Source organism: Schistocerca cancellata, chromosome 5 (assembly GCF_023864275.1).
Source record: "Schistocerca cancellata isolate TAMUIC-IGC-003103 chromosome 5, iqSchCanc2.1, whole genome shotgun sequence".
In the NCBI taxonomy this organism is placed as follows: Eukaryota; Metazoa; Arthropoda; class Insecta; order Orthoptera; family Acrididae; genus Schistocerca; species Schistocerca cancellata.
Window position 1 is genome coordinate 615857698 of NC_064630.1, and position 144179 is coordinate 616001876.

Sequence of the window (144179 nt, forward strand, 5' to 3'; positions counted from 1 at the left end):
TTGGAACCGTCGTCATTCGGAATGTGACTCCAGTTGTGCTATCTACTGCGTCACATCGCTCGGTTCTTCGGGCTGTAAGCCACAACAACAACGACGTCCCCATTGCCAGCTGATAGTTAACTTACCTCTGTATTTGAATTTTTATGCAGTTAAATTCAGTGTCTCATTATCATAAATAAAACTGGTACTAATAACTCAATGTAAACAAGTACTTTAACACATGCTTTAAAATCTGTTTTGCTTACTTAAGGTACCCAGGCTACATGTATCTTCATGTTCATTACTTTCGCTGCTCATCCAGTTGCAATGTTAAACACTTGCAAAAAGTAAAAAACTGCGTTCTTAATTTTTTCCCTTATTGGATATACTGAAAAGCAAACTCGTAGATTCTGCCGTCACTTTCAGTGGATGATGGAATATTATCGCCTTGTGACACTGGAACCGAAGTGTAGTTCATTGAGTTCCCATAGAACTAAAAAGGAACTGCTGACATTTTCACAAAAACTGTAGTATCAGAAAAATCTTAAGTATACCGGTTTTACTTTCTGCAACTTGCAGGTGTGAAATGAAACTTTCGTTCGAGTATGAATGAAAACATAGACAGGGAACTATGTAAATTTGGATATTGTGGTGGTATAATGTGCATTGTTTGACACCAGTCAGAAAATAGAAATTGTTGTTGGAAATAAGAAGTAACTACCGGTCACTGTAAATTATGAAAGGAGTTCGAGACCGAAAAAGAAAGTTTCTACCTCCGCTGAACATTCTCTCAATGAATCACGTTGTTATGACATTATATGTGATGTTCTCTACAGACCAAATTAAGGTGGAAAGCTGCAGTTATTTCAAATACTAGTTGATAATTAACACTGATCACGGAATCCTGACTTACGGGGACCACACTGTTTTCAGGTCGAAACAAATCAATTTTCGATTTTCATCATATTTCGATAGACTAAGGTTTTATTTAAGTACTCTGAAAAGGATTTACATGAAAAAAAATTTCGAGCATTTAAAGAGCATTTTTCTACCACTTGTGTTTATATGCCATACCCACTTTTCTGTCACCCACTTTTCTGCATATATTTTAGATCTTTATATACCCTACATTGCACGTTAGGGATTTTCGTTACTCCCGAGTGTGTTGGCTATCCTTGGAATCCAACGGTCGGTATTCTTTTGTTTCTGCTGTTTGTATAAAACACGCTTTCAAACACGCGGTTAGTTTTGTTCAAGTGTGATTGCAAGTAGCTGTTATAGAAAACTTGGAGTTATACTATGGGCTGGCAGTTAGGAGGATTAAAGAAAATCTGGAGGCAATGAAGAGAGATGGTTGGGCCATATTCGTCCGTAAGTCCTCTACTAATGATAAGCCATGTCATGAATTGTGTCCACCAGGAGAAAATTCGTGGTGCAAATATAACAGGGCTCAGGCAACTATAGAATCTTATTCTCACACACATTCTCTTCCTGCTGCTGTTATTACAGCAATTAAACCTATTTTCAGAGACTTGGTTCATCCTGACCTTCTAAGGAAATGTCTGCATGGGCAGACACAGAACCCAAATGAATGTTTCAGCAGCATAATATGGTACCGCCTTCCTAAAACTGTATTTCTAGGCAAGCATACATTGAAACTAGGAGTTCATGATGCTGTTACTACATTCAGTTGTGGTAATATTGGAAAGTGTTGCGTAATGAAAAAGCTGGGAATTAATCCTGGTGAAAATATGATCACTGGGTTACAACATTGCGATAAAATGAGGATAGCCGCTGCAGACAGGTCTGCATCTAATATGGCCAAGAAAGCAAGACAAATATACAGGAAGGTGAAAAAGAAGCTGGAAGGCCCGCTAGGGGCCAAAGCAGGGCTATCATATGGAGCAGGACAGATTTAATTAACTGTAAGTAACAAATTTCAAAAGTTTTTTCTTTTAAGTCAGTTTCCTGGAAACTAAAATTTTCAGTACATATGCCCCATTATATCAGAAACTATCATAGATAAATAAATGAAATTTTCAGAGACACCGCAGAACATAAAAAGCCACCTCAGGTACTACATTCATTAGTATTCCCCCATCAGGAAGTTCACAAAAAATATTTTCTGCAGAAAATATTTAATATATTTTGTTGACAAATTTAAAAAAGTATTTCTTAAAAACTATAAAATGGATAAAGTAGATTTTAGTATAGTTGACTCTACTAGCATCTTGCAACATACAGTAAAAGTATTAAGGTCGTGCATCAAATAGTTTTTTTCAGGAATGGGTCAAATACTTGCCTAAATTAACATGGGTTAGATAGGCAGGGTGTGATCCCCTTAACCCTTAATGAATAAATACCGTTCCATTGCTCACCCTTTCTATATTTGCAGCATGCAGTAATATTTATCTCATCATAAAACAATATACTTGTTGAAAATAGCATAACTGTTTCACACCACCTTCCTCCCCTCTCACACCTCTCCTTTTTTCTTCCTTTCTACAGTCAACCATTTTATTTCTTTACAACGTGTTAGTCTGTGGCAGTACTCACTAGTGTACATTCTTGGCCTTGACATTCACGTACTTTTTGTCTTTGATTATAATGTAATATGAAGTCCATAACTTCTCTGCGTACTTCATTACGCTTGTTTCTCTCACTTAGCTATGCCGTATAGTTGTAAAAAGTTACATAACGTTGGAAACTATTATCTTTGTGCCGCTATAAACTATTTCTGAAGTTGTGTGGACTATCTGTTTAGTACTGTGTGAGGACGATATAACAACCCAAAAGCAAGTTCACGACGAGCCATAAAATAAACAATACTGTAGAAAATTAACGTTATTTTTTCAGTTTTTAATATTATTTATTGATTTAATTGAAGAAAATGAGTTTTTGTTTGAGTGTTACCTAAACATTATTTATCTTCGTCTATTTTCCACTTATAACTACTACTTTTTGTTCAGTTTAAAGCTAGTAAGGCGCTATACTTTGTGGAAGGTACTAGCTGACATGTGAATTCATTCACGTCTTATGGTATCAGGAATTTTGGTAACCGTTGACGTAGAGGTAACTGCAATTTGCTAAACAGTGTAGGGCAACCGAAAAAAACTTCCGCTGTTGAATCCTGTCATCTCTCGCGTGCGTCACACAAGGATTATTGTTTCGTTTTAAAATACGCCCACTTACGTGACAGCAGTATACGAGTCGTGGCAGGTGACACACAGATGAAAAATGGTCGAAACGATAAGCGGATGTGAGAGCACTACGATGTCGCGCAGTAACACGATGCAAGAACTGACCCGGGAAAACCGCAGTAAACAGCGTTTCATGTTTACCGAGAGGTTTCTTCTGGCTCACGGTAATTGCCAACCGCAGCACGACGATGAAATTAGACTTTGATCGGTATGCTTTTTACACTTCTATCTACGTCTTAACAGAGTAGCCTATGTTTGTGTCAAAATTCAATTCTTATTTGACAGCTCACCCATAATGATGAAGAAATAACAGCCATGGTGGCTTAAAGTCTAATTATGAAGTTATGATGTTTGTGTAGAGCAAAAGCGGACTGGAAACATTAGAGCAAGTACCGACAGCTGTGTGCTCTAGACTTATTAGCCTCGTCTGTAACACCAGGTTTCCAGGAGTGCGGTCTTAGTGACGAAAGATGCAACAATATTTCTTTTCTAATTGCTATACCATAACATTCATATTATGGTTAATTAAACTGAGAAATACATGTTGAAATCGATAATGATTATAATAACAGTTATTAATTATAGATATACTCTCACAATTAATGAATAATGTCTAAATTACTATCGTTACTTTCATCTCATGTGCGGCGTAATTCAGTATGATAACATTTAGGAAGTTTTCAGTTACTTAAAATTCACATACTTATGAGTCGAATATTACGTACGTGGTCAGAGGCTGTGTGCCGTGCTACGAATGGAAGAACGATGTGAACCTTGTTGTATATCACACCTCTCCTTGTTGCGACATCACACTTCGCTTTTAGTTTCGCGGTTTTATCTAGCGTGTCCTCTTCATTCTTCTGTGAAGGTGTCTTCTATTATCAACATGTGCTCACCTTAGCAATTTTATCTTCGCTGGCGTATTTTTTACAACTGACTTCTGTTGTTGTTGTTGTCTTCAGTCCTGAGACTGGTTTGATGCAGCTCTCCATGCTACTCCATCCTGTGAAAGCTTCTTCATCTCCCAGTACCTACTGCAGCCTACATCCTTCTGAATCTGCTTATTGTATTCATCTCTTGGTCTCCCTCTACGATTTTTACCCTCGACGCTGCCCTCCAATACTAAATTGGTGACCCCTTGATGCCTCAGAACATGTCCTACCAACCGATCCCTTCTTCTAGTCAAGTTGTGCCACAAACTCCTCTTCTCCCCAATTCTATTCAATTCCTCCTCATTAGTTATGTGATCTACCCATCTAATCTTCAGCATTCTTCTGTAGCACCACATTTCGAAAGCTGCTATTCTCTTCTTGTCTAAACTATTTATCGTCCATGTTGCACTTCCATACATGGCTACACTCCATACAAATACTTTCAGAAACGACTTCCTGACACTTAAATCAATACTCGATGTTAACAAATTTCTCCTCTTCAGAAACGCTTTCCTTGCCATTGGCAGTCTACATTTTATATCCTCTCTACTTCGACCATCATCAGTTATTTTGTACCCCAAATAGCAAAACTCCTTTCCTACTTTAAGTATTTCCTAATCTAATTTCCTCAGCATCACCCAACTTAATTCGACTACATTCCATTATCCTCGTTTTGCTTTTGTTGATGTTCATCTTATACCCTCCTTTTAAGACACTGTCCATTCCATTCAACTGCTCTTCCAAGTCGTTTGCTGTCTCTGACAGAATTACAATGTCATCGGCGAACCTCAAAGTTTTTATTTCTTCTGCATGGAGTTTAAAACCTATTTCAAATTTTTCTTTTGTTTCCTTCACTGCTTGCTCAATAACATTGGGGATAGGCTACAACCCTGTCTCACTCCCTTCCCAACCTCTGCCTCCCTTTCATATCCCTCGACTCTAATAACTGCCATCTGGTTTCTGTACAAATCTTAAATAACCTTTCGCTCCCTGTATTTTACCCCTGCCACCTTCAGAATTTGAAAGAGAGTATTCCAGTCAACATTGTCAAAAGCTTTCTCTAAGTCTACAAATGCTAGAAATGTAGGTTTGCCTTTCCTCAATTTTTCCTCCAAGATAAGTCGTAGGGTCAGTATTGCCTCACGTGCTCCAATATTTCTACGGAATCTAAACTAATCTTCCTCGAGGTCAGTTTCTACTAGTTTTTCCAATCATCTATAAAGAATTCGCGTTAGTATTTTGCAGCTGTGACTTATTAAACTGATAGTCAGGTAATTTTCGCATCTGTCAACACCTGCTTTCTTTGGCATTGGAATTATTATATTCTTCTTCAAGTCTGAGGGAATTTTGCCTGTCTCATACATCTTGCTCACGAGATGGTAGAGTTTAGTCAGGACTGGCTCTCCCAAGGCTGTCAGTAGTTCTAATGGAATGTTGTCTACTCCGGGGGCCTTGTTTCGACTCATATTCATCTACCTCCTCTTCCATTTCCATAATATTGATCTCAATAACATCGCCCCTATATAGAACCTCTATATACTCCTTCCATCTTTCTGCTTTCCCTTCTTTGCTTAGAACTGGGTTTCCATCTGAGCTCTTGATATTCATGCAAGTGGTTCTCTTTTCTCCAAAGGTCTCTTTAATTTTCCTGTAGGCAGTATCTATCTTACCCCTCGTGAGATAAGCCTCTACATCCTTACATTTGTCCTCTAGCCATCCCTGCTTAGCCATTTTGAACTTCCTGTCGATCTCATTTTTGAGACGTTTGTATTCCTTTTTGCCTGCTTCACTTACTGCATTTTTGTATTTTCTCCTTTCATCAATTAAATTCAATATTTCTTCTGTTACCCAAGGATTTCTACTATCCCTCGTCTTTTTACCTACTTGATCCTCTGCTGCCTTTCCCCCATTCCTGTCGATTGTTCCCTTATGCTGTCCCTGAAACTCTGTACAACCTCTGGTTCTTTCAGTGTATCCAGGTCGCATCTCCTTAAATTCCCACCTTTTTGCAGTCTCTTCAGTTTTAATCTACAGATCATAACCAATAGAATGTGGTCAGAGTCCACATCTGCCCCTGGAAATGTCTTACAGTTTAAAATCTGGTTCCTAAATCTCTGTCTTACTATTATATAATCAATCTGAAACCTTTTAGTATCTCCAGGGTTCTTCCATGTATACAGCCTTCTTTCATGATTCTTGAACCAAGTGTTAGCTATGAAGCTATAATTAAGTTATGCTCTGTGCAAAATTCTACCAGGCGGCTTCCTCTTTCATTTCTTAGCCCCAATCCATATTCACCTACTACGTTTCCTTCTCTTCTTTTTCCTACTGTCGAATTCCAGTCACCCATGACTATTAAATTTTCGCCCCCCTCACTACCTGAATAATTTCTTTTATCTCATCATACATTTCATCAATTTCTTCATCATCTGCACAGCTAGTTGGCATATAAACTTGTACTACTGTAGTAGGCGTGGGCTTCGTGTCTATCTTGGCCACAATAATACGTTCACTATGCTGTTTGTAGTAGCTTACCCGCACTCCTATTTTTTTATTCATTATAAGGCCCACTCCTGCATTTCCTCTATTTGATTTTGTATTTATAACCCTGTATTCACCTGACCAGACGTCTTATTCCTGCTGCCACCGAACTTCACGAATTCCCACTATATCTAACTTTAACCTATCCATTTCCCGTTTTAAATTTTCTAACCTACCTGCCCGATTAAGGGATCTGACATTCCACGCTCCGATCCGTAGAACGCCAGTTTTCTTTCTCCTGACGACGACGTCCTCTTGAGTTGTCCCCGCCCGGAGATCCGAATGGGGGACTATTTTACCTCCGGAATATTTTGCCTAAGAGGACGCCATCATCATTTAATCATACAGTAAAGCTGCATGCCCTCGGGATAAATTACGGCCGTAGTTTCCCCTTGGTTTCAGCCGTTCGCAGCACCACAACAGCAAAGCCGTTTTGGTTAGTGTTACAGATGAGTCAATCATCCTGACTGTTGCCCCTGCAACTACTGAAAAGGCTGCTGCCCCTCTTCAGGAACCACACGTTTGTCTGGCCTCTCAACAGATACCCCTCCGTTGTGGTTGCACCTACGGTACGGCTATCTGTATCGTTGAGGCACGCAAGCCTCCCCACTAACGGCAAGGTCCATGGTTCATGGCGGGGGAGGGGGGGGGGGGGGGGGAATTGCCTTCTAGTAAGTGAAAAAAGGTTTGGCAGATGCTATTTGTCTTCTCCTGGGATTTGTGAAACGGAGCAACTACTAAGAGTACTAATTGTGAGTCTCAAAATATGTCGGCTAGGACTACATTATTCTTTCAGCCATCTAACCATTTTATATTTATGTTCTAGAAGGACAATGAAACAGATCACATCCGCCAGTGTCAGCCACAGTAGAAAAACTTACATGAAAGCCTTCAGCCAACTTAAAGGAGAAAGCGAAAGAAATTCCTTTACGAAAGTGAGCATAGTTTGGACTTTGCACTTTGTTCAGGGATGCTGTACTAGATGGCTCGTCCAACTCGCCCCATTAGACTGCCGCCCATTACGAAACTCAAAAGTAGAAATAAATCTGTAAATTTTTTGAGTCTCGGAACTGTAACTTTGGATTTTCCAGGCAGTTCTCTTAGTAACTGAGCTACCTAAACACGGCATACGTTCCGCCATAACAGACTTACTTCAAGGTTCTGTGTTCTAGTTCCCGCCCGACACACTCTTTTAATATGAGAGTAAGTTTCAAAACAACATATGCTCCGGTGGAGAGTGTGAAACGTCCCCTTAGAACAAATTATACACGACTGTGCTTAAACTGACACACAATATTTTTAGCGCAACGCAATCTGACTATCAAAGATCCCTGCAAAAGAATGGCCCTGACTAACATTAAACTATACCTTTCACAAATAACTTACCTCACAAAAATCTTCATTACTCGAACTACTGCAATACAGCGAGCGCCACTATTGCCAGCTAAATAAAAGATTCAAACTACGGAAGGCACTAACTACTGGTAGGTATAATTAGCAAATGAAAGATTTTAATGGAGAACAAACAATGTATTTACCTTAATATCATCACAAGTCATAATATATGTAATTTCAAAACTCCGCCATCTCTCTCCTCACATCCACCACTGCTGGCGGCTCACCTCTAACTGTGCAACACTACGCACTGTTCACATCCAGCTGCCGCTGCCTAACACTACAATGGCAGACAACAATGCAAACTAGCCACAGGCTGCACACAGCACAGCCAGTGATTTTCATACAGAGCGCTACGTGGCATTACCAATATAAAAATCTAAACAGTCTACTTACATAGCCCCCATGCTCCCCACAAAAAATTTTACAAATTTTTTTGGCCAGTGGCCATTAATGATTTGCAAAAATTTTTCATAATTACAATAACAAAGATATCAAATGCACACACTTATTTATACAATGTCGGTCAAAAGCTAAAATTTTCTCACAGTCCATAAAGACAGTCCTGATCATTCATCATAGTAAAACTGCCGTTTCTTTTATCAAAGTCTGAGCAGTAAAAGACAATGCACACGGAAGTAGTGGATGGCCATGCAGTCTTGAAGAAGTAGTGTTTTCCTTCCAACAGAAAGACAGTGCTGACTCTTGACATGCTGACAGGTAATGGGCCACAACAGAGCAAACCCACAGCAGAGTCAGTCGACGGTTTGAAGAAGATTGGTAGGTAGGTCATCACAGAGGAGACCCACTGTAGTCCTGGTAGAGAGTATTGGTGGGCCACCAGAGGTGCAGACCCACTGTAGTCCTTGTATAGATGGCCAGCAGCCATCTGCTGCGACTGTGCAGGTGCACAATCACCATCGAAGAGTCTTGCAGAGAAGATAGCAAGTCCATAAACCACCACTTGTGCACGCACAAAGTTTTAGGAATTGTCTTTAGAACCAGCAATGCTGTTATCCAGTCCCTTGCTGAATTATTAACACACGTGCAAACACTCTCAGTCCCTACTTCTCACATATTGTCCATATACTATGACCAACAGAAACGTGTGCAGTGAAATGTAACTTACAAGTTACTTAATTTGATTAACTGGTGTCAATTACAATATTATAACATGAGAATACAATTACAAAGGTACAAAATACATCATTAAAAACATAACAATACAGATAACATTTGTAGTAATATAGGCTTTACAAAAGAATCGAAATAACATATACATCAGTGTTACAGGAATTATGACATGAGTACATACATAAAAGATCAGAATAACTTTTGAAACATCAACTGTACACATGAGCATTAAAACAAAACAGAATAAATAATGTCTAAGCATATTTACAAGGTAAATAACATATTATTAATGCCAATTCTATTTGAGGAGAACAGTATTCCTCATCATAGTTCATGTAGCTGAGTATTAGAAAAATTCTATGAAACTACACAGAGACAGGAAGAAAACAAATACACAAGGGTACACAAACACGTAGTGGGATAACACAAAAGGAAAGGACAGGGTTTGTTTCACTGCAGTATTTTGCATGGAGATCTCCCTTCGTTCATCATGATTCCCAAAAGTCCTATCTAAGCCTGCTTTCTGTATCCTGTTCACATCCACTGTCAAAAATAGTTTTTCTCCCCTGTACAGTATCCTTTTTTTTTTTTTGCCCAAACCATTTTCATATAGCTTCTCAATACATTTCTTCCAAGTCATCATAGTTAGTTTCTTATATACACTCCTGGAAATTGAAATAAGAACACCGTGAATTCATTGTCCCAGGAAGGGGAAACTTTATTGACACATTCCTGGGGTCAGATACATCACATGATCACACTGACAGAACCACAGGCACATAGACACAGGCAACAGAGCATGCACAATGTCGGCACTAGTACAGTGTATATCCACCGTTCGCAGCAATGCAGGCTGCTATTCTCCCATGGAGACGATCGTAGAGATGCTGGATGTAGTCCTGTGGAACGGCTTGCCATGCCATTTCCACCTGGCGCCTCAGTTGGACCAGCGTTCGTGCTGGACGTGCAGACTGCGTGAGACGACGCTTCATCCAGTCCCAAACATGCTCAATGGGGGACAGATCCGGAGATCTTGCTGGCCAGGGTAGTTGACTTACACCTTCTAGAGCACGTTGGGTGGCACAGGATACATGCGGACGTGCATTGTCCTGTTGGAACAGCACGTTCCCTTGCCGGTCTAGGAATGGTAGAACGATGGGTTCGATGACGGTTTGGATGTACCGTGCACTATTCAGTGTCCCCTCGACGATCACCAGTGGTGTACGGCCAGTGTAGGAGATCGCTCCCCACACCATGATGCCAGGTGTTGGCCCTGTGTGCCTCGGTCGTATGCAGTCCTGATTGTGGCGCTCACCTGCACGGCGCCAAACACGCATACGACCATCATTGGCACCAAGGCAGAAGCGACTCTCATCGCTGAAGACGACACGTCTCCATTCGTCCCTCCATTCACGCCTGTCGCGACACCACTGGAGGCGGGCTGCACGATGTTGGGGCGTGAGCGGAAGACGGCCTAACGGTGTGCGGGACCGTAGCCCAGCTTCATGGAGACGGTTGCGAATGGTCCTCGCCGATACCCCAGGAGCAACAGTGTCCCTAATTTGGTGGGAAGTGGCGGTGCGGTCCCCTACGGCACTGCGTAGGATCCTACGGTCTTGGCGTGCATCCGTGCGTCGCTGCGGTCCGGTCCCAGGTCGACGGGCACGTGCACCTTCCGCCGACCACTGGCGACAACATCGATGTACTGTGGAGACCTCACGCCCCACGTGTTGAGCAATTCGGCGGTATGTCCACCCGGCCTCCCGCATGCCCACTATACGCCCTCGCTCAAAGTCCGTCAACTGCACATACGGTTCACATCCACACTGTCGCGGCATGCTACCAGTGTTAAAGACTGCGATGGAGCTCCGTATGCCACGGCAAACTGGCTGACACTGACGGCGGCGGTGCACAAATGCTGCGCAGCTAGCGCCATTCGACGGCCAACACCGCGGTTCCTGGTGTGTCCGCTGTGCCGTGCGTGTGATCATTGCTTGTACAGCCCTCTCGCAGTGTCCGGAGCAAGTATGGTGGGTCTGACACACCGGTGTCAATGTGTTCTTTTTTCCATTTCCAGGAGTGTAGTTTACCCCTCTTAAGCTAACTTAAATCTACTGAGCTCAGATATATATACCAAGGGACGAGGCAATGCAGCATCACATAACAAATTATCACAAACAGCAATGACAAAAAATGCAAATTTTCAAAGCTAGCAGAATAAATTAGCAAAGCAAGTGCAATATTACAACTAATATAAGGCAATGCGCAGCAAACAATAAAAATAAGCTTAGAAGAGTAACACAAAGTGAAATTCAGTAACACTATGCCTGGCAAACAGCAGTAACTTATACCTAAACATGACATAGCTCAAGCAGAAAAAATATTACAGTAAAAACAACAATGCAGAAAAGGAAAATGTATATTCACATCTTAATGTCTATGTAATTAAAGTGGTGCACCACAACAACTTATTGTGAAAATAAATATTACCATGTACTTGAAAAGAATATTATGTGTCCAGTTACTGTTACTAGTCCCTTCTAATTGTTCTTTCCTTTACAAGTGCTCCTGTTTTAAAGAATGTGGATTACAAAATTATTATTTAATGGATCTGTTGACAGAAAGTGTTCACATTAGCAAATACATTTTATTTTATAAAAGCAATGCTGCAACACAGCTGGAAACCAAATATCAAATGAAATAAGCAATTACACAAACCAAAGCATAAAAATATCATTCAATAGTCATGTGACATTTCATAAGTTAGTGGAAATTCTCTCAACTCTCGTAGAAAGACGCTTGTCGTAATCAGATGTGCAGATGTAAAAATATTTCTCGTCATTTCATTAGGCATTGCAGTAAATATCATAAATTACGAGCTCCACAGTATGCTTTCAACAAGGAAATGTCAGTAGCGCTGACAATGGCCTCCCCTTTCTTTTTTTTTACCTGTGCTTCTGACGAGGCACTCACACTAATGGCTTGTTCTCCAGGTGTCTGACACAGCTGTGTGCTGACGACGCATGTGCAGGTGGTCACTTAACTTTCTTATGGAAATATTTACGACAGCAGTTTCCGCTACAGTGACAGTCTCATATAAAAATTTCACAGGTCGAGAATTTACGTTGCTAATGTGTAGAAACAAAATCCTATGAATATAACAGTGTCCAAAAAATTTTCGCCGGCATTGTGATACATTCACGCATTTACACACATTCCATAACTCTTAAAGTACGATTCTTGGTTTCCAACATCCTTTTTCACAAGTCAAGAGTACCTACCTTCTATTCATTATTCATATACATATAAACACGTAATCACATTCCTCATATATGGTAGCATCATCTTATTGAGATAAACATACCTCAACAGCATAATACACATCATCGTCGTAAAAATAACATCATAACACCTCAGTCAAATCTGAAAAAAGTCGTAGCTTTTTGCAATAATTTCAAACCATAAAAAATATTCTCTGCTCATTTTAATAGTGTCATCTGCCTCAAACGTACTTTAAAAATCATGATCTCATACCAAATACATCATTCAAAGCTCTCATAGTATCACAATGGTTCCGAAAAAATATGAACAGTTCACAAAGTACAGACAAAATACAATTTCGTAAGTGTGAAGTTATCCAGCGGTGTAATCACGTAAACATCTGTCACTGACATAATAAAAAAATTTGTCTCACTCAGTTAAATGATCAGATAGCTGTGTAATTTGTGTTAGAGAAATATGGTACCGATGTGTAAAGTTGTATAAGCAAATACCATATTAGCTAGGGCTCCTTGTGCTTGCCATACACATGATACACAAAGTCAGCGTGTACCCCCCTGAGGATTATTGTAATTATACCCTCAGGTGTTACAGATTACAGCAATGGAATGAAATGTATCACGGAAAACTTTCTTTGTAATTCAAAAATCTTTAAAAATAAATGTTTTAAGTACAAAATTAATCACTCAAATACGTGTCCTGTAGTGCTAAATGTGCGTCTTGCTGTAAGATAATCTCTGTGGAAGTGTCGTAGTTATCGTCCTCCAAAACCTAAGTTCTGCAGAAGTCAATGTACTTACCTCATGATAAACAAAAGTGAAATGCTTTGCGTATAGATATCTTACTTATTACGCTTATTGCCGTGATGAAGAAAGTACTGTGCTGTAATGTACTGTTGTGCTACAGAAAAGGCTGTCTCATTGTAGCTGTACCACAAAAGTTACTACTAAAACATGTTTTACTTTCCCGAAAAATACAGAAAAACTGTGCAGATATAAAACAGATACACCGCAAAAGCAACATTGTAAATTGTCACTCATTAGTAGCGTCGTGATAAAATCGTGTAGCTGTCACATAAACTAACCATTGTCTCATCTGGTATCTCACAGAAAGTACCTTAAATCCAGAATGTCTTTTCAAGTAAACCAAAATGTTGCATTAAAATCTCATTAGCAGTACCAGATATAATGTTATTTTTCTCGGAGCCAGCCGGCGCACGTGTATGCCTGCGGTGCGAGTCATTGTCTGTCTCTTTGTTGCCGCGCGTCGTTACTGGGATTAGGAGGCCTAACTTCCACACATTCGCCTTGCCGAGAGGGCCCAGCTCTGTTAGAAACCCGCCAGTTCTGATGAAATTCACGTCTGTCGTTTTGTCGGTAGTTTACATAGTTTCTTGTTTGTCGGTCAGGTGGTGGAGAATTTCTCCCTGAATCGTAACTGCGCGCTTGACCGTTGCGTCTGAAGTTATTCTGTCTCCTGTGATAATAATAGTTCTGGTTGCCAAATTCTCTGTTTCTATGATTGTCTCTGTCATATTCATTACTACGGAAATGCGATCTTTCTCTGTAACTATTACTCTGCCAGTGGTTGTCATACGGGTGGTGTCTGTTTTGGTCACGATTTACGTTGTAAGAATAGCCTTGTCGTGTATTATTTCTGTCATCGCGGAATTGTGACAGATGTGACCTGTAGTGATTGTTTTCCTGTTTTCGCATCCCGCGACTGTCTGTGTCAATTTCTAATTCTTGTAACAGTCCCTGAAAAGCTTCAATGTCGTCTTTGCAACGTCCTGCTAAAATAATATGTCGTAAATGTTCAGGCAGTTTGATTAAGCAAATACAGATGAGTTCTGAGGGGCTGTATGGGTTTGACAGGTATTGATTCTTGTGCAACATGTCTTCAAAATATTTCACAAGACTGGAAAATTCGGATTGTTCGAAGTGTTTCATCATTATGATGCTATGTGTTACTCGGTCTTGTGTAGCTTGAGACCAATACGCTGAGAGGAAGGCATGATAAAATTCTCCTTCACTGTGACAATCGTGAATGACCGATCACATTCTTACAGCTGGTTCATTCTCCAAGTAGCCACACATAAATTCTAATCTGTACTCCAATGACCAGTTAGGAGGAAAACAATGAGAGAATTGATGGAGCCACGCTTGTGGATGAATGTCGTTGGCAGAATTCTTAAACGTTTTGAATTTACGTGTAGTAATGAACAGCTTATAGTCAAAATCATCGTGTCGGCGAGTAGCATATCGGTCATTGTTACGTCGTGTCGGCGGTTCCATCTCAAAATTCGGTGCACATTGCCAATTTCTTTCATAACTTCCGAAATGCCCTGTGTTATTATTTTGTGGCTGTTTCGTATTTGTATGTCCCTCTTCCCGTATTGGAGCGCGAGTGGCCTCTGAAATACGTAATTCTTGTATTACCTGTGTCAGCTGATCTTGTACTTCCCGGATTTCTCTTTGGTGTTGCGTATTAATTTGATTCTGATTTTGTTTGAATTTCCTAATTTGTTCGCACTCTTCTGTGTCAGTGATGGCTACAGGTCTTGTGTCATTCAGATCATCATCTACCTTTGTAGATAAGTTAGTGACCTGATCCGAAAGTTCGGCTACTTTCTCCGATAGTGAACACATTTCCTCAGTGTGTCTTTCTACTGTGTCCTTTAAGTTTTCCTGAGATTTTGCAAGTTGCGAAACCGAATCGGTAGATGCAACTGAGTCCATTTTAGCTTGCAAGGTCTCATGATTTTCATGAACAATGATTTGCAGTTCTTTTATGGCTGCTTCGTGATTCTGTAATGCATTTTCATGCCGCGAAAAAATAGGCTGAAAATGCTCACAAATTTGTGTTTTTACGTCATTACAGACTTTTTGACATTTCGATTCAATGTTATGTAACTCAGTAGTTAAATCTTCACGTGTTTGTTCAAGTGTGGTGTCTAACTTTTGCAGCTTTTGCTGTGTTTGTCTCTGATTTTGTTCCATTGTGTCTAACTTTTGAAGATTCTGTTCCATTGTGTCTAACTTTTGAAGATTTTGTCCCATTGTGTCTAACTGTTGCTGTGTTTGTCTCTGATTTTGTTCCATTTGTTGCATTAGTTGTAATAACAATGCATTAGTGTCTGGAAACTGTTCCTCTACTCTTTTCGGCATTGCATTTGCACTGGCAACATTCACATTTTGACAAGCTGAAAATGTGTCTTGCCTTATTTGAGAAAACGGTGAGGACGCAAAACCTGAATCTACAGTATTTGTAAAATTGTGTCCTGTCATTTCGGATTCCTGAGGCGAGCTGTTGCCGACCGATCGATCGATAATGCTTCCCTGTTCACAACCTGTTTCACTGTCTACACCATTATTTGCCGCCCGCTCCATTTCCCTATGCACAATTACCAAATTACTACTTGGAACATCTGTTAATTCACTACACAGTGGTGCTGATAAGCTACGCTCGTCGTCACTATTATTTCTCAGTTTACTTTGGAGCCTAGTGTTACGTTTTTCACACGCCATTATTGTGACAATATTTCACACAATAACACAGAAAAACACATTTTGAAGAGCAAAAATAAGAGAACACATTAATATAGCACTGAAAATAATATCTAGTTAATTGCAGCTGCGAAATACTTGGTGCAAATCTACATGCTTGCCACAACTGTTTTACAGTACAACAATGAAAGACTGCAACTACCAAGGAAATTCTCTCTATAATTACGCGCTAGCGATAAACAAAAGCTACACTAAATACACAAACTACAAAAAAAATCAGAAGATTCCAGTGAGATATCCTAGACTAAGGGTCGACATATGAAACGTCCCTTAGAACAAATTATACACGACTGTGCTTAAACTGACACACAATATTTTTAGCGCAACGCAATCTGACTATCAAAGATCCCTGCAAAAGAATGGCCCTGACTAACATTAAACTATACCTTTCACAAATAACTTACCTCACAAAAATCTTCATTACTCGAACTACTGCAATACAGCGAGCGCCACTATTACCAGCTAAATAAAAGATTCAAACTACGGAAGGCACTAACTACTGGTAGGGATAATTAGCAAATGAACGATTTTAATGGAGAACAAACAATGTATTTACCTTAATATCATCACAAGTCATAATATATGTAATTTCAAAACTCCGCTATCTCTCTCCTCACATCCACCACTGCTGGCGGCTCACCTCTAACTGTGCAACGCTACGCGCTGTCCACATCCAGCTGCCACTGCCTAACACTACAATGGCAGACAACAATGCAAACTAGCCACAGGTTGCACACAGCACAGCCAGTGATTTTCATACAGAGCGCTACGTGGCATTACCAATATAAAAATCTAAACAGCCTACTTACATAGTGACACACAATATTTTTAGCGCAACGCAATCTGACTATCAAAGATCCCTGCAAAAGAATGGCCCTGACTAACATTAAACTATACCTTTCACAAATAACTTACCTCACAAAAATCTTCATTACTCGAACTACTGCAATACAGCGAGCGCCACTATTGCCAGCTAAATAAAAGATTCAAACTACGGAAGGCACTAACTACTGGTAGGGATAATTAGCAAATGAAAGATTGTAATGGAGAACAAACAATGTATTTACCTTAATATCATCACAAGTCATAATATATGTAATTTCAAAACTCCGCCATCTCTCTCCTCACATCCACCACTGCTGGCGGCTCACCTCTAACTGTGCAACGCTACGCGCTGTTCACATCAAGCTGCCGCTGCCTAACACTACAATGGCAGACAACAATGCAAACTAGCCACAGGCTGCACACAGCACAGCCAGTGATTTTCATACAGAGCGCTACGTGTCATTACCAATATAAAAATCTAAACAGCCTACTTACAAGTGAAACATGCATTCAACCCCCCATTACGTTCCTCAGTAATGTCCCGTTAGAATGTGATAAGACTGTAAGATAGGGCGTCATAAATGTAGTAAACAAGGGAAACTGAACGATTGGTCGTATAAATTTGAGAACTTTTTTTATTACTGCATATCGGTTTTTGTCACAAAGTGATCATCTTTTGCGCTAAAATAAAAACACACAAAGTCAAACCTAAACGATCAATGCACAAACATATGTGTCATTTTACAATAGACACAACTGAGATTTACATCATAATGCAGTGGGGGAGGGACTATATCACCATGGAGAAAATCAATAAACCGATGGCACCTCCGGAGTTCAACATGGAACCAGCGATAGATGTTAAGCTCAGTGGCAATAATACACACTTTCGAGTGAGGGCTTATATAGTGCCAGGGTAGTTGCTCACAATATGAGAACGCTTTCCATGCAATTTATCTGTACGCTCTTCTTTTGCTAACGTGGTTCTCACTATACTTCCAAGGATTCATAACATGAACTATGTTACTGTATTTTTCATAATGGACATATGTTTGTATAATAAGGTTAACAAATATATGTATTTTAAATGTGTGGTACAGTTTTCTTGGTGATATCATGGTTTAAATAACACATTTTTCTAGAAAACGCTATTCTATTGGCCCATAAGCAATTCGATATTGCTTGTAATTCCATTCAACGTCCTCCTTAGCGCTAGTAAATGAATATTTTCTTGCACTATGTTTTTATGGCAATATATTGAAACATCCCCTTTAGAATTGTCATAATATATATAGCAGTTCATCACAAATTTCAAAACTCCGCCATCTCTCTCCCCACATCCGCCACTGCTGGCGGCTCACCTCGAACTGCGCAACGCTACGCGCTGTTCACATCCAGCTGCCGCTGCCCAACACTACAATGGCAGACAACAATGCAAACTAGCCACAGGCTGCACACAGCACAGCCAGTGATTTCATACAGAGCGCTACGTAACGTTGCCAATAAGAAAACATAAACAGCCTACTTACATAAAGAAAACATAAACAGCCTACTTACATAAAGAAAGCATAAACAGCCTACTTACAATATTTTAACTCTACAATTCTGTAGTCTGTTTCATATAAAGCTCTGTACAACCTATTGTTTTCTTACGTACAGAGAGGGCGTGTCCACCAGCTACGTAAGTTTTTGTAGGCAGTTGGCTCAGTTTGAATCTTACCTGCTAGTTCGCATGTTCTTCACGATAAACACCTGCTTAAAGTTACATTTTGTGTATGATTATATGAGTCCACAGGAGTTAGTCTTGGTAGGTATGTTACCTTGTAAAACTCAATGCCTTATATTGTAAAATGTGTGTGCATTAATAGATTAGGTTTGACTCTGTGTTTTTATTTTATCTTAGCACTGAATATGGTCACTTTCTGTTGGGAATCGATAAGCAATAAAAAAAATAAAACAAAACAATTTAAATTTTATATGACCAATACTACACTTTTCCTTGTTTACAATATTCGCTGTGTGGTCGTGGTGCACAAACTTTCTAATGGAATCCCATTCCATAGATGTAGAATCGGAATACTGTGAAGCGTTGATAGCTGGGACGGTAGGAGAGTCATCACGGAGCGACGGTAGAAGAACACCTTGAAACGTCCCCTTTGAAAAATTTATACACGACTGTGCTTAACCTGACACACAATATTTTTTGCGCAACGCAATCTGACTTTCAATAATCCCTACAAAACAATGGCCCTGACTAACTTTGAATTATACCTTTCTGAAATCACTTACCTCACAAAAATCTTCATTACTCGAACTACTGCAATACAGCGAGCGCCACTACTGCCAGCTAAATAAAAGATTCAAACTACTGAAGGCACTACCTACTGATAGGGATAGTTAGCAAATGAAAGATTTTAATAGAGAACAAACAATGTATTTACCTTAATATTCATAATTGACATCCAGTATTACAAATTATCAAAACTCCGCCATCTCTCTCCCCACATCCACCACTGCTGGCGGCTCACCTCCAACTGCGCAACGCTACGCGCTGTTCACATCCAGCTGCCGCTCTACAATGGCAGACAACAATGCAAACTAGCCACAGACTGCACACAGCACAGCCAGTGATTTCATTTTCATACAGAGAGCGCTACGCGGCGGCGGCGTTACCAATATAAGAACCTAAACAGCCTACTTACAGAAAGAAAACATAAACAGCCTACTTACATAGCCCCCATGCCCCCCACAAAAAATTTTTACAAATGGTGTTGGGCACTGGCCAATACAGATTTGACAAAAATTTTTCACAATTATAGTAACAAAGATATAAAATGCACACACTTATTGATACAATGTTGGTCAAAAGCTAAAATTTTCTCACAGTCCATAAAGACAGTGCTGATCATCATAATAGTAATTACAGTTTTTTTTCACAAAGTCTCATTAGTAAAAAAATTGCACCCAGAAGTAGTGGATTTCCATGCAGTCTTGAAGAAGTAGTGGTGTCCTTCCAACGGAAAGACAGTGCTGACTCTTGACATGCTGACAGGTAATGGGCCACAATGGAGCAAACCCACAGCAGAGTCATTCGAAGTTCTGACGAATATTGGTAGGTAGGTCATCACAGAGTAGACCCACTGTAGTCCTGGTAGAGATTGTGGTATTGGTGGGCCACCAGAGGTGCAGACCCACTGCAGTCCTTGTAGAAATAATGGTATTGGTGTGTCAGCAAAGGTGTAGACCCACTGTAGTCCTTGTAGAGATGGCCAGCAGCCATCTGTTGTGACTGTGCGGGTGCACAATCACCATTGAAGAGTCTTGCAGTTAATATAGCAAGTCCGTAATCACCACTTGTGCACTCACAAAGTTTTTGGAATTTTCTTCGAACCAGCAAAGCTGTTATTCAGTCCCTTGCTGAATTATTAACACACATGCAAACACAACAGTCCCAACTTCTCACATATTGTGCATTTTCACCGGCAACATTCACATTTTGACAAGCAGGAAATGTGTCTTGACTCATTTGAGAAAACGGTGAGGACGCAAAACCTGAATCTACAGTATTTACAAAATTGTGTCCTATCATTTCGGATTCCTGAGGCGAGCTGTTGCCGACCGATCGATCGATAATGCTTCCCTGTTCACTACCTGTTTGACTGTCTACACCATTATTTGCCACCCGCTCCATCTCCCTATGCACAGTTACCAAATTACTACTTCGAATGTCTGTTAATTCACTACACAGTGGTGCTGATAAGCTATGCTCGTCCTCACTATTATTTCTCAGTTTATTTTGGAACCGAGTGTTACGTTTTTCACACGCCATTATTGTCACAATATTTCACATGATAACACAGAAAAGCACAATTTGAAAAGCAAAAATAAGAGAACACATTAACATAGTACTGAAAATAATATCTAGTTAATTGCAAGCGCAGCTGCGAAATACTTGGTGCAAATCTACATGCATGCCACAACTGTTTTACTGTGCAACAATGAAAAACCACAACTACCAAGGAAATTCTCTCTATAATTATGCGCTAGCGATAAACAAAAGCTACACTAAATACACAAACTACAAGAAAAAAATCAGAAGATTCCAGTGAGGTATCCTGGCAGGGTCGCCATATGAAACGTCCCCATTGAAAAATTTATACACGACTGTGCTTAACCTGACACACAATATTTTTTGCGCAACGCAATCTGACTTTCAATAATCCCTACAAAACAATGGCCCTGACTAACTTTAAACTATACCTTTCAGAAATCACTTACCTCACAAAAATCTTCATTACTCGAACTACTGCAATACAGCGAGCGCCACTACTGCCAGCTAAATAAAAGATTCAAACTACTGAAGGCACTAACTACTGATAGGGATAGTTAACAAATGAAAGATTTTAATAGAGAACAAACAATGTATTTACCTTAATATTCATAATTGACATCCAGTATTACAAATTATCAAAACTCCGCCATCTCTCTCCCCACATCCACCACTGCTGGCGGCTCACCTCCAACTGCGCAACGCTACGCGCTGTTCACATCCAGCTGCCGCTCTACAATGGCAGACAACAATGCAAACTAGCCACAGACTGCACACAGCACAGCCAGTGATTTCATTTTCATACAGAGACCGCTATGTGGCGGCGGCGTTACCAATATAAGAACCTAAACAGCCTACTTACAGAAAGAAAACATAAACAGCCTACTTACAACCTCTGGTGACCTCTTACGTGAGCAACAGAGAGAACCTTTTTTCATGACCGCTCTTCACGTGATCTGGCACTGTCCAGGCATGTATATGAGGCTAGGACACCACTAGATTTAATTCAGAAACACGAAACACGAGCATGTGTCAGGCTCAAATATTCTATGACTGATCTCTGTATTGTACTCGGTGACGGAATGACAGATCACAGTTCAAGAGGCTTTAGATCTGGGCTCCTGGTGGTTCGCTATGGCGTAATTATCAGTGTCATAATGTGGTGTCCTTAATATTATTATGAAAGATGACATACAATCTATGTAACTGCTTCTTTCAACTCTGTCAATAATTAGTACACATGAAAAATGCACAGCTGCACCATCATTCTAATTCCATGTTAAAGCTTAGGTACTGCTATAAATGATTCTGTATTCGCTGTTAGGTTGAACACAAGAGCATACCATTTGGAGTAGAACCTTGCATTAAAATGATGGTAGCTATTGACCATCGTGAAAAATACATGGGAGGTCTTTCCACTGCCTTGATAGTATTGAGGTGGCAACAACGGATTCTGTCATCGCGTGTCTTCTCTACGAAGAGGGAAAGTAGACAAACGCCTTCTCAAGTTTAAACCTTGCTTGAGCATGGAGCAGTAAACTAGCATAACGGGCGACATAATAATTTCACTATAAAGTGATTTACAAAAACAATGCTTGTCTGGAAGTTGCATAATGGAATTTGCAGCTGCAATCGCCCTAGAAATTCTGATTCAAAATTGAAAGGGGTATGCACTATAATTCAGAAGACACTACATTAACTCTGAAAAGAAAGTCAATGGGAAAACCAAAGTCACAAGCAAGCTGCTTCTTATGAGAGCATAGTACTCATGTTGTCCACTCCATTTCTTTCTTTTCTGTAGAGCATTCGATGTCCAGTAGAAAATGTACAGAGATCTTTTATTCAAATATTCACCGAGCCAGTCGTGTTTGTGGAGATTGTGTTTTGGCTTTTAATCAACGGTATGGTGTAACACCAAACTCAAAATCATGAAAATACCCACATGAAATTACGAAAATATCCAGTTGTGGTTGATATCGGACGAAGCAAAGTAGTCTGCTTACGAGAAACGACGTCACCTCTTGTGTTATCCAAAGTACTTGTCGAAGGATATAGGATATATTGCAGATGTTCACAGCTTCTGTTTCCATGGGAATGGATAGATCACGACATCATGACACTGAAATTTTCTAATGAGAGTGTGGTCGTTGACCACAAATAATCTCTTATCGCCATCTAAGGTGGCTGTGAAACGCTGCCGGAAACAATTCAACAATTGTGTAACATGGAAACATAAGAAGCAGGACTCCATGAAGGCGTTACACAAGGGCAGTGAGGTATCCATTAGCCTGCAAGAATAAGAGCTTAGGAGACCAACCATGGAAAGTAAATTCTAATATCATGAATGGTTACGTGTCCCTCAAGAGTGGTGTTTAGCCCCCTGTTTACAAGTTGTATGAGCACCACTTCGGCGACTTGCGCACACGATAGCTACCCCAGGGAGGCAAAGAGCACACAATTTTCATGGAATCGAAACCACACGTCGTTCCTAGACTATCTTCACGTCACTGAGAGGTGAAGAATATCGTAAGAGCAGACTGAAAATTTTCAGTGTGTAATAGGGACTGGAACCCACGACGTTACAATCTACAAGCTTGCACTTTACCACCGCACCAACAAACCCGACCCCACGGTGGAGCATGGTTTTCGGAAGATGAAAACGATTGCTCCGAGTTCACGAAATCGCTTTTGAAACTCAGTCAAAGAAATTATAACTTCGATTTTCTTTCATAATGCTTACAAGGGAAAGATGAAACAATCGGAGATGGTTTGGATAATTTCTATTCGAATTTCTCATTTTCTGCAAAATTTTAGTACGTGCTTACATGTAACAAACGCCGCTGAGGTGTATTCAATAAATCTATGGTCGAAGAATTTAAGATGTTGCTCAACTCCATAAAAGAGCGCCAGCTGTCAACCATCGGCTGAGACGGTATAGGCTGTGGCCAGGTATTCGTAGTCTACCCGTACTGCATTCGAATCTCTTCATTTTCTGCATCCTTTATTCCAATATTCAGCCAAACTCCTGTACCTCTTCAATGAATTCGATTTCCTCGGAATAAAACAACCATAATAATTATAATATTAGTAGTATATTCGTGGCTCGGTATAGTCGAGATACAGTTGACTGGATATTGATTTAGCGATGCGTTCGTTTATGCATTGCAGTGTTGATCACTGCGATACGCCATCAATTTATCGATTACTTACTATACCTCACCACGAATATACTACTATGATTGTCATATCATTAATGGCACTTTCCAAAGAAAAAATATTCTTTGAAATGATAGAAGTGTTTGATGGAAAAGCTTGGAAAGAAAGCTGCCGCTCTCGTACGTTATTCAACAGTCTTGTTCGGTTTCACGTTGGACCTACGTTTCCCACATTAAATGAACTGACGTAGTGGTTGGTGAGGAACTTAAATAGTGGACCGAATGAGCTCATTGCCGGTTGAAGTGGCATGGTTCAGTGCATAATGAGGAACACAGATTTGTGTGCGAAAAAGGAAAGGACATCTGCCCAAGCATTAGGCATATTTTAGGACGTTATGCAGGATAGCACCAAACAGTATCACAATAGCAGACATTCTGCATCCGGATGACATTCCGTATTCCAGTATGAAAATAAATGCAGTGAATTACCGTAATAGACATAGGATGCTTTACATCCTGACAGAAGATATCAGATGCAAGGAAGATTTTTGGAATAAATGTCCTTTACTTCACTTGTATGGTTACACATTTTTTGTCATCATACTACCGTTTTCAGTCTATAATGACCATCCTCTGATCTGTTTTATAATGATGATGATGATGATGTTTGGTTTGTGGGGCGCTCAACTGCGTGGTTATCAGCGCCCGTACAATTACCCAATCTTTGCTCAGTCCAATTTCTCCACTTTCCTGGATGATGATAAAATGATGAGGACAACACAAACACCCAGTCATCTCGAGGCAGGTGAAAATCCCTGACCCCGCCGGGAATCGAACCCGGGACCCCGTGCTCGGGAAGCGAGGACGCTACCGCGAGACCACGAGCGGCGGACCCGTTTTATAAAAACATGTCGTTGTATACTAGAGTCATATTGGCAAGCCGCTATGGCTCCAGTATATGAGGACATGACTTCATAGAACAGATCTGAAGATGGTCACTATAGACCGAAACCGGTAATCTGAAGACAAAAAAATTGTGACCATAGACGTGAAGTAAAGGAAATTTATTCTATATTCGGGTCACTGTTCAATTCGCGACCATGTCGCAGTTTCGGAAGATTTTAAGCTACATACTACCACACAGCATCGCAATGTAAACATGACCAATAAAGATATACAGCTTTTTGCAATTTTTTTATAATATATTGTTGAGTACAGCACTAGCGACAAAGCATGAAGTGACATTGTGGGGAATTTAGTGGACAGCGTATTTTATTGAGTTTTTCGTTAGTTTTGGATTCGTTATAATGTCTGGAAAAAAGGAAGAGAAGTCAATTATGACAAAGTAGAAGTAATTCAGTTGAGTATTACATCATACAACGCAAAATACAAAAAGGACAATGTAGACATAACATGTTGACCGATTTACTTTAAAACATCAGTTCATTTTACAATTTTTCAACCAAAAGGGTGGCATTTATTGGCTTTAAGGAAAGACTTGTAATTTTTTATTTATTTCTTTCTTATAGTTCTTTATCGCTTTCTAATTTACCGATTACAAGAACTTAGATATAAACTAGAAATCCTAAACGATGACGCATAGTGACCTTTGTATGGCAAGGAACATGGAATAAGGTACTTCGCTTTCCAGGGATATTGAATTCAACGCGGTAGTACGTTAATCTGGAGAGGGGAAGAAGGATTGAAGACGAAGAATGAGACCGTTAAAAAAAGCGACATAGTAGTAGAAAATCGGGCTCGCATCCAGTACAGCGTGGTTTAAATCTTGTTGGGAACCTGTATTAACGTTTACAAAGTGAGAAATTTGAAGCGAACACTCAGGAGAGTTTCCTAACCGACGCCGAAGACTTCATCACTATCGTTGTTAAATTCTAGGATTCGTTCCCAAGTATTTATGCGGTTACGAGACTCAGCGTTCTGTAATTATTGGTGCTGAAATCCTGATAATTTATGTTCCTACTTTTTCATCAGCGAATGAAACGTTTTGTATACTCTTCTACTCTTTCTACTAATGTGCTTCTTGTTTTATGCCATCTCACTCCTGTTCCATCCGTGTATTGTGCGAGGGAAAAGTGATAGTTCATATGTGCCCCAATTTTTATTGCTCCTATGAGCCCTAAGCGCCTTCGATCCTAAGATTCACATTTAAAATCTTATCCCATGAGGGCGCAGACTGAAATTTTCTTACCAAAACGCCGATGAGATCACGGCTCGAAACAGCTTTAACGGGGGCAGCGGCTGTACTGATGGTTGCGCATGGAAAGGGTAATTCGATGATGAACCATTACATTGCCTCTGTGGTAATCAACATCGCTTCCGATAGGCCTCCACTACAGACATCGTAACGTCTAGGCATAAGTCATGTCCCCATGATAGAATTCGGCCAATTTGATGTATGGGAGTACCACACAACCTATTAATACGACAGTTAACCGATGGCAATGAGGAGCGCATAGAAGGCTTGAGTTAACAAACAAAACTGACAAGTTGTAAGAAACCTGAGAAACAAACACTCTAGAATGTCACCGTGAAAAACTGCGTTATCGTTCTTTGATCTACTTTCATGGTCCATATAACAGGGAGAAGAAACATCACAAGGCCGGATGAGTAGTATGAAATCTCAAACGAACACGATGTAAGGACTGAGAACGAATATGTATATCCAATGAGGAAACTACTGAACTGATCCAGAAAGTTTGTGACATAATAAACGTAAAAACTGTGGACACCATGCTAGAGGATGTAAAGGTCTTCAACCATACCTGAAGCACAATTACACTTGACGGATAAAGCAAGGAGTATTTGAGAAACAGACTGGAAGAGGTGAAATCAATATTGTTAATCACTACACAGGCCATAATTTGAAAAAGTGGGTTCTGAGAATGTGTGTCTGGACCTAAGAACTGTGTGTAACTGCAAATCCCAAATAGAAGAAAATTTAAGCCTTTGATGTGCATTATAGAAGGAGAGCAGTGATAAAATAAATGAAGTCTCTTAAAAGAACAAGAGACAAAAAGAATACGTGAAAGACACTTACCTGCAGAGGAGGGGCGTTGGTAGGTCATATTCTAAGCCACCAGGCAATATTTTACAAGGTAGTACAGGGAGGAAAGAGAGCAGCAGTGTTATAAGAAAAGACATAGATTCAGATTATGCAGTCAATAACTGCGGAAGTTGAAAGATAATGTTAATGTGATATGACGAGGTCCGTCAGGTACTGGGTAGAGCTGGTGCAAATCATATTCCAGAAAAGTCTGTTGTCAATGTGAACTCGGAGCAGCGAGTGCGCTTGTCCTTGATGCTAGACTGTTGAGTGGTCCGCGATCCCTTAATACAAACAGAATGTCGAACAGCTGCTGTCTGTGCGTGCCGGGTCAAGATACTTGTACTTCATTTCTCAACTAACTAAAGCGTTACAGTCAATAAGAGTGGTTAGGACCGAACAGAAAGTGATTAACAATATTCAGTCACGTGAGGAACTAAACTGTTTCAAAGCCAGTGCAAGAAACAGTGACATTTCTACTGTTCTTTTCAGACCTTTACTGTGATCTGGACACTGTAAGGCAACATCACCTACGGTGTCTCCCAGAGGATACGGGATGCAGCCTACATGGGCGTGCGCCCAGTTGCCGACGAGTCAGACACTGCGTAGCTAGACTCCACGGAGGACACACAAGACACTAATTACGTTACATATCCGTTTTACTTCATACAAATGGACCTCATGTGGAAATCCATAAAAGTAAATATACACTGAGAGGCCAAAATATTATAACCACCGCCTACCACATCGGTGGATGCCACCTAGTGGAGTTGCGGGCAAGTGATGCACTAACAAATGTATGTAATTGGAACAGACAGCGATGAGGGATCACTCTAGCGAAGATATGGGCTGCAAATGGGGAAAATAATTGACATAAGCGACTTTTATAATGAACAGATTATTTTTTACGCAGAGCTTGCAAACGCGTATCTCTAAAATGGTGAAAGTGGTCGAATGTTCAAGTGTTACTGTCGTGAGCATATGCTAAAAGAGGTACGACAATGAAACTACCACTAGGCGCTAAATGGTTGGACGTCTACGACTCTTCGAGAACAGGAGGTTTGGAGGATTATCTGCTCTGTAAAGCAGATAGATGGTGATCTGTGGTCTCTGCCGAAAGAGTACAATGCTGGTCACGCACAAGTGTTTCGGAACACAGTGTTCATCGTGCATTGTTGAACCTGGAGATCCGCAGCAGAGCACTCGCACATGTTGACGTGTTGACCCGACGACATCATCAGTCACGATTGTAGTGCGAACGGGGCCATCTGGATTTGACCGTTGGCAAGTTGGAACATGTCGGCCCTTCGGGTGAATCACATATTTTGCTACACTAGGTTTGTGATCGCCTCCACAAACGCCGTCATCGAGGTGAACAGCGGCTAGAAACGTGTAGCGCTCCACGGACGCAGGCCGGTGGGAGCACTATTATGCTGTGGGGCGACTTTCTCCCTCTCTGACGTGGGACCTGTAGTAATATTCGAAGATACTCTGACAGCTGCGAACCACCTACATGCTTTATTGTTCGACGACGACGATGTCATTTTCTAGAAATATAATTGTTCGTGTCTCAGAGGCAGAACCGTGCTACAACAGTTTGAGCAGCATCATAGTGAACTAACACTGATGTGTCGCTGACCAAATTCGCCTTGTGTAAATCACACGGAACCCATCTGTGTCCGTAATTGGTGTCAGCGCTGCGTACGCAAACCAGCGGCCCGCTATTTAGAGGAATTACAAGACCTGTTCCTAGAAATCTAATGCCACATACCTTCACAAACCTACCAACAAACTTTGGGATCACTATTACACATTGGGCGCTAATGACCATAGAAGTTTTGCGCCCTAAAACCACAAAAAAAAAACAAACTATTACACATAAGTGACGTATTTCATTTCAAAGTCGGAAAGACAAGCTACACTACTGGTCTACAACAAGAAGAAATGCAGATGATAAACGGGCATTCATTGGACAAATGTATTATTCTAGAACTGACGTGTGATTACATTTTCACGCAATTTGGGAGCATAGATCCAGAGACATCAGTATCCAGAACAACAACCTCTGACCGTGATAACGGCCTTGATACGCCTGGGCATTGAGTCAAACAGAGCTTGGATGGCGTGTACAGGTACAGATGCCCTTGCGGCTTCAACACTATACCACAATTCATCAAGAGTAGTGAGTGGCGTATTGTGACGAGCCAGTTGCTCGGCCACCATTGACCAGATGTTTTCAGTTGGTGAGAGATCTGGAGAATGTGCTGGCCAGGGCAGCAGTCGAACATTTTCTGTATCCAGAAAGGCCCTAACAGGACCTGCAACATGCGGTCGTGCATTATCCTACTGAAATGTAGGGTTTCGCAGGGATCGAATGAAGTGTAGAGCCATGGGTCGTAACACATCTGAAATGTAACGTCCACTGTTCAAAGTCCCTTTAATGCGAACAAGAGGTGACCGAGACGTGTAACCAATGCCACTCTATACCATCACGCCGGATGATACGCCAGTATGACGATGACGAATACACGCTTCCAATGTGTGTTCACCGCGATGTCGCCAGACACGGGTGCGACCATCATGATGCTGTAAACAGAACCTAGATTCATCCGAAAAAATGACGTTTTGCCATTCGTGCACCCAGGTTCGTCGTTGAGTACACCATCGCAGGCGCTCCTGTCTGTGATGCGGCGTCAAGGGTAACCGCAGCCATGGTCTTCGAGCTGATACTCCATGCTGCTGCAAACGTCGTCGAACTGTTCGTGCAGATGGTTGTTGTCTTGCAAACGTCCCCATCTGTTGACTCAGGGATCGAGACGTGGCTGCACGATCCATTACAGCCATGCGGATAGCATGCCTGTCATCTCGACTGCTAGTGATACGAGGCCGTTGGGATCCAGCACGGCGTTGGATATTACCAACCTGAATCCACCGATTCCATATTCTGCTAACAGTCATTGGATCTCGACCAACGCGAGCAGCAATGTCGCGATACGATAAACCGCAATCGCGATAGGCTACACTCCGACCTTTATCAAAGTCGGAAACGTGATGGTGCGCATTTCCTCCTTACACGAGGCATCACAACAGCGTTTCACCAGGCAACGCCGGTCAGCTGCTGTTTGTGTATGAGAAATCGGTTGGAAACTTTCCTCGGGTCAGCACGTTGTAGGTGTCGCCACCGGCGCCAACCTTGTGTTAATGCTCTGAAAAGCTAATAATTTGCATATCAAAGCATCTTCTTCCTGTCGGTTAAATTTCACGTCTGTAGCACGTCATCTTCGTGGTGTAGCATTTTTAATGGCCAGTAGTATATTAATTAGGTGATCATAATGTTTTGGCTCATTAGTGTAATCAGATGGAAGGTTCCACCTAACTGTTTGTGCATCTAGACCATCGTGAAAAAGTGTCAGGATAGTGTATCAGCGAGCATCTCAGCACTCAGCTACAGTTGCCACCAAAGACGGAAACAAGAGGGCTAATAACAGTGATGTCAGTTATCGTGCACTGTACCAATGGTTAAAGAGAAACCAATCAAACCAATACAGTGTACATCACAGTCCTAAGAGTGCAGTTAAGTATTACAAAACTTCTATCAATAATTCTCAGTAAACTGTTTGCAGATCTTGTGTGCCATTTGTTTTTGTCCTAGGAATTGTCCAATCGTATTTTGTTTTTAACGATCATCATAGCAACTGTTGCTGCGTGCAAGGAACCACCTCATAACAGTAATTATAGTAGCAGTGGTAGGAAGTTATCTTCCTGCCATATTTACACGTTTTACGCCAAGTGCGTTTCGTGAGTACACCATTCTCCAAACCTTTTGCTATGAAATTCGAGTGCCATAAACAATGCGGATTCATCTTGAATAAAGTTGACGTTGCTTGCTCGAGATGCCGAAACTGATGACGAAAATTACGTTTGAACCAATGAATTACGAAATGAAAATAAACTTATACTAAAATGTGCAACGCCGCCTACTTCTCAAGCGACAGTGATATACATTTTTGATAGCTGTAGCTAAAATGAAGCACTACCTACATGAAATAACGAAATAATGTTGTCACTCAATGTCATAGATACACCTATTGCAACAGCGAAAACTTAATTCCCTAAACAGGACGTCAGCTGTCGAGTTTTTACGCAGGCAATTTTGACACAGGCTATTTTTACGCAGATAATCTGTTTACTAAAGGTGCTATGTTTTGACAGCAGAGATACATGTTCAAGGTGACAGCAATTGCGTTTGGAGTATAACTTTGCAACTGCTTGTTAATATCCTGTAGGACATGCACAATAAAGACACAGATAAAAAGAAATACTTCTGCAGTACTAAGTTCTCTCATTTGCTGTATGAACACAGGAAGATCGGTAGTTAAAACGTTAGCTTATGTGAAGAAAGTAATTATTCTGGTTGTGTGGACGTATCCTAATTAAATATTGCATGATTGTGTCGCTCCATTACTCACCTTCTTTAGACACAGTACGGTTCTCTAAAGTGTCTTGGTGGGTATGAGGATGAATTATTGCTACTTCCCTGGCCACCACAGCCTCCGGATCTTAACATTATTATGGCGTTTGTGGATGTCTGTGAGGAGAAGTGTTAGTGGTCGCCCTCTACCTCCATCATGGTTTCCAAAATTGTCACTACTTTCGAGGAAGAATGATAAAGGATCGTCATGAAAACCGTAGAGCAACTGCTTTTATCCGTTCCGAGAAGACTGTAAGCTATTTTGAAGGCCAATGGGTTTCCTACACGTACTATGCGTGGCAATGTGTCGTGTTTTCGGTCTTTTGAAATTTCTGTCCATTTCCTGCAGTAGCTCATATAGGAAACTGTGATACTAGCAAAGAGAGGAGCACAAAATGTATGACAATCTGAGAGTAAAAGTGAGAAAACTGTTGCTTCGTATCTGGTAAATCAGACACTATTATGCACTGTTGTAATGTATCTCATAAGCTGAAAAAATACTGATAGAAGCGTACGTATACACAAGTTTGAACACACAGTCCTTGTGGTAATATTGAATCCCACCATTACGCCAAAACGTAATATGAAGGCCTACAGAAACAAAAACCACATCTTTCAAACCGTTGGCAACTCTAGAAAGGCAGTTGTGCTGATTATACCTAGAAGAGTTTGTCGTAGTCTTGATGAAGATGTTTACTTAATGATAAACCATTATCATTATTCACACAATATGTAAAGAAAGACAAAATAAGTAAATAAGAAAAAGGAACTAGAATTACGAGATTTAGTAGACAATAGTTTATTTCAGTTTATTGGCTACAGGTGATCCTGTAGAATATGTATACGTGTATAAGAATGTCGTGTCTCTGTCTTCAAAAGAAGAGTTGTGTTTCAATCCACGGACAATTTTTTAAATGAGCCTGCGATGCCGTAGATGTCGCCATCGTGGTCCATGGCGGGGCGTTTGCTCTCGTCTGACATGTACTTGTCCTTCTCCAGCAGCCACTCACGGCTGATCATCTCCCTAAGTTTGTCTCAAACACAGGGAAAGGTTTAGCTTTCAAACTTATACAACCATTCCGGGTTTCAGTAGCATTCCTGTATGTACGTAAAAGGTAATTTGAGACATTGTTCTTACCAAAGTTGCTACGTAACACTGTTCTTCTATGTGACATCATAAAAACTAACAAAATACAGATTTACGTGAAAGAGGCTCTCTAACAAAAGGTTACAGTAATTTTTCTTGAATAGTCACATTCATTTTGCATTTTGCGGTGTTCGAGTAGATGGTTCTTTCAAGAACAACGTACATGGGTTTCATCGCATTGAAAGTAGTTCCAGTGCTCTAACACTATTCTAACGGTCTAGCTACTTGCATTTTTACTGACCACTAAAATATTAATTCGAAATTTAATAAATACAACTTTCAAAATAAAAATAGGATAATGAATATCAAAGTGTTGTGAGTGATGGGATTATAGGGAGAAGTGGAAAACATACATTTTATTAAAAATTTTGAGAAAAAAATTTGTTTCGTGTCTCAACCGCCAGTGATATGACGGCAGTGGAGAATCACTTCATGCACGACCGCCGTTGCGAAAGAAAAAGGAAGGAAAAATGAACAGCCCAACGATCAGTCCTTGAATTGTGTTCATTCTGGATTGACTGATAACTAATTGTGACAGGGTGGTTGCAGTTACCATTAATAAGTCTTAAACACAGTTAGGCAATTATTCCTTACAGTTGTAGTGCCTATAATATTATTTAATTTTTTTTGCTTTTAATTCAGTGATGAATGGTTGAATTTATAGAATAAATTCGTATGACAGTGTCAGTATTTAATTTCGGTAGCTCTGTGTAGTGCGCGGTTATTAATTCACTGTGTGAATCAGACTTTTCCTATTTGATTTTCGTGTTCGGTTATTTTATGAAAGATGACAGTAGTGGCGAGTTATTTTCTAAAATTCACTGCTATCATTTTTACGCCCATTTGATGGGGATGAATTTAAAAAGAAAGTCGCGTTGTTCAAAGGACAAATTCTGAGTAACACAGTCCAGTTCCCTAAGCTTACTAACGTGAGGTCTGAAGAATTTGTTACGGCCATGCAAGAATTATTAAATGTTTTTAGGACGCTGCCAACCTCACATCTGTTTCAGAGACTGTTTGCCATTTGAGTCGAAAGCGATCCTATGCATGTGAAGATTTAGCTCATTGATCTTCACAGTGATTCCCGATTCAAAGACAAATCCCTTCACGTTAAAATTGCCTTGGGGGGGCTACATTGTTTTCCTCAGGTAGAGTTTTCAAGTTTCCATAATAGGGTGGCAAAAATGCTATGCTGTTTCTATCAGCATATGTATGTGAAAGATGTTTTTTTCGATTACGACGCTATGTAGGTCATTATTACGTGGAAACCTGAGTGCGAATATCTGTAAAATTTTCCGCATCTGTTGGCATGCCGGCAGATTGTATAAGATAAATATTGTATTACGTCTTTAGTGTGCCGAAAATAATAAAATAATACTGGATATCTGTTTCGTTTGTGATCTGTATTGTTGACAAATATCTCATATTGACCAAGCCGCATGCAATGCGACTTCATTGCTATCTAAATGCGGAGCGTTCGTTGTTTACCCCTCCTCCCCATCCTAACACTCAGACGTTGAGGTGTGGATGTGTGGGAAGTGTGGATCCACGCAGATACTCTATAGCTTGCGAACAAGTGCGTGGATTGCGAGATGAATTCTAGGCTGCCCCTGAAATAGACGTTCCATGAGACGAACAAACGTAAGAAGATGTTTTCTACGATGTGAGAAAACAAAAATTATGCCTTCTGTGCATTAAAATACAACGCATTGAGCATTGCAAAGAGATACTTTTTGTTTAGTATATGAAAGCAGTGTTGGCAAAGATACTGTTGAATAAGAAATCAGACACCTGTACGTAATCTGAAACTTCCTGGCAGATTAAAACTGTGTGCCGGACCGAGACTCGAACTCGGGACCTTTGCCTTTCGCGGGCAAGGGCTCTACCAACTGAGATACCCAAGCACGACTCACGCCCCGTCCTCACAGCTTCACTTCTGCCAGTACCTCGTCTTGTCGTGTTTGGGTAGCTCAGTTGGTAGAGCACTTGCCCGCGAAAGGCAAAGGTCGCGAGTTCGAGTCTCGGTCCGGCACACAGTTTTAATCTGCCAGGAAGTTTCATATCAGCGCACACTCCGCTGCAGAGTGAAAATCTCATTCTGTACGTAATCTGTTTCGCACCCTGAAACAACTATTGGTTATTTGAAATAATTAAGGTAATCAGTGAGATGGTCACTGATGAATTTGCTCGGTGAACTTTTAGAGGAGCTGCTTACAGGAAAAGTTATCAACAGGTCCAGCAGTGCCTCCCAGCTCATCTGGCACGCAGTCACGCTCCACGTAGTCGAACAGAGTCGTCGATCCAGGAAGGTGCGCGAACACCTGCAGCAGACGGGCGGGATGACACGAAACAGTCCGAACACTGGTATGTTTTTTTTTATGTAATGTGCTATTGCGTCATTGCCACACTGTCATTTCAATAAACAAACTTTTTGTTAAATAGAAATTAATGGACACTACAGTATGAAATTGAGAAACAAAATAGCTCTGAGCACTATGGGACTTAACATCTGTGGTCATCAGTCCCCTAGAACTTAGAACTACTTAAACCTAACTAACCTAAGAACATCACACACATCCATGCCCGAGGCAGGATTCGAACCTGCGACCGTAGCAGAATTGAGAAACAAATAAGGTTTTAAGGCTTACTGCTAAAATACAAATATCGATTTTTTAAGCAAATGATCACAATCATTGCTGAATGCCTTACACACCAGGAACGGAAATTATATAAAAAAATTAGAAACCTACTGTAAAACATCAAATACCAGTAAAGGTTAAATAAAAGAAACAAGCAACTGACAACTAAACAGGTGAAATAAGAAGATGGTAACCTTGTAACACAACCCTAACACTGCTAGATTTATTCCAAAAGGCGACCGGAACTGTTAACTAGACATACATAAACTTTTAGGTAGGTATTACAAGGTATTATAAATAAATAACGCAATAATAAAACACAAGGACCAGTCACAGACGGTGCTCCAGGAATCGACCTCTGATAAGGTCCGGGTAGAAACACTTTCGCAAGTGATAAGATGGGCACCCAAGACTTGCATTCACTTCACAGGACGGTAACTCAGACTAGTGACAGTCTCACGAATGACTAATGATAATCTTTCTGAGGGTACCTAGCGTCCAATAAAGCAAATGCAAGAATGGAACAACAGGCGAAAGCCGGAACCGACGGAGTGCACTACGCCCCCCCCCCCCCCCAGAATACTGTGCTTAGTGCGACCAGAATGAGAAAGGAATCATTACCACCAGAGTAGAAGAATCACCTACCAAACTACAATCAAGAATGCTGTCTAAACTACACGTCTCACCGGACAGCAGCGGCAACGCGAGGAAACGTACAATACCGTTACATACACTAACTCCCAGGGGCGTTAGCGGCCACCAGGCAGGAAAAATACCGCTGGTTGAACATAACAAATTGTAACAAGCTGAACGTAATAATTAGTAATAAGAAGTCAAGCAAAGCCAATCAGATCCGCTTTCACCAAGCACTACACTCGCTGCTTTTCGCCTAGGTTACACTACGAGCAGAAACACGAACCCAAGTCACTGGAGAATCGCGAGATGTCACAATGGTGGAGGTTTCTCTACTTGAATTGAAATGCACTGATCTTAAAGCCTTCAGGATCTGGTTTACAACGAGGTCGTGCACCCTCGTGACCACAGCCCTTCCATCTGGCAGTCAATGGCAGCTGCCAGCGGTCCTGTCATGTTCTCGCACAGCGCGGACATGGCTCCCCCTGAGTGCCCAACCGAACCGCCTCACTCACACGACATGCAAAAACAACGACGTTGCCAGAAAGATAGGGCAACAGTTACTACATTTCGATAACCGCCCCTGCTGCCACTAGCCGACAGGCAACGCTTGCGAAATGAGAGGCACCAGTCAAGACGAGAAGAAGACAAAACCGCAACCATGCCAACTAGAGGATACGGTCTGGCCTCCAAGAGAGGGTGGAAATCTACAAACAGCACCAACGCGAGCCGCAGCACGGCTCTATTTCCTGTAGTGTTTGAAACCAAATTTAACTGTATGAATGCGAATGAATCCAAAGCTGTGAATCATTATATGTAAACTGAACCTCACTGCAGCTGATAGCAGTAATCCCCTTCAACTTACAAATATAACTGATAAGGCGTAACACTTGTCTCTGGTGCTTATCGGCTAGAATTTCTTTAAAGCTACTGCTCTTCCGACGTTTTACGCGGGTGGGAGTGAAATACCCTTACTTGTGGACACACTGGACTGCCTGGGCTCCTAGGCCAAAAAAATCGGGGAAATTTATTCCTAGTGTGGTCACACGGACGTCCGAGCACCACAGCTCATTTCCGTCAGTCCGTCACGCTGCCGATTTCATACAACCACTGGCACAAATAACACTCCCTGCCATACCGTAAGACAGAGCTGGAGGTCTCGACGCTAGCATTGTACCAGTTAGACGACATTTACAATGCTACAAAGCAGTCAGAGTACTAAGGGAGAGACTAATATTTGGCCCAATGCTCTTACTTTTCCTCAAGTCTGCTGCATGCTGTTGCACTACTGCACCTACCCCAATCATAGAATGGCACAGCATTCTCCAACTAATCTCACAAAAAATAACTTTATAGTTCGGGCAGTCACAGCAACCACAAATAATATTTTTTTTAAAAATATAGCCGCTTCAGCTGTAAAATCCTTTTATTCTTACCCACTACCGTTCCCACATCACTTACGGCTGCACCGTTGGTGCAAATTGGAGCCAAGTCATGATATAAATAACATATTACGGGAAGGCCCACTCTTGATAGTCACTACAAGGAATTGACGATCCGCAAAAAAACCGTATGTCCTGAAAGTAAAAGAAAAGACGGAGAATAGTCCACTAAAACTAAAAGCAACCATGTAGAGGTGAACGGTCACTATCACGTGCTATCGAGGTGACAGCCCACCGGGAAAATGTTTTTAGGTGACCGTCTGTCACCTAGATAACTTGTGATAGTCACCGTTCACCTCTACATGGTGATTTTCGATTTTACAGGACCGTTCTCTCTCATATATAAATACTTTTAGGGCACACCATTTTTGCCGATAATGTATTTGATGGTACCGATTGTGATCACTGGCTATTTCCATAATCATGAGATGACACAACTATGCACATGAAGATACAGGTGCAAGTAATGTGAAACCGGTAGTGACTAAACATAAAAGGGTTTAACATCTGAATCGTTTCTATTTGTTAGCATCGCTCCTCTTTATCAACCGAAACGGTTCAGTTTCTTTCCTTCCGTTTTTACACTCCTTCACAGTTCTTTCTCCCGGCACCACGTTCACAAAGCGTCACTGCCACTTTCAACTCCCTAGTAGCGAAAGGTTACTGTCGTTCGGCCACGTAAACTAAATGTTTTGTATCCCGCCAGGGAGGCGGCGCGTGTGTCTGATCCTGTGATCTGCAAAACAAGCCGAATGAAGGAAGCGAGTAGGAGCAGGTGAGATAAAGCACTTGGGTACTGCATGCAAAGTAAAAGCACATTTAATAGAGAATATTAGTCAGACATACACCTAAATTAGGCTTGATGAGCACGTAGGTACGAAGCTGTTCATATATCAAAGCTGACAGTTACTAGTAGTTGGACAAACCATCATCGAAATACCAAAGGCAAAGTCTGTAATGGCCAGCCCCCTGCGAAGTAGAAGCTAAGTTGCTTGGTCGTCTGCTCTTGATTAACTGCGCAGAAAGCACAACGGCGCTCGTTGAGCCCCACAGCGTCGGCTAGAGGGCGCTGTGGTCGGCGTAGTTCCTCCGCTCTCGTAGTGCCAACCTACGAGCGTGCATCTACGCTGTGGAATCGAAACTATTGATACCACAAAATGCTCATTCCTAAAAATACTCGTTACAATTACAAAACGTTAAGTAAATATAAAAAAAAAAAACAATTGGCACAGTAAATAAAACGGGTCGCCTTTACTGGCCAGGAAGTTTCTACGTATGTGCTGGTAGCTACTGTACTGTGTTGTACAGTATTACCTTAACTCATACAGAGCGAGGTGGCGTAGCGGCCAGGAAGACGACCGTTCAAACACAGTCTGGGCATTCAGATTTATGTTTTCCATTATTTCCCTGAAACGCTCCAGGCAAATGACGGGATGGTTCCTTTGAAGGGTCACAGCCAATTTAATTTCCAATCCTTAACACACTCAGAGCTTGTAATCCTCCTCTAATGACCTGGATGTCGACGGGACGTTAAGCATTAATCTCCTCGTCATCCTCCGTAACACAAGTTCGTAAAACGTTTCAAATATTTTCAGCATGATTCGGGTGTATAAAATGCTAAATCGAAACCAACACAGACAACAGAAATTACGTTGATAACATCACATCATTCACAAGGAATCGTTAAATGGTACTTGAAATAAGGAGTGGGATGTTTTACCCTTTTGCTACGATAAAATAATTTGAGTAAGTACGAATTTTTTTTCCTTTATTGTATTTCGATTCCCCCCGAAGGGAGTGGGGTGGCAGCAGCTTATTACGCTGCTCGGCAGCCTACAGACTTTTTAAAACGTAAGAAGAAGTTAAGAAACAATAAACGCAGGCGATAAAAGGGGGACTTAAATTGTAAAACGGCGGAAAATTGTGGAACGTTGAAACATAAAGCAAAGGGTTGGCAAAGCGAATGAAATACATGGGATGCAGAGAGGTAACATACTAGACACACAATTAAAAAAACATAGCGACAGTCTGGTTTCTGTTCGCAAGAGATATAAAATCGCACCCAGCGACAGTATGATGGCCGTTCGCAACACAAAACACTGAACACTCACTGTAAACACTGCACTAAAATGTTGGCACAAAGAGGACACACCATAGCCTAGGGCAGATGGGGGGGGGGGGTGGACCTGGACAGATGAGGGGGACAACAAGGAGGGAGGAGAGGAGAAAGGAAAGGAGGGAACCAATTGAGGGAGACGGAGGGGGGAGGAGCAGGGCAGACGCGAGAGGGAATGGGAAAAGGCAGAGGAGGGAAATGCAAGAGGACTCGGGGGAGAGAAGAGGGGCAGAGAGAGGGGTGGTGGTGAAAAAAAAAGAGGATGGAAGGGGGGGAGAGGAAGAAAAGGATGGAGGAAAGGAGAGGGGTGAGGATCAGAGTTGATATGAGGGATAAATGGAGGGAGAGAGGGCATAGTCCGGGAGGGGGAGTTGATGGACGCCACCTTGGGAAATGAGATGAAGGGTGTAGAGATGGAGTGGTGGGGGGACACAACAGTGAAGACGTGGCAGGGGACGGCGATGGGAGAGGAGTAGGAGCAACCAAGGGGTAAGGGGGATCAAGGCGGCGGGAGGTGTAGAGTATGCGGATATGTTTGAGGAATAGGAGCAGATGGGGGAAAGTAATGAGGTCATAAAGGATCCACGCGGGGGACGGGAGGTGTATACGGAAGGTGAGGCTGAGTGCATGACGCTCAAGGATCTGGAGGGACTTATAGAATTGGGAGGGGGGGGTCAGATATCCAGGCGGGACTGGCATAACAGAGGCTGGGTCGGATAAAGGATTTATAGGTGTGGAGGATGGTAGAGGCGTGCAACCCCCATATCCAGACAGAGAGGAGTTTGAGGAGTTGGAGGCGGTTGTGGGCTTTGATTTGGATGGAGTGGAGATGAGGGATCCAGGTGAGGTGACGGTCAATGGTGAGGCCAAGGTAGGTGAGGGTGGGGGTGAGGCAAACAGGATGGGCGCAGACGGTAAGGGAGAAATCCACGAGCCAGAAGGAGCGAGTGGTACGACCTACGATGATTGCCTGGGTCTTGGAAGGATTGATTTTCAGGAGCCACTGGTTACAGCATGCGGCAAAAAGTTCAAGGTGATTCTGGAGAAGGCATTGGGACCGTTGGACGGTAGGAGGGAGGGCGGCATATTGCAAGAGTTGTACTGGAGGGGGGCGGGGGTTGGGGCATATCTGCTGTGTACAGGAGGTACAGGAGAGGGGAGAGGACAGAGCCCTGGGGCACACCTGCAGAGGGGTAGAAGGTGTGGGAATTGGCATTACCGATGGTAACATAGGAGGGGTGGTGAGAGGGGAAGGAGGCCATCAGACAGATGTAGTTGACAGGAAGGTCATAGATTTGGAGTTTAAACAGGAGACCGGGATGCCAGATACGGTAGTAGCCCTTTTCGAGGTCGAGGGTGACAAAAATGGCAGAGTGACGGGAGTTAAGCTGGAGGGTGAGGAGATGAGTGAGGCAAAGGAGTTGGTCATCGGCAGAGAAGGAAGGTCGAATGCCACATTGGGTGTTGGGGAGGAGGTGGTTTTGGTGGAGGTGGTGATGGATGCGCCGGGAAAGGATGGATTCCAAGAGCTTGATGAACACCGATGTGAGACAGACAGGACGATAAGAAGAAGAATCAGATGGAGGCTTGTTGGGTTTGGAAAACATCAGGATATGGGAGGTTTTCCACAGGTCGGGATAGAAGCCAGTGGCAAGGACAGAAAGGAAGGAGGGAGGGCAATGTTTGAGGTGGCGGTAGGTAATGCAGTCGTGGCCAGGAGCAGTGTTGCGTTTAGTGCGGAGTGTGAGGCTTATGTCCTGTGTAGTGATGGGAGTGTTAAGTTCAGATGGTGGTGCGTGGCCCAAGTACTGGAAGCTAGGAGCAAGGGGAGGAACAGAGGTATTCGTACGGTCCATGACGTCAGGGAAAAGGGAATAATCAAAGTGGGGATCATCTGGGATAGAAACAACATCGGAGAGATGAGAGGCAGAGTGGTTGGCCTTACCGAGGTTGTCAGGAAAGGGACAGTCATCAAGGAGGAAAGGGTACTGGGGGGTAGGGTGGTTCCCAGTAAGGTGGTGGAAAGCAGACCAATACTTGGAAGAGTTTATGGGGAGCGTGTTGTATAGTAGTGTACATGTCTGGCGCCGGGCACGGCGTTTCTTCAGTAAGTACGAAATAACATTGACATTTATAAATAAATGACTGCCGGTTCATACAGTGCAACATGTTCTTAAATACAGGTGTTAAAATTCTTAAAATATATAACTGAATGAAAAGTCCAGTATTCCCCTGTAGCTGTACGTATACAGGGTGGTTCATTTATAGTGACCGGCCTAAGTATCTCACGAAATCAGCATCAAACGAAAAAACTACAAAGAACGAAACTCGTCTAGCTTGAAGGGGGAAACCAGATGGCACTATGGATGCCCCCCTAGAAGGCGCTGTCATAGGCCAAACGGTTTTCAACAGATTTTTAAAAAATAGGAACCCCCATTTTTATTACTTGTTCGTCTAGTACGTAAAGAAACACGAATGTTTTAGTTGGACCCCTTTTTTCGGTTTGTGATAGATGGTGATGTTACAGTCACAAACGTATAAGTACGTGGTATCAACTAACATTCCGCCAGTTCGGACGGTATTTGCTTCGTGATACATTACCTGTGTAAAAATGGACCGTTTACCAATTGCGGAAAAGGTCGATATCGTGCTGATGTATGGCTATTGTGATCAAAATGCCCAACGGGCGTGTGCTATGTATGCTCCTCGGTATCCTGGTCGACATCATCGAAGTTTCAGGACCGTTCGCCGGATAGTTACGATATTTAAGGAAACAGCAAGTGTTCAGCCACATGTGAAACGTCAACCACGACGTGCAACAAATGATGATACCCAAGTAGGTGTTTTAACTACTGTCGCGGCTAATCCACCCATGAGCAGCAGACAAATTGCGCGAGAATCAGGACTGTTAAAAGCGTCGGTGTCCAGATTGCTACATCAACAACGATTGCACCCGTACCATATTTCTATGCACCAGGAATTGCATGGCGACAGCTTTGAACGTCTTGTACAGTTCTGCCACTGCGCGCAACAGAAATTACGGGACGATGGCAGATTTTTTGCATGCGTTCTGTTTAGCGACGAAACGTCATTCACCAACAGCGGTAACGAAAACCGGCATAAAATGCACTACTGGGCAACGAAAAATCCACGATGGCAGCGAAAAAAGGAGCATCAGCGACCTTGGCGGGTTAATGTATGGTGCGGCATTATGGGAGAATGGCGATGTACTTCCAGCATGATGGATGTCCGGCAAATAGCTCGTGTGCGTTTGAAGCGGTATTGAATAGCATCTTTCATGACAGGTGGATTGGTCGTCGAAGCACCATACCGTGGCCCGCACGTTCACCGGATCTGACGTCCCAGGATTTTTTTCTGTGGGGAAAGTTGAAGGATATTTGCAATCGTGATCCACCGACAACGCCTGACAACATGCGTCAGAGCATTGTCAATGTGCGAACATTACAGAAGGCCATCTACTCGCTATTGATAGGAATGTCGTTACACGTATTGCGAAATGCATTGAGGTTGACGGACATCATTTTGAGCATTTATTGCATTAATGTGGTATTTACAGGTAATCACGCTGTAACAGAGAGTCGAGTTCGCGATGCCGACGAGCGAGGACGATGCGCGCGCGGCCGGGGAAGCCGCCTCGGATGCGCCGGAGTCGGCCGCTGGTCGGTCGGTTGGGCCTGGCCCGCTGGACGCTCCAGCGGCCGCTCCACACAGGACGGATCCCAGGTTGACGACCCAGGCTACGGCAGCGGTTCATGACAGGATAGAACGACGATCGACAGGCGCTATTCGACCGCAGAAGACTACACACCACACGACGAAACCGTAGTCGGACGTCGGCCATACGTCACATCACGACGGACACAGCAATGAAGACGACCGCCAGGACTATGCCAGAAGACTCGATATATGTCGGGAGGAGGACAAAGAAACGCTGAAGGACATACAACGCCTTATCAGCTATTCACGGGAAACGCAAGAGCAGGATAACGACACCTGTCTGGCATCTCCATCTGTGGACTCAGATGTCGAATCACAGCACTCCCACCAAACGGTCGACGACGCGGAGATGGCAGCGGCCTTTCCAGCAGAAAACGACAACGACTCCTTACACGCAGAGGGGGACTTTACGCTCGTACACAACAAACGGCGCAGAAGCAACGCATTAGCCAGGGACTTAGCCAACCCGGCTAAGAGACGAACGGAGACCATCCCCACGACGAACCGATTCGCCCCACTGACACCTCAAGCTGCGCCTCCATCAACCACCAACAAGCAGCAGGCACAAACTTCTAATGCCGCAGAAGCCGTGGACAGAGACAAGAATGTGCTTCGCAAAGTGCCCCCAGTCACAATTTATTTCACAAAGGATTACGTTCACCTCAATGAAACGCTCAACGGACTTCTAGAGGGCAACCTTAAAGCTATATACCAAAAGGACCGCATCAAATACCACTTTGAGTCCTTCTAAGACCAAAGGCGTGCAATAAAATTCTTCACGAACCACAGCTTCTCCCACTTTACGCATCAAGCACCAGACGACATGGAACTGAAAGTAGTTGTCAAACGCCTTCCGGCGGAAGTTACTGATGAACAACTTTACTATGCCCTCAAGGAAAAAGGCTTCAAAGTGCTACAAGTCTACCAATTTAAGGAACGCGACGAGAAGACGAAACAATTGATACCGCAACCTGTGTACCGAGTCACCCTCCCATCAGGAAAAGACAGTGACAATATATATGATGTTAAATACCTGATCTACACACGAGTGATAATAGAAACCTATAATAGTAAAGAAGGACCATTCCAGTGCCGACATTGCCAACGTTTCGAGCATACAGCGAACTACTGCAGCATGCCAGCACGCTGCGTCCGCTGCGGTGGATCCCATAAATCATCGAATTGTAGCCATCCTCGAACGGCGCCCCCGAAGTGCGCCAATAGTGAACAAGAACATCCAGCGACCTTCCGTGGCTACCCCAAATTTCAAGAACTCCTACGGAAATATACTAGAAGGACACCAAAGAAGTCGACCCCACAACGGCCTATAATTGTTAAGAACTCGGCCATGGCAGCGATTCCGGCCACCCAACAACAAGCGGCACCTCTCCCTGTGGAAACAATCGCCTCTCGACCACAACCGGCACCCAGAGTGACTCTACGACAGACAAGACAACAGCGCTCGTACTCCGAAGCAATACATGCCCATCCACCGACGCCAACACCAGCGGAGACATTATCTGCCTGGTCGACCACCTTTACACCAGCGTTAACAGATATTCTTCAACTACTCACCGCCCTCCAGCAGAAGCTGACGTCTATCCTTTCGCTTGTAGAAAGCGTACTGACAGCTTTTCAAACACCCTAAATGGATAGACGGCATCACACGAGGAATCTTAACTTCTGCATTTGGAATGCCAACGGCCTGAAACTGAAGAAAATAGAATTCACGGACTTCTTACATCGCCACAAGATAGACGGAGCATTTGTCTCCGAAACACATCTCCGCGAGTCAATCGACCTCCGCTTAAGGAACATGCACATCTACCGGACGGACAGACGGGACCAACGGGGTGGAGGGACCGCAGTTCTGATCAAAAAATGTATTCGTCACCAACAAGAATGTTTACCCCAACTCCCGACTTTAGAGGCCACGGCAGTAACAATCCACACGACGATCGGAAACATTACCTGTATTGCGGCTTACCTTAGTCCAAAGAAGCCTCTCCACCCAGAAGATCTCTCCGTTACAGAGGGTTACGACAAGATCCTCCTTGGAGGGGATCTTAATAGTAAACATGTTGCCTGGAATTCCCGTAAGACTAACCCAAAAGGACATACGTTGTTTGCACTGGCTGAGAATTTACATGTTTCCGTCCATGGACCACGGGAACCGACGAGGATACCTTACGTCCAGACACAAGACCCTGATGTTCTAGACATCGCCATAATCAAGAACATCAACCCGAATCTCCATCTGCGGACGCTGGATGATGTTTCGTTGGACCACAGACCGGTGTTAGGACTCATAGAGAGGGCTACTTTGCAACTCCCACTGCCGACGACAAGAACTTACGACTGGCAGCAGTTCCAAGCGTACGTCAACAACAATGTGCGGCCAACCCAGGTTGTTACCACCAGAGAAGCGATTGATGTGGCAGTCGCAGTACTCACGAAGAAGATTAACAATGCGAAACAACGAGCACTCACGGAGCACCTGCAACCAGAAGGCACTTATGACGAGTTTCCACCACCACTGCAGGAACTTAAGACAAGGCGCAATCGATTTCGGAAACTATGGGTCCGTTACCGCCATCCGGACGATAGACGGGAGACTCACAGACTAACCCGAGAACTCCGTCGGAAGGTTCAGGACTGGAAGCAACACACGTGGGAACTCAAAATGGACAACTTTCTATTACGCACCAAAGATGAATGGCGAATAGTTAAAAGTCTCAGACAGCCACAGCCCCCCAAAAGGGCAATTCGAGGACCCCATGGCCTCTCGTACGACTCACTGGCGCAGGCGGAGCTGTATGCAGATACATACCAACAACGGATGACTACGCCCCCCACGGAGGATGGAGACGATACAATCCACCGTGCTGAGGAGGACACAGCGGCGGAATGGGAAGCTATTCGGGACGCCCCGACTAGCACTATGCCCCGGCTGACAACGCCGGAGGAAATTCGGAGGATTATCAAGTATAGCAAACACACCTCACCTGGAGCAGATAGAATCAGCAATACGGAATTGAAACACCTCCCGAGAAAGCCTGTTCTGCTTCTCACCCGAATAGTGAACAGCAGCCTCAGGACTGGATACTTCCCAGAGGCATGGAAGATTGCCAGAATAGTGCCAATACCAAAACCGGGCAAGGATCTCTCACACCCTGACAGCTACAGACCCATAAGTTTACTGCCGATGCTGGGAAAGGTACTGGAACGTGTCCTACTGAAACGCATGCTGGACATCCTTGTGGCACATAACATCATCCGACGGGAGCAGTTGAGCTTCCAGGCGAAGCTATCGGCTGAGTTACAACTAATGCGCATCACGGAATCTATCCAAGACAATTTCAACAAGAAACGACATACTATTGGAGTCTTTCTCGATATAGAGAAGGCTTACGATAAAGTATGGCGACGCAACTTCATCGTCAAGCTCCGACGTACCCCTCTCCTACCAGATTGCTATTTAAAACTTCTCGACAATTTTCTTCAGGATCGCAGATTATATGTTCGCATTGAAGACAAGAATTCAACAACACGGCCTGTCTTTGAAGGACTTCCAAAAGGATCGGTCATATCTCCACTGCTGTTTAATTTATATATTAACGACCTCCCGACGGTGCCACATGTTACTGCCAGTTTCTATGCCAACGACACAGGGCTCCTGACTGCAGGCACCAGAATGGACCACCTCGTCACACGGATGCAGCGCCAACTAGATTTAGTGGACCACTAGCCCCACATGAACAAAATAACGATCAATGCAGAGAAAACCAAAGTTATTGTCTTCACACGTCGGAGACCCATCGTGAATGAACGCCTACGTATATCAGACCCGCCAATCCCCTGGGCAACAACTGTAAAATACCTGGGAGTGCATCTGGACGCAAAACTGTTGTATAGTCATCACATTATGGAGAAGAAGACGTCTGGCCTCAAAATGCTGGGAGCTCTCCTCCCATTTCTGAAGAGCTCATACCTCAGCCAACGCACGAAACTCCAGTTGTACCATGCCACAGTCGAACCATCTATTTTGTATGGATCGACCTCTTGGGGTACTACGTGTGCCACTAACTACAAGAAGTTACAGGTTGTACAAAGCAGATGCCTACGATGGATCACAGGAGTCCAATGGAGGATCCGAAATCATGACATTCATCGAGCCTTAAGCGAATCTTACCTCTCAGACAAGGTCAAGGAGAAGGCACGAACCTTATTTCGGAAGTTGGACATGATACGTGACAGTACACCACAACTCACCACAGTAGGTGCGGTAGAACTCTTACGCAACCACAAATATAAAGAACCGAAGGCGATAGTATTTGAGCCTCCGTAAATGATATCTCTACGTAATTCTCCATAATTTAAGGACATATCGTCCTTTAGCACTTCTACACACATGTTTTCAAACACACACCAAAAGCAGCGAGTTAAAGGAACCTTCTGTGTGCCCAGACTAAAGCTGAAAGAAGAATAAATAAATAAAGAGAAAATTTTTACCCCTTCCATTCCCTACAGAAGTAAAAATCAACGAAGTTGATCAGACTTCAACACCACCACAAAAAAAACCGCTGTAACAGCATGCTTTCTCAGAAATGATAAGTTCCCAAAGTACATGTATCACATTGGAACAACCGAAATAAAATGTTCAAACTTTTTTTTTTTCTTTATTGTATTTCAATTCCCCATCGGGGCGGGCTGGCAGCAGCATATGTGCTACTCTTCAGCCGAAAGACATAGAACAAACAATAGAAGACATTTAAAAAGAACAAAGGAGAGAATATGGTGAACATAGATATAAAAAAGGGGATCATCATGGAAGGCAATAGACAAAAACGGGGTGACCGTAAAATGGAGATAAAAAACTGTCAAAACTGTTTAAAAGTAGCACACACAAAAAGCCACACACTGGGACAGTTAAAAGAACTCAAGGCACAGTATGACTGGAGCATTAAAGGTATCGACAGATGGTGTAGCACATAACAAACACTGATGGCGAACCTCAAGGCAGTACACAATTAAAATCACACCTCTTGACGCACTAAACACAACACTGATGTCGCACACTGACGATGATCAAGACAGAGGATCTGCCAGGCGCAAGGAGATGAGGGAAACTGGAAGAAGGGAGGGAGGGGAAGAGATGGGGGAGATGAGCGAGGGGCGCGCTGAAGAGGGCCAGGTAGGGAGGGACGTGGGAAGGAAAGAGGCAAGTATGGGGTGCAGGGTCTCAGGGGGAGGGGGGGGGGGGAAGGAGGAAAATCCGCTCTGGGAGAAGGAGGGAAGAGGAAAAAAGGGAGCCCTGGGGGGGGGGGGGGGGGAACAAGGCCAGGTTATAGTTGGAAGGAAGGGTAGATGTCACGGCTAAGTTCGTCATTCGGGAGGGGGAGGCGTTGGAAATTGCCCTGATGAAGGAGATGCAGGGTGTGGAGGTGGAGAGAGGGAGGGATACAGCGATAGAGGCATGGCAACGGGCGTGGGGTGGAGAGGAAGGAGGAAACCAGAGGGTGGGGGGGGTTCAAGCCTGCAGACAATGTAAAGGATGCGGAGATGTTGGAGGAACAGGAGGAGGTGGGGGAAGGGGATCAGTTCATACAGGAGCCGTGTGGGGGAAGGAAGGTGGATACGGAAGGCAAGGCGGAGTGCATGGCATTCAAGGATTTTGAGGGCCTTGTAAAACCGGGTGGGGGCGGAGGTCCAGGCAATGCTGGCATAACAGAGGATAGGACGAATGAGGGATTTGTAGGTGTGGAGGATGGTAGAAGGATGCAATCCCCATGTCTGGCCAGACAGGAGTTTCAGAAGGCGGAGGCGGGAATGAGCTTTCTGCTGGATGGTCTGGAGATGAGGGGTCCAGGTGAGGTGTCGGTCGAGGGTGAGGCCAAGGTATTTCAGGGTGGGGGTGAGCTCGATAGGACGACCATAAAGGGTGAGGTATAAATCATGGAGGCGAAAGGAGCGAGTGGTGCGGCCTATGATGATTGCCTGGGTTTTGGAGGGGTAGAGACAGAGGAACCACTGGTTACACCAAGTGGTGAACTGGTTAAGGTGGGTTTGGAGGATACGTTGAGACTGTTGAAGGGTAGGATAGAGAGCCAGGAAGGCAGTGTCATCTGCATACTGGAGAAGGTGGACTGGTGGGGGTGGATTGGGCATATCAGCTGTGTGCAAGAGATAAAGGAGAGGGGAGAGGACCGAACCCTGGGGGACGCCAGCCGTGGGATAAATGATACGGGAGTTGGTGTTGTGGAGGGTGACATAGGAAGGACGGTGCGAGAGGAAGGAAGCGACCAGACGGACAAAATTGATAGGCAAGGCGTAGGTTTGGAGTTTAAAGAGGAGACCAGGATGCCATACATGGTCATAGGCATTTTAGAGGTCAAGGGAAACAAAAATGGCGGAACGACGGGAGTTGAGCTGGAGGGACAGAAGGAGAACAAGGTTGAGGAGTTGGTCTTCAGCAGAGGAGGGTCGGAAACCACACTGGGTAAGGGGGAGGAGGTGGTGTTGAGCAAGGTGCTGATGGATACGGCGGGAGAGGATGGATTCAAGGACCTTACTGAAGATGGAGGTGAGGCAGATGGGACGATAGGAAGAGGTGGCAGAAGGGGGTTTGTTGGGTTTATTGTTCAAACGTACCTACGTTCTGTATTTTAATTTATAAAACCCACCTGTTACCAACTGTTCATCTAAAATTGTGAGCCATATGTTTGTGACTATTATAGCGCTATCTATCACAAACCAAGAAAATTTCATATTCATATTTCTTTACATACTACACGAATATATAAGAAAAATGGGGGTTGATATTTTTAAAAACGCAGTTGATATCCGTTTGACCTATGGCAGCGCCATGTAGCGGGCCAACCAGCGCCATCTGGTTTCCCCCTTCAAGCTAGACAAGTTTCGTTCTTTGTAGTTTTTCGTTGGAGGCTTATTTCGTGAGATATTTGCCCCGGTTACGATCAATGGACCACCCTGTATAAGACGATTAGAGATCCACATAACAAGTTCTCAACCTTTAATTTGCGTTTTCTGCTGTGTATTAACTCTATGCCATTCGGTGTAGGGATCTGTTACAGAATGCAGCGTAGTAAGGCAAAGTAGGCTAGGCAAAGCTCTTATCCCTCGTCAACTGATAAAGACCATCGTCAATTATGAATGTCCAGCCTGTGTTAAAATCACGAACTGCCTTCACTTTTTTGACTAGAGTATGTTCCTGTAGTCCTATGTCAAGCACCAAATGTTTGATGTAGGTCCACCTATACCATATGACACAGCATACACATACACTAGAAGATGCATCTTAAAAGTTGTGTGGGCCTCTAACAGACCTAAATAAATACAAGTACAGCGGACTATTGGAATTTTCATCAGTTTTATATTTTAATAATCTGAACACCTTTATTTAAACATCTGTTGTACTGCATGACTTATTTTAGCTGTGGATGTCCCAGTTTTAAAAGTATCTGTATCTTTAAATTGTTTTATTACAGGCAATTTAATGGAACAGAGAACGCGAAGTTAATGTGTTACTAGGCTAGCATGAAAAGTACAATAGCCATATCTTGACAATATCGGACAAAAAAGTATTATGCCTACTGTTAACATTGTTTGTCTTACACAAATTAATCTACTGCAACAGTTCTTCGTTCTTGCTGAGTTCAATTGCATTTTTAGCACTAAAACGCTTTGCTCCCCTTTCAAACACCAGCGTACTTCTCATGAACCCACTGTTTACATGTTAGATACTGAATTATGACTTCCTTGACGTCATCACAATATGTAGTATAGAACCGGCTATGCTCATGGCAACTGATAGGTCTATTTACTGAAGGCAATGAATGTTTAGCTTTTGATGTCTTTTTCGGTCTAGGACCTTGGAGTGATGTTGTCATAGCTGTTCTTCTTCTCCGTTTTGTTTTTGTCGCAGTATCTTCTAGGATCTGATTGCGCTGACCACTTCTTATTAGATTTGTTTTCTTAACTTCGTATTCGCCTTTTCCAACTGAGATTGTGGGCGGTGTCGGGGAGGTTTCAATCAAGGAAGTATGAATTTTTGACATTAACGTTGAGATATCAGCCTCAGGCCATCCTGATTTGATTCCTCTGGTGGTTATAACATGTTTTCACGCTGAAACCTGCGTGTCGTGTGACAGTTCACTAGTAGTAGCAGTTAGGTTTGCGTCTCAAACCTCTGAAACAAGACATGACTAGTTTAAAACTGAAGTGCTGCTGCAAAATTACAGTTTTGAAACACATCTCTGTTCAGTGGCCAAACTCCTGTTTTAAGAAAGCCATATATTGCTGTACCCACTATTGATGCGTGTCCGTATGCTTTCCCAAACAACGTTGCTGTATGGAACTGGGTAACAGCTTCAGGTCTCCGTCTTTGTCGTAGAAACTTCTCCATTTCATTGATCTAATAACTATTCAGTGGCTTGAAGAACGAAACCTCAGTGGCTGCAATCTATGTGTTGTGTGAACTAGCAGCGAGAGCATAGTTACACAATTTTCTCGAGCAACCTCTAATGCTTTGAGAATTCTGGTGTGTACAATGTTCATCTAGCAGGAGTAAAACTTATGTTTCCTTCGAAAGGTGGACTACTTCGATGAAATGTTTTAGCCACCGCACAAGTACGTCTTTATTTGCGAATCCATTTCCGGGACTGTACGCAGAAATTGTTCCAGGTGGAGCGCCGTCTTGTAATCCGTCTGCAGAATGCACACTTCTGTAAATTAGAAGTGTCTGGACATATAGTTCAGTGGAAGATGCACCGTAATCTGCTATTGTACTAGAGGCCCTTTCTTCACTGGCAAAAATGTCTTACAGCCTTTATAAACTTCAAAGCAAGAACTTTCGAGGGTCTTTTTGGACTGTTGACAAGCCTGCCTAGCCCACGATGAAAACTCGAGTAGCAACCAGTTTATCCAGTTTATTCTCGTCAACGACCCATTCTAATGCGTCAAAAAATGGTTAAAGTTGTCTTTTTTGAAACCTTTGGCCTGTGAAAAGGATGTCAGCTGCGGCTAAGGAAAGTTGATCTCGGGACATCTCATAAATAACACCACTTCTAATCAGCAATTTTTGACTCTTGACTCAAGCGGTGTCGAAAGCTAGGATGCGCAACTCGCGAGGTGTTATCCCAAACAGATATTCCTCTAGGTTAAGTTGATGTGGCACTAACTCTTTTTCCACTTCTTGGGCAGCTCACCAGAGCTACCTGTAATTTTTTTCTGTTCTACCGCAAAACAGTTTATTCCGTTTTAAGTCTCTGAAACGTAGCCCGAGGAACATCGTATGTCCTGGCAGCCTCATTCACCCCCCATGTCACCATTTCGCACTGATTCAAGTCCACGACACGTATTATCTTCTTCCCCTTTGTGATATTTCCTTCCTAGCGGCATCTAGAACAAAACGTGAACAGTATAGGCTGCACTAACACTGTTTTCCAGTCTATTTATTGACCAGATATATTTTTAAAACTACAGGTAGGTGTTAATTACAAATGAAATAATAGGGAGATACTTTTTGTAAAATAATCATTTTACTCACAAAATAGATTAAAATTAGATTTAAAGATTTATTTCTATAGTATAAGATGTCAGATATTTGTCAAATTATTCCAGTAGTCACATCCAAGGTGACGTGTGGTTGGGTGGTTTGGGGGGGATGAAAGGGACCAGACTGCTACAGTCATCGGTCCAAGGTGACGTGTGGCTGCGGAAAAGTGTTTATAGGGGAAACGGGAAGAACTGTTAAACAACGTATGAATGAACACAAACGCGCCTAAAACAAAGTGAAATACGTGGTGGCGGAATGAGAACTGTGGGCTTGGAATCAATTTCAGTAACGTATGTGTGCTGGTTAGGGAAACCATCATTTATAGAAGACAATTTCGGGAGGCGACTGAAATTTCTAACAACATATGTAACGTCAATAGAGAGGACGGCTGTAGGCCTCCGTGATCGTGTGTCTCTGCCATCAAGAAAGTGAATACGCAGCCGCGGCATGCGAGCAATACGAACAACGTACGACCTTGCAGCCACCTCTGTGGACAGTAATAGTTTGGATAAACATTCTCCCTCTCTTGATCTGCCCGTTTCACTTCTAGCCAATGATCATGGCCAGCCAGACAATTAATTTCCTCCCACGTGCGTGTAACAAAAAGACCACAACGAGGGAACTCCAGAAATTTAAGCTGGCGCAGGTAAGGTGGGATAAGACAGTGATATCAGGATTATTCTCCGCCACACACCATCAGTTATGTAGATGCAGATGTAGAAGGTTCAAAATCATCAATTCAGCGTATTCTACGAACACCAAAGAAAGTAGGTTAATAATCCTCTTTGAGCTAATAACTAGGTTAATATGGTCATATTTCTGACAGTCACTGAAATCGGACGATGTTAAGTTTGTAATTCATTCAATTGAATGTGGGTGGAAAAGACGTCTCGGTTTTTTATAAAGCAGGAATTATCTGACAGTGATCACACGACAGACTTTGCCGGAGATTTTGGACGTTTTCGGGCACTACAGTGCAGTATAATTTGAACATTTAAGATCTCTGCACCCAGTGACACAACGTGGACATCACGTCTGAGCGTGGTGGTTGATTGAGAAGACACAACAGATGACAGTTTTCTCCTCCAATTGCGAAAACATTTGTTGGCACCCACTTATCACGATAAAACAAGATAAATCAGGGCTCTCACGGATAAATTTAAGTGCTCGTTCGAGAGTGGAACGGTAGGGAGACAGCTTGAAGGTGGTTCATTCAACCCTCTGCCAGGCACTTTATTGTGAATAGGAGAGTGGTCACGTAGATTTAGACGAACGGGAAGAGCGTCATAATGAGGGCAGATGCAGTCAGGACTCTACCCGACATAATAGCGATGTTTGGAACAGTTTCCATGTACACACGGGAAGGATGTCTGTTACGATCACAACACATGCAAATAAGACAGCGTCCTTGCTGGTCAGGTATGAAATGTCGTGTGGCTAGAGCCTCCCGTCGGGTAGACCGTTCGCCTGGTGCAGGTCTTTCGATTTGACGCCACTTCGGCAACCAGCGCGTCGATGGTGATAGAATGATGATGATTAGGACAACACAACACCCAGTCCCCGAGCGGAGAAAATCTCCGACCCAACCGGGAATCGAACCCGGGCCCTTAGGATTAACAGTCTGTCACGCTGACACTCAGCTACCGGGGGCGGACGAAAACTTCCAGAGGGCCGAACGGCTCCAACACGATGCTAAAGTTGTACCATGGCGACCTTTTGATTCGGGCGTGACAGGGCACTTGGATCACAGGCACTGCATATTAGAAAAATTCAGTTCTTTAACCCGCTCCAATTTTCCTGGATGATGTGACATGCTTTATGTCAGAAATGTTGCCGGATAAGAAAAACATTTTGGAGTCATAAACAGTGTGCCACAGCGGCACTTTTATCTGACACTATTTGGAAAATATATGTAAACACAAGTACTTCGCGACAGGCGATAATACGAAGCAGCTGTTACGTAGTCGTACTGCTGTTTACGTGTCGTCTGTATCGTGCAGTGCAGCACACAAGTGATGAGGCTAAACATAGCGAGAGGCTGCACATTGTCCGATATGTAAAGCGTACCAGTGCGTGTGGATTTATATCGAAGTGAATTTCATTCTAAGGATAAGAAGGAGAGAAAACCACTGAAAGATACGCATGACTTACCCTCTTTTGCAACTTTTCAGATAGCGCCACATTCACTATTTTCATGACTGAATGTATGATCTTCGATGCATTCACCAAGTGAAGTCCTTTCAACCTCCGGCGGTAAGCAGTCTATAAATAGCAAATTAAATAATTAGATGAGTGCTAAGTTTTTTTGAAGGCTGAAAATTTCAATGTAAAATGATATGAATGAATTTTCTTCAATTGTAAATAACTAAACTTGATTTAAACATTAACATAAGTGGAACAAAAATTTAAATTTCTCATTCGTTTGATGTTTTAATAACTAAACTGCTAACGAAAATTCGATTACTATGAGGGAGACTTCTTCAGCATTCATTACAGGATTGAGCAAAAAACTATGCGCACTATACCGCATGAAACGAAGGTAGCACCAAATCGATGAGGAAATATATACGAAGAGAAGTGGCATCAAACTCAAATAAGGTAATACTAGAGCCAGGCAACTTATGTATATATATATAATTTTTAAACTAGTTTTGAGGAATATTATTACAGATGTTGAAATGCAAAAATAATTTCTGGGATTGCTACTAAATGAAGGCAATGAATGGTCTACGCAGATGATAACACTAACAGCTGAATACAAAGCCGATGTAAAGGAAATGGTGAGGGAGTTGAGGCGGAGAGCAATATTGAGTTATTTGAATGTTAGTATTAAATACTAGAATTCAATTTTGAAGAAAGGCAGATAATAAGCGAAGAATTGAAAATGGTTTGGTGAAAAACACAGGACACACAAATTCGTTTATTTAAGAAATTGTTTAATAAGTATAAAAAGTTGTTATTACGTAAAGGGATACATCGAGGATGGATCGCGATGCTACTACAACTTCAAGGTATATTTAAGTCAGGAAAGAGCTTTACTGCGATAAAGTTAAGAGCTTACAACACTATAACACAACTACGAGAGAGATAGACAACTGAGAATATGAAGGTAGATGAGATGCCTAGTGGCACACAGCTAGAATGAGATAGAAGAGAGGACAGCAGCACTAATGGGAACCAATCGCTAAGCTCAAAAGTACGGGATTCACCAAAACAAGACAATCGATAAAGTAATGAAAGATAGGAGAAAAGTGGGAGAGGGTAACTTAACATCGATAGATGTTGAATAGGATTGGGGAGAAGAGAAGTTTGTGGCACAACTTGACTAGAAGAAGGGATCGGTTGGTAGGACATGTTCTGAGGCATCAAGGGATCACCAATTTAGTATTAGAGGGCAGCGTAGAGGGTAAAAATGGTAGAGGGAGACCAAGAGATGAATACACCAAGCAGTTTCAGAAGGATGTAGGTTGCAGTAGGTACTGGGAGATGAAGAAGCTTGCACAGCATAGAGCAGCATGGAGAGCTGCATCAAACTAGTCTGAGGACTGAAGACCACAACAACAACATTCCAATCTTGCCAAAGGTGTTTAATTTCTTTCCATACGTTGCCCCTGCTCTGATCATGTGCTATGTATCGTAAAGATGACGAAATGATACTTTCAAATGTAGCTTGTTGAATATACATGAGGCTAAAATTTGCTTGGCAGAAGTCGGTTGCGACGTCTTGCTGATTGTTGCTTAGAGAACGGGATACTGCGTCTTCTACAATATTTTGTGTACCGGCAATGTGAACAATTGCAAAATTAAATTCCCGTAAATAAAGCTTCCATCTGCTTAACCTGTCACGGGTAAATTTAGCGGAAAGTAAAAACTGCATAGCTCTATGATCTGTATAAACGGTAGTATGTCCTCCATAAAGTATATGCCTAAGTCTGGTAAATGCCCATACAACACATACTGTTTCAAGTTCGGTAACAGAATAATTTTCTGTCTCTGACAGAATTACAATGTCATCGGCGAACCTCAAACTTTTTATTTCTTCTCCATGGATTTTAATACCTACTCCGAATTTTTCTTTTGTTTCCTTCACTGCTTGCTCAATATACAGGTTGAATAACATCGGGGAGAGGCTACAACCCTGTCTCACTCCCTTCCCAACCACTGTTTCCCTTTCATGCCCCTCAACTCTTATAACTGCCATTTGGTTTCTATACAAATTGTAAATAGCCTTTCGCTCCCTGTATTTACCCCTGACACATTCAGAATTTGAAAGAGAGTGTTCCAGTCAACATTGTCGAAAGCTTTCTCCGAGTTTACAAGTGCTAGAAACGTAGGTTTGCCTTTTCTTAATCTAGCTTCTAAGATACGTCGTAGGGCCAGTATTGCCTCACGTGTTCCAATACTTCTACGGAATCCAAACTGATCTTCCCCTAGGTCGGCTTCTACTAGTTTTTTTCATTCGTCTGAAAAGAATTCTCGTTAGTATTTTGTAGCCGTGACTTATTAAATTGATAGTTCGGTAATTTTCACATCTGTCAACACCTGCTTTCTTTGCGATTGGAATTATTATATTCTTCTTGAAGTCTCAGGGAATTTCGCCTGTCTCATACATCTTGCTCACGAGATGGTAGAGTTTTGTCAGGACTGGCTCTCCCAAGGCCGTCAGTAGCTCTAACGAAATGTTGTCTACTCCCGGGGCCTTGTTTCGAATTAGGTCTTTCAGTGCTCTGTCAAACTCTTCACGCAGTATCATATCTCCCATTTCATCTTCATCTACATCCTCTTCCATTTCCGTAATATTGTCCTCAAGTACATCGCCCTTGTATAGACCCTCTATATACTCCTTCCACCTTTCTGCTTTCCCTTCTTTGCTTAGGTCTGGGTTTCCATCTGAGCTCTTAATATTCATACAAGTGGTTCTCTGTTCTCCAAAGGTCTCTTTAATTTTGCTGTAGGCAGTATCTATCTTGCCCCTTGTGAGATAGAATCTACATCCTTACATTTATCCTCTAGCCATCCCTGCTTAGCAATTTTGCACTTCCTGTCGATCTCATTTTTGAGACGTTTGTATTCCTTTTTGCCTGTTTCATTTACTGCATTTTTATATTTTCTCCTTTCATCAATTAAATTCAATATTTCTTCTGTTACCCAACGATTTCTACTAGCACTCGTCTTTTTACCTACTTGATCCTCTGCTGCCTTCACTACTTCATCCCTCAAAGCTACGCATTCTTCTTCTACTGTATTTCCTTCCCCCATTCCTGCTATTGGTTCCCTTACCCTCTCCCTGAAACTCTGTACGACCTCTGGTTTAGTCAGTTCATCCAGGTCCCATCTCCTTAAATACTCACCTTTTTGCAGTTTCTTCAGTTTTAATCTACCGTTCATAACCAATAGATTGTGGTCAGAGTCCACATCTGCCCCTGGAAATGTCTTATAATTTAAAACCTGGTTCCTAAATCTCTGTCTTACCATTATATAATCTGTGTGAAATCTGTCAGTATCTCCAGGCTTCTTCCATGTATACAACCTTCTTTTATGATTCTTGAACCAAGTGTAAGCTAAGATTAAGATGTGCTCTGCGCAAAATTCTTCCAGGCGGCTTTCTCTTTCATTTCTTAGCCCCAATCCATATTCACCTACTACGTTTCCTTGTCTCCCTTTTCCTACTACTGAATTCCAGTCACCCATGACTATTAAGTTTTCGGCTCCCTTCACTATCTGAATAATTTCTTTTATTTCCTCATGCATTTCTTCCATTTCTTCGTCGTCTGCAGAGCTAGTTGGCATATTAACTTCTACTACTGTAGTAGGCGTGGCCTTCGTGTCTATCTTGGCCACAATAATGCGTTCACTATGCTGTTGGTAGCAGCTTACCCGCATTCCTATTTTTTATTCATTATTAAACCTACCACTGCATTACGCCTATCTGACTTTGTATTTATAACCCTGTATTCGCCTGACCAAAAGTCTTGTTCCTCCTCCCACCGAACTTCACTAATTTCCACTATATCTAACTTTAACCTATCCATTTCCCTTTTTAAATTTTCTAACCTACCTGCCTGATTAAGGGATCTGACATTCCACACTCCGATCCGTAGGACGCCAGTTTTCTTTCTCCTGATAACGACGTCCTCTTGAGTAGTCCCCGCCCGGAGTTCCGAATGGGGGACTATTTTACCTCCGGAATATTATATCCAAGAGGACGCCATCAGCATTAACCATACAGTTAAGCTTCATGCCCTCGGGAAAAATAACGGCTGTAGTTTCCCCTTGCTTTCAACCGTTCGCAGTACCAGCACAGCGAGGCTGTTTTGGTTATTTTTACAAGGCCAGATCAGTCAATCATCCAGACTGTTGCCCCTGCAACTACTGAAAAGGCTGGTGCCCCTCTTCAGGAACCACACGTTTGTCTGGCCCCTCAACTGATACCTCTCCCTTGTGGTTGCACCTACGTTACGGCTATCTGTATCGGTGAGGTACGCAAGCCTCCCCACCAACGGCAAGATTCATGGTTCATGGGGGGAGAAGATTGGAATAACGCTAACCTTAGGAACAATTTTACTGTACCCAACAACAGTCTGTTCCGCCGTTCTCACCCTGACAGCAACAACTGGTTATTATGCATTCCTGACGAGCTTGTTAACAAATTAATTTGAATGTTGTTGTTGTTCTGGTCTTCAGTCCTGAGACTGGTTTGATGCAGCTCTCCATGCTACTCTATCCTGTGCAAGCCTCTTCATCTCCCAGTACCTACCGCAACCTACATCCTTCTGAATCTGCTTAGTGTATTCATCTCTTGGTCTCCCTCTACGATTTTTACGCTCCATGCTGCCCTCCAGTACTAAATTGGTGATCCCTTGATGCCTCAGAACATGTCCTACCAACCGATCCCTTCTTCTAGTCAAGTTGTGCCACAAACTTCTTTTCTCCCCAATCCTATTCAATACTTCCTCATTAGTTATGTGATCTACCCATTTAATCTTCGGCAATCTTCTGTAGCACCACATTTCAAAAGTTCTATTCTCTTCTTGTCCAAATTATGTTTCACTTCCATACATGGCTACACTCCACACAAATACTTTCAGAAATGACTTCCTGACACTTAAATCAATACTCGATGTTAACAAATTTCTCTTCTTCAGAAACACTTTCCTTCCCATTGCCAGTCTACGTTTTATATCCTCTCTACTTCGACCATCTTCAGTTATTTTGCTCTCCAAATAGCAAAACTCCTTTACTACTTTAAGTGTCTCATTTCCTAATCTAATTCCCTCAGCATCACCCGACTTAATTCGACTACATTCCCTTATCCTCGTTTTGCTTTTGTTGATGTTCATCTTGTATCCTCCTTTCAGGACACTTTCCATTCCGTTCAACTGCTATTCCAAGTCCTTTGCTGTCTCTGACAGAATTACAATGTCATCGGCCAACCTCAAAGTTTTTATTTCTTCTCCATGGATTTTAATACCTACTCCGAATTTTTCTTTTGTTTCCCTCACTGCTTGCTCAACATACAGATTGACTAATATCGGGGATAGGCTACAGCCCTGTCTCACTCCCTTCCCAACCACTGCTTCCCTTTCATGCCCCTCGATTCTTGTAACTGCCATCTGGTTTCTGTGCAAATGGTAAATAGCCTTTCGCTCCCTGTATTTTACCCCTGCCACCTTCAGAATTTGAAAGAGAGTATTCCAGTCAACATTGTCATAAGCTTTCTCTAAGTTTACAAATGCTAGAAACGTAGGTTTTCCCTTCCTTAATCTAGCTTCTAAGATGAGTCGTAGTGTCAGGATCGCCTCACGTGTTCCAACATTTCTACGGAATCCAAACTGATCTTTCCCGAGGTCGGCTTCTACTAGTTTTTCCATTCTTCTGCAAAGAATTCGCGTTAGTATTTGCAGCTGTGACTTATTAAATAATGATTAAATAATAATAATAAATTAATACGAACTCTGCCATAGCCGGTCCCAAGCCCGGTTGAAAAAGGAGGAGGGGGAGGAGTAACACCTCATAAAAAAACCTTGGTTCACCTGGCCCGGGTGATAGTACCACGTGAGGGCCCCTTGCCAGGGACACGGTGAAGACCTCAACGGCAGTGAAGGCGGAGATGAAGATCATCGGTACGGCGGAACTGGCGGAAGAGGCAACCTTGCTTTTTGGGATACTATAGAATCTATCGTCCAAGGTTATTTGGACAAAGGGCACGACGGTTCCACAGGTTAGTGGCGGTAACCCTACAGCATCTGTTCCACATGCTAGTGGCGGCTGATCTATAAAACTTAGAAGTGGAACTCTGAGCTTAACCAGACTGAAATCTCAATTTCAGTCACAAACCCAGTCCAATTAAATCAACATGGATACAGCACCTTCAAAGACAAATTACCCCAGTGGGTCAAATCCCATGGTTGAAAAACCGCAAGTGGTCTATTCGGATTCTGGGGAGACCACAGAAGTGTGCATGGAGGTAAATCGGATAACCTCAAAACTCCATAATAACATAATCAAACCAAAATCTAGAATTTGGCTAATGACATTTAATGTAAATTCTCTCTTAAAAATGGGAAAACTAAAAAACATCCTGGACAAATCCAGAGAACGTAAAATCAAAATTATTGCATTTCAGGAATCACGATATACAGATGAAAATCCTTTTGATTCGGAAGGATACAGGATATACAAAGGAAAACCTGGAAAACGAGCCATGGCAAATTGTCCACAATTTGGAACTGGATTTATAGTAGATACATCAATACTTGATTCAGTCACAACTTTCAAATCTTACTCGGGTCGGCTCTCCACGATGACCATAAAATCAGCTAATAAGATATACACCCTAATCAACGGACTTGCACCAACTAACATCACTAACAAAAACAAAATAGAAGAAGTAGAAGAATTCTGGAACCAATTAGATAATATTCTCCAAAAAATCCCAAATAACCATGTCAAAATCCTTATGGGCGATTTCAGTGCACAAATCGGTAAAGATAAGAAATATCGATATTGGGTAGGTAAATGGTCACGGCATACACAGACCAACCGGAATGGCATGCGACTCATTGAAATCTGCAAAAACCATGACCTATTTTTCAAATCAAAATTTTTCAAGAAAACTTGGATCTCACCTAATCCATTACTAGGTGAATATCAGTTGGATCATGTAATGACCTCCCGCGTAAATACAGTAGAAATCATGAAACTTAAAGTCCTTAATGGACTAGATCTAGATTCCGACCATTACCCAACAAAATTCTCCCTAAATGTCATTCCATAAAAAAAAAAAAAATTCACTAAGGAATCTCCACACCGTAAATATGATGTACTAAAGATAAATGGCAATGAACAATTTACAAAAGAAACGCAAAATTTAAAACCACAAAATTGGCAACAACTGTAAGCACGACTTTTAAATGCAGCTGAAACTGTAGCACCGCAAACAAGAACACGTAAACACCCATGGTGGACAGATGAGTGTGACCAACTGATAAATCTCAGACAACAGGCGTGGCAAAATTGGTTGTGCAACAAAAGTCAAAAGACCCTGGAAGATTTCAAAGATACCAGGAAAAAAGTGAATATGAACAGTCCGTAAACAACACGAAGAGAATAAAGTGCAAGACATAGAAAATGATTTCAAGAAAAACAATTCCCGAAATTTCTACAGAGTATTCAAACAAAAATTAACAAAGTACTCTCCTCCATCACTCCAGTTCAAAAATGACCATGGGGAAATTGCTCACACTAACACCGAAAACTGTGAAATTCTTGCAAAATACTTTTCTAAATTACTGAATTGTGAAAGGCCTGCGGAAAAATTTGAGTTCCATCGTACGCAACGAAACCCAGACTCAAAGCCACCAAGTTTACAAGAAATTAAAGAGATAATTCAGTCACTGAAAAATAACAAAGCATCAGGAGAAGACCAAATCATCGCAGAACTATAGAAAAATGTAGGAGAAAATCTTAATGCAAAACTCAAAGAAATTTTACATGAAATCTGGAAAACTGAAAAAATCCCCACAGATTGGAAGACTGCAATCATACATCTTCTGTACAAAAAAGGAAGTAAAACAGACCCCAACAACTATCGCGGAATCTCTTTATTGTCAATAACATACAAAATTCTGTCTAAAGCCCTACTAAACCGCGCAGAACCTCAGCTGGATTCAAAACTAGGCGAATACCAAGGTGGGTTCAGAAAAGGTCGATCTTGCGTAGAACAAATCCTTAACTTGAAAAACTCAATGAAATATTTACATAGTACTTCAAACGAAAGTTATGTCATCACGTTTGTCGACTTTAAAAAAGCATATGACAGTATAGACCGAGAATCCCTTTTTCAAGTATTAGCAGAATTTGGACTAGATCAAAATACAACAAACATCATAAAAGAAACACTCACGGAGACCAAATCCAAAGTAAAATTTATGGCAGAATTGAGCACAGAATTTGAAATAGACACAGGAGTACGACAAGGGGATGTACTGTCCCCAGTGCTCTTCAATTGTGCTCTTGAAAAAGTTGTTAGAGAAAGGAAAAAAGCAGGTTCACCAGCACACAGACTGGGACCAAGACATAAGGGCATAGAATTACACTGTTTAGCATTTGCTGATGACATGGCACTGATCGCACAAGACATTACCGATGCACAGAAACAGCTAGAATTATTACAAGAACAGGCAGCTATAATAGGATTACAAATTTCATTTGAAAAAACAAAATTTATGACTGACGTCAAAGATGCACCTTCTGATCTCTAAATTGGTAATAACTACATCTCTCGAGTAAAAGAATTTAAATATTTAGGTGAATAGATTGCAGAAAATTGTAATGAAAAGAAATCTGTCTGATCAAGAGTCCAGAAAATGGAGACGGCGTTTCAGTTAACAAAAAACATTTACAACAAAAAGAGTCTCTCGTGGAACTGCAAAATACGACACTACTTAACAGTAATTAGACCCGAAGCTCTCTACGCATCTGAGACACTAAACCTTCAACACAGAACACTAAAAGAGGAATTAGAAGTGAAAGAACGTAAGATAATGAGGAAAATCCTAGGACCAAGAACTAAAGATGGGGTACATTATCCAAAACCCAATGCAGAAATATATAAAAATATCTCCAAAATAACAGACACAATGCGCATGAGAAGAATCCAATTAATGGGGCACTTAGAAAGAATGGACTCAAACAGGTTAACGCACAAAATCCATACGTTTTTAAAGAACAAAACTACAAGACCGAACTGGTACAAACAGACGGAAAAAGACCTGAGAGAATTAGGGTCTCCAAATCTACATGATAGAAATGAAATCAGAAAAATCACAAACACACGGGGTTTTGAGGTAGAAGAGAGAAAACCTAACCGACATACATGGTCTACGCAACGAAAGCTAGCCCATTCGTTGTTTATGAAGGAATACTTGGCGAAAAGGAAGGCCAACAAATGTTGATTACGCGTGGTCCTAAGTGATCCATCCGCGAAGAAGAAGAAGAAGAAATTAATACCATTAATATACTCATTTAAGTTACGCCCATTATGGAGCCAGAAAATGTTTTCTTATACTGAGACAGAACTCTTATTTTGCCAAGATGGAGAAACGTATTCGACGTGTTTTAGCGTCATGTAAAATCTGCCAGTAACCTAAATCCTTCGTCGCTGTTGAACTCACTTCGAAATTTGTTATTTTCACTCCGTTACACAAAGCTACTGCTAAATCTGTTTTGAATGCATTTGTAAAACTTTTTCTGTTTCATGTATGGTATGTACCGAAATTAATTTCCGACACTGGTACACAATTTAATCTGCGGTATAGACTAATATGTTACGAGCTTGAAATATTTCTCCGATCTATATATCGAGGTATTACGCTTCTTCGAACCCTTCTGAACGACTGATGAAAGAAATTGGTAAACTATGTAGAATATACTACCATAAAAGACATATTGATTGGGACACACACATACTCTCATTCCAGGAAGTAATTAACTCCATACCAAATGAATCTACAATGCTACCTCCGACAGTTATATTGAAAAATGTTGAACCACCCAAAAAAATTAAAGACTAAGTATCTTTTCCCAGTTCTCGTCGACTACGCCACCATGATATAATTAACATTGCACTCAACAACATCAAACGTGCAGCAGAGCTCCGGAGAAGACAGCAAAAACAGGTTTTTACACTCCGTGAATTTCACATAGGACAGAAGATATTAGTACGCACACACTATTTATCCAACAGAGGAAAGAGTAGATGCAGTAAATTTGAGCTTCTATACGCTGGTCCATATACAATTCGCAGCATTCCTCACCCCAATGTAGTACATGTCGAAACTTTGAGAACCAGAAAAACCAAGAGCAATCACCATACGTCCAATATTAAACCATTTATTGAATAAATATACTTTATGATTTATCACACTGTAATGCCATTTCCAGATATTTATATGACCACTTATTGATGATGATCATATTTTTGCTGGGCAATTACCCGGCAAGGTAAGGTTAGCACGTCGCTTTATTGTCGTTGTACCTCAGACCGTGCACATTTTTCCAGATAAACTTACATATTATGGGACCACTTATGCTCGTATATCTATGTGACTACTTACTGATAATGATCAATTTTTTTTTTTTTTGGCAAGTGCCCAGCAAGGTAGGGTTAGCAAGTCGCTTTTCTTGTCGTTATTTATCATACCGTGCACATTTTCCATTTTTTTATGTATATATGACGGTTTTCCTACAGCAAGTAGAATTCTCATTGTATGCGCTATACAATCCTTAACATATAACAAACATAAGTTGACTTTGACATTTTGCCTTATTATATTCCAAAATCTTGACTATTCTACATTTTTTGCTACTACATTATGATATTGTGTCTACATTTCTGCACTTGAAAATTGTCTATGGTTTTGACCTATTGCGTTTTCTGTCATGCTATGCTGTATGCTTAGTCTTATCACTAGAAACAAGGTTTCATTTAATGGGTATATGATTTAAATGCAAGATATTAATCCATTTCCATCATTTTCAGAAAGCAGTAACCTGTAAAAGAAATAAATTTAATGGCCACAGTGGTTTACTATGAAATAGAAATTTCACGATCGGAATGAACAGAAGAAAATGCAATACCTTGTCATAAAGAGTAAATTGATCATAATTAACCAAGATTACCAAAATATAGCATATGCACCGTATGATAGCAACCTTAACTAATTACTTTTCTTTCAGACTATGACGCAGTTGCGGCAGACCGTCGAACAGAGCTAAATATGTTAATTTTAGTGATGAAGTGTGCTAGAAGTAAGAAACTTAGTAATATATGAGATGATGACGCTGATGAATAATGCTGGCAAATAAGATAATGAATAATGAACTACTTTTACAGAGGATAATAAATGATGTGTCTAGTTATATGAAGAAAATGGTAATGAACAATGAAGATTTTTTCTTTTTTGCAGGTGAGGATAATGATGAAGTTTATGCAGTTATTTAAGTATTTGTTGTAGTTCTATTTGACAATATGTCTTATATTGCGTAGTAAAATGATTGAATGTTCTGGGAAGGACAGCTAGAGTATATGTAAGTTAAACAGATGTTTCATTACCTGTTAATTAGAAGTTTACTACTTTTCAGTATATTACACATTTCTTCTTTCAGCTCAATAAGTTTACTACTTTTCAGTATATTATACATTTCTTCTTTCAGCTCAATAATCCACTTTGTATTTTTTCCAGGAGAAGCTTTTCATGACATTAAAATGATTTCTGAAATATGTCATTATGTTATATGCTACAAGCATCATTCACGAATGTGATCACATATACTGTGCTTGTTTTTTATAACTTTGCTATAGCCGACTCACGACGAATGACGTTATTAACCCTTATTTCCAGCAATAAGTCAAAACTAAATATTTTCATGCCCCAGGAATTTACTATTGATGCCAACGCAATGCATTGCTAGCAAAAAAAAAAAAAAAAAAAAAAAATACTAGTCAGAAGTATTAGCAGTCTACAACTAAATAATACTAGCAGTTTCAGATATAATGCTAGTCCTAAATATAATGCAGATTTTTCTGATGTATTGATTCCATTATGTCTGTATTATTGGACTAAACCCCTGGAGCACTAGGTCCCATATCTTACATTTTAAATATGTCTTATGTCACCAGCATGATATCAAATATACTCACTAATAGCGTGTTGGTACACACAATAACACCTGTTTTGAATAATGACTCCTATGTTATTTGTAATGATTAATAATGTTTTGTAATACTACATAAATGCTTTGTAACTGGCCAACGAGCACCATTAATTACTGCAAAGAGATGACTTCTGGTTGATGTTTTGCAATACTCCATAAATGCTTTGTAACTGGACAATGAGTGCCAATAGTTATTCTGATCGGATGATACACTATTGTAGTTCTGAATGATGACTAGCATAAGAATTATCACCAATTACTGCAATACCCGTACGTCCTGTTGATCTTCATGGGCATTGAGTACTCTATTTGGTTTCTACAGTAAGGCTACATTGATGTAAGATTAAGGATTGTTCAAGAATGTGGTGTTGACATATCAAGCTGCCCACCACTGTGTCCGATGGAGCTGTCATTATGGTCCTACTGCTTTGTGTACCTCATGTACTACCAAAAGGACAACATGGAGTCTTAACACTACATTTCAGTGTCATGGCTACACTGGTAAATACTCCAGGGAAACGTACTTTAGATTATCACACTCGGTATTGTGCTTCTGTGGAAAGATATGGACTTTTGTGCAGCAATGTGCAACTCACTGTGCTACAACCAAGATTCTATCCTTCCCATATATATATATATATATATATATATATATATATATATATATATATATATATATATATATATTTCTGTAACTTATTTAGTTTATTAAGTCTACAGTCACAGAGTATATATACACTCCTGGAAATTGAAATAAGAACACCGTGAATTCATTGTCCCAAGAAGGGGAAACTTTATTGACACATTCCTGGGGTCAGATACATCACATGATCGCACTGACAGAACCACAGGCACATAGACACAGGCAACAGAGCATGCACAATGTCGGCACTAGTACAGTGTATATCCACCTTTCGCAGCAATGCAGGCTGCTATTCTCCCATGGAGACGATCGTAGAGATGCTGGATGTAGTCCTGTGGAACGGCTTGCCATGCCATTTCCACCTGGCGCCTCAGTTGGACCAGCGTTCGTGCTGGACGTGCAGACCGCGTGAGACGACGCTTCATCCAGTCCCAAACATGCTCAATGGGGGACAGATCCGGAGATCTTGCTGGCCAGGGTAGTTGACTTACATCTTCTAGAGCACGTTGGGTGGCACGGGATACATGCGGACGTGCATTGTCCTGTTGGAACAGCAAGTTCCCTTGCCGGTCTAGGAATGGTAGAACGATGGGTTCGATGACGGTTTGGATGTACCGTGCACTATTGAGTGTCCCCTCGACGATCACCAGTGGTGTACGGCCAGTGTAGGAGATCGCTCCCCACACCATGATGCCGGGTGTTGGCCCTGTGTGCCTCGGTCGTATGCAGTCCTGATTGTGGCGCTCACCTGCACGGCGCCAAACACGCATACGACCATCATTGGCACCAAGGCAGAAGCGACTCTCATCGCTGAAGACGACACGTCTCCATTCGTCCCTCCATTCACGCCTGTCGCGACACCACTCGAGGCGGGCTGCACGATGTTGGGGCGTGAGCGGAAGACGGCCTAACGGTGTGCGGGACCGTAGCCCAGCTTCATGGAGACGGTTGCGAATGGTCCTCGCCGATACCCCAGGAGCAACAGTGTCCCTAATTTGCTGGGAAGTGGCGGTGCGGTCCCCTACGGCACTGCGTAGGATCCTACGGTCTTGGCGTGCATCCGTGCGTCGCTGCGGTCCGGTCCCAGGTCGACGGGCACGTGCACCTTCCGCCGACCACTGGCGACAACATCGATGTACTGTGGAGACCTCACGCCCCACGTGTTGAGCAATTCGGCGGTACGTCCACCCGGCCTCCCGCATGCCCCCTATACGCCCTCGCTCAAAGTCCGTCAACTGCACATACGGTTCACGTCCACGCTGTCGCGGCATGCTACCAGTGTTAAAGACTGCGATGGAGCTCCGTATGCCACGGCAAACTGGCAGACACTGACGGCGGCGGTGCACAAATGCTGCGCAGCTAGCGCCATTCGACGGCCAACACCGCGGTTCCTGGTGTGTCCGCTGTGCCGTGCGTGTGATCATTGCTCGTACAGCCCTCTCGCAGTGTCCGGAGCAAGTATGGTGGGTCTGACACACCGGTGTCAATGTGTTCTTTTTTCCATTTCCAGGAGTGTATATATATATATATATATATATATATATATATATATATATATATATATATATATATATATATATATATATATACTCTGTGACTGTAGACTTAGTAAACTAAATAAGTTACAGACAAATTTGTTGCTCATGGCCACTCCAATTGACTCACCATCAGTGCCAAAATTTACCCCCCCCCCCCCCCCCCCAGCGGAGGGTTGTGTAAAGAGGTCCATGAGTAAGGAATTTCTTGCTAGCGTACTCGAGCAGATGTAACTTCGATGGATTGCTCGCGCACTGCCTGTGATATTTAAGCTACAATAGAATCGCAGACCAGAGAGCAGTGTCGGCAGCAGTAGTATTAGTAGCTCGCGGACGGGCGGTTGGGTCAGGTCGCTCGTAGAGAGCAGTTGTCGAGTTGTATAGCTCACAGAGAGCACTTGTGTGCTGGAGTTGGGACAATGCAGTCCAATACGGGTGTTTTGTAGCTCGAGAAGAGCAGTAGAGTTATGGAATTACCAACGCTGGTCGCGGAAAACGATGGCGGTGCCTGAACGATATAGTAAACGGTAAAACCAAAATATTATTGTTCTTTATTGCTGTGCGCGTACGTTAATTGCTACAACTCATTTTGCTATATCAAAGTCACATGTACTTGTTCTCAAAATTCTTTCAATAATAATCTTTCTTATGTAAATACCTTTTGACAGTCATTCATCTGGATTTAAAGTTTTTACTAATTTCTCCTATATATAGTCATGCCGATTATCGTAAAAAAAATCGGTTGTTTTTCATACATAACAAAATGTAAAGGCCAGCATTGCACTGGGCTGGGCCAGAGAAATTTCTTATAGGAGCAGATATATATGCGTTATCCGGCCACATCATTGAGATAAGAATTTTCAGTTTATTGTGAATGATTTTTCAGGGCCATGACGCAGCATTGCTGACGTCCAGATTTACCAGTTTTGATTCACAGTCAGGTAATTATTGAAAGGTTACATGATGAGATTTCTTTTGAAAGGTTATATAAGAGTCACATTTTTATTGAGAGGTTAGTCACTTTTTATTGGGAGGTTACGGAATTTATCTGTTGGGAGGTTACAAGCTACTGCATTTTCGTACCCTGATTTAAAAAACAAAAACAAAAAAAAAGAAAAAAACAAAAAAACTGATTAAGGCAACCGCTCGTGATAAGCGGGAAATCCGGGTTCAAGTCCGGGTCCGGCACAGTTTTTCGTAGGTCGCCAATGAATTGGAAAATGGACGTCACATTGAACAGTTTCTGTGAGCTTAACTGTTGTTGCAAGGTACATATATTTTATCAATAGAAATCCTCATATAGTTTTGACCATTAGTTTCTTACCTCAAAGTACCCAGTTCAAGAATCTTTATCACTGTCACTTGCACAAATTTTTACTTTATAATTTTTTAGACTCTTTGAGTGTATTGTGAATATATTGAGATTTATTATGATCTAATGAAATTAGCTTCTGTTAGAAAAGAAATAGGTAGCTCGTGAAAACACGAAAACGTGTAATATTCTTCCTTATTTTTTGTGAAAGTGAACCTAGGAAATTAATGCAGCAATTTGAAACGAACCTTATTTGTTGGGCAGTTAAGCTGCTACGATACTCTGGAAATTAGGAGTCGAACTGTGCATGCTGCTCCTACCGTTAAATACCGTACAAAGCGATGTACACAGAGGGCGCCACGCGCCAGGCTGTCTCCAGCATGGAATCACATGGGATCGCTCATCGCGGAATTGGTGCACATAATAGGAACGGCATCATGTTTCCACCACAAGGCATTATAATAGTCCGGTCCATTTGCAAAGGGTTGTGCAGGCCACTATAGAATGCGCTGAAAGCAGGACCTTCGTTCTGCTTTCGAGTGAAGTCAGAATATAGTTCTCTTATTCGCAGTTGTAAGTGGCAGCAAGTTATTGTTTCGATTGGCAGCAGTTCCAGTTATCAGCAAGCCACCACCAGCCGCCGCAAAATTTATCCAGTAATTTGGTGTGCTCCCACCAACAGTAGCTGGGACTGAACTAGAATTATATTAAGTAGCCATAGTTCACTGAGTTAGATATAGACCAGAGTTCAGAACTTTTAAGTCACTTCCACGCTCTTTCGCCAACCTGAAGCTGAATATTTGTGCACATATTATTTTAATAAATGCCTTCCAGAGTGGTATTCTGCCACCCACTGATCCTACACCACATACCCGTCCATCCCTACATAAATCCTGCATCCAACGTTTTGCCTCATTGTTCATATGAACGTAATAGTCCTATATGTAAGATCTGTCCATTGCATTCTTCCACCAGCACCTGCTCCAGTCTAATCACAGGTTTTACCTGTCCCATCAAAGGTAAGGGTACCTTTGAAACCAGTCATGTGATCTGGTATCTAAGCTGCATCTACTGCGCTGCATTCTACGTGGGCGTGACAACCAACACCGTCTGTCCACATGAATGGCCTCTGACAATCTGTGGCCAAGAAGCAGCTGGACCACCCCATTACTGAGCACGTTGTCCAAGACGACGTTCTTCATTTCAATAGCTGCTTTACAGCCTGTGCCATCTGGGTCTTTCTTCCAAAACAGCTTTGTTCCCGTAACCCTCCTCGCCTCAACCTTCGATAGTCATTGTTATTATCCATCTACTCGCTTAACTTGTCCCAACATTACACAGGCCTCTATTCCACCAATGCACTCAGTCTTTTTACTTCTCTCCTTTTGCGTTACGTCCTTTCCCTCCACCCGCCATCTAACCACCAAACTGCATCTACCTGCCCTACCCTCTCTCCACCTCGTCCCTCTGTATGCTCCCACAAGTAACACTTTACCATCCCCCACCCCAGCCTCCTCCCTCACCCACCACACAGCTGCCTCTCACATCATGCGCCGCTTGTCGCAGTCTGGTTTCAGCTGCAAGAGGCTATGGTCATGTGAGCATGAGTTGAGATTGTGTGAGTGTATGTGTATGTGTATGTTGTCTTAGCTTCTGACAGTGTTTTTGTTATGCCGATCTGCGACTCAGTATCTCCCCTGTATGGTGAGTAGCAACCATATTTTCATAATATTGTTAATGATTCTTATTAGTTATTCATCCTGCTGCCCTCATACTTTTATTGTAATAATACATTACATAGTGATCAGACAGTTACAGGCTGCTGCAGGCATGCCACCTCAATACAGAAGCTGATTTCTGTGGCAAGCGGTTCCTTCATGCCACTTTTATGTTATGCGGCAAACTTATTTGGAGAACACATCAGTCCATTTTCTAAGCATGTTCGATTTCCAGTCTGGTAAATAGTTGGAAAGTTCCGTATGTGCTATACTTTTAATCGGTTACACCATAATAGAATTTTTTTTCTAAATTACCTTGTAGCAGACTACGAGATTGCGGATGAAGTTGGCATCCGCGCGCACGATGTGTCCACCATTCACGTTTGCCAAGTCGAAGACGACCACATCTCCAAGAGGGTAGTCTTCGACCAACATAATTTCCAATGCGCCGGTCAGTGTCTTGCCATACAGCGGCCAAATTACACTTGTCGGGTCTTCGTCCACTGCGGTCCAGACGTGCACGCGATATGCGTCCTTTGTGAGTCGTGGCATCGTCATCATTTTTCTGTAGGAGACACAATACTCCTGTTGGTAAATGCTTATGAGAAATAGGACAGTATATGCGGTTGACATAAAGTTACAATCTACGAAGTAGAGGAACAAACAATAACTCATGCATCCACAATGAATCCTTGACCCTACCGTGGAGTGTGCACTCTTTGGAAATATCCTGGTTCGTTAAAACTATGACTCGGATCCTGATACAAATTCGGAACTTTGCTGGCGGTGACCTGCTGAGGTATCTAGGTAGCAATGACAACCCTCCCTCAGTCTGCGAGTCTCGGAACTCCTTCTGAAGTAGCAGACCCGCAAGGTATGCAGGACAGCTTGTGTGAATCAGTAAGTGTAAAATATCCGTGAGTAGAATTCATTGTTGTACCACATAATACTTTAACCAGCCATGGAATAGAACTTTAATAAATTTTCTGATTCAATTTTGAAGTGGTGGCATGCACTTTATGTGAACTGCAGTCGGCACTCGTTTTCTGAAACTGCAAAAATTACTCTGTAACAGCCGGCTTCATTCCAAATGCGAAAAAATGTTCCAAGGAACTAACATCCCACTGTAATTGAAAATATACAAATTCTAGATAATCTTGTCAGTACAGTATTTAATGTCTATTTGCCGGCCGCGGTGGTCTCGCGGTTAAGGCGCTGCAGTCCGGAACCGCGCGACTCCTACGGTCGCAGGTTCCAATCCTGCCTCGGGCATGGATGTGTGTGATGTCCTTAGGTTAGTTAGGTTTAACAAGTTCTAAGTTCTAGAGGATTGATGACCACAGATGTTAAGTCCCATAGTGCTCACAGCCATTTGAACCATTTGAATGTCTATCTTCAAGTTTTCGCGGCGCAAAGACTGCTCCATTAAGTTTCGGGAATGCGGCTGCATTCCCGAAACTTAATGGAGCATTTGAATGTCTATTTGTTACAATATCACTCTACAACAAGGCCATAATTATTAAGTTAAATCAAACTAAGAAGAAATATTATCAAATACCACTTACAAGTTAAAAAAGTTTCAAACAGAGGCTGTTGGGAACTAACGCAAATTGCCATTTTCGAGGTAGGGAAAGTTCTCGAAACATTACAGAATCTCAATTAACATGCGAACATCACGTATTCACGTATTTCATGGAAAAAAGGCATTTACTCTCAACGTTCAAAATGGTGCACGGCTGAAGAACTATGGCTTAAGCATTCACACGTTATGTAATTATTTTTAAAAAATGCGAAGAATCTTACTCCTTATAAAACTCATTAACTGAAGAATTTACACTACCTTCAAAGTAGCTTTCGCATACTATACAACACTTAAATATAAGGAACAGGTAACATTTACAAAAGCTGGGCGAAACACAACCTGAAGTCTCACAACAACAAAAACAGTAGAAAATGACTGAAACTCCTTATCGAACGGTCCTGCATGCGATTCCAACATTTGTCAATAAAATGAAGCACTGACCAGAAATTATCATGTGTTCCTAGGTACACTATCCTCCTGATGCAACACTTCACCCCATGCGTCCGCAGCAATACAACTTGCAAAAACGTCAAAAATACTGTCGCAGGAAAAGGAGTCACTAAGCGCAACTAATTGGAAGCAAATGTAATTCCTCCACTAAAGAAGCTTCTCAATCACTCCTCTGACCAATTTCTGAGTATTATTCGTCAGTTTGGGACCATCAAAAGTTTGAAGCGACAGATGAGACCGAGAAGACCAAACACACAGCGGTGCATATCCTCAGTTTCGATTAGAGAGCGACAGAATGTTACGGAGATGCTCATCAAATTCCATTGGCAGACGCTGCGAGCGGTGCGTTGTACATAAAATTGATCTTGCTGGGGCATACATTCCACAAAGAATCGAGTAACAAATTACATCGTCCCAAAAACGCCTCTAGAAGTGACACGACAAGAAAATCAGATGTATTAGAGCTCAAATGGAGGTTTAAGCTAGATTACATCGTGTTCAGGCAGAGATCCCGAAATCAGATATTGGAATGTAAAGCTTACCCTGGTACAGACACAAACTCAGATCAGAATATACACTCCTGGAAATGGAAAAAAGAACACATTGACACCGGTGTGTCAGACCCACCATACTTGCTCCGGACACTGCGAGAGGGCTGTACAAGCAATGATCACACGCACGGCACAGCGGACACACCAGGAACCGCGGTGTTGGCCGTCGAATGGCGCTAGCTGCGCAGCATTTGTGCACCGCCGCCGTCAGTGTCAGCCAGTTTGCCGTGGCATACGGAGCTCCATCGCAGTCTTTAACACTGGTAGCATGCCGCGACAGCGTGGACGTGAACCGTATGTGCAGTTGACGGACTTTGAGCGAGGGCGTATAGTGGGCATGCGGGAGGCCGGGTGGACATACCGCCGAATTGCTCAACACGTGGGGCGTGAGGTCTCCACAGTACATCGATGTTGTCGCCAGTGGTCGGCGGAAGGTGTACGTGCCCGTCGACCTGGGACCGGACCGCAGCGACGCACGGATGCACGCCAAGACCGTAGGATCCTACGCAGTGCCGTAGGGGACCGCACCGCCACTTCCCAGCAAATTAGGGACACTGTTGCTCCTGGGGTATCGGCGAGGACCATTCGCAACCGTCTCCATGAAGTTGGGCTACGGTCCCGCACACCGTTAGGCCGTCTTCCGCTCACGCCCCAACATCGTGCAGCCCGCCTCCAGTGGTGTCGCGACAGGCGTGAATGGAGGGACGAATGGAGACGTGTCGTCTTCAGCGATGAGAGTCGCTTCTGCCTTGGTGCCAATGATGGTCGTATGCGTGTTTGGCGCCGTGCAGGTGAGCGCCACAATCAGGACTGCATACGACCGAGGCACACAGGGCCAACACCCGGCATCATGGTGTGGGGAGCGATCTCCTACACTGCCCGTACACCACTGGTGATCGTCGAGGGGACACTGAATAGTGCACGGTACATCAAAACCGTCATCGAACCCATCGTTCTACCATCCCTAGACCGGCAAGGGAACTTGCTGTTCCAACAGGACAATGCACGTCCGCATGTATCCCGTGCCACCCAACGTGCTCTAGAAGGTGTAAGTCAACTACCCTGGCCAGCAAGATCTCCGGATCTGTCCCCCATTGAGCATGTTTGGGACTGGATGAAGCGTCGTCTCACGCGGTCTGCACGTCCAGCACGAACGCTGGTCCAACTGAGGCGCCAGGTGGAAATGGCATGGCAAGCCGTTCCACAGGACTACATCCAGCATCTCTACGATCGTCTCCATGGGAGAATAGCAGCCTGCATTGCTGCGAAAGGTGGATATACACTGTACTAGTGCCGACATTGTGCATGCTCTGTTGCCTGTGTCTATGTGCCTGTGGTTCTGTCAGTGTGATCATGTGATGTATCTGACCCCAGGAATGTGTCAATAAAGTTTCCCCTTCCTGGGACAATGAATTCACGGTGTTCTTATTTCAATTTCCAGGAGTGTAGTAGTGGTGAAGAGTAGGCTTAAGTTTAAAGAGACTACTCTGGTAGAATGAATGCGCAAGTAATGTGACACGGAAATACTAAGGAATGAAGAGACAAACTTCACGTTCTCTAATGCTAGAGATACTGCGATAATGAACAGCTCAGTACACATTACAGTTGTATAGGACGAAAGGGCATTCATAGAAGTTGGAAAGAAAACCACAGCAACAAGGAAGACAACTGTGAACAAACAATGGATGATAGATGAAACACTTTCGCTGATGGACGAAAGAAGTAAAAAAAGTTCAGGGACATTCGGGTATACAGAAATACAAGTCACTCAGGAATGAAATCAGTATGAATTGCACAGAAGCTAAGGCGAAATGGCTGCATGAAAGAAGTAAAGAAATAGAAAAAGAAATGACTGTCGGAAAGACAGATTCAGTATACAGCAAAGTCAAAACGAACTACGGTGAAATTAAAGGCAAGATTTTTAACATTAAGAGTGCAATGGGAATTCTACTGCTAAAGTACGAGAAGAAAGGGGATAGATGGAACGAGTACACTGAAGGCCTCCATGAGGAAGAAGACTTGCTGATGAAGTGATAGAAGAAGAAACGGGAGTCAACACTGAAGAGACAGAGGATCCACTATTAGAATTAGTATTTAAAACTGCTTTGGAAAGCTTTAGATCACATAAGGCAGACGGAATGGATAACATTCCTTCGGAATTTCTAAAAATCATTGGGGTGAAGTGGCAACAAAATGACTATTCACGTTGGGGTGCAGTATGTGTGTGAGTCCGATGATATGTCCCCTGACTTTAGCAAAACCATCGTCCATGCAATTCCGAGGATTGCAAGAGCTGACAAATGCAATAATTATCCCACAGTCAGCTTAAAAGCGCATGCATCCAAGGTAGTGACAAGAATAATGTACAGTAGAATGGAAAAGAAAATTCAGTGTGTCTTAGATGACGATCAGCTTGGCTTTTGGAAACGTGAAGGCACCAGAGAGGCGGTACTGATATTGTAGTTGATAATGGAAGGTAGACTAAAGGAAGACACGTGCATAGGATCTGTCGACCCAGAAAAAGCTATCGACAGTGTGAAATGGAGCAAGACGTTAGAAACTCTGAGAAAAATAGTGGTGAGGTATATGGAGAGACCGGAAATATACAATATGTACAAGAACCAAGGGGGAACAATAAGATTTTGTAATCAAGAACGATGTCCTTCGATAAAAAAGGATATAAGACAGGACGTGGTCTTTCGCCCCTTACTGTTCAATCTATACATAGAAGATGCAAAGATAAAATAAGAGGTTCAAGAATGAGGTCAAAATTCTGGGTGAAAGGATGTCAATGATAAGATTTGCTGTTGACACTGCCATCGTCAATAAAGGAGAAGAAGAATTTCAGGATCTGTTGAATGGAATGAACAGTTTAATGGGTACAGAATATGGATTGAGAATAAAACCAAGAAAGAGGAATGTAATGCGAAATAGTGGACATGGTAACACCGAGAAACTTAATATCAGAATTGGTGATCACGAAATAGAGGAAGTTAAGGAATTCTCCAACGTAGGCAGTAAAATAACACATGACGAACGGAGCAATGATAGCATAAAAAAAAACAGTCTAACACTGGAAGAAAGGGCATTCCTGACCAAGGAAAGACTACTAGTATTAAATTTAGGCCTTAAGTTGAGGAAGAATTTCTGAGGATGTACGTTTGGAGCAAAACATCGTGTGGTAGTGAAACATGGACAGTGGGAAAACTAGAAAAGAAGAAAATCAAAGCGTTTGAAGACTGCTGCTACAGAAAAATTTTGAAAATTAGGTGGACTGATAAAGTAAGGATTATGGAGTTTCTCTGCTGAATCGGCGAGGAATGGGATATATGGAAATCACTGACAAGAAGAAGGGACTATATGATAGCACATCTCTTAAGGCGTCAGGGAATAATTTCCATCATACTAGAGGGAGCTGCAAAGGGAAAAAACTGAGGAGCCAAACAGAAATTGTGATACATCCAGGAAATAATTGATGATGTAGATTGCAAGTGCCACACACGATGGTAAATTTTGGCTATGTCACATTGCATGAAATATAGCTCAACCTTATTATTATCATTCAACATCACATAAAGCTTAACGTTAATTTTATAGAGGGTAACATGTACTACTGCAGCATTTCAAGTAAATACGGATCCACCATGGATGATATGAAGAAGCTGATGATGTAAGATATTCTCCAATTCTCTATCTGCTACACATTTGAAGAAGATGAGGATGTTCAGAGTCAAACAGCACAGTATTGCCACGATTTCGTTTTGTAGTGGACATTTTGGAGATGATCGATAAAACATATGAGAAATGCATCCTGCATCATTTTGAATCTTGATTTTAGAGTTAGAAGAACCTGACTTAGAATGCATTGAATTAGATCTTCTCCCACTGTTTCGTCTGACTAGATTATAAGATATGTTGAACAGGACATTCGATTCGATTTTTCGAATCATAGGTGAGTAGATGATATATGGAAAACTTAAAGCGAGAATAACGTTAACAGCATTGAAAGTTTTTTCATCTGATTAAGTGCTTTGCCAGTACTTCATTTCGCATAGGGGAGAAAACAGAGGCGTGGGGAAGAAAACAGGCGTATCTAGTTCTCTTCAAAAACTATATTAGCGAGTACGAGGACATTGGAAAAACTTGTATTTGGAGAGAGCAATATCAATATTCTGCTCTTAGCGTCACAATACACATAAAGTGAAGTGTACAATTCGGCATTTTTCTGATACTGGTCTAATACCAAAGTATTTCTTCAGTAATCTAGGGGACGATAACAATTTGAGGGTAACGCTGACGATCATACAGGAAATTACTTGATGGTAAAAAAATTACGTTTAGTGAATCATCTATTGGAAAATTAACCATCATTTGATGGAACAAATTTAAAAAAAACCATGTGATCTGAACACAAATACAATTGGAAAGTAGCTACACAGAACGACATTATTTTAACATAACATATTACTATAAATCTTGAGTAGAATACAACGCATGAAACTGAAAAATGAAACTGAAAGAGATATTTCAATGTGTATTGGGATATACTATTAAGTGATCCCTACATTTCAGTTTGATAACAAGAATGCACAATCTATTTCCCACCAGACACCACGCATTTGGTTTACACAGAAAGAAAGTAGCCGAGGATGGAGTGGGCATATATATCTTTAGGGTCTGCGAGTTGATGCTGGCGGATCCATAGTTGTCAGACCGGTTTACACAACAATGTCCAGATAGGCACTGAAATGAGGTATGAAGAGGGCGCTGTGTCACTTTGTGGATTGTCACCAAAGTTTAAGAAAAAATGCATAAACAGTGGAAGTGCTTGACATGTTGTTAACATATTTAGTGGCAGCAAACCTGTTGAAAATTTGGAACACAGGAATAAAGTCTTCTGCGTTGAAATGATGATACGATTGCACACTTTAAAGGTGCGTTTCACTAAAAGGAGTTTTTAAAAAGGCATACCATTTCAAGCAGCCTAACAAAACTATCAAACGCTGTGAGATCGGAACACTCATTAAAAGAACTGCCGAATTTTAAGGTAGAACGACTGATAAAACTTACTACTGATTTTTCAAAGACATAATAAATTTGCATAACCAGTTACGCTGCTATGAGTATTATTTTATGTTTTAACTACAGGAGTGTTTCAGCTATACATCCATCATCATGTTATCTGTAATAAATTTTGGTAAATTTGTTGTTTAACCTGTGAGTTACGAACAATGAGATTTTACATGCGTTTTCAAGTCCTGGTTTCCATGCAGCATCGTTGTTTAGATTGTCTATTTGTGACTGATTATATTTTACGTTATTGTAGCAGTAATAATCATATTCGTAGTTTGCTCTAACTCTTTGTTTATTAGTGGTCAGAAATAAATCTCAGTCATAACTGACATTTAGTGACGGCAATTGTGACAGATTTCAACAACAGGCTGAAATTTATTTCTGACCACTATTGAACGATAAGTCAGAACAAACTGCAAAACTAATCATCGCTGTTACATTAACCCAAAATATAATCAGTAACAAATAGATAGCAACAGTAACAACGATACTACATGGAAGTCAGGACTTCAAACTATGCAAAATCATATTATTCATAATTCTCTTGTAAAACAAGAAATGTACCAAAAATTATTAAATGTTCAATAACCGCTAACCTGATGATGGCTGTGTAGCTGAAATAGGCCCACAGTTCAAATAAAAAGTAATACTCATAGCAGCGTGTCTGCTTATACGAATTTTTTAGTCCTTGAAAGACATTCACTACGTAGCAGTCCCAGAGGATCCAAAAATGATTTCCCATTTTATCGTAGACGCAAATATTTAAATACTGTTTTAGTAGCACAAAAGATTCCTTGTTTTCCTAAAAAATGTAAAATTTTCATTTCACCAAGAAGTGACAAGATGACATATGCCTATACTTGGCTAGAGTCCAAACATTGGTACATGTGCTCTACAGAATTATATATCCATTACAACAGAGCATGAAAAGCTACTGAACAAATAACAACTGTTTATGAATTTAAAAACACTAAACACAGGTCAGAACTCACAAGTGCTTCATTGAAAACTGGAAGTCGCTTCCTTCGATATCTCTGTTCATTAGTAACTCGGGAAATCTGTGTTTGAGGGAGAAGTATGCGTCTAATCCCAGTTTCACCGTCTCCATGCTGCACTTGGAGTTGATGTACATTCGCTCAATGAGGGAGTCGTCTGGAACACATATTTCCTGTAATGAATATAAAGGTAGATTTTTACAAGGATACTAAGGAACCAGAAAACAGAAGGGATTTTCGTATGGACAGCTGTTTTGCTATATAGAATTTCGTACAATAGAACAGCTAAGAAATGTACTTTTTAAGTTTTTTACTATATATGTGTCTTTGAAACGGTCGTATGGTCCCACAATCATATTATACTGCACATACGCATGCGTTTTCAAATTGCTGCTTTACGTAATATGCATAATATTAAAGAGTGTAATAGCATATCAAAGCAATCCTAATCACTGAACAGATAACGAAGATAACCAGCTGAAAGATGTACATAAAATTTGAGGTAAAGGTATAAAGCTGATCATAGTAATTCAGTATTTTCCATAAGGCAAGATGGAGACAATGAAGTAGTAATAGAGAAGTAAATTTAAAATTAACATAGGCAGTGATTACTTCCATCTTAAGGCGTAACCACAAATCAGTATACAAAACTATAAGTTTTGGTTTCCCAGAGATCAATAAAAAAACTGATCATCAGTAACGAGATATAGCGGATTTATTTCTGTGCTTGTAAAATTTGTAACAAATTGGAGTGAATTTCAGATACAAAAATGAAAAGACAGTGCTGCTCTAGAACTGCTAATGAAAGAGATAAATAATATTTAAATGTACAAAGCATTACATCTAAGTGGCTAGACCAATAATGATGATTGTAAACACATTACCTAGGGGTAATATATGGCCTATAGCGTGACAAATGTACCGACCTACGGCGTCAGGTAGGTGTGGCTGCATCCTGAGCCACTCTCTCAGTGACGTCACAGCCGCCTTGATGTCCTCCTCGTTGGTGCCCAGCTGCCTCCTGACGTACGCCACCTCCTCAGCCGTGAACACCAAGTGTTTGCCGGTGCCTGCCATTGCTCTGAAGCAGGAAGTAGACACAGTCGCTCGAACCAGAAGACAAGTTCACTAATAGTAAAGGCCAAAGGCGAATGAGACACACAACCACTGATTGATTAGAAGGAATCGAAGAAGAAGGATTAGTGTTTATAAACTCTCGCCAGAAAGATGGGGTTGTTTCAAGAATCGGGGAGGAAACTGGCCGATCCCTTTCAAAGGCATTTCCCTCGCTGAGTTAGGAAAATCAGGGACAACCTAAATCAGATTGGTCGGACGCGGGCTTTACGAGTCCAGTGAGCTAAACACTCCACTTCCGTGCTCGGTACAGGAGTAGGATTCCTCATGAATAGGAAGGTAGGGCAGAGAGTAAGTTACTCTGAATAGTTAATGACAGGATTTTACTCATCAGAATCGACTTCAAACTAACGCCAATAACGGAATGAAAAGAGAATTATCCCAAAGAATCAATGTGGAAATAGGCAGGGAACTGAAATAATTTCTCTAAGTGTGTAATGTTGCGATGATGAATAACACAGTAGGCTGTTCAGTTGAAGAGAAAGTCACACATCTGAAAAAGACAATCCCAGTAACTGATCAGTCAGGTATAGGTAAAGGAGAGGTAATTGTGCAGACGCCTTGGGTAACAACATGTATTTCAGTTGATGGAGAAAAGAAGGAGGTACAGATATCTCAGATTACGACAGAAGTACAGCAGTCAAAGTCGCTAAGGCATAAGATATGTAGAAAGTGCAGAGAAGCTAACACAAAATGGCTGCAGTAAAAATGCGAATCAATCGACAGGGAAATGGTCCTCACAAGGACAGATTCAGAGTACAGAAAAGGGAAACAACTTTCACTGAAATTAGTTGGAATGAGTGCACTGAAGGGCTCTACGAGGGGAGGAGCTACATGGTGTCATGACACAAGAAGAAATGGGAGGCAACATGAAAGACAGGGTTAAACAGAGCTTTGGATGAACTGAGATCAAGTAATGTGGAAGGCACAGATAACACTCCTACGGTTTCTAAATTTTCGGTGAAGTGACGTCCAAATGACAATTCAAGTTGCTATCTAAAATCTGTGAGTCTGGAGACATACCGTCAGCTATTAAGAGTAAACTGAAAAAAGACGAGTAGTACAAATGAAATTAGCGTTAAATCTGACACCATGACTTGGGGGACCAAGAAGTAGACAAAACGAAGGGATTCTACTGGCTTAGAAGGAAAATGATACATGACGATGAAGAAAGGACTTAAAAAAGCAGAGTAGCAGAGGCTACGAGGACATCCTTGCTTAGAGAGGCCTACTAGTATCAAACGTCGGACTTAATTTAAGGAAGAAAATATGGGAACATAGTTTTGCAGCATTTCATTGTATAGAAGTAAATCAGAGATTGTTTCAGAGCCATAAAAGAACACAATCGAAACATCTGGATTGTGGTGCTATAGAAGCATGTTGCACATTAGGTGGACTGATAGGGAATGAGGAGTTTTCCTGCAGAATAGATGAGGAGAGAAACATGTGGAAATCATTGACATAGTAGCTGAAGGAGATGTGGAGGTTATTAGTAGCACGGGAATATATCGACTGTAAAACTCTAACACAAAAAAAAGAAAGAAATCGGAGATGTGATGCACATACACAGGCAAGCAAATCCTTACAGTTTTTCCTAAGCTGGATTATTTATTCAAAAGAAGTAGGTTTACCAAGAGTCTTTTGTTCACCTCTTTGCTTGCCTGTACATGCAATTCACATCTACCGATTCCTTTCCCACTTGGATGATTCCTCTGTGGCGCGTCGCTTACTTTTTCTTTTTGTCTTAGAATGTATTTCGAAGAAATACTTGCAGATGTTAACTTTGTTACACTGTGCTGAAGAGTTTGACGCAGGAGAGGAATTCGTGGCCAACTGCGTCAGACCATCCAGAAGACTGATGACAGAGAAAAAAGCCCAAGGAAATTATATTTTCCTCTAGTTGTATATTATGATTATATTTCACGACAGCTTCAGAGATGGTACGTAAATTCTACGAAAGGCGAACTGGGATAAAAAATGTGTTTAACAAGGAACTGTAACTTTTTCAACTCCAAATGAGGAAAAAAATTAAACGATTTTGTATAACTAATTGAACGAAATGTAAAGAATAATTTTATATGTAATGCAGACTTAAGTTCTTCCTTTAAGAGGCAAACTCTGTCATAAAGATTATGAAAAACCTTAGATCATTGCCATCAGGGGCTGAATGAGCACGAGCTTCGTAAGCTTCGAAGACTTCTGTCACCATAAGCTTTGGGAATGCTTGGGCGGCCACTGTACAACGCGTCAGTCGAACACTGTGTGCCACAAGGAACTGGAATCTTGGCTTGACCAGCTCCTCGCGTGACCAGGTAGAACCTTCGTAATTATATTCCTCAAATCCGAGCGGAATGGATGTTGCGCTGCTGCGTTTCAACAATCAGTCTAACAACAAAATGGTTCAAATGTCTCTGAACACTATGGGACTTAACATCTGAGGTCATCAGTCCCCTAGAACTTAGAACTACTTAAACCAAACAAACTTATGGACATCACACACATCCATGCCCAGGGCAGGATTCGAACCTGAGACCGTAGCGGTCGCGCGGTTCCAGACTGAAGCGCCTAGAACCGCTCGGCCACAGCTGCCGGCGACTAACAAGAGGGCTCGTGTAACCACTCCTCCCGATTCAGGTATTTTTTAAGAGCTCTTATGTTAACAGCAGCAGAACGCGTGCTGTCGGTCATAATGTTCTTTAATAGCTACAAAAAAAAAAAAAAAAAAAAAAATAGAGGGATAGATGGCAACTTTGAGAAAGTTTCCGCTTTCTAAATTCAAAAGGGTCTTATAGGGCCTCACTGGCACTTTGAAATCTATCAAGCGATTGTTCATAGAAAGTTCTAGTTCCCTACACCTAAAGAATCTCGGCACTTATGCAGTTTAGCAGGTACGGAAAAAATTTTTCATTTTTTTTCAAAATTTGATCGATTATAGTCAAATTTGATACGCTGATTACGAATACGATATTTATTTTCGCCCCAGTCAATTATTTACATCAAAAAAATTGTTTTAAATTTTTTAAAATTTTTTTATTTTTCAATATTTTGTCGATACAGTGAATTCTGATGCGCTGATTTCGAATATAACATCCATTTTCATTTTCCCTTGACCGTCGGCGATATCTTCTGCCCGATAAGCGCGGCGCTGCCGATGACGCAACATTGTGTAATACACTAACTAATCAGTATTTTCAAATCATAGGCGGCCGCTGCCGCGGCCGCATTCCAAAAAAAAAACTCCCAACCTAACCTCAAGTGGGCTACGCTACAGATCACTTTATTTATGAAAATACAAAGTACAATCACCAACAAACTTTACATATTCACCCACAAAGCTCTCCAAGCCAGATACATTTGGAATGAAAAATTTTTTCCGTACCTGCTAAACTGCATAAATTGATCTGTAGCGTAGCCCACTTGAGGTTAGGTTGGGAGTTTTTTTTTTCGGAATGCGGCCGCGGCAGCGGCCGCCTATGATTTGAAAATACTGATTAGTTAGTGTATTACGCAATGTTGCGTCATCGGCAGCGCCGCGCTTATCGGCAGAAGATATCGCCGACGGTCAAGGGAAAATGAAAATGGATGTTATATTCGAAATCAGCGCATCAGAATTCACTATATCGATAAAATATTGAAAAATAAAAAATTTTTAAAAAATTTAAAACAATTTTTTTATGTGAATAATTGACTGGGGCGAAAATAAATATCGTATTCGTAATCAGCGTATCAAATTTGACTATAATCGATCAAATTTTGAAAAAAATTGATAAATTTTTTTAAAATTTTTTTATTTTTCAATATTTTGTCGATATAGTGAATTCTGATGCGCTGATTTCGAATATAACATCCATTTTCATTTAATGAGTTGATGATGAGAATATGCTGCTCATAATTTTAAACGAAAATAAGTAGAAATAAAAGCAAAACGGATTAGTTTACAGCTTCGGGATACGCTAGGCAAAGGTTTAAACTTAAAAAAGGTTTAAACTGAAACAAATACACTGGTAGTCTGTCGTGTCGAATTCGTTGCTTTGAACACGATTTGCTAGTCGACAATATTCTGAAAGGTTCACTTGAATATGGCAAATAGATTTCCAAATCTTACGGAATTTCGCCTCAAAAATTTATTCGAAATATCGGCCACTAATGGGAAGGCGATTAACTGGGCTCAACAACACGGGTTGTTGAAAAGTGTGATGATTTGTGATGGCAACTGCGTGGGATACAACGAAATGCGATTAGAAAACAATAATTCTATGGATGGTGTCATCTGGCGTTGTTCAGCAGGTCGAGTTTGTAGGAAACAAGCATCAATTCGAAAATTTTCATTCTTTTCGGGAAGCCATATTGAAGTTTCCAAGATCTTGCAACTGATGTATCTGTGGGCTTATGATGTACATAAGCAGGACTTTTTACAGAGGGAGTTGGAAATCGGAAGTGCCCATACGATTGTTGATTGGAAACAATTTTGTAGGGACATTTGTCACGAATATTTTTTGCTCAATCCGATCGTTCTGGGAGGCAGAGGTCATATTGTGGAGATCGACGAAAGTTGTTTTGTTCGTCGAAAGTACGAACGTGGTCATCGCGTTAGAGAACAATGGGTTTTTGGTGGTTTCGATGTGGAAACAAAGGAAAGTTTCATGGTGACTGTAGACAGACGCGATGCTGGCACTTTGTTGCCTATTTTGCAACAGTTTGTGCTCCCTGGTACTACTGTTGTCTCGGATTTGTGGGCAGCATACAAGACAGTGGGTAATCTGGGATATCAGCATTTGACTGTAAACCATTCGATTAATTTCGTTGACCCCCTTACTCACGCTACAACCAATCACGTAGAATCTGTTTGGCAGAAAGCCAAGGAAGAAAACAAACGCAGGTTCGGTACCCATCGTACTATGCTAGATAACTATTTGGCAGAATTTTTGTGGCGTCAGCGTTTTCAAAAGGATGCATTTCATAACTTGGTTGAGCACGTTCGTTTAATGTATCCCGAAGCAGCACAGTGATTACGTTTTATTTTTATTTTGCTAAATTTAGTTAAAAGTTTGTTAATTTTGCACTGGCGTTTGATGAGCAACAGTATTGATTGTGGTTAATTAGTAAAAATACGTACCTACCGTTCCGTTAAAATGAACATATACTGTAATCGACAAAATATTGAAAAATAAAAAAATAAAAAATTTTTAAAAAAATTTAAAACAATTTTTTTGATGTAAATAATTGACTGGGGCGAAAATAAATATCGTATTCGTAATCAGCGTATCAAATTTGACTATAATCGATCAAATTTTGAAAAAAAATGAAAAATTTTTTCCGTACCTGCTAAACTGCATAAGTGCCAGAATCTCTATGAAGGTAAACGCGTGAGGGGAAATAAAGTCGAAAGTGAGCTACACAATAGCTTGAAGTACAACTAAAATGTTGTGTCATTCAGAGATCTACATATTCCCAAGGAGGAACTGAAAGCTGAGTGGGCCTAGAAGGCATTGTTGTCGTGCAAAATACAATGAAATGGTTAGCTACTTGATCAAAATCAGACAAGTTTATTCTATCTTTTAACAGCTGAAGCGTGCAGTCGTTCGTACCTAACTTAGTGCGCTTTTTCAAATGCCAGCTGGGGTGTCACCGCCAGACACCACACTTGCTAGGTGGTAGCTTTAAATCGGCCGCGGTCCATTAGTACAAGTCGGGCCCGCGTGTCGCCACTGTCAGTAATTGCAGACCGAGCGCCACCACACGGCAGGTCTAGAGAGACGTACTAGCACTCGACCCCAGTTGTACGACGACTTTGCTAGCGACTACACTGACGAAGCCTTTCTCTCATTTGCCGAGAGATAGTTAGAATAGCCTTCAGCTAAGTCCATGGCTACGACCTAGCAAGGCGCCATTAACCATTTCTATAGAGAGTCTCACTTGTATCATCAAGAATGCTGTATACAAATGATTGATTAAAGTTAAGTATAACCGCAGCTACGTACTTTTCTTTATAGCATTCATAGCGTATCCTGTTCCAGACTTCACGCCAGTCGGCGTGAGTTGATGCGTGCACTTTCGGTTTCCTCGCCGTGTGTCTAGACTGTCTTGTCTAGACACAACACCAGCGCTTTACATACACTATTCTCGGTCTTAAGGGAGAAGCCACTTGAGGCAAATGTGGTAAGGCCATTCATGAGGGAGTCAGTTGTTCATTGCCTCTGAAGTGTGTTAATTAGTCTGGGCATCAATCTCTGTATTAAGGACTGCAGCAATATATTCCTTGAATATCATAAGAAGTACTCATAAATGATAAACAAATAATTGAGTTTACATTTATGACTGGAGCGGAACAAAAAAGTACAATTTTCGATACACTTTCTGGCCTGAAAGAATTATTGATTTTGGTAAGATTTAATATGTGATGATTTTCACATCACTGTTATTATACGCAATAACAGTAGTAATCAACCAATAATGGTAAACCACTCAAACTTTCTCAACATAGGATTAAAGGATTCTGTTAAAACTGTTCCTGTTGATGTAAAGTTAATTACATTTGGTGAAATATTTTAAATCTTACTAACTTTTATTCTATATAAATGAACAACCATAGTCACACCTGTTGTTTGATGTGTAAAAAATTTACTGAGACCTGTAATCCTCACAGATTAACAACTAAAAATGGAAGACAAAGTATTGAAGGTCTTTGTACAGTATGTAAAAACAGACAGAGTAATTCGCCAAAAAATTTGTAGATAATGTGCATAGTAAATCACTTCTCCCTAATATTCATAAAGAAATCATTAAAGATTCACATAAACCAATTAAAAAATTTTAAACGGATACATGTCACTTCTCTCAATATTGATGGTCAATGTCAAGCCAATCTAGTCAAAATGAATTCAAGCAAATCGATAGGAATTTTGAAGATAAATTGAGCATATAAATTTTTATTGACTGTTATTGTTTTCTTTTCTAAATTTGCTTTGTGTAGCCCACTTAAAGATAAAACAGGTAATAATGTAGTTGGTGCTTTTGAAAAAATATCCAAGTCGCGACAACCAAAAAATTTACAGACAGGTAATGGTAAAGAATTCTAAAATAAAGATTTTCAAGAACTGATAAAGAAATATAACAATCATTATTCAACTTTCACAGAATTAAAAGCATCTGTTGTTGAAAAATTTAAGAGAACATTTAAAGAAAAGATGTGGAAGAAATTTAGCTGTGAACGAATTAAAATTGGTCATTCTAGACTCGAAATTAGTTGATGAATATAACAACACAAATCATTCTACTATAAAAGCAAAGCCCACAGAAGTTAATGAAAATAATTTAATACCAATCACCCAGATGTGGTTAAAAACAGTGAAAAAGCTAAAATTTAGAAAAGGGGATAAAGTTAGAATCAGTAAATTAAAAGGACATTTTGAAAAAGAATTTTCTGCTAACTGATCAACAGAAATTTTTGAAATTGAATCTGTTATTCTAACTAATCCAATCACATATAAATTGAATGATATGAAAGGAAATTTTTATGAGCAAGAGCTACAGAAAACAAAACATTATGATGTACATCTTGTTGAAAAATTTTTGAGAATAAAGGAGATAAAGTATGTGTCAAGTGGCTAGGTTCTCATAATTGACATAACAAATGGATAAAAAAAACAACAATTATTTAATGATCATGGTTGCATATTTAAAGGTACACTATTCAATAACACTCCCTTGATTTAATAAATTTTCGAAGGAGATATGATCATCTTCACCAACATTAATAATAATTTGTCATGCTAGCAGGAAAAGATATGTCCATTAATAAAAATTTTTCTTTATAAATGGCTACCCTAAGAATGAAAAAAATTGCATTTTCATTCTTCATAGCTGTATGTTACCAGAATGAAGAGACCCCTACACTCATAAATCAATTAACTGATGAAAGTGTGAATTACTCAATCTCAAAGAAACACACAAAATTTGCAACATTTATGAATATTTTAAATAATAGACATTAATTCAGTCTGAGTAAGATTCATTATTTTATTCTAAGTTATATTTTGTCAAAGATCTAATTAAAAATTATTCGATATTTTTTAAAGATTTGAGTGTTAATGTTGCACACCTCTGAAATTCCATTATGAATAAAGCACAAAATATCATTAGTTATTAAACAGTGGACCCAAATATCTTTAAACCAAGAACCTCAGTTTAACTGATTCTTTTTCATAATTAGTTCAAACATATTCATCACAGTATTAGATGTCACTGGAATTGACTCCATTTACATATAATAAAAATTTATGGAATAAATTAAAATTGTATAGAGGGCACATTGAAAATTTCTTCATAAATATTTTTTCTCTTCTCATTTATGTCATCAACAATATCTTTGGATTGGCCACATTATTTATCAACAAAATAAGACAGACTGTTGAAGTGCATAATGTATATTTCTTTTCTTTTGTCTACTCCGTGTATAGCAAAACAAGTGTTCATCATATTCTCTACTAATTTGTAATCTGTACATTTCTATTTTCTGACATAAAATATTTTATCGTCTTTAAGTATACATTATAACTGTATAATAGTCTTGAAAAATGATTTTCAGATAATACACCACCAACTCTGAAATCCTTTTTCTTGGCATAGTGTTTGGATGTGGCAATGAAACAATTTGCTCTTTCTTCATTTCTGCCACATCACATATTATATCTTTTAAATATAGACATTCTTTTTCCTTTTCTTTTAATTCTTTAGTCTGTTGTTCAATACTTTTCTGAGGCTGAATGGGTTAATATTCTTTCACATAGTTAGCATAATCACGAAATATTACTTCGAAAGCAATATAGTAATCTTTAATTGCGCTAGCTACTTTGGTTCTCAAACTCATTACACGATTTTTGAAGTTGCTAACTGACAGTAAAATCCATGTTTTTATTAACTTATTTGGAGTTATATTTTTAATTTCATTTTGAATGTATTCATATTCTATGGCTAACAGATCATTGAGTTTTATTTCAGTATAATCTAAATTATATTTGTTGAACGATTCAATAAAATTCTTCTTATATTGTGTTAATTTTTCAGTCACTGAAGCTCCAACTTCAATAAGGCATAAAGTGTCATTTGTAATCAATATATTTTTTTGTGAAATAATGGAAACCATATATCTTCAAACCATGTTTCTAAACCTAATTCATACATCTTCTCTTGAATGAATTCAAAACTATTCAACATGGATGAAGCTGATGTTGACAGAATTGTCTCCATTTATAAAGAAATAAAGTGTAGTAGATAAATTTAAACTCTATAGCACTCTGTATATGGAATATCATTTAGTTTCAGAAAATCGAGATAATGCTTTTTATTTCTTCTTAATGTTGCATGAGTCAAAAATTTGATCTCTGCAATTCCTTTTAAATATGCAGGTATTAAGCTATTAATACCCAGAAAGCCATAGAGAAAAGCTAAGATATCAATTGCAATTAAAACATTTTTCTCTTCAAATAAAGGAACCCAAATATCAATAGACCATGAGTACAAATTTAGCTGATAGTTATTGTGGTTAATAAATAAAGATATATTCATGATATAGAATTCAACAACAGTAGTGGGTGTATTTGATGTCGATGGAATCAACTCCATTTATATAAAATAAAATATGTTAAAATTCCATAGCACTCTGTTAATTTTTCAGGGTTCACAATCATCGATCCTTTAATTCCATACTTAATAAAAGACAAAAATTTTTCATGCAGCAAATCTTTACAACCTGCAATTCAGAAAATTTTATTTTTGTGGACTGTACAAACAGTTGAGGTTCAGTGCAAATGCTGCCACTCTAACAATTTCCTTCAGAGGGTGTCATTATAGATTACAATTTATTTTTCATGAAATTTGTATAGTACAGCGAACTCACAAATGAGATAAAAATACACAGTAATAATACTAGTGATAGGAAGAAAATTAAGAGTGTAGATACTTTATGTATACAACTATCTATACCATAGCAACAAGTGATAGGATACATTTACTGAGGAATAATTTTAATTAATCTAATGAAAAATTGTCTCAATGAATGGAAGTTTTGAAGAAGCGTAAAAAAAGGGAAGTGGAGAAGTCAAGTGATAACTTCCATGCACCTAAATATAAAAAGATAAACATACACAATTTTGTATAGAATGTTATAAAATGCTTATAAGAAATACATATAACAATAAAAAAGAACATTTTAAACAGTTTATATCTAATTATGAGATTACTTCGGAAAAATTTAAGGGCATGAAAGATTTTCATTGTTTTTACAATCAACAGGAGTTAAATAGAGAATAAAGAAAAGCCCATTGTAAAAATGTATTGGATAGTTTTTCTTGCTTCAGTTATACATCTTGGGACAGGCTCACAAGTAGATAAAAGATTTGTCAATTAGAAGATATGCAAAAAAGGAAATAGTGTCTACATGTTTAAAAGAAATAGTTAAAAGTGATCTCACGAAATATTTACAGACAAATAGACACATCAAAATAATTAAAAATGAAATCACTTCATTTTTTTAAAGCTAATGTTTTCTGTCCTTAATAAATGGAAGCCTCCTTGAGAGAGTTTACAGTCACTCAACTTCGTGATTATTGCAGAAGGAATAATATCCACGTTTATGGCAGATTTAGAAAAGATAGTTTAATTAATTTAATCATTTCAAATAATTTACCTGCTCCTACAAGAACCCGCAGTAGTTGGAAGCAAGAGAACTCAAAGCCAGAGTTATAAATATTGTTCTTAGTAGATACAGTAAATTAAAGAAATCAAAGTTAGTTCATGCCACTGGGCTACAGGAGTTCCAATTTCATCCAGAATTATTCCAAGAAACTAGATCAAGACCGAAACAAGTGCAAAATATAAATTATTTTTACAGATTTTATGATGATGTTATTGAAAAATCTTGACCACTGAGACAAGAAAAAATAGTGAGACTAGATCAAATTTATCCATTAAGTAGCAAACTGTCTGAGCAAGAAAAAGACACTAAGCCATGTAAAAAGCATTTGTTTGAGATAAAAGATATTAGATGAAGATTTAATGAATTATTTAGAGCATGGCCTGTTGACTATCAAATCGTTTTCAATGATTTCAACATTTCCAATCTCAGTACTGTCTGTAATAAAACAGACTATATAACGAAAGCACACAATTCTATGGTAGATATAGCTAAAGAGAGAACTAACTTCTGGAAAGGAGATAAGCTGAATACAACAACCAGCAATCCAAAAATGTTTTATCGAATTTCCACAGGATATAAAGCATCCAATAATAGCTCGAGAATCTGTTCAAGTTTTGTGCGATAAAATCAATGATATGTTAACATCTGATGAGACTATTGATATAGCAGATACCTCATTTAATATTCAGATGACAGCTGTTGCTAGAGCATAAAGTGGTTGAGGTAAAAAAAATAATAAATCTAACTTAAGACAAAAAGAATAAGAGATGTATCACAAGAATAAATAACAATGATAATTTGTGTTGTCCTAGAGCAATTGTCGCATTATCATATCATACGAATAACTTTTTGGGCAGAGAACGAACTACAAATGAGATTAAGAAAATCAAAGTAGGAGATAAATACAAATTAAAAAGGAGCTAATTGGCATATTATGTAATCAGTTGGGTGAATACAGTGAAGAAGGGTTTAGTTTAGATGACATTAAAAATGTTGAAAAAATTGTTAGATATTCAAATAAATGTTATATGTCCAGAGAATTTCAATTTACTTATCTATAGCGGTCCTGAGAAAGAAACAAAGATATATCTCTATGAAGATCACAACCATATTGATATAATTAACAGTATGATTGCTTTTTTAGGATTATCATATTCAGTGATAACTGTAATAAGCCATATAACAACGAAGATATACATGTCCATTATGATTATCCGGGTTGTTATGCCGTGGTTGGTTTGTCTCAATTATATACTACATATACTGAGTATACTGAATATACTAAGTACACCGCAAACCCACGCACACGGACCGTTATTTGCACTGGGATTCGAACCACCACCCACAACACAGGTGGGGTGTTATCAAGACGTTAGCGGACAGAGCTAGTAATATTTTTGAACCTGAGTTGCTTGACACGGAGATGGAGCATCTCCACAATACACTAATGAAGAACGGATATTCGCCTGCCGAAATAAAACGTGCGTTGAGACAGCCACGCAGAAATCATAGTGACGTACAGGTTACTGCAAAATCTAAGATTTTCCTGCCGTTTTTTAAAAATGTAACGGAAATAGTAGGGAGGATCTTGATGAAGCGGAATGTTACCGTAATTTACAAGCCCACCATGAAGATACAGGAATACCTTAAGCCTGCAAAGGACGCTCGCAAACCATTGGAAAAAGCTGGAGTGGGTACCACTAAAAGTAATGTTTCAAAACGATTGGAACAGCCCAAGGGTAATTGTAGAAGAGGAGAGACGGGACGATCAGTTGTTGCGGAGCATGCTTTCCAGCCAGGGAACCGCCGTATTCGTTTCGAGGAGACGCAAGTACTAGCTGCCACAAGCGGATATTATGAAAGGGTCTACAGGGAGGCAATCAGATAATTTCAATCGAAAGGAGGAGTGCGTAAAATTAAATGGGATATGGATGCTGGTGTTAAAGAAGATGTGTACCACCCGTCCACTACTTCGTGATGGCAACGGCGATCGTCGGCAGGGGACAGCGGCCAATTGCACTGACGTTTACAAAACACGTGACGTCACGCTGCGGCGCGGGAGCGCGCGGACACGGAATTTAGCAGCAGTCAGTAGCGAGCCAGCGGGTGTGTTGGACCTTCCATCGACCTACAGACCCCCTTGAAGACGTCGCCCGCAGACGGGGACGAAACGTTTGGAATTGAGACAAAATTCACAACCGACCATGGCATAACAGCCTGGATAATTATAATGGACATGACATTTCCGGCCATGAAAGTCTACATATTAGTAGAAGATATATGTAACTGCAAAATAGAAAAGGTTCAGAACATGAGTGCATTGAAACCAAGATATACTGTCAAAAGTGCAACATACAGTGTTATAATGAAGAATGCTTAAAAAATCACCTAAAGCTTGTAATACAGCTTATAAGTTTAAATACTGTAAAAAGATTTGTTTTACATCCAAAGAACATAAATGCAGCTTTGAAATGTGCATTAATAGTAAACAAGCAGTGAAAATTGGAAATCATGAATGTTTCATGCAATACAATTTTCAAAAAGAAGCTACTTGTGAAAGAAAACTTGGTGATAATTTTATAGTGCAAGGTCCCCCAAAATGTGATAAAGACAGTTGATATGTTTATGGAGAATTCAAAAATGTTTATGTTTACCAATTGTTCATATGCTGTAAAATAATAGCTGGTAAACAGTTTAAATGCGGTGAAGATGGATTTCCTAAGAGAGTGTATTGTACCCATACAGAAAGATACATGTGGTTTGACTCAACAAGGAACTGGTATACATATTCCAGATCTCATAATTTTTCACAGTTTCAATGGAGACACTGTTTATAAATTAAGACAAATAAAGAATTCTGTAGGTGGCTCCTATCTGAAAAGAAAACAGTTATTACACATTCATAGCTCACTATGCTGAAGGTTATGATTCCCAGTTCATTTTGAAGTGCTGCATTGAAAATACAATAATGCCATATATCATCTACACAGGAACTAAACTAATGTTATTGGAGATAAAACAGTTAAGCCTAAAAATTATGGACAGCACTAACTTTGTACAAGGCCCTCTTAGTAGTTTTCCAAAAATGTTTGATTTGAAAGAACTGAAGAAAGTATACTTCCCACATTTGTTCAGTGCACAAGAAAATGAAAATTACGTAGGACCATTCCATTTACTCAATATTATTGTGTTAACACTCTCAAACCAAATGATAGAGAAACATTTCTCAAATGGTACAGCCCAAGAGTTAAGGAAAATTGTGTGTTAATATAAAGAAATTGTTGAATACTGTAATTCTGATGTAGATAATTCGAGAAGAGATTGTTTAGAACCGAGAAAACAATTTCTACAAATACCTAATATAGACCCAGTCTGTCATTTAATCATTTCTGGGGTTTGCATGGCTATTTACTGATCTAAATATTTACATGAAAGTAAAATTGTTTTATTGGATAAAGGATAGAAATAGAATTATATTAAAGTCCATAACTTCGTCAAACAGTTTAAACAACAATAATATCTCACATATTCTTAATGGTGGTGACGTAAGAATAGCTGGTGCAAAGCAGATGAATTTGATAAAGAAACTAATACTGTTTATCAATACCATGGTTCTTATTGGCATAATTGTGAAAAATGTTTTAAAAGTGAGACAATTAAAAACAAAAAAAGAAACAATGGATAATCTTTATCAAAAGACCTTAACAAGAAGCACAGAAATACGAAGTGCAGGATATAATTTAGTAGAGATGTGGGAATATAATTCGCTTTACTCAGCAGATAGTAAAAAGCTTAAGAAATTGAAACATTTACCTGAAATTGTTGAACCAATCAATCCAAGAGATCTTTTTCTGGTAATCAAACAAATGCAATAAAATTAAGAGCTAAAGGTGATGGTGTTAACACAAAAATAAAGTATATTAACATATGTAGTCTTTATCCTACTGTGCAATTTTATGACTTTTATCCTGAACAGTATCAGAGAAAATATATATACTGTTCTAAAAATTGGTTTGGATTAACAAAATATAAAGTATTGTATCACCCTGTTTTGCCTGTGCAGTTTAAACTGTAATAGATAAAAATGAGAAACTTTTGTTTCCTTTTTGTGTCAAATGTGCTCAAGAAAAAATACATAATTGCAATAACAGTGATGATGAAACAAGTTTTATCGGTACTTGGACAACTGATTAAGTGAAGAAAGCTATAGAAACAGGCTATGAAATTTTTAATGTGTATGAAGTTGAGATTTTAAAATAAGAGGAATATGCCATTTAAAAATTATATGAACAATATTTTGAAAATACCATCCACATAATTTTGAAAGTGGTGAAGACTATGCCAAACCAGTTAAAGAGAAATTATATATTGACTTAGATACTGATGCCATAAAGGAAAAACCAGGACACAGAGCTGTTCCTAAGGTATGGCTTAATTCATTATGGGAGAAATTTGGGCAAAGGTGAAATATGGGTCGAACAGAATATATAACAAATTTACAGCGTTTTTATGAGATGCTACTGGATGATCAATCATACAATACAGATATAAACTTTCTTAATGACAATATGGTTCAGAAGAAATTCAATTTAAAGGATTATTATGTGGAAAATTATAGAGCTACAAATATTTTATATATGCATTCACTACATCAAATGCAATGCTTAGATTATATGATATGTTAGATAAACTAGCAGAATATGTTATATATTTAGATACCGATTCTGTAATACATATTGATGATGGGGAAAATACTGTGGAAACAGGTTTTATATAAGGCAAACGGACTGATGAACTAGGAAATAACTGGATTACAATTTGGGCGTCAACTGGTCTTACTATTGTGAGAAATATGATATAAAAACAGGCATGAAAGTAAAGGTATTCACTTTAAACTACTTGAATATTCGAAAGCTGAATGGTGAATCTATGATGAGGTTAAGCAAGAGTGAAGTCAAGGAAAAGAAACAGCTAGAAATAGAACAAATTTATTAGTTGCCTGTTGTATTCCCTGATGACTAACTTTTTGGTTATAGAGTGAAAAAACCTTTAAAACTAATGTGTAGGCTTAAATGTAATTTTGTAACTTTTTGTAAATTATTTATAGGTAAATTATGATTTTCTATTATTTTACAGTAATAAAAAACAGAGCAACTGAGTTTTATATTTCGTCCAATTTTTCTATATCACTTATTTTTACATCATGGTTTCACCTTTTAAAATGTTCTATAGTTAAAGATGGTTCAAAATATTTGTTGCAAATGTTCATCTTGTCTCTCCCATGGTTTATTATTTGTATTATCCAAAGTGTCAAATTTTATTTCATCCAGTACATTTGTATATTTGTAAGATTAAAAAATGTAATTCATTATTAAAATTTTAATCTGTATAAATGGATACTCTACTCAAGAATCTAAGTATTGGTAGCTATTCTAATTCGTTTAGAAAGATTAGAGAGATAAGAGTAAATGAATAGTACTACATTACAGGTTGTGAACGTTTAAAAACCAGATTTTTGGTAGAAAATTTCAATAGAGCTTGACAATAAATTTATAATTATTTTTCCAGATTGGTTTAATATAGTAATAACTAACTGGGATTTTCATTTTTTTAAGGAATATGATATCAAACTAAAGTATAATGTTAAGGAGAGAACTAAAAGTAATGATGACGACTTTGATGATCTAGAGATCATTGTGTGATTATTTTTTAATTTAATTTTTTATATCTTATTTTTGTGGAAGCGTTGGGTTTGCTCAGTAAATTATCCCTGAGTGCACCCAACCTGCCTATTTAATACTGACAACTCTTTTCATTCACTGTGCTAAATATTCCACAAATCTTTGTGGAGTTCTTGCATTTTATGTGTTGCCTCCAGCATCACCTGCATAGAAAGTGCAGAGAAGTTTAATCATATTCTACTTATGTATAGAAGTGTATTACTTGTGGGAGAAAAAAGAGGGAAAAGTCAGAAACGACTATCTGATACTCACTGGAATTGTCATTAATTCAGTTGAAATCATAGCAGAAACAATAGTGGTCACTTTAAAAGATATGTAGGAACCATCTCCGGCAATCTTTGATACTAGATCTTCAGCAAGCTTACTCCTTGCAGCTATATGTGATTTTACCTTTCTTGATCTATGTCAGCTTTTGACACTTCATGCTGGCAGAAGTAAATTTAGTCCAACAATATCTACAATCTCCAGAAATGACATTCGATAAAGGACTAGAATAATTAAAAAACCTGAATGAGTTGTGGAACGAATCACAATTATAGAAAATGCTGTTACTTTTGGCACAAAAACTGCAGTGATATGGACATTAACACTGTCTGTCGAGGAAGAGAGAAGGTAAATAAAACAATGCTGCATTATCGATTCAAGCTCCACCCCCGGTTGCTGAGTTGTCAGCGCGACAGAATGTCAATCCTAAGGGCCCGGGTTCGATTCCCGGCTGAGTCGGAGATTTTCTCTGCTCAGGTACTGGGTGATGTGTTGTCCTAATCATCATAATCTCATCCGCATCGATGAACAAGTCGCCGAAGTGGCGTCAAATCGAAAGACCTGCTCCTGGCGAACGAACTACCCGACGGGAGGCCCTGGTCACACGACATCGATTCAAGAAGTTCGTCGATCAATGTTTGAATGCGTAGAGGGATTTATACAAGAAGTGTCAAGACGATACACAGCTTTCGTGGTTGACTTACACGGGTTGTAACATCAACAGGCAGTAATTTTAGAAGTTGTAACGAACGTCAAGTTCGTTTATTTCCAATATGAGGCCGTTACATGGCCAAAAATTTTTTACAAATACTTCCTCTAACAGTATGACATGCGCAACGGGAGTGCCTATTAGTACTGCAACTTATTTCTGCCGTTAAATAACTATTACACTACTGAACAGTAGATAACTGAGAGTGACTTGATATTCAGGTGGTCCTTATGACATCATAGGAAGCACTCTCGCTTGGAGGATTCGATGTACTTAGTGACTACTTTGAATACTGCGTCACTGTGCGTAGAATCGTAGGTAATCAGTTGACTGTAACTGTGCAATTCAGTCACTTTTAATCTAAAGACAACATAATCGCAAGTTATACAAGTCTGTTAACACTGCATTTATAACTGTGGTCGTAAAACGAAACACTGCTCAAGCGTTTCACTCACCGCACTAAGCGAATTCAGCAGCAAACCCACGCCTTTTCTCTGCAGAACCTACGCGAACAGACTGCCGGCTCTGCGCTAGCAAAAACTAGAACACTAGCAGACGCCAGAAGTCGTTAGTAATAGTTCCGGTTTCACAGGTTTTAATGACGCAACAGGCGGCCGTGCTCATTATAGTGTGACTTGCCTTCACGGCAGGCTCAGATTCGTAACAATTGGGTTTTCCGGTTTTCTTGCGTAAAAAATGATGTAAGTGAAGCAAAGCTCTATCAACTCGTGTGTTTAGTTATCCGGTGGAGGTTCTCTGGTTCCTTAAAAAAAAAAAAAATTCAAAGAAGCGCCTTTCCGATATGTGCGTTTTCAAACGTGTATACTTCTCATTCCATTTTTAAGATACTAAATGGCACATGAAATTGATTTTTATGTTGATCCTTATGTTGAAGTCAATGGTTTTTCAATACTGTAATGGTTAAGGTGATTTGTTATTTTAGTGACTACGATACCGAGTCAAATTTACAGTGAAGTGGGCAGTATGACATTGCACCGGCTCTGGTCTGGACGCATGCACTATTTGGGTTAGGGTGTCACAAAGTGTTTGTATCCATTGCTGATGCAATCTGGCACACAACTCTTGTGACGGTGCTTGTATCGTGAATAACGCCAGAATTGACGTCCGAGCTGGTTGCACACCTATTCTGTTGCGGATAGACAGGGGATCCTCCTGTGCTTGGGAGTACCTGAGCATTATACCGATCGTTCACTGAGATATAGGCGGTGTGTGCACGAGAGTTGTCCAGCTGGAAACGACACCACGCTACTATCGCGTGAGAGGTATCACAGGAGGGCGTAGGATGTCCGTGACTGAACCGTGAATTTACTTTCAAAATTTTTTCTTAGTGAATCTACTTTATTTACTAGCGATTCATCAAGAACATTAACACATTTAATCACACTAGGTGAGCCAGGGAGTAACTGATGAAAATGAAATTACCTTCAACAAATGGGAATTTTATTCATAATAGCCTTTTCAAAAAGAGATTTAAAATTTATAAGCAGAAAAGCACCTTCGAAACATCAAGTTACAATTTTATTTACAGGCAGAAAGAACAATATTCACAGTATGAGCCTTCGGGCTGAGAAGCTTGCCGCTCCCTTTCAACACGGCCGTAGTCACGACCGCTCACAACAACCTCTGGAAGACTACACTGGTGCAAATCTGCAACACACCAGATTACTTTAAACTAAAAGTTTTAACGACTCACACAGACACTTTAACTATGCATCCTTTAAGAGGGATGGAAATGGTACAAACACTCACACTAAGAGATTATTTGCCACCGAAAGAGCAATTTGTTTTTAAAAGGACTCTTATGGTGTAAGGGTGGCAACTTTATAAAAATGACTATTTAAATAAAACCCATGAAGTTCAGACTTACATAAAATGTACAACAGGCTCTACATTACACATATACCGCCTCGCAAGATGATAGGCAAGATAAAAACATATTTCAGGAATTCGGCCTTTACACCTTAATTCTATAAATTCATTAACACCGAATCCGACTAACATGACAGAGGCAGTTATTAACGTACGCAGACCGAGAGACAGACAGACAGACACTAACTGCCTAACAAATGCGGACGAGAGACCAACGAGCAAGCTGGGGGACGAGAGACTGACCAAGAAAACAAGTAGAATTTAACAAGTAACTGAAACAACATATCACGAATCACTTACCTTCTAATAACTGCGATTTCTGGCGAAGACCTGGCGCAGCATGCCCAGAACGCTCTCCTGAACCGTTCGCTGCCAGCCGCTTCAACGGACGCAGGAAGGCGTGCCGATCTCCCGTCTCACGGCGTCGCAGCTCGCCCCGGCCAGACCGACGTCGTGGGGTGACTGCTGTTGCTCTCGTGTTGGCCGCGAAGCCACTACGCCTAGCTATACGGCGCGGCCACTGGACTCACGTGGCGACCTCACATGCACGCCGACGCTCCAGGCGGACAAGTCATCTATGTCACAGTGCGCAACCGATCGATCCAACCGCCAATGCCCATTGCCTGTGCCAACTCGAGCAGACTGGCGACCTAACACATACTAGCACTCCGGACGACAGACCGACGCTAACCACCTCACCAATGCGGACGAGAGAGAGACCCAGGCTAACTTGGCTGACCAACGGACCAGACTCGTCGACCAGACTCCTCGACTAGCGAACTCATAGCGCCCCTTAAATGCACGTGAACCGGCTACCTTTTTCCCTTTCCCACCAGAGGGACACACCAAAGCTCCGATAGCCACAGCGGCGCCACCGCCAGAAACGGAGGGCAACTGCTTTACACTACGCGCTGCGGCGCGCTCTTCAAAACAGCAAATTTTACCACGGCTTAGTGACATTCCGTTGTGCCGTCAGAGTTCGCTCAGTCACTACCAACCGTGACCTGGAATCGCAACAGATGGCTCCCCACACCATAACGCGAGGAGTAGCATCACTTTGCCTGTCCAAGTCTTTCGATGAATGGGACCTTTCCCAAAGTCGCCAACACACACGACGACGTTTGTGACAAGGAGTAGTGGAATCCGCGACTCACCGCTGAACACAGTGTAAAGCAGTCCGTCAGGAGTCCACGTTTCCCGGTCACACCACTCCAAAAGCTACCATTTGTACAGACTGTGTTGCTACAGGCAGCCTACGCGTGGTACGGTAATTCCCTAGTTCTGTTGCTGCCAGCCTCCGCCCTGTGCGACAGGACACACAATTTTGCAGGGAGTCCGTTACTCGTTCTCGGTTTGCAGACGCAGATGTGAAGGGGTTACTGTGTGCTTCATGAGCAATACGGCGGTCCTCACTTCCGATGGACAGGATGGGGGTGGGGGGGGGGGGTCTACCGAAACCGTGACGACGTGTGCGCCGGCCCTCACGTCACCACGCAGTCCCAGTCCAGCATCAGGCCAGTGTCACAGCCGAATGACGCGCAAACCTTAATGTTGCACGATCTGACCAGCCGACAAAATGGAGACCCACAAGAAGACCCTTTCAAACTCCGTCGGATGCTCATAACGCTGTCTCAGTCGATTACGTGGTGCGTCCATCACGGTGATTATTCACTACGTGACACCGTTCAAGTCCCTTACATTATTAGATCTGTTAACTGCACGAAACTAGAACTCTAATTCACTCTGATGGCTGTTCTCTGACAGAGAACTGCGAATCTGACCATATAGATGCACGTTTCTCAGGGTGAGTGATGGCGATTTACTGCTGTGCTTTCCGCTGCAAGCAGACAGCGAAGAAAAAGGCATTCTACTCCAACAGTTACATAATGGAAAAGCAGAGAGACGTTACATATTCATGACAAGGTTTGACACAGGTTTCTTTACGTCACTTACCAATCATTATTTCCTGAATGGAGGGAAACATTCCCTGTTTGTTTCAGGTTAAATATCTCCCAGTTTAACTCTGTCGTAGATTTCATGAAAGAAACATCACGGTAATGGTTCGTTAAATAGATATTAACAGTAATATATAATGTAAGAAAACCCATAATTTTTAGATGACTGAGGCAGTCTTTTGACAATTTTTTGTAGTGAAACTTTGAAAACTATTAAAAAGAACTGAAAATTATTTTCCTACAAATTTGTGTGTGATTAGTTACGTAAGATCCATGGTTGTGAACAATATTCATATTTGGTGACTTTGAAGCTGTGACAGTATTAATAGCTGGGTATTCTGAACACATTCGTTGAAAACTCTGAAGAAGTTCGTAACGAGATTCCAAACTCAAGAATAATTACAATGACATCATTTACTATTCTTTGATCGTGTGGTCTTTTAATAGGATGAATACAGCGTTATTCTTATTTGATCTCTAGACAATTTCTCCAGCTTCTCCCACGCCTTCATCTTCATATAGACGCCTGACCACTTAAAAAATACGTGGAAACTTTGAGACTATTGGCTACGGCCAGCTCTCGGTGACCGGTTCTCAGTGGCCAGCGGCTGTCAGAGTCCATTTCCATTCTCCCCTTTCTTCACGGAACGTGAAGATTGTGTCGAATCGCATCTGTTGTGTGTACCCGACTGTACTGGATCTGAGTACAGTTGGTGCAACGTTTCCCCATTCTGCAATGGCGAGAGAAGAAAGCCGGCACGCAGCCTACTGATATCGAATAGCGATAAGGGGCCCGTCGAGATTAACGTCTCTATCCGGAAGACGGGTCACCCTCAACTGTGACACATGGCCTCATTTCATGACTATGGAGGAGTTCGGAATAAATTCATGGCACAGTCGCAATGACTGGCGATCAGAATTCTTATGACATTGCCTGTCCTCTCTTTCCCGGCCAAACACTGGCAGCTGGAATTTCATCCACCACCAGGATTCTAAGTGGTCTACTTTCGAGTCGAGCGCCACAGCACTAGAGGTCGTTAACAGCTTCTGCTACAGAGGCGGGTATTGATCATGAAGATATGGTGACTAGGACAACACTGGGTCATCCAAGACGCTGAAGCAAATCTTGTTGTTCACAGTCGCGGGAGTCTGAAGAAGTGGGGCCAAGTGAAAGCATACAAAATAGTTCCCCGAAAGGACACTAACCTCCGGCCTGAGCATTATTCTCCACACATTTGTGCGCTTGACGTCTTGCGTGATTTGAGAAGAGACAAAATGGCTGACTGTCGTATGACGTCACCTACCTCCAACTTGTAAAGCTTCTGTATTTCTTGGTCGCCTGAAGTTGCACAGTTTCGTATTGCCTTGTGAGTAAAGGCTTTTTGCGAGGTACGTGAGTCAAGATATTAAGTGCATGTAGTTCACTACATACTTCCTGTCCTGTTTTCAACTGATTGCCACTGACGAGAAGTGACGGACGTCGATGGTCCTTTTCAGTTAGGCTGTGAGTGGTCCAGCATTCCTTGCACGAACGTTGGACAGTCTGCATTTATACACCAAAATATAGAGCAGGTTAGTTGAGATTGCGGTTATGGGGCAACATGGCAGCTCCTTTCTGCGATTTTGCCACGTATAGATTAGATTAGATTAGTATTTGTTCCATAGATCATGAATACTACACATTGTAATGATGTGTAATGTGTCAGGTTAATAAAAGGTGTCTATACAAGATGTTACATTACACAAAATATTACATGACACTTTTTAATTTTTTTTTCGTGGGGGCTGGGGAAATTACCCACTTACTATATCCCAAAATTCATCTAATGAGTAGGAGTTGCCGTTCAGAAATTCTTTTCATTTCCTTTTAAATGCTATACGACTATCTGTCAGACTTTTGATGCTATTAGGTTAAGTGACCAAAGACTTTTGTGGCAGCATAATTTACCCCCTTCTGAGCCTAGGTTAGATTTAACCTTGGGTAGTGAAGATCATCCTTCCTCCTAGTGTTGTAGCCATGTACACTGCTATTACTTCTGAATTCGTTTGGATTGTTAATAACAAATTTCATAAGTGAATATATATATATATACTTACTTACTTACTTATCGCGAATGGACCCAGAAGGATCACGCAAAGCTTTCTGACGTCGTTTCTTCCATACTTCTTTCATCCGTTCTCCATGTTTTCTTTTTCTTTCTTCTGTCCATTTTGTTCCTGGTCTCTTTAGTGCTTCCTTCTCCGACAATACAATCCACTTTTCCACCTTATTTCTAAAAGTTTTTCTGTCTTTGACATCTTTAAGTTCAATATTTGCTTTTTGTAAATCTAATTTTACTTGGCTAATCCATGGTGTTGTTGATTTGACTTTTTCTATGTAAGTGAGAATTCTGTTGGTGAGTCGTGTGGGGGGAAGTCTAGTGACATGTCCATAAAATTTTAATCTTCGCCTTCTTATGTCTGCTGCCAGGTTTGATATAGTTTCTGTGGTTCTTCTTGATTGTATCCGATATCCTTCTTCTGTTAATTTTGGACCTAAAATCTTTCTCATAATTTTGCGTTCTTCTTTTAGTATTTTTTCTAAATCACATTTTGTGTGGAGTGTGAGCGTTTCACTAGCATATAGTGCTGCTGGCTTAATTACTGCACAGTAGTGTCTGATTTTTGTGTTCGAGGAGATGCATTTTTTATTGTATATTTCATGTGTCATACCATATGCTCTCTTCATTTTCTGTTGTCTGATCTTCTGTGCAACTTTCTCTCCTCCGGTTGGCTCCAAAATTTCACCTAGGTATTTAAAATGTTTTACTCTATTTATTTTTCCATATTTTGTGTTCAAACTGTGTATATGTAATTTTGTACAGAAAAATTCTGTCTTTTGAAACGAAATTTGTAAACCTACTTTATCCGCGCATTCCTTAAGGATCTCTATTTGTTTGGTGGCGATTTCTTCATCATCTGCAAGTATGGCCAAGTCGTCCGCGAATGCTAAACAAGATATCTCCACGTTGTCTTTGGTTCTACCAAGATGGATTGGTTTCCAGTAGGATTGATTTTTTAATTCTTTTTCCCATTCCTTAATGACTTTATCCAGGACTATATTAAACAGAAGTGGAGATAGCCCGTCACCTTGACGTACTCCAGTTTTTATGAGAAAAGGTTCAGAGATTTCTCCCCTGAATTTAACTTTAGATACAGTGTCTGTCAGTGATTCTTTGATAAGCCTTAGTGTTTTGGAGTCAAGTCCAAGTTCCTCTAAAATGTTAAACAAAGATTGCCGGTCTATTGAGTCATAGGCTTTCTTAAAATCTACAAATGTACAAATTATGGGGGCATTTCTAATTGCTTTGTGTTTTAATATTGTCTTTAAATTAAATATTTGTTCTATGCATGAGCGACCGGGGCGGAAGCCTGCTTGATAATCACCAATTTGGCGTTCCAGCTGCTCTTGTGTTCTTTTCAGCAGGCATGTTGAGAGAATTTTGTAGGTGACTTGTAAAAGTGAGATTCCCCTGTAGTTATTGACATTTGTTCTGTCTCCTTTTTTATGTAACGGGTGAATAAGGGCACATTTCCAATCCTCTGGTAATTTTTCTGTTTCCCATATTTTTGTTATTATCTTTGTGAGCTCTTGCAACGTCTTTGGTCCTAGGTTTTTTAATAGCTCTGCAACAATGCCATCTTCGCCAGATGTTCTATTATTTTTTAAGTTTTTAATGTGACATTTGATTTCTTCCTGTGTTGGTGGTAATGAATCCGGTTGAGCGTTGGCACTGATTTCTTTGGGAAACCTTAAACTAGGTTCTGGGCAATTTAGTAGGTTAGAAAAATATTGAGCCAATACTTGACAGTTTTCCTGGTTTGTTAGGGCTAATTTACCATCTGGTTTTCTGAAACATAAATTTTGAGGGATATATCCTCGTATTTTATCTGCGAAAGTTCTGTAGAAGTCTCTTGTATTATAGTTTTGGAAATTTTCTTCTATGGCATCCAGTTGTGCCTTTGTGTACTTCCTTTTTGCTTGCCTAATAGATTTTGAAACCTGTTTTCTAACCTCGTTAAATAACTGTAGACTTTCTTGTGATTTTTTACTGTTATATTCTTGAAATGCCTTTTTTCTCCTTTCCAATGCATTTTCACAGTCTGAATCCCACCAAGGGTGTTTGAATATCTTTTTCAAGGGAATAGTTTCCTTAGCTATTCGCGTGATTTTAGAATGAAATTCTTCCCATGTGTTTGCCTTTTCCTTCTCCCATTCTTCTTTTACTTTAGATTCTTTAATCTTCTTGGTGTCATATTTCTGTATTTCTGTTTTCTTCTGATGACTTCTTCGTGCTGTAAACTTGATTTTAATTCTAGTTAGGTAATGGTCTGAATCAATGTTTGCTCCTCTGCGTACTTGGACGTCGTAAATTTCTTTTTGTACTGGGTATGAAATCGCCACATGATCTATTTGAAACTACAGGCTACAGTGAAGATCCCTACCTCTTTAAATAAGTGTCTGCAGGATGATCTTGGATGAGCTCCAGCAATTATTCTGATTACACGCTTTTGTGCAATGAACACTCTTTTACTCAGTGATGAGTTACCCCAGAATATGAACCCATAAGAAAGCAGAGTGTAGTGCTACAAGGATGAAAATTAATATTACGACGATGTCAAACCTTATTTTCATGATTTAAAGAAGTATTCATGAAATTAAAAATGTAATTATAATTTTATTATTTTCATTTTTGTGCTCAGTGTATCAAAGACTTTATAGTGCACGGAATAAATTAGCATTGTTTGTACTACGAAACTACATATGACTGTTAAGGGTTAAGCGTGTAATAATTCGATGTAAGACATTTTGTTGAGTCTGAATTTTGTTCTCGTACTGGTCGGTATAGAAGGAAAAGTTCCTTAATCGATGTGAAGGTATAAAGGCTGTAAAAAGGTGAGAGAGAGAGAAGATGAATACAATTAATTCAAAAGAAATATCTCCCAAGTGTAACGTCTTGTCATTTCCTATAACTAAAAATTGCAAGGTCCAATCCGAGCCTGTCCTGAATAACAGCGAAGAACATTTATGTTATCATATATTTTCTTCGTTTGATCACGGTTGTGATTCGCATGTTTCTTTTTGTAGCGCGACGTGTTATGAATATTTTCATTATACGCGCAAAAGTGCACACAGCTTTAATCGAACCTGCGTCTTTCGGAAACGATAACTTTTAATCAGTAAAATTACGCGAATACCGCCTAAATCACAACCGTGATCGCAAAAGTGTTTCCTGGACCAAATAATTCTTATAAAATGAGTATTCTCCAAAGCGAGCAGCATTGCACTATCGCTGACTCGCAACAATCGAAAGAGTAAAAAAAAAGAAAAAGAAAAAAGATGCTTAAATAAAATTGCCACGTTTTAATAATTATTATTAACCCATTAAATAAATAAATAGCAATTCAGTGGCTATCCAATCAATAAACAGAGGGAGCAATTCAAGAGAATGAAAATCGGAGTAGTAAGCTAATTTACTGAGATGTGTATCGCCAAAATTTGCAATTACTTAATAGCATAAGTAGCTGAACTCAAACGTTTCAGAAGATTGTCAGTGTGTTTCTTCCAGTTCAACCCATAATCAATACATACACCTGAAATTTTGAATGTTCTACATTAGCTACCGATTTCTGATCGAAGTGTGTATTTATTAATGGTGTCATTCCATTTACTGTGTGGAACAAGTCGTGTCAAAACCAGCATACTGCACTTATTCCACATGGCACATACACACAGTTCACTGCCACGGATTCCTTCAGAAACTGAGGATCACATAAATGCCTGACACCAGTTCTGCACAATCCACAGCTCTCTCTTAAGTGAAAGACTAATACTGTGTCCTGCTAGCCAGAAACAACGAACAAGTAGAGCTGTAGAGAACTACTAGAGTCTAGTGTGCTATGGTACAGGTATTCCTACGTTAAGCAGCCAACAGAGACTTTTTAACTGATAATTGTTTTGTTACAGTGCTTATACCCAACATGACTCTACGTTTAGGACAAAGAATGTTACAGACAACTAGGAAAGTGTGAATCTGATAGGCATCAATGGTTAGTTTTGTGTGGCCTATTTTTCCTAAGTCACAGCCGACTTGGTCCACCTATTTGGTTCAACTTAGCTGGTGACATCTCTGCAGTGACCTGGATACTGATTACACGTTATGCTCAAACCACCAGGTTCTCACAACTTGAAGGTGACAGTTTGTCAGTTTCTACTGCTGTTTGCGGTTGGGCCTGTCTCACCGCATAAATTTGAAGCGGAAGCCACAGTTACTTATTACTTTACTATTCATGCCAGAAAAAACAGGGCTCATATCACTAAAGGTTTCCGAACTCCGAATAACATAATGCTATAAGGCATACCCCATGCCCCTCTCCCCCATGCCCCTGTTTGGCAGCCAAGCATGTGTCTGAACTACCGAAAATTGCGTCAACCATGTTCGCATTACTGATTTTTTTTCTTTATTGTTATTTCAACACCTTTACATCTGCATCTACATTTATACTCCGCAAGCTACCCAACAGTGTGTGGCGGAGGGCACTTTACGTGCCACTGTCATTGCCTCCATTCCCTGTTACAGGAAAGGTAGGCCGGCAGCAGCCTATCTATGCCGCTCTTCGGCCACAGATAATACATATAGCTGAAAGAGAGACGTAAAAACAAAACAAGCATGGTGGATAAAAAATGGTAGTCAGACACATTCAAATACATGTAGTGGTTCTCAGACGCAATGTCCGAATGAAAAACGTGCAGCACTTGTTCACAAACAGAGAAGACAGAAATTACACATGTGACGGTGGAGCACGAACGTAGAGACACTTAAGCACTAACATGAGGACACACACAAATAGTGGCGACGATCTCCAGCGCACGAAGAGTCACTGTTCACTCACGAAGCTGGGGAACTGCCAGAGGAAAAAGGTGTGGGTAGGAGGGTGCGGAGGAGGATGTAGATGCCAGTGGCAGAGGAGAAGGAAGGGGGAGGGAAGAATGTAGGGGGTAGGGGAAGCCCGGGGGGAGAGGAGGGAGGGAGGAAGAGAGGAGGGAGAGAAGGGAGTGAGGGTTGGGTTGTTTGCAGGAAGAGACCAAACTGCGAGGTCATCAGTCTCATAGGATTAGGCAAGGATGGGGAAGGAAGTCGGCCATGCCCTTTCAAAGGAAACATCCCGGCATTTGCCTGGTGCGATTTAGGAAAATCACGGAAAACCTAAATCAGAATCGCCGGACGCGGGAATGAACCGTCGTCCTCCCGAATGCGAGTCCAGTGTGCTAACCACTGCGCGACCTCGCTCGGTAAGAAGGGAGAGAAGAAAGAGGGTGCCCTGGGGGAAAGGCGCAGGGGGAGGAGGCGGAGGATCAAAGTTGGTAGGAGGGGTAGATGGAGGGGATGAGGGCATCATCAGGGAGGGGGAGTTGGCGGAAGCCACCTTGTGCAAGGGTATGGAGTGTGGAGAGATGGAGAGCGGGTGAGATGTGGGAGTACAGGTGTGGCAGTGGACAGAGGTGGGAAAGGATGGGAGAGACAAGCAGATGAGGGGGATCAAGTTTGCGGGAGGTGTAGAGGATCAATATCTGTTCGAGGAAATGGAGGAGGTGTAGGAACGGAATTAGGTCATACAGGATCCACGTCGCGGATGCGATAATCGAGGCGGAGCACATTGGCGTTCTAAGATTTGAAGGGATTTGTAGAAGGTAAGAGGGGCAGAGATCTAGGCGGGATGGGCATAGTAGAGCACAAGAGGAATTTATAGGTCTGGAGGATGGTGGAGGGGTCCAGAACCCATGTGCGGCCAGAAAGGAGCTTGAGGAGGCGGAGTCGGGAGCGTGCCTTGACTTGGATTGTATGGAAATGCTGGGGTCCAGGAGAGTCAACGGTCAAGGGTGACGCCAAGGTACTTGAGGGTGGGGGTGAGGTTGATTAAAAATGGTTCAATGGCTCTGAGCACTATGGAACTTAACTGCTGTGTTCATCAGTCCCTTAGAACTTAGAACTACTTAAACCGAACTAACCTAAGGACATCACACACATCCATGCCCGAAGCAGGATTCGAACCTGCGACCATAGCGATCGCGCAGGTCCAGACTGTAGCGCCTAGAACCGCTCGGCCACTACGGCCGGCGGTGAGGTTGATAGGACGGCCATAGACGGTGAGATAGAAATCGAGGAGACGGAAGGAAGGGGTGGTTTTTGCCAACAATGATCGCCTGAGTAAGGAAGAATAAACCGAATAATTGTCAGGAAGAGTCACTGTGGAAGGAAGAAGGGTACTGAGGTACTGAGACATGGCAAGATGCATTTCAAATTATATATTGCGTTAATGAATAACACAATAAGCAGTCAGCTGCAAAGTTAAAAACAAGCATCTAAACGGATACAGGGATCAGCGAATGCTGGGTTGTTGTAGCGAGATTGAATACTGTAATCCTCAAATCCTCCAAAAATAAACGAAAAGTATACCTACTCAAAAAAGGAGATACAAATTCGCTTGACGCCTTCCTGAGAGACAATCTCAATTCCTTCCAAAATAGTAATGTAAATGTAGACCAGATGTCGCTTGAATTCAAAGAAATAGTATCGTCAGCAATTGAGAGATTTATACCAAATAAATTAACAAACGGGTTAGAACACTGTTGCAGAAACAACGTAAGAATTATGCCAAATTTAAACAGACGTAAAATCCCCAATATTGGCCATATTTTACAGAAGTTCGAAATTTAGAGCGCACTTCAATGCGAGATGCTTATAATAGTTTCCAAGGTGAAATTTTGTCTCGACTCCTGTCAGAAAACCCAAAGAGATTCTGGTCGTACGTGAAGTTGTTAGCGGCAGGAAACAATAAATGCCTTCTCTGCACGATAGCAATAGAGATACTATCGAAGACAGTGCTGCCAAAACAGAGTTACTAAACACAGCCTTCCGAAATGGTTTCACAAAAGAAGACCAAGTAAAGATTGCAGAATTCTAATCGAGAACAGCTGCCAACATGGGTAACGTAGAAGTAAATGTCCTCGGAGTAGTGAAGCAACTTAAAGAACTTAATAAAAGCAAGTCCTCTGGTCCAGACTATATAGCAGCTAGGTTCCTTTCAGCGTATGCTGATGCATTACCTCCATACTTAACAATCATATATAACCGTTCGCTCGACGAAAGATCCGTACCCAAAGACTGGAAAGTTGCACAGGTCACACCAGTATTCAAGAAAGGTAGTAGGAGTAATCAATAAATTACAAGCCCATATCGTTAACGTCGATATGCAGCAGCATATTGGAATATATATTGCGTTTGAATATTACGATTTATCTCGAAGAAAAGGGTCTATTGACACACAGTAAACATGGATTTAGAAAACATCGTTCTTCTGAAACACAACTAGCTCTTTATTCGCATAAAGTGTTGAGTGCTGTTGACAAGAGATTTCAGATTGATTCCGTATTTCTGGATTTCCGAAAGGCTTTTGACACTGTACCACACAGGCGGCTTGTAGTGAAATTGCCTGCTTATGGAATATCGTCTTAGGTTATGTGACTGGATTTGTGATTTCCTGACAGAGAGGTCACAGTTCGTCATAACTGACGGAAAGTCATAAAGTCAAACAGAAGTGATTTCTGCTGTTCCCCAAGGTAGTGTTACAGGCCCTTTGCTGTTCCTTATCTATATGAACGATATGGGAGACAATCTGATCAGCCGTCTTCGCTTGTTTGCAGATGACGCTGTTGTTTATCTACTTATAAAGTCATAAGAAGATCAAAACAAATTGCTGAAAAGTGTGACGTCATCCACATGAGTGCTAAAAGGAATCCGTTAAACTTCGGTTACACGATAAATGAGTCAAATCTAAAGGCCCTAAATTCTACTAAATACCTAGGAATTACAATTACGAACAACTTAAATTGAAAGGAACCGAAAGAAAATGTTGTGAGGAAGGCTAACCAAAGGCTGTGTTTTATTGGCAGGACACTTAGAAACTGTAGCAGATCTACTAAGGAGACTGCCAAAACTATGCTTGTCCGTCCTCTTTTAGAATGCTGCTGCTTGGTGTAGGATCCTTACCAGATAGGATTGACAGATTACATGAAAAAGTTCAAAGGAGGTCAGCACGTTTTGTATTATCGCGAAATATGGGAGAGAGTGTCACCGAAATAATACAGAATTTGGGCTGAATATCATTAAAACAAAGGCGTTTTTCGTTGCAACGGATCTTTTCACGAAATTCCAATCACCAACTTTCTCCTCCGAATGCGAAAATATTTTGTTGACAACGACCTACTTAGGAAAAAACGATCACCACGATAAAATGAGTGAAATCAGAGGTCGTACGGAACGATATACGTGTTCGTTCTTTCCGCTTGCTATACGAGATTGGAATAATGAGAATTGTGAAGGTGTTTCGATGAATCCTCTCCCAGGCACTTTGTAGTTAGCAGAGTATCCTTATAGATGTCGATGTAGATATAGATGTAGAAAGTAATTTACATGTCTAAGAAAAATCACAGAAGTTGGTAAGTCAAAGGAAGATGACTTCGAAGACGGAATGTGTAAAAACACATGCAGTTTAATTGACCAACGAAAGAAGGAAGTACATAAATGTGCAGATTGAGACAAAAATACAGCATCCAAGAGTGCTTGGAAATAAAATTAAAAAAAATGTGCGGGGAAGCCAACGTGAAATAGCAACAGGAAAAATGCGAATAAATCGAGGTTTAAATGGTTCAAATGGCTCTGAACACTATGCGACTTAACTTCTGAGGTCATCAGTCGCCTAGAACTTAGAACTAATTAAACCTAACTAACCTAAGGACATCACACACATCCATGCCCGAGGCAGGATTCGAACCTGCGACCGTAGCGGTCGCTCGGCTCCAGACTGTAGCGCCTAGAACCGCACGGCCACTCCGGCCGGCAATAAATCGAGGAAGGAATGGTTGTCGAAATGACAGTTTCAGCATATAGAAGTGTCAAAACTAACTTCACTGAAACTAAAAGCAAGAACCTCAACATTAAGAGTGGAATGGGAATACCGCAGCTAAATGCAGAAGTGAGAACGGACACAAGGAAAGATCGCAGTAAATAGTTCTACAATGGGAGGACCTGCCTGGTGACATGGTACAAGACTAAATGGTAGTCGATATGGGAGACAGGGGATTCTGTGTTAGACTTTAACAGAGCTTTGGAATACTTGTGCTCAAATAAGGTGGAAGGCACAGATACTGGTTGTGACATCTGATGGAGTTCGCTCGTTATTTTAGCGGAGTAAACAAAAGCAGTAAGGGGAAAGCAGGGATGTCCATCATTATCAACAAAAGGAGGTCGGAACATGTAACATCGTGAGAAGCAGTTGATAATAGGTTGAGAAAGCTCAGTCTGCGAGCTAGGGCCAAGAATATAGTGATGGTGGGAGTGTCTGCCCCTACTGAAGACTCGTCGTCGAAAGTAAAAGAAGATTTTGAACCGATTGTGATACGAGACTATAGAAGGCCTTCCAAGCGGCCATGAACAAATACTGGCAGGCGATTTTAATGTCAGTGTAGGGAAAGAAGTAACAAGGCGATTTGGTTGTATAGGGAGGTTGTTAGGAATGAGTATGGGAAGGGGTTGACGGATTTATTAGAACAATATGAATTACGAGTGGAAAACACACTCTTTGCTAACAAGGATGTACATAAATTTACGTGCTATAACCGAATAACAGGGTTGAAATCAATTACTGATTATCTTATCTTAAGAAAAAAGACCAATTAAAAAATTCAGGATATCAAAATTAAAAGGGAGAAAGATTGTGGAAGTGACCGTCATCTCGTGTAATGTAAATCTTATATTCCCTATAATTTTAGAAGCAGTGTCGAACAGAACAGTTAGCAACGTACTGACCAGCCTGAGATCATAAGGTATAACTTGGACAGTTTAAGTGAAGATAGTACTAAGTACTTAAGCCTACAGCAAATCGTAAACAATTTAGTGTGTGCAGAGAAATCAGTAGAAGAGGAATGTGAGCTTATAAAGAAGGCCCTAGATGAATCAGCGAAAGAAGCCCCTGAAGAATATAAGAAGGCGAAACTATTTAGGTGTGATTCAAAAATAGCGAAGATGACTGAAAGGAAAAAAGGAAGCTTGTTTGACGTTCCTTACTGTGAGTGACAGTCAGAGTAGAAATAGATATAGCATACTAAATAGAGAAACAAAAAGGAAAGTATTAAAAAGGAAAAACAAGGCGTGGAAAGACAGATTAGAATTTGTAAAGAAGATGATTGGTGGTGCTTGTAGTGCTGAGGCATCGAGAACAATCAAGTCAATGCGAGTGTAAGTTAGTGACATATTAGTCATGGTAAACAAACAACTTATTTTAAGGTTTTATTCCAGGAAATCGGCTTGCGTTTTCGCATAGCTCTGAGGTGAGGATGCAACAGGAACAATTACGTTTTGATATAAAAGTTCTTCAGCAGGTTGTAAGGAGCTCTAAGGTGCAGAAGGCACCAGGATCTGGATCAATATATCCAGAGCTGGTTAAGTTTGGTGCACCGAAATTGTTGGAGATGGTAAGGAGGGTGTCTGAAAGAGTGTTAAATAGAGTCGATGTTCCATCGAAATGGAAAACATATTACGTAAGACCGGTGCATAAAAAATGGTCTCGTAACGACTCAAATAATTATAGGGACCTGGCAGTGATACCTTTCGTTTGAAAACTAGCCTCGAAGATGCTGAAAGATCAGATAGAGAAAGAAACAAGTGAAAAGCAGCAGGAAGAGCAAGCAGGATTCCGAGCAAGTACATCGGTAATGGACACAATCTTGACAGTGAAACTAATATGTGAAAAACGCGCCAAGGTTGGACCGGAGACGCATGTTGCATTGATTGACCTAAAAGAAAGGGTATGATAATGTACCCACCAACAAACAAGAGATAGAGATCTATCAAATATTGTCGTAGGCTGTTATGAAACTATATGGACACAGCGAGAGTAAGACTGGGAATAATTCGACAGAAGAATTCGAGGTGAATAAATGTCAGCGACGGAGATGTGGGCTTTTACAGACCCTCTTTAGGCTGCATCTAGGAGAAATCCTGCAGACTTGGCGTAGGAAATGTCAGGTACTTGGAGTGTCAGTAGATGACAACAAGATATTTTGCAGATGACCAGATTGTAGTAAGTGGAAGATGAAGATGATCTGAACTGTACGATAAGAAAGCTGAAAGAGGAATACAGCAAGGCTTTCCTGACGATGAACATGAAGAAGTGTGAGTACTCGTCGACTGGAACGAAAACTGCAATTAATTTGGAGGTAGATGGAGAAGAAATTGTAGGTATGGATAAGGCAAAATATGTTGGAGCATTATTTAATAAACACGGCGCAAGAAATGACAAAATCACTAGTAAGGTTAATGAACGTCGTGCTGTAACAAGGGCAGTGAACTCTGTTCTGTAGTGCAAGAAGATAAAAAGAACTACTAAGAAGAGAATGTATAACAGTATAGTACAGAGTGTAGTTTTGTACCGAGCGGAAAACAGTTGATGAGTACGGTTTGGCGAAAGGACGAATTAAGATAGGATACCAAATAGGACACCACGATAGATATCATCCCTGAGGAAGTTCCTCACGCAACTGGCATAATGATATGGAGGACGCAATGGAATCAAGGAAGATGAAAGTTGAGGAATGTCAAGGACCGGCCGCGGTGGACGAGCGGTTGTATGCGCTACAGTCTGTAACCGCGCGACTGCTACGGTCGCAGGTTCGAATCCTGCCTCGGGCATGGATGTGTGTGATGTCCTTAGGTTAGTTAGGTTTAAGTAGTTCTAAGTTCTAGGGGACTGATGACCTCAGATGTTCAGTCCCATAGTGCTCAGAGCAATTTGAGCCATTTGAATATCAAGGCAGAAGAAGTTGGTGACGGGGTGCGGAGAAATGGCATCAGCCGTAGATAATCCACAGGAAGAAGAAGAAGAAGAAGAGGAAGAAGAAGAAATGCAAATATTCGTGCAGTGGATCGGCCCCTACTGTCATAGCCTGAAGAGCTTATATCATGTTCTAAAAACGAAGCTATCGTCATTCAGTAGCAGACTATGAAATGCCACGCAAGTTTCTTTCATTGTCATTATTATTGTTATTATTATTATTATTATTATTGCAAAGTCCATTCTGACGAGAAAAATTTTCCTCGGTTCCACATGGTTGTGTTGAAGACAGGTCGACAACGCCAATTTTAGTTTATCCTCTTATTATTATAATGGCCCTTTCTCATCTTATTCTGTACAACCAACATTCAGCTTGTACTCCACCTACATTAACAGCGAGGTCGCTGTACGTCGAAAACTTTGTTCAAACTAGACGAAGAAGTAGATTATTTCACGTATACAAAAATCAAAAAATGTAATTCAGTATTCATTTTAATGCTGCTATAATACACAAAAGATGCTTCGCACAGAACTATACATCCTTACGTTTTTTTGTATGACTGTCACAAATGCTCATAGTTACATACAGTAGCCTGCATAAAATTTACAATCATAAGCCAATTACTCAGTGAAACCGTAGATTGTGTTTGGTACATTTTACTATTGGAAATTGTATATATTTTTTTCATGATGACACGTAACACTGTATACACTTATCACATTTAAGCATTTCGATATACGAATGAACACTGTCAGTCTTACTGTATAGTCGTAATTTTATTTTCAGTGAATTATGATGGAGATGAAGCTAATTGACGCCATATGTTTTATATTACCAAGTAAGATCTTTTAAATGTTTTTTTACAAATGTGACACTTTATTTCTTTAGTTTTGTTGAGCTTGTACACAAGATGGTATTATAGCGACAGTTAAATACGGACTGCATTTCATGTATTCTTTCCTTTGGAATACGGGATACCTGATGATGGTCAAAGGCTGAAACCGCTCATAATAAAGGAATATTTTTCATCCCCTTTTGCGATTAACAATGACTTATTAAAACTGACAGTTACGCTCATTAAAATCTCGCACGTGAAACACACCCTCATCAAATCAGAAGATGCACTCAAACAAGTAATGATTAGTTTCTTCCCATGCTAAAATTGTACTGTACGGTGGTCGTAATGTTCGGGAGAATTCTTCTGGGAACGAATGTGGTTTCAATAGAAGGTATTTCACATATTTTTTGAAACTGAGCCAATTGTGTGGCTTAGTAGCTTTCTTCTTTCGGATACCCCACGGATGTGCTTTCTACGATTTATTTCGGGAGTTTTCAGGTAATTACCAACATTATCTGCACAGATATTGTATGTAGAAAGAGCAGAAATGATAGAAAGAGCAGAAATGACTAAGGACATCATTTTTTTTTGTACTAAGTTATGGCAGTCTTCCTAGAAACGACTTCGTTCTCAATTCACAATGCGACTTGTTTGACGGTTTTGGATTTCCACTCTTCTCTGATGGTTCGGCATGTTTTGTAAACTAACACTACCGTTTGATACGCATACAGTCGCTGACGCTAATTCTGGCCGATCAAAGAAGGCTGTTCGCAGAACTTAAGGCTTCGAATTAGATGCGGAAGCGCTACCTTCAAACGATCAAAGCCCCTGGCTGGGCCTTCGCTTACAGGTATGCATTATGCAACACCGCCGCTACTTTCTCCTCTGATTGCCTTAGTCACACCCCAAGTTCATACGACAGAGGAGCTGATTACTTGACGAGAGACTGTGGAATACTTAACAGGCGTTACATAAAGGTGACACTTTACCCGTACGTAGCATTCGATAGGAATTAACCGAGAAGCATACTTTTCATCTATGTGTTAATGTACTGCGAAATCATGTCTAGGGTCATTTCGACATTTCGTGTTCTATCAGGAACGTTTTCACATCCAACAGTTTTATTAAACTTACTGTATACATATTTTACGTATAAGGGAAAATACTGTCACAGTGAAGCGTTACAGGATCATTGGTGTGGTCAGTTTAAATGAGTGTACATAAAAGAATTGTCAGATACAATGAGCCGCTGCTGTCAGGTTGTCCACGGGGAAGTACGGTAGTTGGACTATAGAAAGGGAATGTAAAACGGTGAATACTTCCACTTATTGTAATTAATATCAGCCTCTTAAAATATGGATACAAGATAATACCGTAATAAATACATTAGCAGTGATTATGTGGGCCACACACATTTTTAGGTGCAGTGAAAAGAAGAGACATGAAATCTGTAGACGATCAGAAGTCTTTGATTTGTTAGAAAGGTTACGGGAAAACACAGTGTATCTTTGTATCTGTAAATGAAATAGATATTAGTGAGACCAGTTCTTGAGAAGTTCTCCTACGTTTGGTGTCCTTAGGAGGTAGGCATGAGAGCAAACAATGAATTCAGATAATCCACGCTGTCGCCACAAAAGACTGGTACAGACAATAAGTGTAACAAGGTGACCGTGCGACTGAAAGAGGAGTCTGAAAGGAACATGGAGTTGTTCTCGTGAAACCCTCTTAGATAAATTTAGCGACCCGGTAATCTAGGACGATCGTGTGACAAATCTGCTGCCACTATCGAGTACCTCGACTAAGGATGATGGCAAGCTCAGTACTTGTATGAAACAGAAAGAAATCCATAACGACGATACTATGTACTCTTCGTCACGCACTATACAGGGAGTAAATTTTAAACTGACAAACCAGAATAACTCGAAAAATAAGCTTCAAACGAAAAAAAAAGTGTAGAATCCAAAGTTGATTATTTTCGAGGGGGACATCTGCTGGTGGGGGTGGGGCGGAGGAAACTTTAAAATTTCAAATGGGAACCCCCATTTTTTTATTGCAGAGTCAGATTCTACATACAAAAACTACGTACATTTTGTCTTAAACACGGATTTGTAAAATTCTAATTCCCCTCTCTCAAACCCCACCCTATGGGGAGAGAGGGAGAGTTTTAGTTTTAGTCAATCAAAATTTACGGAGTAAATAAGTATTTTTTATTTTCCGTAACCGTTTTCCACACAAAAATGAGAACATGAATTTTGTTGAATTACAGAACCAACTACCAAGAATCAAAACAAATATTTAAGACAAAATGTACGTAGTTCTTTATGTAGAATCTGATTGTGCAATAAAAAGATAGGGGCTTCCATTTGAAATTTTAAAGGTGCCTCCCACACCACCCCCAGGGGCTCGGGTGGCGGGCTAATTTTAGCACCAGCAGATGTACCCCTAGAAAGTTTATACATTGGCGTCTACACATTTTTTCGTGTGAAACTTATTTTTCGAGTTATTCTCGTTGGTCAATTTAAAATTTACACCCTTTATACTAGCTTGCAGAGTAGACACTCTAAGACCAAAAAAGGAAAAAAAAAAACACTCTTCAGGAAAGAATTATCTGAATGCGATCGAAATCGGAAGATGTGATGTACGTGTACAGATAAACCAATATTTGCAATAGCAGAAAATTTATTGAAGAGAAAGAGCTTCACGAATTGAGCAAGTCACCAACGTTTCGATCCACCTCTGGCCCTTATGCTGGCAGGTATTTGGGTTAGCATTGACTGAAAGAGTTGTTGATGACCAGCTGAGGGATACCGTGCCAAATTCTGGTAGGTTGGCGTGTTACATCGTCAAAAGCCTAATATGGTTAGAGGAATCTGCTCACAAAGAAATGATAATTAAATCGAAACTCTTGTCTGCCGACAGGTGTTGTTGATATACATCAATGAGGACAGCTGAAAATGTGTGCCCCGACCGGCACTCTAAGCCGGGATCTCCTGCTTACATGGCAAACGCTCTATCCATCTGAGCCAGCGAGGGCACAGAGGATAGTGCGACTGCACTTACTTATCCCTTGCACGCCACCCGCGAGACCCACACTCCCAACTGTCCACAACCTACATTCGTAGTAATCCTAATAGATATTGTCCACTCACTCATTACTCGTGCTAGACTAAGCTGAACAGTCTCGTAAGACTTCGGGCAAAGAACTGCATTCGCACAGAAGAAGGTCAATGGCCGGGTAGCGTTTAACTATATCAAGATGGTTTCTGTGCCGGTCGGGGCACACATTTTCAGCTGTTACCACTGATGTATATCAACAACACCCGTCGGTAGCTAAGGGTTTCGATTTAATTATCATTTCATTCTAGAGAAGCTGCTCGGTCATTAATAGTATCTGTCATTTCGGGAACGCATACCATCTTCATCTGCTCGTGATGTTCCAAACGTTCCCAACTGTACAGAGATTCGGCGACCTTGCTCGCCAAGCTATGTTTTGGCAATCACGAAGACAAGCAGTAGATACTCCCGCCGTGGGCGGGTAGGCATTATTTTACTGAAATGCAAGCCCAGGATGCCTTCAGATGAAGGGCAATAAAACCGGGCTTGGAACATCGTCGACGTGCCACTGTGCTGTAAGAGTGCCGCCGATAACAACCAAAGGTTGAAAAGAAATTATAACCCAGGCCCTCACTCCCGGTTGTCCCGGCGTACGGCAGGCAAATTTCAGGTTGGTATTGTAAGGGGTCCGTAGGCCATTATTACAACTTTGCACTCGGCACAGGTCGGTAGGGCAAACAATCGATTGAGACGTGTTCCGAGAGCGAGTGTCGAGATGCGCCAGAGTGGTTGGCGGGAATGGTGTGTGTGTGGAGGCCATTATTGGAATACAGGGTTTTTAACCGAGAAGGATGTCACCATCGCCGTGATTAGACTCCTAAATAATAAATAAACACCTGGAAAGTGATGCAGTAGCTTTATAAAAGTGATCAGTGACGTTACCAGTGGCGATATTTAGTTTCGCGTCTACCGCGCCGGCCTAACCTTGTATTGCCGTGTTGGTTGCAGTGATGGATTAGCGTGTGACGATAATGGAAAATGAAGAAAGCCTGTGCTGAGATTAGCCGTAATGAGATATGTATGACGAAGGCAGTGGCTGTCTCCTTTTTGTGTTTTGAGAAGAATATAATTTCGTAGTTAGTAAAACTGTGTTGGTGTTCCTTATTACCATACTTTCAGTATTATAGTATTGAACAGGACGAACTGGAAAGTAACAACTTCCGTAGCAGACAATTCCGTTTATCAGCCCCATTAGGTTCACGGTCATGTTAATAATAAATATTGGGCTACTGTTCTATCAGATCAGGTCGGGATAAAAACAGAGGTGTTACAGTATCATGTCGTGTTACAGTATCCAGTCGCTGTCCGTGGCGTCTCTGGACACATCTTCCCGGTCATCTAGGGACAGTTTGAAATGGGACTCATCACTGAAGACAATCCTACTAAATTCAATGAGATTCCAAGCCGAAGTGGTGGGATACCACCCTAACTGTCGACCGCCATTAAGTCCACAACCGTGAGTGATAGTCCAGACTTCCATTTGATTTCACTGCAGAGCCCTGTCAACTGCGAGAACTTTGCAGCACAGCGATACGTGGACGCCCGGTTGTGGCAAGTTATCCTGGGCTTACATTTCAGCAAGGTAAATATGCGCCCAACAGCGGCAAGAGTATCTACTGCTTGTCTCCGTGCCTGCCAAACCTACCTTGGCCAGCGAGGTCGCCACATACTCCCCAATTGAAACCTTTTGGAGCATTATGAGCAGAGCCCTCCAACCACATTGTGATTTTGGCGACCTAACGCTCCAATTTACATAATTTGGGACGATATCCCTGAGTTTCCTTTGAACACTCTTCTTATTGGTTTGTTGCGGCCCATCACGAATTTCCCTCCAGTGCCAATCCTTTCATCTCAATGTAGCACTTGCACCCTGCGTCTCAGTTATTTGCTGGATGTATTAAAATCTCTGTCTTCGTCCACAGCCCACAGCTCGTGGTCGTGCGGTAGCGTTCTCGCTTCCCGTTCCCGGGTTCGATTCCCGGCGGGGTCAGGGATTTTCTCTGCCTCGTGATAACTGGGTGTTGTGTTATGTCCTTAGGTTAGTTAGGTTTAAGTAGTTCTAAGTTCTAGGGGACTGATGACCATAGAAGTTAAGTCCCATAGTGCTCAGAGCCATTTGAACCATTTTTTCTTCGTCCACAGTTTTCACCCTCTGCAGCTTCCTCTATCACCATGTAAGTTATCCCCCGATGTCTTAAAGATTGCCTATCGTCCTGGCCCTCCTTCTTGTCAGTGTTGTCATATACTCCTTTCCTCGCCGATTCTGCAGAGAACTTCGTCATTCCTTACCTTTAACAGTCCACCTAATTTTCAACATTCTTCTGAAGCACCACATCTCAAAGGCGTCAGTTCTCTTCTGTTCCGTCCATGTCTCAAAACAATACAATGCTGTGCTCCCAACATAAATTCTCAGGAATTTTTTCATCAAGTTAAGATCTATGTTCGGTACTAGCAGAATTTTCTTGACCAGGAATGCCTTTCTTGCCAGTGGTGGTCTGCTTTTTATGTCCTCCTTACCTCGTCCATCATGGATTATTTTGCTGCCTAGGTAGCAGAATTCTATAACTACTTCTACTTCATGATCCCAAATACTACTAAGTTTCTCACTATTCTCATTTCTGCGACTTCTCATTAATTTCATCTTTCTTCTATTTACTCTCAACCCATATTCTGTACTCATTAGATTGTTCATTCCATTCAGTAGAGCATGTAATTCTTCATTTCTCTCAGTATAGCAACGTCTTATCACTGATATCCTTTCACTTGAACTATGATTCCACTCTTCAACTTTTTTTTATTTCCATCATTGCTTCTTCGATGTACAGATTGAACAGTAGGGGCGAAAGACTACATCCCTATCTTACACCATGTTGTAATCTGAGCATTTAGTTCTCCATCTTCCACTCTTATTGTTCCCTTTTAGTTCTTGTACATATTTTATATTACCCCCCTTTCCCTATAGCTTACCGCTGTTTTACTCGGGATTTCTAACACCTTGCACCATTGTACACAGTCGATAAATCCTATGAACGTGTCTCAGTTTTTCATCAATCGTGCTTCCATTACCAACCGACATATCTGAACTTCCTCTCCGGTCCTTTTGCTTCCTAAAGTCAAACTAATCGTCATCTAATAGATAATCAATCTTCTTTTCCATTCTTCTGCATATTATTCTTGTCATTAGCATAAATTCGTTAGTTGTTAAGCTGATTCTGCGATAATTCTTGCACTTCCAGCCCTTTTTATTTTTCCGAAAGTCTGCTGGTATGTCACCCGTCGCATACATTCCACATACCAACGTGAACAGTCGTTTCGTTGCCACTTCCCCCAATTATTTTAGAAATTCCGATGGAATGTTATCTATCCCTTCTGCCCAAGCTCTTTTAAACTCTCATCCTGAAAGTGGGTCCCCTATCTCTCCCTGTCGACTCCTGTTTCTTCTTCTGTCATGTCATCCGACAGGTCTTCTTCCTCACAGAGGCCTTCAACGTACTCTTTCGACACATCCGCACTTTCCTCTGCATTTATCAGTGTAATTTCACAGTGAACTCTTAATCTTACCACCCCAGCTATTAATTGCCCCAAAGGTCGTTTTGACTTACCTATATGCAGAATCCGTCCTTCCGACAATCATTTATTTTTCGATTTTTTCATATTTTCCATGCAGCCATTTCGCCTTAGCTTCCCTGCACTTTCTAATCATTTGTTTATCTGTATGCCTGAATTACAGAAAATTTTTGTACTTTCTTCTTTCGTCGATCAGCTGAAATATATCATGTACTATCCATGGTTTCTTCGTAGTTGTCTTCTTTGTTACCATGGTTCTCATTCCAACTTCTGTGATGATCCTGTTTAGGGATGTCCATTTCTCTTCAACTTCGTAGTTGTCTTGTTTGTTACCATGGTTCTCATTCCAACTTCTGTGATGAGCCTGTTAAGGGATGTCCATTTCTCTTCAACTGTACTGCCGACTGAGATATTCTTAATCGCATTGTTTATATCCTCAGGGAACTGCAAATGTATCTCTTCATTTCTTAGTACTTCCATATCTCACATCTTTGCAGACTGACTCTTACTGACTAGTACCATACACTTCAGTGTGTTCTTCATCATTGCTAAATTGTGATCTGAATCTATATCTGCTTCTCGTACGATTTACACTCCGATAACTGGTTTCGGAATCTCTTGCTGACCATTACGTAATCTAATTGAAATGTTTTTGTATCTCCCGGCCTCTTTCAAATGTACCTCCTCCTCTAGTGATCCTTGAACAGAGTGGTCGCTATTATTAACTAATATTTACTTCAGAACTCAATTAGTATTTCTCCTTTGTCGTTTCCACTACCAAACCGACATGCTGCCGTAACCCTTTCTTCTACGGCCTCCCATACAACAGCATGCAAAACCCATATGACTATTAGATTTTCATCTCCCTTTACGTATTGAATTACCAGTGCAATATCCTCCTATACTTTCTCTTTCATCTTCTGCTTGCGATGTCGGCACGTATACCTGAAATTTTGTTGTTGGTGTTGGTTTCCCGTTAATTCCGATAAGAATAACTTTTCACTGAACTATTCACAGTAACTCACTCTCTGCTCTAACTTCTTATTCATAACAAATCCTACTCCAATTATACCGTTTTCTGGAACTGTTGATATTACCCTGTACTCGTCTAACCAGAAATCCTTGTCTTCCTTCCATTATACTTCACTGTCGCCCACTATATTTAGACTGAGCCTTAGATTTTCCGTTTCCGTTTTCCTGGCTTCCCTGTCACGTTCTATTAACCTGGTCAAATTGTGAAACTCTTTCTCTTGAGTAAGTCTTCCAGTATTTTTGAAAGTGAAATTGTAATCATTTGTTTGTCTGGATATGTAATTTATGCACTATTTTTTTGTCTGCTCCAGTCATTATGTAGGTCGAATGAGAAATACACTGAAGCGTCAAAGAAACTGGTATAGGCATGCGTATTCAAATACAGATATATGTAAACAGGCAGAATACGGCGCTGCGGTCGGCAACACCTATGTAAGACAAGTATTTGGCGCAGTTGTTAGATCGGTCACCACTGCTACAATGGCAGGTTATCAAGATTTAAGTGAGTGTGAAAGTATTGTTATAGTCGGCACACGAGCGATAGGACACAGCATCCCCGAGGTAGCGATGAAGTTGGGAATTTCCCGTACGACCGTTTCACGAGTGTACCGTGAATATCATAAATCCAGTTAAACATCAAATCTCCGACATCGCTGCGACCGGAAAAAGATGCTGCAAGAACGGAACCAACGACGACTGAATAGAAGTGTTCACCGTGACAGAAGTGCAACCCTTCCGCAGATTGCTGCAAATTTCACTGCTGTGCCATCACCAAGTGTCAGCGTGCGAACGATTTGACGAAACAACATCGATATTGGCTTTCGGAGCAGAAGGCCCACTCATGTACCCTTGATGACTGCACGACACAAAGCTTTACTCTTCGCCTTGGCCGATCAACACCGATATTGGACTGTTGATGACTGGAAACATGTTGCCTGGTCGGACGAGTCTCGTTTCAAATTGTATTGAGTGGATGAACGCGTAAGGGAATGTAAACAACCTCATGAATTCATGGACGCTGCATGTCAGCAGGGAACTGTTCAAGCTGGTGGATGCTCTGCAATGGTGTGGGGCACGTGCATCTGGAATTATATGGGACCCCTGATACGTCTATATACGACTGAAGGTGCCACATACGTAAGCGTCCTGTATGCTCAGATGCACCCATTCATGTCCAATGTGCATTCCGATGGATTCGGGCAATTCCAGCAGGGCAATACGACACTCCACACGTCCAGAATTGCTACAGAATGGCTCCAGGAACAGTCTTATGTGTTTAAGCACTTCCGCTGGCCTCAAAACTCCCCAGTCATGAACATTATTGAGCATATCTGGGATGCCTTGCCACATGCAGTTCAGGAGAGACCTGGACTCCCTCTTACTGTTACTGATTTATGTACTGCCCTGCAGGATTCGTGGCGTCAATAACCTCCAGCACTACTTCAGACAGTAGTCGAGTTGCGGCACTTACGTGTGCTGGCGGAGGCCCTAGACGATATTAGGCAGGTGTACCAGTTTCTTTCGCTCTTCCTTGTACATGCTTTAATTATAAATTCCTATTGAGGAAATAGACAGAGCCCATAGGGTCACCTTAGTATCAGAGAATCGACCGAAGTCTGAATCATGCCTACACTCTATCAGTTTTATGCCTAAGGCATTGAACCCTTCCCTCGTGCCTCCTCCTCCTACTCCAAGCAACTTCCCCCTTCCATCACCCATCCTCTCCTCCCCCCCTCTCCAAGACCAGTTCTCAACAAAGGAACTCAACCCTTCAAAGACTCATGTCATTAACTTATTCGGTGTAGTTTCACTGTACGATAATGTTTTCCTATATAAATTTATGCAATTCATTACAGCCATTTTCTTTAATGATCTTATGAAACTGTTCCATCACTGACTGTATGCACTGTACCGTAGAAAGGTGAGTAGTGTAAGCTGTAGAAAAGAACAGCTAAGGGCATGGGAGTCTGGGAACTATCAGTCTCTTCGTGTTGCTACAGATAGTGAGCTCAGCTCACAAGAGACTCTCAGTGTGTCGTATATATCTTTGCTAGTGATAGTTTCTTCATCATGCAATGAAGAACGGAGGCTCTATGATGTCCACGGATACTGAACCCATCAGTGTCCATTCACTTTGAATACTGAAGTAGCTTCTCAATTAGTATTCCTTACGAGGAACAGAGAACAGGTATTTGAGACAGTATACATAAATCCATGTCATAATACATATCTGGAAAACTTCTCCATCATCCCATGGAGAAAACAGGTATGATATTCTCTTAGTACAATGCTCTTCCGAGCATTAACACTGCTCTCGTAGTAAGAACCACTGCTGATCTCTATAAGTACCCACTTTTCTTCACGAATTGATCCCATTTGAATATTGCCAACAATGAAAACTCTCTGGCTTTAGCTGAGATTTGCTATCCCGTTTGACTGATGAGGTACACAAAAACTCCGATGAAAAATTCGAGACCTACAGATGAGGCCGTTGAAATGTTCGTAACGACGTAACTACATAAAACTACGCTTCAACGTGACTGGACGTCCTGTGAGCACTGGTATTCTGCAATTAAAAAATGAACTCCACGATTACTCTTTCGGTGCCGACAGAGCGCTGTATCGTCTTACGCCCATGACAGGATTCTTCGTCAGTGTTGATAATCTCGGTTTTTCCAAACCTGATTCTTTTGTTCTCCATCACGTAGCTTGTAAGTAGCCCTTACGATGCTGAGTGCGTGCTTCTCCAGAACTCTTGTTCACGAAAAGTCTTTGGCAGTTTCGGGGAGTCAAACCCATGTTCTGCATGTAGTTTCCTGTCAGGCTGACTACACCGCTACAAGTCGGTCTTGATTTTGGCGCACGAGGAAACTCCTGCGATGGACAAATGTGGTGCTATGTTGTCCAATTAAGGAACGAGTTAGCTTTGTCTGAAATTCACGATCATCTCATTTGTCTAGTTTTGGAAACAAATGAAATTACAAAAAATTAAAACGAAAGAAAAACTTTCTAAATTTCTTGTGTATTGATGCAGCCATCATTTGAAACTTCTCTGACGCCATTTTTTCTTCGTTCCGCTAATTAACGCTAACTGCGACAACTCGTTAACGTTGTACAATACTGGTAGGACCGAAATAATATGCTATCGAACGCCCAAACATCGCTCTAATGACCTGGAAACTGTGTAGTGTGGAAATAGTTCAACTGATGCCATTGTTAGTCTAAACACGAGCAATTATCACGACGTTTTGGTGTACCTGTGACCGTCATCCCGCATACATTAGAATCGTAACACCGGCACAATAGGCAGAGGGCAATATACATACGATGTCTGCTGACTGCAAGATTGTAAATTAACCACACCAGTTGTTCCATTTAACACCACATAGTTTCAATGACTTTACTCATGTAAATACTTTCGTTTAATTTCCAACAGTTTGCAAGATTTAAACTATAATGTGTTGTTATTACCTTTTTTCGTAATATTGGTACCTCACTGAGTTGCGGTAGCTGGGCATTGAATTCATTTTCGCTCTGAAGGCAGTAATTACGGCCTACGTGAAGCAGTTTTCAAACCACTGTCATTACTTTAAGAAAAGGCAATGTGCATTAAAACTGTGATGATTTTTAAAAAGTTAACATGTTGCTATGCGAATGCTTATATTCTTTACACGTACTTCATAGAGGTATTATTTGTGTTTCGTGGGCTCGCGTCCATGAGGACAATGGTTCAAATCCGCGCCCGCATCTCGTGGTCGTGCGGTAGCGTTCTCGCTTCCCACGCCCGGGTTCCCGGGTTCGATTCCCGGCGGGGTCAGGGATTTTCTCTGCCTCGTGATGGCTGGGTGTTGTGTGATGTCCGTAGGTTAGTTAGGTTTAAGTAGTTCTAAGTTCTAGGGGACTGATGACCATAGCTGTTAAGTCCCATAGTGCTCAGAGCCATTTGAACCATTTTTTTCAAATCCGCGTCCGGCCTGCCAAATTTAAGTTTTCCGTGATTTATCTAATTAGCTCGAGACAAATGCCGGAACGTTTCCTTTGAGAAGGGCTCACCCGTTTTCCTTTCCTGTCCTTGAAACCTACCCAGATTGTGCATCTCTAATTTCCTCGATATCGACGGAACGTCAAACACTAATCTTCCTACCGTCTTTCCTCTTCCTGTTTAAAATGTGCTCGATCTCTGTCCACAATGGTCAATTTGTGTTGTTGTGTTCAAGCGTACCGGTATATTCATATTTATGTTTCCAGAATGAGATTTTCACTCTGCAGCGGAGTGTGCGCTGATATGAAACTTCCTGGCAGATTAAAACTGTGTGCCAGACCGAGACTCGAACTCGGGACCTTTGCCTTTCGCGGGCAAGTGCTCTACCATCTGAGCTACCGAAGCACGACTCATGCCCTGTACTCACAGCTTTACTTCTGCCAGTATCTCGTCTCCTACCTTCCAAACTTTACAGAAGCTCTCCTGCGAACCTTGCAGAACTGGCACTCCTGAAAGAAAGGATATAGCGGAGACATGGCTTAGCCACAGCCTGGCGGATGTTTCCAGAATGAGATTTTCACTCTGCAGCGGAGCACTTGCCAGCGAAAGGCAAAGGTCCCGAGTTCGAGTCTCGGTCGGGCACACAGTTTTAATCTGCCAGGAAGTTTCATATCAGCGCACACTCCGCTGCAGAGTGAAAATCTCATTCAGGAAACATCCCCCAGGCTGTGGCTAAGCCATGTCTCCGCTATATCCTTTCTTTCAGGAGTGCTAGTTCTGCAAGGTTCGCAGGAGAGCTTCTGTAAAGTTTGGAAGGTAGGAGACGAGATACTGGCAGAAGTAAAGCTGTGAGTACCGGGCGTGAGTCGTGCTTCGGTAGCTCAGATGGTAGAGCACTTGCCCGCGAAAGGCAAAGGTCCCGAGTTCGAGCCTCGGTCGGGCACACGGTTTTAATCTGCCAGGAAGTTTCATATTTATGTTAACCATAACTACAAGGCAAAGCTTTTGTGCAACTGCTATCAGTCACCAAAACGACGTCATATTTGAACTGGTTATTGATATTACCAAATTAGAATACATACAGTTCCTTTTCGAATGGACGCGGGGCACAATGCATTTATAATAACAGAAGCACACACTGTTGTTTTTGTATGTGTTTTAGTGCCGTAGTACATTTTAGTGAAAAAAACTTTACCTAAAGAACACTGGAATTTAAGAACATAGGTGTACAGAAGATAAGTATGTTTGGATTACGCCAGCCATTTCTTTGTTGCTTATTATAAGCACCGTATGTGTCACTGTGATATAGCGTGCCGAAATCTTACGCCAACATGGACAAGGTTCGGCAGAGTCTGACAAAATCAGTGCGGGCAGCTGCTAGAGATTTGGAAATGCTATGAACAGCAGTGCACCAAGCCTTCCGTAAGAGATTACGTCCTTACAATTCCCAGATTTAGATGCATCAGGCACTTAAACCAACGAACAGTTTGGAGTGGATATGTTAGTCAGGGCTGACGCAGACTATGACTTTTCGGAAAGTATTTGATTCTCCGACGTATCAACTTTTCATGTATCCGGCAAACTGAACCATCATAACGTTCGTGTATGTGACTATGGTGTCCTCATTTCTACATCTAAAATTGAAAGAGACAGTCTCAGGCAAGATCAATGTGTTTATGTGGACTTCATAACAAGTAAATTTGTGCATTTTATTTATTTATTTACTTATTTATTTATTTTTTGTCAGCGAGTCTCCCACAACAGATGTTTGAAGTAACAGCAACGAGAAATTACACAATGATTAAGTGCCATCTCACTGTTATATAAATGTCCGTCAGTTTCTGGATAAAAAGTTCCAAATATCTGGACTGGACAGGGTGGTGCAATCAGGTGAGTATCACATGACCTCACATAGCCAGAGTAGTTCCTATGAGGTCTTGTGAAGGATCAGGTGTACTGAATCAAATATACAGATCCACAGAATTTGGAATCACGCATTCACTATCCATTTGAACCTGTCACCGTGTAGTTCCTGGAACATAAAAGGGGGAGGAATCGAAAGTCGACTGGAGGTGTTTCGTGTCACTGGGGATATTCCGAATGACATGTATAAATGAGGAAACATAACTTCGACTTTTCACATTCCGAAACCCGCTTACTATATAACATAGTCTTAAGGTTATTGAAATGTTAAGTTGTAAAGATAACACGCCATCGACAACATCTTCGACGACCACACCCAGTGTGCCATGGCCCGTTCACAGCTACGCGGAGGACAACACGGTTAAGCCTCCCACCAGCGCGTCGCCGGGCGAACTAACTTTTCCTTTACTTCAAAAATCATAAAAACATGTTTAGAACTCAGTTATGCAGTTTCAAGGAATTGTAATGCAGAGATTAGTTTCCGCGTTCTAAGATGCAGTCTGCATATCTTTATCATATACCTTTTAAAACAAAAATTAGCTACTGAACTTCTGTCACGAGATGATTAGCGTTACTTGATTCTCAGTCTTTGTTTCGGAGTATGCTGATGCATTAGCTCCATACTTAACAATCATATACAACCGTTCACTCGACGGAAGATCCGTACCCAAAGAATGGAAACTTGCACAGGTCACACCGATATTCAAGAAATGTTATAGGAGTAATCCACTAAATTACAGGCACATATCGTTATCGTCGATATGCAGCAGGATTTTGGAACATATTTTGTGTTCGAACATTATTAATTACCTCGAAGGAAACGGCCTATTGACACACAGTCAACATGGGTTCAGACAACATCGTTCCTGTGAAACACAACTAGCTCTTTTTCAAATGAAGTGCTGAGTGCTATTGACAAGGCATTTCAGATCGATTCCGTATTCCTGGATTTCAGGAAGGCTTTTGACACTGTATCACACAAGCGGCTCGTAGTAAAATTGCGTGCTTATGGATATCGTCTCAGTTATGTGACGGAATTTGCGATATCCTGTCAGAGAGGTCACAGTTCGTAGTAATTGACGGAAAGTCATCGAGTAAAACGGAAGTGATTTCAGGCGTTCCCCAAGGTAGTGTTATAGGCCCTTTGCTGTTCCTTATCTATATAAACGATTTGGGAGACAATTTGAGCAGCCGTCTTCGGTTGTTTGCAGATGACGCTGTCGTTTATGGACTAATAAAGTCATCAGTAGATCAAAACAAACTGCAAAACGATTTAGAAAAAGTATCTGAATGGTGCGAAAAGTGGCAGTTGATGCTAAATAACGAAAAGTGTGAGGTCATCCACATTAGTGCTGAAAGGAACTCGTTACACCGCGGTTACACGATAAACCAGTCTAATCTAAAAGCCGTAAATTCAACTAAATACCTAGGTATTACAATTACGAATAACTAAAATTGTAAAGAACACATAGAAAATGTTGTGGGGAAGGGTAACCAAAGTCTGCGTTTTATTGGCAGGACAATTAGAAAATGTAACAGACCTACTAAGGAGACTGCCTACACTACGCTTGTCCGTCCTCTTTTAGAATACTGCTGCACGGTGTGGGATCCTTACCAGGTAGGACTGACGGAGCATATCGAAGAAGTTCAAAGAAAGGCAGCACGTTTTGTATTATCACGAAATATGGGAGAGAGTGTCACAGAAATGATACAGGATTTGGGCTGGAAATCATTAAAAGAAAGGCGTTTTTCGTTGCGACGGAATCTTCTCACGAAATTCAAATCGCCAACTTTCTCCTCCGAATGCGAAAATATTTTGTTGACACCGACGTACATAGGGCAGAACGATTAACACGAGAAAATAAGGGAAATCAGAGCTCGTACGGAAAGATATAGGTGTTCATTCTTTCCGTGCCCTATGCGAGATTGGAATAATAAAGAATTGTGAAGGTGGTTCGATGAAGCCTCTGCCAGGCACTTAAATGTGATTTGCAGAGTATCGATGTAGATGTGGATGTAGATATAGATGTAGATGTAATGTATGGAAAATGTTGCTTTTTAAAAGCATTTTTTGAATAATTACTTAATTAACTGTGTAGAGGTGTTTTATTTTGTAGACTTTTGTAGCACGTATTTTCAAATGGTTCAAACGGCTCTGAGCACTATGGGACTTAACATCTATGGTCATCAGTCCCCTAGAACTTAGAACTACTTAAACCTAACTAACCTAAGGACATCACACAACACCCAGTCATCACGAGGCAGAGAAAATCCCTGACCCCGCCGGGAATCGAACCCGGGAACTCGGGCGTGGGAAGCCAGAACGCTACCGCACGACCACGAGCTGCGGACTCATATTCTCATATAACCTCAACTAATCATAACTGTAAGTTATTATTTCACAGGAGGCCAATTTCAACAGGTTTACAATAGCCATTTTTCAACGACGAAACGGTCTGAGCTTCATGTTGGCCCGTTCGTTTGAACATTTAGCATCAAAGAGAGAACCTATCGTTGTAGAGACGAAGTCCAATAATGTAATTTCTTTCTTTTCTTACACTTTTCTGGTGTGGGTGTTGTATCAAAATTTCAGGCCCAAAAAGTCAATGAACAACGACGGAAGCCATCCACACAGCATTCGCTGAACATCCAGCGATGAGAGAAAAGAAAAAAGTTATTTAAAGATCCTAATAATTATAATGAGATTTAATGCCGTCGCTGTTGGAATGTGCTCTCATGACGCGGCTAAATGTGTATCCGAAGCTTTCGAATTAGTCGCACCTTTAAATGTCCCCACAACGGGACGGTTTTTCGTTTGACGTAGTTTTCATGAACTTCAGCGCAATTTTCAGTGCTTCAGGCATGCACACCACCAGAAGGCTCCAAATCCACATGAATTCACTATTTGCGAATCTGACTGGCCGGCGTGTTTTTTTAAGCAACCGCACTCAGAGCTTCGCCCAATAAACTTCAGCGAACTTACAAACTTTTCATCGTTAGTATGGAAGACTGCACTGAGGAAAATACGATGTAGTAGTACCCTTCTAAGCATTTCTGTTGTCATTGTTTTAGCGTACTGTATAAAAATTGAAGACTAGTTATTACTATCAAGAACATTACTCTCATTGCATATAAAGACCTACAGCGCTTCAAAATTATTTATATCTCAGTTATTAAGTTGCATATTGTACATAATTTTATTAATCGGTTTCCTTTTTGTAAATATCTGGTTGTCTTTTATTGGCTACCCCAACTACCGACTCATTAGATAATTTGTGGATATCCTATGCTATGAGCCGACGGTTATGTGGTGGCAGTGGCTTTGCAATGAAACAGTGCTGTAGACCGCATGTGGACGCCTATCGATCACACTGGGAAGCTACGAGTGCCAATGTGACCAGCACGATAGATAACAGCAATAAGGCAATGAAACTGTGGCAATGATGGGAATAATACGGTTAGAGGACTGACTGAAGAAGAAAATACTGTATGAAACGTTGCATTCACCAGAAGAAAATTCTGTCACGCTAAGAATACACTCCTAGTGAGAGTAAGTAATTGTTTTTAGTGTTCATGAATGTATCTCAAACCCATTCTATCGAGAAATTTGAACTGTTTGTGTTTCCAGGTGGGGTAAAGATAATGAAACTGAAGCACTATTTAGAAAAAACGCGTGGCCATGGTGTTTAGGTTTGTCATGGCTTCTTTAAATCAGGTCAGCCGAACGCCAGTACGGTTCTTTTCATGGGGCTAGAAATGAGCTAAATCCCTACTTGAACAGACCTCACGTCTCCAAGGAAAACGAATTTAAGAAAAAATTCCTAACGCTAGCTTAGATAAAGAACTCTAATGTTTCCCTTAGACGGCGACTTTCTGATTAGGTGGAGATTAAATTCGTAAGTTGGTAGATCGTCTTCCAGTATAATTTAGAAAATATATTTACGAGTAGTCCTACTGATAGAGGAGCACTGCAACAATTATAACCAGAACTGTGAAATTCGTAGCTGGAATCTCTGTTCTCCATTTGGTGAAAACTGTAATGCAAGCTATTCGTCTACGTCCTCTACAGGGGGAAGAAGACAGATTTTTGGTATGTTCGAAGTCCATTTAACGAATTCCGCCGTCGCCTGTACCTGAAATACCATTACCGGAGCTTGCCGCAGAAGTTACCTGGTCCCAGGGCGAAGTTTTGGAACGAAGTCTGATTATCAGCAGGAGTCCATTGGAAGGGGCAGGCACAGGCACGTCGCTAATGAAGGATGGAAACTCCCAACTACAGCGACACAGCGCCGGAAGGGATTTTCTGGACCCCAGCACAACAAACAGAAATTGCCCAGAAGGGACGAAGTCACGGCTTTTGCAAAGCAGTTTTGTAACATCTGTAAAGCGGCGACGGAACTGCGCAGATGGCTGAAAGTATAACGTGTGAAGAAACAGGCAGAGAAACAAACAGGAGTAGATACCTGTCTTACCTGTGGTTACAGGAATTCAATTTCTGTAATAGTATTCCATGCGCGACTAAACTCAATATTGACTTGGTACTGATCGCTCACTGACTGGAACGCTTTTGAAAAGTTGTAACAGTTATCTTGAAATTTGGCTCCACAGTCGTGACCGTTAACACACGCTATTACGGGACCATTAGCGGAATCGGATTAGGAACATGGAGATGGGTGATATTTTCACTTTCAGTGTTCGAGCAGTAAGAAGACAGAGCCATAAAAATTGTTGGTTATCAGATGCAAATCCATTCTTAACATATCTGTCATAGTTACTATACAATTAATAAATCAGCTATCCATTACAAAAGGCTACAGGTATCGAAAATTACTCTTCCATCTACGGATCCAACTGTTGCATATCAGCATTATTGAAAAGTACATGAAATTATAATGAGAGGTGATTTTGTAATAGTTTCGCGTGTTTCATTAAATTATAGCTCACTTGACCTCGGACAATTAAAATATTATCTCATATGGCATAAAATGGGTATGAGACTCTAGCTACATGGCTCATGGAACCTGGTGAAAACAACTGTTTCCAGACTCCATAAACGCAATAATTCAGTGCCTAATCTAAAAACTAATTGCTAGCCATTACTTCCTTGCGTCAAAAACACAGAAGCATCGAGCTGACTTTACATAACCCTTGAACATAAAACTGATACACCAATCCCATATTAATATTAAAACGAAATCATGGTAAGTAGTGCTCAAACAAAAAGGTGTTGACAAAGAAAACTACCAGAAACAATGACCTACATATGAAACGTCTTGTATCTAGAAATATCTGAAAACCATACAATGGCAATCTTACGATCAAGATAACAAATAAAACTAGTTATTTTTTCTATTTGAGAGTTCGCATATATTACCACTCTTTTCCTACAAATGGTACGGTAAAATCAGTGGTTAATAAGGTTATATGTTACCACGTTCTGTGGAAATAGTCCATAATATTTATAAGTGGTTGTCTGGAACACGTCGGAAAGAAGAGAAACCATTTTGATCCTACAGCGACTACGAATCAAGACACAAAGGAACTAAATACATTAGCTGCCAGTGGGAATTTATTTATATCAGTGGGGCAAGTTCAAAATTTTTGCTGGACCGGGATTCGAACGTAGATCCCCTTCTCCCTGGGCAGATGTGCTGACTATTACGTCATCCGGATACAGCGACCACCACAAGTGCCCATACTACCCTGGCACGCCTCTCGTCAGACCCAAATTCTCAACTTGCTCAACATAATACTGCACGACTGATGTAGTGCTGCTGCTCATTGGCCCCACCTCTCGAGCTTCCCGCACATCTGCACTGAAGGGATCATTAGCCGTCTCGCCCTAATTATACATATGCGATGACGGCCAATCGTCCCTTCAGTGCAATGCGCACCAAACTCGAACTCTTACGGGAATCGGGGAGATGGCTAATGACAGGGGCACTACATCAGTAGTGTGTGGTATAAGTTGAGAATTGGGGTCTGACGAGAGGCCTGCTAGGGTAGTATGTACGATTGTGGTGGTCACTGTATCTGGATGACCTAATGGTCAGCACATCTGCCCAGGAAAAAGGGAACCCTTCTTCGAATCCCAGTCCAGCAAAAATTTTGGTTCAAATGGCGCTGAGCACTATGTGACTTAACTTCTGAGGTCATCAGTCGCCTAGATCTTAGAACTAATTAAACCAAACTAACCTAAGGACATCACACACATCCATGCCCGAGGCAGGATTCGAACCTGCGACCGTAACTGTCACGCGGCTCCAGACTGTAGCGCCTAGAACCGCTCGGCCACTCCGGCCGGCCAAAAAATTTTGAACTTGCCCCACTGATATAAATCAATGTCCACTGGCAGCTAATATCCTTAATTCCTTCGTGTCTTGATGGACACAACAATTGGTGAAGGTATATATCTCTTTAGAATTACACAAATCTGTGTTGTTTTTCTTTTTTGCGAAGCAGTGCTTAGTCCAAACTGCGCTTTCCTGGTTGGGAGTTCAGACACAGTTGAAGTTACTTACTTGTTCAGCACATTATGGAATTGTACGTTCCTTTTCTTCATCCAAATTTTTATTTTTTATGTTGATGGCACGGGTTATTTTTAGCGCCTTGTCCTTTCATAGGTGATCAGTCAGTTGCGTCGGATCCTTGTTTTACTTATGTCTGAATCTCATGGACGAAGTGAAGGAGCTGAGTTTTACGATGTAGTTGTGTAATTCATACTGAGGCCAGCAGAAGAGTTTTGCAGTTTCAAGAAAGGCCATAATACACGTGCATAAATATGTTCTAACGTTCTGCAACAGAACTAGGGCTGCAATATGCACCTAAATTATGCGTATCTCTCTGACTGCCCCTTTTGAAAACAGAAATTACCTGCTCTTTTTCCAATTGCTATAAACGCTTCTTTGCTGCATAGACCTAATATAGAGTGCTGCTAGATGATTTAAAACGCCACCCTCCTTATCTATTTCTCTGAATAATTAAAGTATTCACTCAAGTTTACGGCAATCACACGACTGTAGGAGGTTCGTTACATCAGGATGCAGATGGCTATTAAACCAAAGTGTATGTCTAAACCACCTGTAGATTGTACTCTGTATCCAAACGGAACTATTTTAATGAATGTGCTAAAGCGATAAATTTCAGTCCCATTAACCACAGGTTAGTCGTCAAGTAGTAACAAGCTTATAGTTCCTTGTCACATCAGTCAGTGTCTTTCAGCTACTTCATGGTACAAATACATGTATTTAATTACTTCACATGAAATAGTTGAAGACTAATACTGATATTTAACTTTTGTTACCGTCACCTAAGAAACTAGTTTACTATTGGCAAATAAAGGCTGCCATTCATGTAACACTCTGCTATCTTCAAATTGGACGAACTTCATGGTTCTACATACTTTTGTTTCATAAAATAACTTCCTATGAAGTTTCAACCACAAACACGATCACTTTCAGACTCATAGTTCTTCAATCTCAAATTTTCGTCCGCGCTTCTGGGCTGCAACTCGACCGTCAGCCTTGCTGCTACCCAGCGACTGATTCACTCAAAGGTCTCGAAAACACGCGCAGTCTCCCTGGGGTTCATCGATCACTGGTGTGTGGCGGTAGCTTTCAGAAACTTCTAGAACATCACCGATATCACAGGCGCTCAAGAAGAGCTGCTAATATCGATATTTAGTAAGGGTATCGATAACTGCACACTTACAAAGGAGAACACATCCTTTAATATAATACACATGGGGCGTTTAATAAATAATGCAACACGCTTTTTGTCTGGGGCAACTTCGGTTGAAGCAAATTCGCAATTTGAGGTGAGACACCGTGGAATATTTCAGCTTCAGACCCTATAGTTTGATGAAGTTCCGGTAGGTGGGGGCGCTATACGTAGCTTTCAAAATGGCACTTGTAATCGGTGTGTGTTCCAAGCGGAGAGGTGTCATTGAGTTTCTTTTGGCGGAAAACCAGAACATCGCAGATATTCACAGGAGATTGCAGAATATTTACGGAGTTCTGGCACGGAACGTAAGCACGGTGAGCCTTTGGGGAAGGTGTCTGTCATCATAGCAAGAAGCTCGCGCAAAAGTGTCCGATCTACTCCCTGCCGGCCGGCCGCACTCAGCCGTGATTCACGTAATGTTGGTACGTGCGGCCTCTCTTAATCGAGGTGACCGATGGACCACTATGCAACACCGTGCTGCATAAATAGTCTCTGTTGGTAATGCTGATACACTCATTGACCAGTTAGGGAACTCAAAAGATGTGTGCCCGCTAGGTTCCTAGCTGCCTAACAGAAGAGCAACGAAGTGCCACCTGTGTGGAACTACTTGCGTGTTACGACGCTGGTCGTGTCAATTTTGGGTTCATCACTTCAAATCGGAAACAAAACGGCAATCCATAGAGCGAAACGGCAATCCTAGTCAGAAGAAGTTTAAACATCCACCCGCCATCCATGTGGAGCACGTATTGGTTCGAAAATGGTTCAAATGGCTCTGAGCACTATCGGACTTAACATCTGAGGTCATCAGTCCCCTAGAACTCAGAACTACGTAAACCTAACCAACCCAAGGACATCACACACATCCATGCCCGAGGCAGGATTCGAACCAGCAATGGTAGCGGTCGCGCGGTTCCAGACTGAGGCGACTAGAACCGCTCGGCCACTCTGACCGACCACGTATTGGTAATACCAAGGACCACTAGTACTCAGCCACGCACAATTCATATCATCAAAGTGTACAGGCCTGAAGATGGCGTTCACGCAACGTTGAAACTAGTAGCCAGATACAGTACTGGCCACTAAAATTGCTACGCCATGAAGATGACGTGCTACAGACGCGAAATTTAACCAACAGGAAGAAGATACTGTGACATGCAAATGATTAGTTTTCATAGCATTCACATAAGGTTGGCGCCGATGGCGACACCTACAACGCGCTGACATGAGGAAAGTTTCCAACCGATTCCTCACGCACAAACAGCAGTTGACCGGCGTTGCTTGGTGAGACGTTGCTGTGATGCCTCGTGTAAGGAAGAGAAATGCATACGTTTCGACTTTGATAAAGGTCGGATTGTAGCCTATCGCGATTTCGGTTTATCGTATTGCGACATTGCTGCTCGCGTTGGTCGAGATCTAGCAGAATATGGAATCGGTGGGTTCGGGAGGGTAATTCGGAACGCAGTGCTGGATCCCAACAGCCTCGTATCACTAGCAGTCGAGGTGACAGGCATCTTATCCGCATGGCTGTAACGGATCGTGCAGCCACGTCTCAATCCCTGAGTCAACAGATGGGGAGGTTTGCAAGACAACAACCATCTGCACGAACAGTTCGACGAGGTTTGCAGCAGCATGGACTATCAGCTCGAAGACCATGGCTTCGGTTACCCTTGACACTGCATCACAGACAGAAGCGCCTGCGATGGTGTACTCAACGACGAACCTGGGTGCACGAATGGCAAAACGTCATTTTTTCGGATGAATCTGGGTTCTGTTTACAGCATCATGATGGTTGCATCCGTGTCTGGCGAAATCGCGGTGAACGCACATTGGAAGCGTGTATTCGTCATCGCCATACTGGCGTACCACCCGGCGTGATGGTATGGAGTGCCATTGGTCACACGTCTCGGTCACCTCTTGTTCGCACTGACGGCACTTTGAACAGTGGACGTTACATTTCAGATGTGTTACGACCCGTGATTCTACCCTTCATTCGATCCCTGCGAAACCCTACATTTCAGCAGGATAATGCACGACCGCATGTTGTAGGTTCTGTACGGGCCTTTCTGGATACAGAAAATGTTCGCTGCTGCCCTGGCCAGCACATTCTTCAGATCTCTCACCAATTGAAAACGTCTGGTCAATGGTGGCCGAGCAACTGGCACGTCACAATACGCCAGTCACTACTCTTGATTAACTGTGGTATCGTGTTCAATCTGCATCGAAGCTCTGTTTCACTCAATGTACAGGCGTATCAAGGCCATTATTATGGCCAGAGGTGGTTGTTGGGGTACTGATTTCTCAGGATCTATGTACCCAAACTGCGTGAAAATATAATCACATGTCAGGTCTAGTATAATATATTTGTCCATTGAATACCCGTTTATCATCTGTATTTCTCCTTGGTGTAGCAATTTTAATGGTCAGTAGTGTAAATATGAAATCTTAAGTACAGCTGGAGGAGTTTTATTTTTAATAAAATTATGCTAGCTGATGTCCCACCATGATCCAGTTTAAATATGGATGTACGAAGAACTTCTCTTTCTCCATGACAACGCAAGGCCTCCCCAAAGTCTCTGGGTGTAAGAGCAACTTACAGAAGTCCATTGGAGTGATCTCCCTCACGGAACCTACAGTCCGTATCTCGCACCTTCCGACCTCCATCTCTTTGGACCAATGAAGGATGCAATCCGTGGGAAGCAGAACGTGGATGATAGGCCTCCCAACGTCGACCAGTAGAGTGGTACCTTGCGGGCTTTTGTAGCCAGAAGGATGAGGAATAATATGATGTATTGGAATCCTGAATGCAACCAACCTGCTTCCAAAAAAAAAAAAATGTTTCATTACTTATTCAACGCCTCCCGTACATAGAATTTTACATGTGTCCCCTCAAGGCCAACCACGTAACCACCAAACAAAGATTGGAGTTGATTTTCTAGTCCGTTATCACTTATTTCAACAAATGATATTCTGGCATTGGTATTGTATTAATATCATTTATAAATCTCTCGAACCACAGGAATATTTATCCGAAGGAAGTTCCCCTCATGTCTGTAGTAGAACACAGTAACAAGTGTATGTGTTCGGCATTTTACTATAATGAAGGAAAACGATTCCTGTCATATTTTGTCAGCAGTTTTAGCTCTCACAAAGACCTTTTGCCGTCACAGCAGCACTGAGCACTTAAACTAACAGAAGAGATATGGATTAGTAATACGAAAGATCGACAAAAAGTGTAGCAGCGTTTGAGCTGGATACATTATAAATAACATACACAGTACATTTGCTTATAACTGCTGTATTTTGTGTTATATTATGCTGGAGAACCGTGTTCAGAAGTTGACATGTGGTAGTTTAGCAATATTTGCCCATGTGTAGGTACGTCTTGTGGCTCAAAAGCTCATAGTGTGTGCCATGCGATAAATAAATAAATTGTAAATACTGTTGTCATGAACATTACTTGTCAGATTTCGGTGTTTTTACCAACGAATTCCAGTAACAGCTGCAGGGGTGTGTGCACTCGCGAAAACTGGAAATGAGGAAGATAAACGACGGCTAGGGACGCAGATGTGCCATCCGGATTTCCATGTGGAGTTTGCCCTCCCTTCCCCTCCCCACTGCTCGTGACAGATGCGAATAACGATGCCAGGGGTAGCCAGAAAGTTCAGCTTAATTTTGAATTCTCTGCGACACGACGACCGGAGCTAAACTTTGTACCAAATGCAAATTCTAGATGGTTCCTAGAGAAAATGAGTAACCCCTCTTCTGGAGTTACGGGCTGCATATAGCAACAGATATTAGATTCCATTCTATTTGCTAATAACTCAATATTAACCGCTATATATGGGCCGTAGCTAAGGAAACAAATGTGCATTTTTGAATAGGATATCCAGTGCGTAAGATTTATGTAAGATCTATTAAGAAATAGCTAGTTTATCACAAAGCCTTATATTTAATGCTGAAAGGGCAGGGGAATAAATAATGATTTCTTAATTAATCGTGTGCGTAGTTCGATATTTGGCATGAAAAAGGAACAATACCTTTTGCTGGTCATAGATTACACAAGAACAAACCGAAGTTCCTATAGATAACGCGAGAAACAGAAAGTTTTAAAATGCTCACTGAGATATGTTTCAAAAACCTGAACTTTTGGAATGCACGAAGCGATACCTCTAGCACCAAGTTACACGAGTGTGCCGTCTTATGGAATTGCTTCCCTAGAAGATAGTGTAGTTCGAAGTAACAGCCGTTGCTTCACTCAATCCTTAAGTGTCACAGAAATTTCTGTGCACACTATGGTGCTCAAAAGCATTTCGACTGATTTGTCTGCAACCCGCAAAATGTAACTGTCTTGCAGGTCGTCTGCTCTCTTTTCGGTAAATTCAATTGACTATGGAAAATGGTTAAAAGAGGCACTAAGAATAATTGTTGTGTGTAGTCATCAATCCAGATGCAAATTAATACTACGATACTGCAAATACCAGAATGCACGTTATTAGAGATGATACAGCGTTTAACGCTTGTACTCTCAAATGTATTCCAACAAATAGCATTTCCAAAAGTAAGTAACACCTTGAAAGCGTTTCTGCCGCGCCTGCACCCGGCGCTCCAATCCTCCAACTTTGTCCGTATTAACTAACCACGAAAGATCTTATAAATGGCAGATTAAAACTGTGTGCCCGACCGAGACTCGAACTCGGGACCTTTGCCTTTCGCGGGCAAGTGCTCTACCAACTGAGCTACCGAAGCACGACTCACGCCCGGTACTCACAGCTTTACTTCTGCCAGTACCTCGTCTCCCACCTTCCAAACTTTACAGAAGCTCTCCTGCGAACCTTGCAGAACTAGCACTCCTGAAAGAAAGGATATTGCGGAGACATGGCTTAGCCACAGCCTGGGGGATGTTTCCAGAATGAGATTTTCACTCTGCAGCGGAGTGTGCGC

The 144179-nt window shown here is 41.2% G+C and overlaps 1 protein-coding gene across 1 annotated transcript; it reads right to left on the reverse strand.

Annotated features, from left to right (window-relative positions):
- Positions 1-32261: 32261 nt before the first annotated feature.
- On the reverse strand, positions 32262-81815 carry LOC126188721 (uncharacterized). Its single transcript, XM_049930329.1, has 5 exons — positions 81669-81815; positions 80736-80911; positions 72403-72652; positions 34733-34838; positions 32262-32404 (listed from the first exon to the last, which is right to left on the reverse strand). The coding sequence occupies exons 1-5, from the start codon at positions 81813-81815 to the stop codon at positions 32262-32264; spliced, it is 822 nt and encodes a 273-aa protein (XP_049786286.1).
- Between the last annotated feature and the right edge of the window lie 62364 nt (positions 81816-144179).

Excerpts from the sequence above, each read along its gene's own strand:
- LOC126188721 (XM_049930329.1), bottom strand. The coding sequence starts at position 81,815 with ATGGCAGGCACCGGCAAACACTTGGTGTTCACGGCTGAGGAGGTGGCG. Across the intron at positions 72,653-80,735 it reads CAGTTTTCAATGAAGCACTT|AAAAATGATGACGATGCCAC; the intron begins GTGAGTTCTGAC and ends TGTCTCCTACAG. Across the intron at positions 32,405-34,732 it reads ACCTGTTGATAACTTTTCCT|ACAAACTTAGGGAGATGATC; the intron begins GTAAGCAGCTCC and ends CCTGTGTTTGAG.